This window comes from Equus caballus, chromosome 9 (assembly GCF_041296265.1).
Source record: "Equus caballus isolate H_3958 breed thoroughbred chromosome 9, TB-T2T, whole genome shotgun sequence".
NCBI lineage: Eukaryota > Metazoa > Chordata > Mammalia > Perissodactyla > Equidae > Equus > Equus caballus.
In genome coordinates this window covers 97,444,012-97,564,690 of record NC_091692.1, presented here as the reverse complement: position 1 = coordinate 97,564,690, position 120,679 = coordinate 97,444,012, and the positions used below count along the sequence as shown (strand labels likewise).

The window sequence follows — 120,679 nt, the reverse complement described above, 5'->3', positions numbered from 1 at the left end:
TGCTCGGTTACAAATTTCTGGTGACCCAGATGGGATGTGCCTCTGCCTGTGGCTAGTCAACTCCAGGAGAACTCTCAGGACTCTCCCAGCAGCTGCTGGGATGTTCTTTCTCCTGGGGACTGTCCTCTGAGTTCTCCTGATTGTCAACTGCCTTCAACGCTGCCTCATGGCTGAAGAAATGAAACAGGCTCTAGATTTGTTTGTTTGTTCGTTTGTTTGTTTTTGCTTCTGGTGAGTTGACGGGCTCAATCTGGAATAGGGTAAGTCGCCTTGGGGATGCCTATGAACTCCGTTCCCCTCCATCTGGGGTTCCTTCCATTAATGGAGGGGCCATCTGGGGTCCTTTCTGTTGGCGGAGGGGCCATCTGGGTGCACATTCGGAGTGGGAACAGTTGTAGGGCTTTCTACTCTAAATCTGGGAACGAGTTCACTGGTGTCTGTTTTTTCTGTGCCTGGATCTGTGTGTCTGTCTATCTCTGTGTATCAGAATGGGGGGGGACCTCCATCTATCCCAAGAAAAGGCCTCTGGACTGCCACTTGGCTAAATGGGCTGACTTTAGCTATGAGCCCACGTCCAAAAAGAAGATAGTTTTCTTTTGTAACACCACACGGCCACAATATTCTTTAGATTCCAGAGAGAAAATGGCCAAAATGGGACAGTCTCAGTTTACCTAAACTGGTGTATTTGCATATGCAATTGGAAAGAGCTGGCTGTAAAATTGAACAATGAATGGGAAGCCTATTTTAATCTTCTGAGGCTTCTAAATGAAATTAGGAATAATTTACTGCCTCTTTAAAAGAAAATAATTAAATAACTAAAGATGCTTGCAAAATGAAACCAAATCTTCTCGCTCACTGAGCTTCCCTACTTCGACTCCCCAAAATTCCTGATCTAAAATTAAGCAAGTGAAAATAAGTAAACTTTTGAGATAATTTGGAATTACAATGGTCATTCTGGGGAACCTCTGTTTCAGATGAGTCCACCTTAAGGAGTCACCCTTAAAAGAGAGAATTCAAACCTCTCATGATGGAATGCAGTCTTTGATTAATATGCAGAAACTTCAAAAAGACAAAATGATTTCAAAAACAGCTATAAAGGGGGCCCAGCAGTGTGGCTGAGTGGTTAAGTTCACACGCTCTGCTTCCATGGCCCAGCGTTTCACTGGCCGGTTTGGGTCCTGGGTGCGGGCATGGCACAGCGTATCAGGCCATGCCACAACTAGAAGGACCCACAACTGAAATACACAACGATGTACTGGGGGGCTTTGGGGAGAAGAAGGAAAACAGATAATAAAATCTTTAAAAAAAACCAGCTATAAAAAGAATCCTTATATCAAAAAGACAAAAATGTTTAGTAAAAATCGTTGACTATCTGAGCAGGTCCACCTACCAGAAAAACAGTTCAGACCCAGCTGCTCTTTCGAGTTTTGTACCTGAGACCTGGTTAAAATTCCAAAGATCTCTATCTGTCTCTATATGTATTTGTCTGCCTCCAGGTGATATAATTTCTAAAAGAACTCTATTTAATTGGCTTGGAGTGAAGACTTTTCTAAGTTATTCCTAAATATAATAGAAACTAACCCAAAGGTCTTTCAAGTTAACAGGATATAAAATGATCTTCGGTAAATGGAAGCTTATTTGTTTGTTGGTTTGATTGGAATAAATGCGTTTTCAGAGTAACCAACATTGGATATGGTGCAAACACTATCTCTGTTACTAAATTTGTTAGCAAAAATAATAACAGAATAACAGCTGATTTTGTCTGATCTCTCATGAGGGTTTTGTAGGCAATCTAAATGTAATTATTAAAATAATTATAATTATAATTAAATTATAATATATAAATATTTATATATTATTATAATTATATATAAATATATATATAAATAAATATATAAATATAATAAATATAAATTATAATTAAAAATAAGTAAACTAAATAGATGGGGAAAGGTTGAAAGGTTGTTGGAGGAACTTTTAAGGAATAATTATGTGTTATGGTGTGTGCACTTAAAACAACTTAAGATGATGGCTAACTGGTTTAATGTTCCATGAAACCTTTGTAAGTAATCTAAACATAACTGTTGGGAACAAACAATTTAGATAAAAATGGGCAAGAGTTGGGCTGGCCCCATGGCTGAGTGGTTAAGTTTGTGCACTCTGCTTCAGCAGCCCAGAGTTTTGCTGGTTTGGATTCTGTGCCCAGACATGGCACAGCTCATTAAGCCATGCTGAGGTGGCATCCCACATAGCAGAGCCAGAAGGACCTATGACTACAATATACAACTATGTACTGGGGGGCTTTGGGGAGAAGAAGAAGAAAGAAAGAAAAAAAAAGACTGGCAAAAGATGTTAGCTCAGGTGCCAATCTTTTAAAAAATTTTTTTTAATGGGTAAGAATTTTTGGGTGCAATAGTTTTGTTTGATGGTCTGTATACTTGAAAAACAGCCTCCAAAATCTTTTTGGCAACTTAAGCTTTAGAGCTTTACTAAGTCAAGTTATATGATAAAAACTTGTTGAGTATCTAGGTCATTTCCACGTAAGATAAAATATTAGAAATTGATTGCTAAGCATAGACTTGTCTGCCTCTGGTCTCTTATCTCAAAGAAACTGAAAGATGCTTGAATTTATTGATAAACATGTTTTGTGCATGCTGAGAAATTTTCTATGAGAAAGCACATATTTCTGGAAAGTCTTTATACAAGGAAAGTAAAATATATGTTTTCAATAAAGAAGGTATAAAGAATAGAGGTATTTTTGTTTGTTTTGTTAAGAAAGATAAATTTGTCCTAAAGTATGAGGAAAGGGAAAAAAAAAGAAAGAAGGCATGGGACAAATTTTGATAGAAATTTGTGGAAGGTTTGTAGAAGTAAAACCCTGAGGAGTTTTGTGCATGGTCAAGTTGGCTAAAGTAAGCTGGTGAAAAATCAGAATTTGGCTTTCTCTCTCTCTCAAGAAGATAATTTTCTTGAACTTTTGGTTTGCTTTTGATACAGAGGTTATGAAAGGTTTTCCTTTGAGTAAGTCTACCCAAAAGACAGAAAATCTATGTTTTGTTAAAATAATTTCCTAAATTCAAAAAGATTGAGATCTCTCTATTAAGGTTTTTTTGACTGTTTTAACTCTGTTTGTCTTTGAGTGTTTCTGTTGTCACCTGGATTAAATAGATGACTAAGCATTGCTTCCTATTTGATGAAGTGTTTTAAAACCTTTTGATATTTCAATAAACTTCTGCCAAAATTAAAGTCTTTCTTTTGACTTAAAAAAAAATACTTTAAGAATTTCCAATCAGCTCTGGAACTCCTCAAAGAATTTGTTCTCTTTTTCCATCAAGAGGAAGATATTAAACTAATTAGACTTACTTGGTATGTTAAATTACATGGGAAACATTATCAAATAAATGATAATAAGCCTTCCTAGGTTATATTGTATGGGTAAATGTTATTAATATGTGTTAAAAAAAATTAGACAACATTCCAAAAATTCTGATCTGTCCTGGTTTTCATTCATGATTCTAGTTATTATCTCAAAGTGTTGTATATTACAGAAATAGCTGAGTGTCTTTGTCAGTTGCCATTTTTGAATGTTTTGTCATTTGCAGATGGTTGTTCTTTTACTCTGATGTTTTTGCAAATATGTTTCCTCTTCAGAGAGATTCATGGAAAGAATTCTGACACTTTCTCTAGAATGCAAATTTCTGATAAACTTTCAGATTATGAAACAGCTGGGTAAGAAATTACAGAACTGTAACTGAAAAACTGATGATCTCATGAAACTGCTAACAGAAGATCAAGAGTTGGTTAAGGAAACTAAATGAACTGATAGGGATGATTCTAATTTTTGACTTTTCATTTGAAATGTTGATTTTTTTAACCGTTTGTTTTTTTTCAAGTTTAAGGAAACCTTTTTCTCTTAAGACTGATAACAATTTGGTAAATTATACTTTTGTAAACAGAATTGAAACATTTACCTTTTACTCCTTACCTTATCCCTCCAGAATTTGGAAACTCTTAGTGAATAAGTATTTTCATGGCAACACAGTTATTTGCATAAGTTCAGTAAGAATCTGTTCTCCTTACAGCAGGACACAATAGGAAACATTGGTTATATTACCAAGGCTTTGACTGGAATGTTATATTTGAGAGAAACATACATAAACTCAGATATGACCATAGAGCTTTGAAAGCAAAGATTGGACCTTATGAAATAAAGCCACTTGGAAATTGGCCTGGTACCTTGCTTACAGGATTCCCAGCAACCTTACCTGGTTAATAAGGAAGGTCACTTCCCTGGCAGGTGCAGGAACCCCAGGATATTTTGGGGACCTCGGGAAGAGAGGAATTCACCCAAATCTGTAGGTGTTGCAGGTGGAGTATGATGATAAGTTCTTGGTCTTCCTCAAAAAGAAAAGAAAAGAAAAGAAAAGTTCCAGCCAAGCAGATTTAAAACAGACTTTATGATCAATTGCTACTTTTGCTGTACTTATGTAAATAATCAGGCTCAGTTTATTAAAACTAGACATTGTACAAACCAGTTAGTCTCTCTTTTTTTTTTTTTTTTTGAGGAAGATTAGCCCTGAGTTAACATCTGCTGACAATCCTCTTTTTTCTGAGGAAGACTGGCCCCGAGCTAACATCCGTGCCCATCTTCCTCTACTTTATATGTGGGACGCCTGCCACAGTATGACTTGCCAAGTGGTGCCATGTCCACACCCGGGATCCAAACTGGCAAACCCTGAGCCGCCAAAGTGGAACATGTGAACTTAACTGCTGTGCCACCAGGCCTACCCCACAAACCAGTAAGTCTTAATTTGGTTATTTATGGTAAAAATGAGGGTGATTTTAGAGAGAAAAAAAATGTTTCAACAGAAACTATAATACACATTTGTGGATGTTGGATTTTGGTTCTTTTAACTGTCCTTGAGGTTTTTGTTTTCTCTCTGTAAACTGGATTGGATCCTGAATTCTTCTAGTTTCCTCAAATATCTGGTACAGATCCCCAAAATAACATTTTCAATTTTTTTCTGTCTTTTTCATTTAGAATCATTGAGAACTGAAACTGTCCTTTCTCCTGAAGCCCTGCAAACTAAAATTGGACAACACTGATATAAAATCTTATTTGACATGGGAGCTAGAACTTAGACCTGACTCTGCAGGACAGGTCCTAGAAACTGCTTGGCCAGAAGAGGAATTAACTTTATTTAATGAAGAATTAACACAGGCCCTAAACCAAACTTGTCATGTATATCACAGTAGACAATGGGGGAAATAAAATTGTCCAGTTGGTCAACAAATATGAACATACGTGTACAGGATTCATAGGTGGCACGAACTGCTTTTTCTCTGCTCTCTCAATTTGAGTATCTACCCCCATTGGAACTACTGTCCTGGCATGTGCCACCATTTTCCTCTTCTCCCTTTGTCGTAAATGTAGAAAATGTTGTTGCTGATGTCTCCGACAATGTTGTTGGTCCCCATCAAAACAATGAGGAAACCAAATAGCCTTAATAGAGGTCAGAACTAACCCTCAGTTCCAAGAAAGAGTGAGACAGTATAAATGGCTTGCTTAGATCCACACTGTCAGTTTTAAACTTCCAGAATCTTCCCCATTTGTGGCACCCCTCATCAGCAGGAAGTAGCCAGAAGATGTCTACGGCCTTATTCCCCAGTACTTCATGTAATTTTGAAGCTACAACTGACAGTGGGGAAATTTTAACAGCTAGATCTTAAGTTAACGTGAGAGAAGCCATTTCAGGGAAAGGAAGCAGTATTGTAACTATGTCCCTGACTCACTAGTCTCGGTGAATATATTCTAGCCTGCTCATAGCCTCGATGATTAAGCACCTCTTGCTTTTACAAAATACATGATCTGCTAGTTCTATGACTCTTGCTTACATATATCTCTCAGCTGTGATAAGTTTCTTCTCAGAGTTCCTCAGGAACATGACAACCTCCAGAAAGAAAAATTCTGCACTGGTACCCATCACAAATGACAGAAGAAAGAGATAATGTGGTGCCTTGAAGTTCACCACACTGGATAATTGATATCCCTAACCCCCCCCCCCTTCCCTGCCCTTTCCCCTATGCAACTGCCTCAAGATTCTGTATGATTCTAAGATGGTTCTTCAGGACACTAGTCCACCATCTTCCGATTATGCTGGCTAATCATGTAAATTTTCCTTTCTCAACCACTGGCTTGTTTCCAATTGATTGGCACCAGATTGCGGTGAGCAGAACGAGCCCTATTTTGCTCAGTTACACCCCTAGAAGGGAGACCTTGCCTAAAACAATGCTTTCTTTGCTAATAATTTCCTTTGAGGAAGATTTGCCCTGAGCTAACATCTGTGCCAATCTTCCTCTATTTTGTATGTCGGTCACTGCCACAGCATGGCTGCCACAGGCTGAACTTAACCACTAGGCCATGGGGCCTGCCCCATTCAATAAAGCCAATTTGATCTTTTAAATTACTCCATTCATTTTTTGCTATTTAACAGGGTAGACACCCAGAAGTGGAATTGCTGGGTCATATGGTAATTCTGGGTCCATGTAAATCTACTCTAATTTTGAGGAACCATCAGACTGTTTTCCAAAATGGCGGCACCATTTTACGTCCGCCAGAAACGCACAAAGGGTGACACATCTGTTTTTACACTTGTGTTTCCACTGATAAGCCAAAATCTGTCATGTTTCCAGAGGTTTAACACGTCTGTCCAGGGACTCCTGTTCTTGGACCTTTCTTCTCCTGCCCTGGCCCACGGAACAGTGTTAACAGAACCCCGTGGGCCCTCGTCCCACCAGGTCGCCTCCCGGAACCCCAAGACGGTAATTCTACGCGGACACTGGGGAAGGAACACCGCTGCGTGTGGGGTGGCGTCCCGGTCTCGTCCACTCGCCCAGCCATGTAGGGAACAACAGCCCGTAGCGGAGAAGCCAGGCCCGACCGCTCGAGGCCGGCGACCACCTGCCCACAGCCACCTCCTCCCCAAGCGAGCTGAGGCCGCTTCCCAGCGCTCCGTAGTGACGTCAACAAACTCTCCCTCTGCGCGTGCGTGGCCCCCCCCCCCCCCCCCCCCCCCCCCCCCCCCCCCCCGGCAGGCGTTGCCGGGGCGACGGCACGGCCCTGCCGACGCCCCGGCCTGGCCAAAGTGCGCAGTCTCGGCACTTCCCCGCGCTCCGCCCCACCCCGCCCGCGGGGAAACGGTCGCGCGGCGATGACGTCGCGGGGGCCTGGCCGGGCGTCGCGGACTGTGGAGATGGAGGAAAAGGAGCAATTACGGCGACAGATACGCCTCCTGCAGGGTGGGTCGGGCCGGGCCGGGGTCGCGCGTCCCTTTCTTTCCTCTCACCTCGTGGCGGGCCCCCACCTGTCTCTCCGAACAGGGTCGCTCCCCGCCCGCGGTCTCGACGGCCGGGTCAGGTGGGGTGGGGAAGTGGGTAGGGTCGGGCAGGGAGTGGGGGACCCGGAGGGGCTTCCGGGCCGGCCGGGGTTAGCCCCCTGCCCAGGTTTCGTCCGACGGGTAGTGCGGACCCTTCCGGCGCTGCGGCGGGTGGCGGCGGGCCGTCGCTTAGTAACCGGCGGGAGGCGCCCCCCACCCCCAACGGGCGGGCCAGTCCTCGGCGCCCCCTCGCTCTCGGCGCCCGGCAGTGCGGAGTGGTAGAGCCGCCTGGGACCAGGGGTGTGTTTCTTCCCCGGGCGCCCGGTTTTGCGCTCCTCCCCTCGGGACAGTCACACCCCCCTTGATATTCCAGGCCCAGGCTCCCCGAGCCTCAGTTTCTACCCTTTTCAAATTTTAGACCTGAGTTGGACTTTCTATACTTGGTAAAGAAATTCCTCTTTGAGGTTATTCTCACGAAGAGAAGACTTAAGGACTTGGAAAGTGTGTATGGGGGAGAGTCCAGATGGTCTGGTGGGGCCCTGAAGCCACTTCTTGGGATTCCTCCATACCTGTCCTGAGGTGTCACCAGGTCTGGACGTGGCTCTCTTTGGGCCTGGGGGCAGGACCTGTGTTGGGGGAGTGTTGTAACTGAGAGGCTGGCTACTGGTTTGTTGGTCGAGTTGTAACGCCCTGGGTTGTTCCTGACAAGGTCTGTGCCCACTCCCCACCCCACTCCCCCTGCCCCCTGAACAGCTACCCAGAGCTTCCTTTGAAAGGGTTGTGTCAGTCCACTGCACTGGGCTCCAGACGATCAGGCCCCTCCTCTCCTTAGGGGAGGATGGTGTGACGTTCTTGTCAAGTGTGGAGTGCCCAGTGTTGTCAGTTGCATTGCATTCATTGACCTATGTGTCAGGCAGGAAGATCACTAAACTTTGGTCCTGCACCCTTTCCAACTGTGGGCAAGCAGAGGGCCTCCTGGCTGACTGACTCCCTTCTTGTCCAGGCATTACAGCATGGGGCCTTGCTGGTCTCTTCATATCGAGTGACACTTCCCCTCAAAGGATTGTGGGCCCAGCATAATATTCCCGGCAAATAGAGAATGTTGCCAAAGGGGTGCGTTTTCAGGATAAGTGGCCGGAAATAGGCTGAAGTAGGACTGATGGAAAAGGCTCATGGAAAAGACAGGCCTGGGGGCCTCAGTGGTTCTCAGGCACTAGGGGCTGCCCCTCCTGCATTGGGACCTGGCAGGGACTGAGGGCTGAGGTGGCGTCTGGGCTGTCTTGTCAGCTGGTGGCAAGGAGATTGTCAGTAGTTTCTTATTGATTTTACTCTCACCCTCTGGTTAACTGAGCCTGTGATTCTGTCTTTTCAGGTCTGATTGATGACTACAAAAACCTCCATGGCAGTGCCCCTGTCCCAGGCACCTCAGCCGCTTCTCGATGGCAGCCACCCGCTTACAACAGCAGCAGGGCCTTCAGTGCTCGCTACCCTTGTCCGAGCCGGAGGGGCTTCTCCCCAAACCACGGGCCTGCATGGCGCAAGAAATACTCCCTTGTGAATCGGCCCCCAGGGTCCTTGGACCTGTCTGGCGACTGTGCCTCACGGCCGCCCCTCGGGGCCAGGAGCAGCCAGCGTTCCGACCCCCAGCAGTATGTCCTGGAGAGGCAGGTCCAGCTCAGTCCAGATCAGAACATGGTCATCAAAATCAAACCACCTTCAAAGCCGAGCTCGGCTAGTGCGGCAGGGGTCCCGCGGGGCTCCTGGGAAGAACGTGAGGACTCCCCCAGGAGCCACCACAGGCCTCAGGAAGGTGAGGGCGAGCCCCCTGGCGGGCAGCAGCAACCCTTGAGGCCAGGAAGAGCCAAGGGGAGCTGCAGTGCAGAGGACTCCCTTCTGGTCTGCCAGAAGGAGCCTGGCAAGCCCCGGGTGGTGAAGTCTGTGAGCAATGTGAGTGACAGCCCCTCGGAGCCCCAGCGGACGGTCAGTGAGAGCACAGTTTTGGTCAAGGCACACTCCATGTCCTCCACCTTGCTCCAACGCGGAGGCATGGCCCTGGGTCGGAAGGTGGGCTCTCAGTCTGTGGCAAGCTGTGTTGCACAGCTCCTTGGGGACGGAGGAGCAAATGCCAACCACCCAGATCAGCCAGCTCCCTCTGGCTTGGTGGCAGACCCAGCTAGACCAGCTTCTGGACCCAGGCAGACCCCAGAGGCCTCACTGCTTGTGTCCTGTCGAACCAATAAGTTCCGGAAGAACAACTACAAATGGGTGGCTGCCTCGGCGAAGAGTCCCCGTGCTACTCGGAGGGCCCTCAGTCCCAGATCTGCCTCAGAGAATGTGAGCAAGACCCCCCTTGGCACAGCAGAACGAGTGGACAAGCCGCAGCTCAGAGCCAACCTGGATGCCAAGCCCAGGAGGTCGGCCATGTCCTCCACACCTGGGGCCTCCCCCAGCAAGTACAAGTGGAAGGCCTCCAGCCCCTCTGCCGCCTCTTCCTCCTCCTTCCGTTGGCAGTCAGAGGCTGGCAGCAAGGACCATGCCTCCCAGCTCTCTCCAGTCCCATCTAGGTCCCCCCCAGGGGACAGACCAGCAGTGGGACCCAGCGACTTGAAGCCCCTCTTCAGTGAGACCCCGATCTCGGCTTACAAAGTGAAGAGCCGTACCAAGATCATCCGGAGGCGGGGGAGTGCTAGGTATGTGTCCCTGCTGCCACCCTAGGGTCCTGTCTGGGCAGGCGGGGGTAAGACTGGTCCCAGTGAGCTCCTTCCTTGGTATGCAGAGCCAGTGGGATGGCCCACCTGCAGGAGTGTGGGAAGAGGAAATGAAGCATCACCTGGCACCCTGCCAGGTCAGGGCTGAGCATGGAATGTTGGGTGTGGTGCCATTAATGTTCCCACTAGGAATGAGGCTGGGGTTACTGCTGTGCCTTACAGATGAGTAAGGGGGGCTCAGCATGGCCAGGGGCTTGCCTGGTGCCCCCAGCTAGGTGAGGACAGTTGGAAGTGGGTGCCAGGAAGCCCACCTTTTCTCCTGTTGGTGAGAGACCGGAAACCGCTAGGGCACAACCACAGGGTTTGTGGATGGCCTGCTTTGTGCCTGGGCCAGGCACTGGGCTGGCAAACCCAGGGTGCAGTGTGTCTGCGGGAGGGGTCATTCTTCCACCAGGGAGGAAGGCTGCCCCCTTGGCGGCCAGGTACTGGGTAAGTCACCACCTCCTTGAACATGAGTCACTTTCCTGGCCCTCTACCCTCGCAGACTGTGAGGAGGCTCAAAGATGATGTCATGGCTCAGTGCTTGGTCTGGGGTCAGGGACTTAATCGTGGGAGCTACTAATGGCAAGGGCAGAAGACCTGCCTCTACCATCAGACATGGTGGCACGTGCCATCCTCGCTGTGATTCCCCCTCCGGAGGTCCTTCCTACTGTCTGACCTTGGTCTTTGGCCCTGCTCTCCCAGACAGGTGCCATCTTGGATTATACAGGCTTCCTGGCCTCCCCTCACTTTTTCTGGCTGGCAGCCTCCTCTGTTTCAGCAAGTGTGGAAAGGGGAGCTGTGAGAAGTAGCCCTTCCCGCAGAGAGGGCTGGGGAGGTTGATGGCAGCTCTTCCTCTGGGATGGCACCCTTCTCCTTTGTGCCCCTCCAGCCCCATGTTGGGGCTCATCTGGGCTAGGGAGATGGAGAAGACGTGTGTGGACACACCTGGCAGGGGTCAAGGGCTGGGGCCGCTCTCCTCTGCTCTTTGCCTGCCCTGGCTCCAGGATCCTCCATGGTTGTGGCTGGGAGCCTCACTGCCGAGGGTGAGGGGAGCAGCCATCAGCCAGCTGCTGTGGCTGATTAGGTGAGAAGGCAGAGCGGGTTGGGCTGGAACCCACTGGGGCTGGCTGCCTCCTGGGGCCGATTCCATGATGCTGGGATCCATGGCACTGGAATCCAGGTAGGCAAGGGGGTGGGGAACTGCCCATCAGGGAGCCTGTTGGGAGCTGCTTGCTTGTTATTTCTGCAGCCTTCCCGGGGACAAGAAGAGCAGTCCCCCACCTGCTGCCACTGCCAAGAGCCAGTTCAGCATGCGGCGGAGACAGGCCTTCCGGGGGAAGAGCAGCCCTGTTTTGAAGAAGACCCCCAACAAGGGCCTCATGCAGGTCACCCGGCACCGGCTTTGCTCCACGCCTCTAAGCCGAGCCCACCTCTCCACCAAGGAAGGTAGGACCAGCAGGAGGGGCTCTGGGAAGCAGGCTGAGCTGGGCCTGGGAGCCCCACCTCTCCCTGGGCCTGCGCTGGCTCTGCTCGCCTGTTAGGAACGACCTTTGCCGTCTACCTTGAGCTGTCAGGGCCCTGGCCCAAGAGTGCTCAGCCTAGTGGGCTGTGGCTGGCCTGGGCTGGTGAGTGGAGGAGGAGAAGGGCCGGGGCCCTGTTCCCTACACTCTAGGTGGGGAGATTCTACTGGGCAGGCGTGTGGCAGCCTTTTCAGTGCATCCCTCTGTAGGCCGAGCAGGTTTGGCCCTGGGCAGTCCCATCTGGGACTTGTGCTCCACCGCTGTGCTGCACCTGGTGTTTAGGGGACCCAGCTGAGGGCACTGTCCTTGGCAGGCCAGCAGGGCTTTGGAGAAGGCTCTGGAGGAGTGGTTACCTGGGTAGAACTGAGCACCTGTGTGGGAGCTGGTCACACAAGGGTGGAGTGTGGGGTCCCAGGTGGAGGGCTGATTGGGGCCACAAGGGAGACGTGAGGAAGTGAGGCTGGAGGGTTCTGACTGTCCACCCATCCTTCTTTGGCTGCCACATCCTGTGTGCTGTGGTGAGTGTGGACTTCGTCCCCGGGTGACAGAGCAAAGAGGGCCCGATGATGGTGCCTGGTGGCCACAGTGAGGTGGCTGGATTGGAGGTTGGGCCTTGGCTGCAGAACTGACTGAGAATGGAGAGAAGGTGGTGGGTTGACCAGTGGCCGGGCTGCCCCAGGACTGACTGGGGAGGATGAGTTGAAGATGCCCCCAGCTTTGGTAGGCCAGCAGGGGATGGCTGAGCCCCCAGGGAGGTTGAGGGCAGCTGGGGGTTCAAGTGGCCTCTTGGAGCAGCTGGGAAAAAGGCCAGGAGATTGTACTTGTGGACCTGTGGACCTCTGTGGGGACTCCTGGCTCCTGCAGCTCTTCTCTGTCACAGTGTTGTCAGAGCCAGCAGAGGTCTGGGTAAGCGGAAGAGAAGTTACAGGTGGAGATCTGTCCTCAGAGATGAGCTGCCACACCGGCCACCTGTGGGAGCTGTGTGTGTCCCTGAGCCTCTCCGCATCCCAGTCCAGATGCTGGGGGTCCAGGAGTCATGAGGCAGAGGTACTCCCTTCTGCCCTCCTGAGGCTTGCGTGCTGAGACAGTTTCATGGCTACTTGCCATGAGGAGAGTCTGTCGAGGCAAATAGAGACCAGGTAGCCAGACAGGCCCTTCGAGGAGGTGATAGTTCAGGGAGACTTGAATGACAAGGACGTCACACGAGGTGTCTTGCGAGAGGAATGTCCCAACCAGGAGCCCCAGCTGGCCCCAGCCTGGTGGGTCCTCTGTGCTCAGGCTCGTCTTCCTTAGCTAGTCTGAATGTGAGCAGACAGTGTGATCTGGACCCTGCATGTGCCCAGCTGGAAGGGCTGCCCTGGTCCCATTGCTCTCAGAGCAGCAGCATCCCTGCCTTAGCTCTCTAGGCCTGGGTCTGGCTTGCCTGGGAGTCACTGCTTCCCGTCCTGCCTTCTTGAGCCTTTCCTGGCACCAGTGCTCTCTGGGGAACTGGATTCCTGGAGTGCTGGTGAGCATCTGCTGGGCATCAGGCCTCCTTGCTGGGCCTGGAAGCAAGTGTTTGTGGAGCAACTGCTGGGCCGGGTGTTGGGTGTGCCAGGGATGCAGTAGACAAGGGCCAGGCCTCAGGGCCCCCTCCTGACTCCCTGGGGTGCTGTGTCTTGATGCAGGGGTGGGCACTGAGGGTCCTGATGCAGGGGTGGTCACTGAGGGTCCCAGTGCAGGGGTGGGCACTGAGGGTCCTGATGCAGGGGTGGGCAGTGAGGGTCCTGAGGCAGGTGGGCACTGAGGGTCCTGATGCAGGGGTGGGCACTGAGGGTCCCGATGCAGGGGTGGGCACTGAGGGTCCTGATGCAGGTGGGCAGTGAGGGACCTGATACAGGGGTGGGCACTGAGGGATTGTGGGTGTCCTGGGCGGGCACACCTTGACTTCCAGCCTGTGCTCTTGTCGTGTGTCAGCTGCTTTACCAGGAGTTCAGCAGAGCTGGCCTTGACTGTGGCTTGGCCCCAAGGAGCGTGGTCTAGGGGCAGACAGGCCTGAGACAGACTGTTTCTGTCTCATGTGGTAGGCATTCCTGAGGAATAAGTGCCACATGGTAGAGAAGTTCATTCTGTCTCATGGGCTGGGGACCTGCAGACTGAGGAGCCCTCTCCAGACAGGGCAAGGCCAGCAATAGCTGGAACCCTCCACATGAAGCTGTGCTTTGCGGCCAGGTGGGCAGTCCACAGTGTTCTCTTTCCCTGCTCTGGGCGGGAGGGCTCTGGTGTGGCTTAGGAGGCTGGGATGAGGGCTGCCCCAGGCACAGGAAAAGCCTGGCAATGGCCTTGCTGCAGGAACTGTTGGCTGAGGGGCTGCCGAGGAGCTAGAGAGCCCGGCAGAGCCATATGGGCAATGTCCTGGGCCATAGCCTGGAGCTGGCATGAGGGCAAAGCAGAGACGTTCTAGGATGCTCATGCTGGCTGCCAGCTGGACTAGCATGGAGGCTGAGCCTGCACATTTGGTAAGCAGGCTGAGTCGGGGAGAGAGGAAGGCTGTGTGCGTCCTCCTGGGAGCTGTGCTGCAGGCTCAGCCTTTGCTTGCTGGTGCCCGTGGCTTGCTCTTGCCCAGGACGGTTACCTTGTTAGGCTTAGAGCAGAGTCGGAGTAGGCTGGGGATGACGGAGCCTGTCTCCCACAGGCAGGGCAGGTGCAAGTGCTGTGTAGGAGGAGGAGAAAGGCTTTGGACCAGCCACTCTGGGGATGTGGGGTGGGATTGCAGTCTTGAGGGGGCTGACACAGCTCCTGTCTTAGGAGGTGAATGAATAATCTCGTAATTATAGACAGATACAATAACTATGGCACAGAAAGCCCTGGGAGGGAAGTGGAGGAGAGAGAAGGGAGAGAGTTCTTTTGGGAGACGTGCTTGGAGAAGGCTTCTACTCACTCATCCGCTCATCCATCCCCCATCCATCCTTCCGCCATCCATCCATCCTTCATCCATACGTGCTCCATCGACCCATTTGTCCACTTATTGATCACCACTTATCCATCCCCCCGTCTGTTTTCCATCCATTCGTACTCCACCCAGCCATTCTCCATCCGTCAGTCCTTCATCTACCATCTGTCCATCCATCCACTCATTTATCCACACATCCATCCATCCTCCATCTGTCTATCCTCCATGTTCTACCCATCCTCCACCCCCATTTATCCATCCATCCATCTATCCTTCCATGTTCCGTCCATCCTCCATCCATCCATCCATGCCCTGATCCCTCGCCATCCACACCCTCCCATTTATTCAATAAACATATATTGAGCACCTTTGTGCAGGGCACTGTGTTGTCTCTTGGGGATACTGTGGATGCTGGAGCCATGTTGTGGTGGTGGAGACAAGCAGCTACCTGGGTACTTGTAAACAGATCGAAAAGATGCTTTCAGGTGGTAAAAGCAGTCTGAGGAGAAGAAAATGGATAATGCAGTAGAGAGCTGCTGGGAGGGGCAGGGGTGGTGTTAGCAGGCAGTCAGGGGCTTCTCTGGGAAGGTGATGCCTGAGCTGAGACCTGAGTGAGGAGAGCAGTGAACAGTGCACATCTCTGAAGGTGAAGGGAACAGGTGGGAATGAGCTTTGCCGTGTTCCAGGAGCAGAGAGAGGCCCTGTGTGGCTGGCATCCTGGAGGGTGGGAGGGGCTGAGGCCAGAGGGCCGGTGGGACTACATGATGGGGAAGGGTCGTGTAGGCGACAGTAAGGGAAGGAGGTTGGTTCTGGTTATGCAGGGAAGCCAGAGTGGGACAGGGGAGGGACCTGGGACCTACATGAGTGTGCTCAAGGGCATGAGGGGGCTGTGTTGGGTGTCCCCCCAGGAGTGTCCAGCAGGCCTGGAGGGGGCAGTGCAGCAGGATGAGCCTGTGGGTGAGGATTTGAATGCCAGGCCAAAGAGTGGGATCCTCATCGATATGGGCAGGGAGCTCATGGAACATGCTCGCACAGAGACGTTAGATGCTGGGCAGGTGGCCCCAGGCATGGCCACCTTGGGACCCTGAGGTGGGCAGAGGTCCTTGTGGTGGGGATAGGAGGGAGGATGAGCATTTCCCTGGGCTGAGGGCTGTGATAGGGTCAGCGTGTGGCTCCCCTAGGCCCCTCCTGCAAGGCCTGCTGTCTCCCCTCTCCTGTCTCCCGTCTCCCCACCTCCCTCCCTCCCTACTCTGCCTGCCTCCATGTCCTGGGCTGGGGGCTCCTGGGAGGACCAGCCTGGCTGCCTCACACACACTTTCATTTAATGCTGTAGGTGCTTGGGGTGAGTGAGTCCTTCTGGCTCTCCCTTGATAGGCTGGAGCACCTGGTGTGTGTGTGTGTGTCCACATTGCCTAGGTCATGCTCTCCTGCCTCCTGAAAGCTGCAGACCCTGGGCTAGAGGCCAGCCGGCAGGGCCTCCTGTGGATGGGGTCAGGGGGCAGGGGTTGTTTCTTCATCTTGATGCGTTGAGGCTTCTCTTCTCGGTTTCCCCACACAAATGCTAGCCCCAGGTCCAGCGGTCCTCTTAGACAGGGTTGGGGAGGGACCTGACCCCTTCTGGGCTCCTGCACCGGCCGTGGGAGGGAGGGAGGGACTGAGGGGCCTCCAGAAGCTGCCCGCAGCACAGCCCCAGGTCCCAATATCAGCCCTGCCAGCCTGGTGGCCAGCAGAGGGCGCACTTGCCCCTCTTATCCTTCTGCCCACCTTTTTCTGGTAATTGATTGCCTAATTTCCTCTTTATGTGAAAGAAAGCAGATATCAAGTAATTTGCAGCAATAACCTGCTAATGCTGGGCCAGTATCGAAACTCCCCTGTTCATTTCAAGTGGCAGATAAAATACTAATACATAATTATCCTTGCAAATTGGATTGTTTTAAATAACCAAAAGGCTACGGCCAGGAGAAAGCGATCCCATCTCCCTTGAGTTACTATTGCAGCGTAATTGCCGCCTTCAATCAATTTCCCTGGCATTAGAAATTCCATCACAATCAACATTAAGCTTTATTCATTGTGATGGCTAAGAGCCGGGCCATTTCTCCTCTTTTTCTTAACTGGCAAAATTAATCAGGGAAAAGATTTTAAACATTTACCCGTGCGAAAGAGGTCAGCTCTGCCACTATATTGCTCAGCAGATAAGGGGGCTAATAAAAAGAAAATTGAATTACTAATGATCACCAGGAACAGAGTATATAAAACCTGGCAATCGCCGGTTCAGGAACAGGGAGAATCAATTTTCTTGGGACAAGGTGCGCTCATTTTTTATTTTGGCGCATATTATCAGCAATTTAATTTGAGAGCGCATAAACAGGAGGAAACAGTTAGGGAGTAATGAGCCCGGAGGTGTAAAGTACCGCAGGATATATGCTGTACACAATTTATTTGGCACAACAGATAATCCGCTTTAATTGAATTCAAAAGTGCATTGTTCAGCAGGCTGGGGCCTCGCCTCCGGGACTGACTGACTCCTCCTCTTGCTTTCCCTCCTCTGCCTCCCGTCCCCCTCCCCTGCCCTCTGATCCCCTGCCCAGTTCCCTGGACCTAGAGTCAGACTTTGGCTAGGGGGCAGCCCGGAGGTTGCCATTTGACCCCCTCTGCTCCCATGGGAGCTGAGGGCCAGGAGGGTGGAGGGTCTCCCCCTCAGCTGTCGGTGTGCCTCCGACCTTCGTTCCTTCTTTCTCTGGGGGATGGGTCCTTTGGCAGCTGGGGAATTGAGAGATGACCGAGGGGAGGTGCATTTGCTGAGGACTGGTGCGGACTACTGCATCTCAGCTGCACAGAGACCCTATTGATCTGTCTCAGGGCGGACAGGCACTGAAGGCAGAAGAGAGGAAAACCTGTTAGACCTCAGAAACGGTTTCCGGTTTACCATCCATGTAATTGCGGCAATTAGTAATCCCAGCGTGCAGTGCTTATAGTACGCATAGCCCACGAGGCTCTCCCTCCCGTGCAGTGCCCGGGGATTCAGGGCCAGCTCTGTGGTTCGTCCTCCTCTAGCCACATTGGGCCCAGTGCTGCGACTCGGGCTGCCCTGAGGTGACAGGCTTGATGCATGCCTCTGAACCTGGCTCCCTGTATGCAGAGAGGGTGCTACTCAGCCCACACGCACCCAAGCAGGCCAGGAGGGAGGGCCAATGCACTTGCCTGTGGCATGGAGGCTGGTGGCTCACCTGATACCCTGGGCCCTAGGCTAGGGGGCTTCATGGTGGCAACAGGTCATGGGATTCCTACCAGCCACTTGGCAATGTTTGCCGTCGTGTGCCAAGGAGAAGCCATGGGTGGGCAGGCAGGTGGGTGGGCTGTGGTGTTGTCACCTCCAAGAAGTCGCTGGGGTGGGATGGCCCCTCTGCCTTACCTGACCGGGACGCTGGACGTGTCGTGATAACCTCCCTCCTTGCTCTCCCCTGCCTGTCTTGAGCCCGGGGCCCTGCTGTGAAAGCCCTGGACTGCACAGACGAGTGGCCAGCGTGGTGAGTGAGGGGGTGGGCCTGGGGGTTGCTCAGGGCGGTGTGGGCAGGGCTGTGGTGGACAGGAAGGGCCCAGTTTTCGTGGTCTCAGGTGTGGACCTGAGGGCTGCCGAAGCTTTCACAGGAGCCAGGCCTGCCTCTGGCTGAGAGCTCGCAGGGCATGTGGTGAGTGCTTGCTACATGTCCTTTCATCTGCCATGCCAGTGACATGGTTTGGAGGAACTACTGTCACCTATTTACAGGTGAGAAGTGGGAGGTGTCCATTCGCCCTAGGTCACTGGCAGAAAAGGCAGGCATGGTCTTGGACGCTTGTCTGGACCTCGATGGGTCACCATGGTGGTAGCCAGTGTGGAGCTTCTCTGGCTGGTGTCCCCCAGAGCTGGGGTGGCCACCCTGCATGAGTGCAAGTGTTCCCCGGAACCGGGGCACCCATTCTCTGAGTTTCTGCAAGGAAGTGCTCGGGGAGTCCCTCCCTGTGTGAGCTCCCCGTGGAGCCCCGCCTCTGGCCTGACCCCCTCAGTACCTAAGCCCCTCACCAAGCCCCCTGGGTGGCTGTCCTACCCTCCCCTAGCCCCAGAACAGGGACCTGTGGAGGCCTTGGTTCCCTCAGGTACACAGTGCTCACTGGGCAGTGGATCCCACCCACTGGCCCCCTAGTCCCTGGATGGGGCTCTGTGGGCTGACTGCAAGGGGACAGCCTGGGGCTGCCCCCCACTCACTGCTGGTCATTCAGTCCTCAAGGGCCTGCCTTGAGGCCGTCCCTTTCCTCCAGTGCCTTCCTGTTCCTGTAGAGGTCAGAGCAGACCTTCTCAGCTGCCCGGGTCTGCTCCTTGAAGCCTATGGGGATGCACTGAGATTGTCCAGGGATGTCTGTGGGGCTCTCGCTGAGCCAGCACCAGCTCAGAAGACTTGGGCTGCACCTGCGGGGAGTTGCTGGCTGCTTGCTCTATGCCCCAGTAGCCCCTTGCGCAGCTGCCGTGGGGGCTTTTAACACCGTCCTCACTTCGCCTCCTGCTCTGAAGTCCTGTGGTTCCTGGTTCATGGAAAAACTCAGCTCAGGCTGTCTGCCTGCCCTGCCCTTCTCTGACCAGGCGCCACCCCTCTCACATGCCCCACCCTTCTCTGACCAGGCCCCACCTCCCCTCTGACCACGTGTGCCCCTGGAGCAGGGGCAGGCTGTGAGCCAGGCAGCAGCGCTGCAGCACTGCTTTCAGGAGGCAGCTAAGAAACCTGCTGCTTGGCACTGGGCAGTGCTGTGCATGGCCTGTGTTGGCCTCAGGGTTGTGGGAGGGTCAGTGGGCAGAGGGGGCAGAGAAATCCTCCACAGGAAGAAGGCGTTCTCACCACTAGTGCTCGATGAGGGTGCTTTGGGATGGTTGGGAGCAGATGGGTTGCTAGCTTAGAGTGGCTGTGCCCTACCCTGCAGGCGGGCTGCTGGGTGGACCCTCTGGGCTGTGTGGCTCTCTGGGAGGCTCATTGTCATGGAGGATGGGCTTTCGGTTAGTGCCCAGACTCCAGGGCACAGTGCCTGCAGCAGAGAAGCCTGGCGATGGAGGCGTCACTGCCTGCCCAGGGCCAGCCTCTGGAGCACAGCATGGTGCGGCACTGGCCCCGTGGCCCTCCTCACAGTGCCGGCTGGCACTCTTCTCCTGGGTTAGCCGGAGGCCGCTGATCCCAGCCTCGTCGGGGAGTAGGAGACCTGCAGTTGAGTCCAGGTCCTGTGTTGTGGACAGGGACACAGCAGTTCTTGCCACAGCCCCAGGAGGGCTCTGGCTCCCACCCACAGCTAAGGAGGAGGAGGGCAGGTGGGAGGTTGGAGGTGGGCTTGCTGTGTCATGGCAGGGAGGACAGCAGGGCCAGGGCTGGGTGACTTTCCCACGGTGTCCCCGTGCTCTCCTATCGTGTGCTGGGAAGCATCTGGGGCTCACATCCCGGGCCTTTCCCCAGGGGCCCGCGATCACGGGTCAGGAGCCTCCCGGCTGGTGCTGGCATTGCCTCCTTCCATTTCCACATCTGTGACCGGGACCAGGGGTTGTCTCCCAGGGGTGGCTGGGCTTATTGAAGGAGTGGGTCAGTCAGGTGTTTAGGGTGGGGCTTCACAGATGCTAGATGGGGCAGCTGCTGGAGTTTCCTGCTGCAGCGGGGTCTGCGATCCGTCATCATTCACTGGTATGCAGTTGGGTCATTCAGTTTTACTACAGCAAACACCGTGCAGGGTGTGAGAGCAGTTAAATCCAGAGTCCTGCTTTCACAGGGAAAAAGAAAGTGCTGAATTAGGCGCTACGGAAAGCAGCCGTGGTGCCCTGTGAGTCCCGTGTAAATATTCCGGCGTGTGGAGGCCTCTGATTTTACATTTGTCGTGGCTGTGCTAATTAATTATTCTGTAAGAACTGGCATAAGAGTGCATGTCTGTGTGCACGTGACACTCATGTGGCTCAAGGCAGGCTGGGAGCCTTGACGGGGCTGTGACCTCTGTGTGGCTGGGTTGCCCAAGTGATGCTGTGAGGCTGAAGCCCCGGAACCTGCCAGCCGGACTCCTGGGCGGGGAAGGAGTGATGATGTTCTCCGGATGGCCGGAGCTCACACCACTGGGTCTGGGGAGCATCCTTCTTGTGGGCCTCGGCCAGGTTGGGGACAGCTTGGGCTGCTCCTTGTGTCTGATAAGTGAAGAGGGTGTGCCAAGGGTGGCATACCCCTGTGTCCTGGCCCACCGAGCCCAGCCTGATCTGAGGATCCCTCTCAACCCAGTGGGCTTGCAGGACCCTGGCATCAGTGGGCACTGGGGTACAGGACGAAGGCTCTGCGTAGCCACCTTGTCTCGGGCTGTCTCAAGCCCACCAGCTGCTGACTCCATGGCCCTGCCCTCCCCCTCTGCTCCCAGTGCTCTTCCTGTGGCCTGCCCCTGGGTTGGTCTGTTCCCTCAGCTCTCCTGGGCCTGGCCCCTCCCTTCCCTAGGGAAAGGGGTTCAGCATCAGGGGGGCTGCCTGGTGAAAGGGCGGGCAGCTCCCCCCTGCTGGAGGTGGAATGTGGCCTTCCAGTTCCCTGGACTTTGGCACCTTATCTCCACAGCTGTCAGAAGGGTGCTGGGCACCCCCATCCAGGTCCTGGGTCCCACTCCTGCTTCCTGCTGGGGACAGCCCTCCCCCTGCCTCTTTTGACCCCGCCCAAAACCCTCACCTGTGGACACCTGCTGTGGCACCAGGCCTTTGGCGTGCTCCGTGTTAGGGGATCCCTCAGGGCAGAGCTGAGCGTGGCCAGAGCTCCCCATGGATGTGGGTCTCCGTCAGGGCCCCCCATGTTCCCAACCGACTGATGGTTTCCCATGCCAGCTATACATTGGTATGCTGAAGTGAGGTCCTGGTAGGGAGGAAGTGCCACTTCCTCTTGATGTCTCCTGGTACTGATGTGGCCTGGTACTGGGTTGGCGTGGCAGGAGCAGGGGGGCTGCCAGCCCGAGGAGCTGTCGAGGCAGGGGCTGGGAAATGGAAGGTCTCTGGGGGAGGAAGCAGCCTTGGCTGGAGCCTCCTGCCCACAGGGCACCTTGTCTTCCTGTTACTTACCCGTTCCTCTGTGCCATCTCTGATCCTGGTAATCAAACGGTCACTGAGTATTGCTGAGACCTAGACGCTGTACTGGGTATGTGGCTGATGGCCCAGCCCGCGAGGTCCCCACTGGCATGGGGACGAAAAGGGATGATACCAGCACAGATGTGACTCTTGGTGGCAGAGAGAAGACAGAGACTGGCCGGCTGGCTGGGAGGCAGGGAGATGGCGCTGGGCTGGGCAGAGCTTCCTGAGGGCCAGCAGGTGGAAAGGAACCTGGGGACAGGGTGAGGGTGCGTGCTGAGCAGAGTGCACGGTGAGCGCCGACAGGGGCAGTGCAGGTGTCTGAGCAGGTGTGACTTTCCTTCACCTGGAGTTGCCTGGCATGAAGGCACACCCGCACACTGACAAGTGAACACACCAGGCAGGAGGACCCACAGCTGCCTGACCCTCTTTCTTCTCCCAGCCTCCAAGAAGGCTGTTTGCAAGGCTGCCAGCACCTTGGCTTCATTAGTTCTAAGTGTTAGGAATGTCTTTCTGCCCCGCCTCCTACTGACACGCTGCCCAGTGGACTGTGTCCCTGTGTAGCCAGAACCAGCTGTCAGCGCCCCGTCCTGGGCACGGGCTTGGAGGGAGGCAGCCAAGGGAGGGAAGAAGCCAAGTTAAGTTTGTTGAGTGACTGTTGTTCCAGACCCTGAGCTCAAGGTGGCCCACTTACCAGGGACAGAAAGTGAGGCAGGGGAGGGACCTGTTTCTCTGCAGGCGGCAGTCTGTACATGAGTGTGGGCCTGTGTGCCTTTGTGTGGCCTGTGGAGGCTGCTGGGCTGCATGCCAGCTACAGGGCACACAGTGGGTGTCACCACTGAAGTGGAGCCAGGGCGGGAGGAGCTCAATGGTCCCAGGCAGGGATGGCAGGTGCAGGAGCTGCTACATGACTGGCAGAGTCCAGGTGGGCAAGGAGGTGAGGAAGCAGGCCTGGAGAGGCCTCCTGGGAAGGGGTGCAGAGGCACAGGCTGCCCCCGAAGGGCCTGCTCACTCCCAGTCCACGAGCCCCCTCCTGTCCCTTGGTAAGAATTTGGTACAGGCTGATGTCCAGGCTGGCGGCTGTGTTTGAGTCCTGGGTGACAGAATCCTATCAGGGCATCCAGGAGCTAAGTGGGGATGCTCCTTGGAGATGCATGCAGACGGGGCCAGGGCACGGAGGGCCCAAGTGCCAGCTTCAGTGTGTGCTGTCAGGCTGAGTGGTGCCTGATTGGTGGGTGGCCCTGAGCTATGCTGAGGATGCCTTGGCATCAAGTTAGTGGCCAGTGGCCTCAGCAGGTCACCAGCCTCTCAGCCTCCTTTTCCTCCTCTGCACCTTGGGGTGGATGACAGACCTCTGCCTTGAGGACTAGTGGGTCACACCTGGCTGCAGAAGGCCTGGGGGTCTGAACTCTTGGCCCTGGGGAGGACTGGAGTGGGGCCACCACTTCTCTGCCACTACCCTCGTGGGTCCCTGGGGCCTCCTTTCCCTGCTGTCTCTTGTTCCCTGTGGCATTTGGAGCTGAAACCAGGGTACCAGGCCTGAGGGGCGTGACCCAGCTGACCCCTCGGTGCCTCCTGGTCGGGACGTTTTTCACAATGGAGAAGGAGCCAGGATGAGTGCTTGGTGCTGGGTGGCCTGGCTGGGGCCAGGTGCCTGTGACTTTGGGATGCCCTGAGACCATTCCCCAGCACAGTACCATCCCCTCAGGGCTGCTAAGAGCTAGAGTGGCAGCCAGGTCATCCGTGAGCTCCAGGTCGCAGCGCTGGGAGCTGTGTGGGGGAAGTGCCTGTGAGGCCTGTGCATTCTGGGCAGACTTCTTTCCTGCTGAGGACAGGTGGACGGAGGAGGAAGACCACCCCGGCCATGGTGGGGACATGGTTTCCCCAGGGTGGACCTTCTGGTTCAGGCCTCTGGAGAGGGACAGTAGCTGAGTTTGGGGAGGACAGCAGTCCCGTGGCCTGTCCCCTCCTATGGCCTCAGCTGCCTAAGCTTGGGGCTTTGGTGCCTGGCCCTGTGGGAGGAGCCCGGCGAGGCTTCCATCACTCCCAAGGGACCTGCACCGAGAGCCCCTTCACCTGCATACCTCAGCCTGGACATGTGCTGGCCCGGCGGTAACACAGTGGACTCTTTCTCTGAGACTCTGAGAGCCAGCGGTGTGGCCCTGAGCCAGGTCTGAGCTGCCCTTTCCTGTCCCTCTGCTCGGCATGGGGATAGGGGGGCCAAAGTGGGCAGCTGTGTTTGGGCCCAGAGATGGGCATTTCGAAAAGGAACTCTGGGAGTGTGTTTCTCTTTAGCCTGGCTTTCCTTATTCCTTGCGTTTTAAAGGAAGAAGCTACCAGATGGGGTGGTGGTTCATTTTCCGGATCTGGCTGCCACCTCACACTGTGTTATCCCCTTGGCTTGTGAAGGACGGGCGAGTAGATGGAGAGGCTGCAGAGCCACAGTGCCCTTCTTGCTGCCCTGGGTGCTGGGGTGGCTGATGTGTGTTTGTTCTTGACTCTGGTCTCTGAGACAGTGCCCCAAGGGGCAGCAAGTGGGGAGACGGACAGCTAGGGAGCAGAGGCCAGGGGCTTGGGCTGCTGTTCAGGGTCAGAGCTGACCACACAGGCCGGTGGACCTGAGCTCGGTTGCAGGGCTAGGACCAGGTGGTTGGACGGTTGGCCTTCAATCTCTCTTTTTTTCTAAAATATGTAATTGTAAGGTTATAAATTTCCCCCTAAGCATAGCTTTAGCTGTATTCTGCAAGTTGTTTTGTTTTCTTCCACAATTTTTTCTAATTTTCGTTGTGATTTTTTTCGTTGACCCATGGCTTATTTAGAAGGGTATTGCTTCATTTCTGAACCTGTGGGGATTTCTGAAGTTACTGGTAATTACTGCTCTCTAGCCTGAGTCTGCCGTGGGCACAGTCTGTGTGGTCTCAGGCCTTTGAATTTTGCCGAGACTTATTTCATGGTCCAGGTTATGGTCAGTTTTGGTAAAGCTCTTGTGCGCACTTGAAAAGAATGGGATTCCAGTTGTTGGGTGTGGGGTCCTATGAAGTGAATTGTATTAATCCTCTTGTTCAGCTCTTCTGTATACTTACTGATTTGGGGGCGGGGAGGGCGTCTGTCTGTCCCACAGGCACTGAGGGAGGTGTGTCGAATCTTCCACTGTGCTTGTGAATTGGTTCATTTCTCTGGTTGTCGACTTTGCGTTAAATATTTTGAAGTCACTTTACTGAGTGTGAACCAGTTTAGAATTGTTATATCTCCCTGGTGGATTGAATCTTTTAATGTTATGAGATTTCCCTTTTTATCTCCAGTAATGCTTTTTGCCTTAAAGTCTGCTTTTGCTTTCTCTGATATAAGTATAGCGACACTGGTTTTCTTTTAGTTAGTATTGCCAAATGTGTGTACATATGTGTATACAGACATACACAATATATACAAATACTACATGTAATTATATGTAATTTCTGTATTATAGTAGTCCCCTCTTATAAGCTGCGGGGGATGTGTTCCAATACCCCCAGTGGATGCCTGAAACCGTGGATAGTCCCCAACCTTATACAAACTGTGTTTTTTCCTGAACAGTCATGCGTTGCTTAACAATGGGGATACATACTGAGGAATGCATCGTTAGGCAATTTCGCCCTTGTGTGAACATCACAGGGTGTACTTACACAAACCCAGATGATACAGCCTACCTGCGCACCGAGGCTCTGTGGTACTAATCTTATGGGACCACTGTCGTATATGCCATCCGTCATTGACCGAAACGCTTGTGGACTGTAATACAGATCTATGATAAAGCTTAATTTATAGATTAGGCACACTTAGAGATTAACAACAATTAATAATAAAATAGAATAATTATAACAATATACTGTAATAAAATCTACTGTAGATCTTAGCACCTCTACATACGATTTTTTTTCTTTCCTTATTAAGTCGACAACTTTCACCTTTTCACTTAAAAGAAGCACTTTACGGGGCTGGCCCCGTGGCCGAGTGGTTAAGTTCGTGTGCTCCGCTGCAGGCGGCCCTGTGTTTCGTTGGTTCGAATCCTGGGCGCAGACATGGCACTGCTCATCAAACCACGCTGAGGCAGCGTCCCACATGCCACAACTAGAAGGACCCACAACGAAGAATACACAACTGTGTACTGGGGGGCTTTGGAGAGAAAAAGGAAAAAATAAAATCTTTAAAAAATAAAAAAAATAAAAAAAAAAAAGAAGCACTTTACAGATTCTCTTTGGCAAATCCGAATTGCCATCATCACTATTCCTCTGCTTTGGGGCCATTATGAAGTAAAATAAGTGTGACTTGAATACAAGCACTGCGATACCCCAACAGTCGATCTGATAACTGAGACAGTACTAAGTGACTCACAGGCGGGCGATGCTTACAGCGTGGATCTGCTGTACACAGGGATGATTCTCATCCCTCGAGGGACAGAGTGGGACGGTACGAGATTTCATCCCACTGCTCAGAAGGGTGTGCAATTTAAAACTTAGGAATTGTTTATTTCTGGAATTTTCTGTTTAATGTTTTTGGACCTTGGTTGACCTCAGGTAACTGAAACCACGGAAAGTGAAACCACAGATAAGGGGGGACTACTGTCTGTTTGTATATTTTTTTTGTATACTGCAAATTGTTGGGGGCTTTTTTTTGAGGAAGATTAGCCCTGAGCTAACATCCGCCACTAATCCTTCTGTTTTTGCTGAGGAAGATTGGCCATGAGCTAACATCCATGCCCATCTTCCTCTGTTTTTTATATGTGGGATGCCTGCCACAGCATGGCTTGATAAGCAGTGCTTAGGTTTGTGCCCCGGATCCGAACTGGCGAACCCTGGGCCACCGAAGCAGAGTGCGCAAACTTAACCACTATGCACTGGGCCAACCCCTGCAAATTGTTGGTTTGTAAGTGCAGTCTGAAATTATCTTTCTAAGAAAAGATTTAGTCTGTTCGTACTTAATGTAATTACTAACGTATTTGGGTTTAAATCTGCCGTCTGATCATGTGGTTTTTCTTTGTTCCACCTGTTCTGTGTCTTTTTTTTTCTTTTGGATATATTTTTTTATTCCATTTTCTCCTCAATTAGCTTATTATACATTTTTTTCTTATTTCAGTGGTTTCTCCAGAGGTTATATTGTACTTTCTTGACTTACTGTTATCGATACTTAGAAATTACCATCTGATCACTTCTCAGTTAGAATAAGAACTTGGAGTACTTAAACTGTCTCCCCTTCTTCCCTCTCACGTGCTGGAACGATCATGATTTTAATTCTCTGAATATTTTAGACTTCACAAAACATTTTAGACAGTCAGCATTTACTTAGTTTACCTATGTGTTTCTTCTTCCATTTCTCTTCGTTCCTTCCTCTACTTCTGCTTGAAGAGTACCTCTTAACATTCCCTTTAATGTTGCAGGTCTACTGGGGACCATTTCTCTTAGTAGATGTTTATCTGAAAAGTCTTTGTTTTTGCCTTAATCTCTGAGCGGTGTTTTTGCTGTGTAAAGCCTTTGGGGCTGGCGGGCGTTTTCCTTCCACGCTGGTAAGAGAGCCTCGTGCTGCCTTCCACCCGCACTGCTGGGTGGGGAGGTCAGCCGCCGCTCCCAGCCAGCCTCTCCCTCGGCCTCTCCCTCTGGCTGCTACTGAGATTGCCCTCTGTCTTTGGGTCTCAGCCGTTGTGCTGTGCTGTGCTGTGTTTAGTGTACTTTTCACTTATCCTGCTTAGGGTTTGTGATATTTCTTGAATCTGTGGCTTGATGGTTTTTATCAATTTTGGAAAATCCTTAGCTATTGTATCTTTAAGTATGACTCCTGCTTTCTTCTCACCTCTCCTTCTGGGCTCTCAGCTGCATTTATATTAAACCTTTTCACCATATCTTACATGTCTCCTGTGTTCTTTCTGTATCTTCCATAATTTTTTTTCTCCGTGCTTAAATCTGGACAGTTTCTTCTAACCTATTTCTAGTTTACTTATTGGCTGTTCAGCTTTGTATAATCTGCTACTAAACCCATCCATTGAGGTCTTAGTTTCAGTTATTTTTAAGTTCCAAAATTTCCATTTATCTTTTGTAATAGTTTCTAGGTCCCTGCCAAAATTTACAATCCTGTCTTTAAGCCCTTGAACTATTAATAATTTTTTAAAGTCCGTGTCTAACCACTCACTTATCTGGATCCCTGTTCATTCCATTGTTTGGATTTTTCTTCTGAGTTTTGGGCCAAGTCTGATTTGTTTGTACATCTGGTTATTTTGTATGGAGTGGTAGACTTTGGATATGGAACTATGGAGATAACCCGAGGCTGGATGCTGTCATCTTCCCCCAGACAGGATGTGCAGCCCTCAGGGACACAGACCTGCAGAGTCAAGAGCAGTGTGGGGAGTGTGTGCCCCTGGCGTGAGAATGCCCAGGCAGGTTGCCTGTGGGACTGGACTGAGTGCAGCTTTGATGGCTGGTGGGCTGTGTCCTGCCCAGGGAGGGGCCTCTGTGCAGGGCCAGGTGGAGCCAGCCTGCAGCCCCGTGGGCCCGGGGTGGGCTGTGGGCACTCAGGAGGGCTGCTGGCCCTAGCTCTCCCTTGACAGTGTGGCCAGGGCTGCTCACTTTGCCAGCAGGTTGGTCCAGTAGAGCAGGGTCTGTGCTGGGGGAAGAGGGGGGCAGTGGGAACCGACTCAGACCATCCTTGCATCTAGCGGCCCACTCTCCTATTTGTAGGATGGGTGCACTGGAGTGCCCAGTGTGTGATTGGTGGGGGAGGAAGGGCAGCTTCACGTGTCCCGGTGACCTGTGTGTTGGGGACAGGGGTGGCTCATTGACCTGTGGTCTCTGAGAGGTCTCTGGGGTGTAGTGTTGACAGGGCAGCCTGGTGGACGGAGCCCTTTGGGACAGCCTGTGGGCCTCCTAGACAGTGGCCTTGCACCTGCAGGCTTCTCCCTGCCCCAGCTGCAGGCCCTGGGAGAGGCCTCTGGTGGCCGTGCCCAGTCAGCATGCAGAGCCTGTTGTGGTGGAGCTGGGCAGGCCTGGGTTAGGGTATAGGCGGTGCGGGCTGGATGAGGAGCCTGGGGGTGCACCTTGCCTAGGGGCAGGCATGGAGTTGCTGAACCGGGTTGAGTGACAGCTGGGGTGGTGGTGCTCATGCTGGCAGGCCCTCGGAATCACCCAGGGAGAGTCTTGGACTTCCCAGGGCAGCCACAGGCAGTGGGCCCTGGTGCCCAGGCTGCCTGAGGGAAAGGGTCAGCGTCTCTGGTGCTTTTCTAGGCCCTGACAAGAACTGACTTCCTCAGGGGATACTCCTCTTGGCCCAGGAGGGCAGAGCCTGCCTGAGCACAGAGAGGGCTCTGCTGGTGCTGAGCGGACCTGGGTGGGTAGAGGGTTTCCCCCCGTGGGGCGTGTGGGCTGGGCTGGTGGGTCTCCGGCTTCCCGAGCACCTCACTCTCCCTCTCTCAGTCTATGGTGGGCGGGAGCTGCTGGCAGCCAGGGAAAGAATAGAGCAGGACCAGGTGACACTGGCCTGTCCTGCTGAGAGCCTGGCCTGGCCCCTCACCCCTGTGCACCTGAGACCCTGCCTCTCCTTGCAGGGTGGCAGGAAGGGTTGTGGGCTCTGGGATAAAAAGGCAGGAAAGGCTTGCTGTCCAGGAGCCAGCAGGCAGGTTGGGGGTGGTGTGCTTGCTTGGAGTCTCCAAGGCTGTGTCCCTTTGGTTGGCCTCCCCGCCCACGTCCTCATGGGAGCATGTTGACACGGATGTAGCCCCCTCAGGACAGGCACCAAGGATGGGCCCCCTCCCCCCAGGGTCCGAGCTGAGACCCTCTGCTTCCTGTCCTGCTGGGTCCTGTGGGTGGCTCTGCCAAAGGTGGGACATGAGGGCTATGGGCTGGGTTGTCCTGGAAAGGGCGGGGCTATGTGTCCCTTGGCAGAGGGACTGCGCCTCCTTAGCTGTCGGAGCTTCTCGGTAGATCTTGTGATCTTGTGTCTGTGGGGCCCTCTGCTCTTTGTGGCCCTCCTGCTTTCTCATCTTCTCTCGTGTCCATGGTAGTAGCTTCCCTCAAGTCCATAACAATGGCCTGTTTGCTGTCAAGGGTCCTCGCTCCCAGCAGGAGGCCAGCTGTCCTGTCTAGCTCTCCAGGATTTCCAGTGTCGGGGGTTGGTGCACAGGTGGAGTCTTTTCCAGGTGGAGCCCAGCCTGGGAGCGAGCTAGGCTAGGAGGACCCTGAGAAGACACCATGGCCCATCGGGACCCTGTTGGCGTCACCCTGCGTGGCCTGGGGCTCTCAGCGCTCACACAGGTAGTCTTCCAATTTGAAGCCTTTGTCTAAATGCATAGAATTGATGGAATTTGCAAAGGAAATCTATAGCCTCATACAACAGCTGTAAATCCCGTCACTTCTAATCTTTAAGTGTCCAATTATTTGTTGGTTTGCTCGAGTGTCTGTCTCCCAGGTCTGGCAGGAAGGAGCCCTGGCCTCAGAGATAAGCCCCAGGCCCTTCTGGTGTCTCTGGCACAGGGCCCAGCGGGGTTTGCACACTTGCTTCTGCTGCTGAGTGGTCCATGCACCATCGGGACCAGGTGTCCAACTCAGGGAGGCTGATCAGTTCCCTTGCTGTAGGGGCTGCATTGTGTGGAAGCAAGCTGTTGGCCTCCCCACTGCTTCCTGTGTCCCCCTGGAGGGCTGAACCCAGGGCCACGCAGCCACCAGTGCAGGAAGCACAGCTCACCCAAAGGAGCTGTGCTCCGAGAGGCCCCTGTGGGTTCCAGGGCCAGCACTCCCTCTCGGCCAGGCACAGGCTGCTGTCTACCTTTGCCCTGTGGCCTGTCCCCACCTTCTATAGCTTTGTTGGGCGAAAGCCTGAGGGAGCAGCCCTGGGCCTGCTCTGTGTCAGCCACCCTGCTCTGGGGGAATGTGCTGAGGGAGCCAGGATGCTGTGGGGCGCCTGCAGGGCATGGTGCCAGGCTGGGGGTCTTGTCCCTGCACACTTCCCCATTCCCAGCTCATTAAAGTTTTTGGGCAGTAGGGACCTAAGAGATATGCTGCCCCTTGTGCCTCTCCTGCCTGCTGGTGGATGAGGAGACCAGGTGCTGCCCAGTGCCCTCAGCGCATCAGCCTGTAATGGACTGGAGCCCAGGCTCCCGTTCCCGGGGCCGGCCCTTCCCCTGACTGCCTCTGCCCAGGAGAGCCACCTGTGCAGGCAGGTGCTCTGGGCCACCCTCTGGCTGTAGCCCCACCCCTGCCCCAGTGCCCCCAGCCCGTTGGTTGTCATTCTGCAGGGCTCTGCGCTTTTTGAGTTGACTCCGGAGCTGCCGTGCTTCCTCTTCACAGTGTGCTCCGAGCTGCATGGATCCGTGATGGGCTCTGGCAACTTCTCTCCTATCTGCCCTTTCCACATCAGCGGCAGAGCGATTAAGTGGCGGGTGCAAGTGGGAGTGCATGGGGGAGCTCCCGTGATGGGAGGCAGCAGCCCATGGTGTGAGGTGTGACACTGGCTACGGCCCTGGAGCCCAACCTGCCGAGGAGGAGGCTTTGGGAAGGGCTCTGGGCACACAGTGACTGCCAGCAAAGGGCCAGGTGCGCTGGGCAGGGTGGGGAGCCCTCCCAGAGCTGTTGTGAGAGCGAACCAACATCCCATGGGAGTGGCAGCAGATTGTCCTATAAGACAGTATGTGTCCTCAGCAGTGTGGGCGTTTCTGCCCACGGGAAGTCCTCATGCCGGACATAAACTGTCTTCCCTACAGGGTGCAGAGAGAGATGCGAGCCTGTTCGGCCTGAGACATCTTGTAGAGTGAAAGATGGCCTGTTTCAGGGGTGCCTCCAGAGCAGTGTGACCCCCACCCCATGTGCTGGGCCCCGCAGGGAAGCCACCTGGGCAGGGGGAGGCGTGCAGGGCCAGGCCCAGGCTGAGTGCATTGTTGGCTCTGCCCACCAGAGTGCTGGGCCTGGTGGGCAGACGTGAGAATGGCCAGGGTGACCAGGTGACCATGTGCAACTGACTTCTGGTGCCCCGGCCAGTGGTGCCCTGAGAGCCTCCTGTAGGCCTGCCTGCCTGTACCTCTGTGGCCATTGTCCCTAGAGGAGGCACGCAGGTGGGACAGGCTCCTGTGGAGATCAGAGGGCTGAGATTTAACGAGCCAAAGGAGATAGGGCCTCAGGCAGAGAGCATCACCTGTGGGTCCCCTGAGGTGCCATGTGCAGCTATGGTTAAGGGGGTGGCACGTGTTGTGAGAACTCAGGACATCCGCAGAGATTTGGGCTCCACTGAGACCACGGGTCCTTAAGTTCTCTTTCAGGGTGGACTGCGCCCCTCAGGGAAGCCTGGCTGGGGGTGCTGGTCACTTGGTCAGCACCAGAGAGACCTCAGGGACACATGAGTGGGCACATCCCCTCTAGCCTGACCCTCCTCCATAGAAGTTCCCCCACGGAATCCATGGCCACAGCTCTGAACTGCAGTGCCTGTGGCTGCCGCTGGTGAGTGTGGTGTGGCTGTGCTCTGTGCTGCTCACCTGCCTGCCTACCTGCTACCCTCCCTTCCCATGACCTGAACACAGACACCCCTGAACTCTGCCAGGAGTTGGGCTGTTTCCCTCCTTCCAGGCCAGCTGTTTGCAGCCAAGGCTGAGAGCCTGCCCCCCTTGTGGGACCAACCCATCCACTCACCTACAGCTGTGTGGAGGTGGCCCTGTGCTTGTGCAGGGGGACAGTGTGGGGATAAGCCTGGTGGCTGGGCAGTGGCTCCCTCTCTTTGATTATAGGGGTGGGGGCAGGGCTGGGTCCTTGTGTTACAGGAGGGAATTGGGGGCAGGAGGATGCTGGCAGGGAGGAGCGGCTCTGTGCTCAGGCTTGAGTCTGGGGTGAGGGGTGAGCAGGTCCCAAGGTGGACTGTGTGAGCTGCCTCTCCATGGGCCCCCTCCCGCTTGGGACAAAAGACCCACCCGATTCAGCCAGGCAGGGGCCTAGTGGTAGTGTTTGCTGTGAACTTGCTGCCTCCCCATCACCTTGTCCCAGGGGATGCATTGCTGGCCAGGGGGCCTGGGGTGTCTGGGGGAAGGCGCTTACTTCGCTGTGTCTGTAGAAGATGGAAAGGCAGGCTGGGGTGTTGGGGGAGCCCAAACCAACCAGCCACAGCCTGCCTCAGAATCCGGAGAGAACACAAAAAGGAAGCTTGCTCTGTGCCAACACTCCACTTGAGATGGGAGATCTGGGGGGTCTGAGGCAGGCCTGGTGCCCCATCAACTCCCAGTGTATCTGGGGTAAGCCCTGCTGGAGCCCATGGCTGTCCAGCAGATCACTTACGCTGTGTGTTCCATCCGTGTTCGGTCTACACCTGCACGGAGGTCTGGAATGTTGAAATGGAGCGCAGGCTGAACCCCTGGCCCCCGCTATACCTGGCCTTCCCCATGGCTCCTGGGACCTGCTCTGCTTGGGCACCGCAGCTGCCCCTCCAGACCACAGTGTGGTGGCTAGGTGGCCAGGTGCTGTGACCCAGGGGCGTCAGCACCGAGCAGGGCAGCCTGCGCCCCGGCCCTCTCTCAGGAGACTCTTCTGCTTCCTTCTGTTCCTCTGTTGAGGAGTTTCTCAGGGCTCCCTTCTCCCCACTGGGCCCTTGGGCGTGTGTGTGCGCATTGGGTGTGGCAGCCGCTGCCTGAGAGGTCAGGGCCCAACCCCTGTGAGGAGGCTGTAGAGACCAATTAGTGAGAGCTGCAGCTGTAGGGGGACCTGTTTAGGGGGCAGCATGTAGCACTGAATCCACCAGCCTGTCCCCGCAGCTGTCTGGGAGACAGAGCAGTCTGAGGGCAGCCCCCCAGGCCAAGGGGCTTAAGGTTGGGCAGCCTCTGTGCTGGGCCACTGCCTGTCCTGTCCACCCTCCCTGCCCACGCTGGCCCCGTGCCCACAGCCCCTCCTCAGACCTCCCCTCCTCCCTTCCTCCTCCCCTCCCCTCCCCCACTGCACCCCGCCTCCTCCTTCCCACCCAAAGAAGGTGCCCCCCCGCCGCCGCCAGTCTTCAGGAGAGCCCCAGCTCCCACGGTGGGTTTGGCAGGGTGAGTTCCCCTTCTCACAGGTCCCAGCTGCTCCCTGGCTTTGCACTGGCCCCAGCAGAGCCCCTTTGCTGGCCACGTGCCTGGGAGCCATCACTGAGGCAGGCCTTACAGCTGGCTTGGCAGCTGCATCTTGCACTGGGGCTGAGGACCTCAGAGCGAGGAGATGGGCCATCCTCCAGCCTGATGGAGTGCCACCTGCCAGGCTAGTGCCACCAGTGCAACTCCGGCCAAGGCCAGTCGTGTCCCTGGCCCCTACCCCATGGTCTGCTTCGGGCTGAGGGTTGGAGAGGCCCTTGCCACCTTCTCAGACCAGGTCTGTGCTACCCCCTTGCTGCCTCTGCTCTGCCTGGCAGTCCTCAGGTGCACGTGTGAGAGAGCACAAACAAGTGTGGAAATGCCTCCTTGGAGCTGTCGCGTGAACTAGAATGTTCCTGAAGGCACGGCTGCCGCACTGCCAGCTCCAGCTGCCTTGGCAGGTGGTCTCTGGCCGCCGAGGAGGCAATCAGGGTGAGGAAGGCTGGGGCACGCCCAGTGCCTGGAGCTCTCCCTGCGGCCCACTCCCTGCCCCTGCACTGCCACCCTGCCCCTCTGGCCACCAGGAAAGCCCGGGGTGGCCAGAGGGGAACCGGTGAATAGCCGGGAGAGTCCTGGCAGCCTGGGGTTTGTGAGGGGGACATGCGGTTTTCTCTTAGCAGCTGCTGCTTTTTATAGAGGGGTTAATTCTCTTGAAAGCGTCCTACTCTGGCGGTGACTCAGAGGAAGCCGGGGAGGGATCCCGCAAGAAGGCCAGGCTTTGGTAAACGGGATGTTTTGCCCTCTCAAGAGCGGCCAGCTTTGGGCCACATGGTGGAGCTGGGACCACAGGCCACCTGGCAGCCACCCAGCCCCCTGAAATCCAGCTAGGCCCTGCCTGTGTGAAGTCAGGTGGCAGGAAGGACCCTGGGGCCTGGGTGGGTGGCACTCATGGAGCTGTGGGTCTCTGGGGCAGTTGAGGCCCAGTGTCCATCATAACCTGTGGGGCTGTCCTGCCCACCTTGGGGGGTGGGCCTGCTGTCTGCTGGGGAGAGTCTCGCCTCTGTGTGGCCTCCCTCATGGGAGAGGATAGGGTGCCCTGGGGGTCAGCAGTGAGGAGACAGGCTCTTTCGGTGCCCTTCCTGTCATACCCTGGCAGGCTGGCAGCTGATGTGGCTGCATTGGCTTCCCCGTTAGACCACTGTCAGCACCTGTGGGGAGGACAGGGCGTGTTCTGCACTCCCCCTCTCACCATTGTCACTGGTCGTTAGGCCTGTGCCCAGCACAGGTGCCCTTTCCCATCTCTCACAGCTTGGAACATGGGTGTCTGTCCACCTGGGAGTGGTAGGCACTTTCCAGCCCACCCAGACATCCCCCTAGCAGAAGCTGCCAGGGCAGGGTGGGTGCGACTTCACTTCATAGGCCAGGCTTTGTCCCTCCACTCGGCTGGCCCCGCTTGTGTGAGGGCCCTGGTGCTGTCGGTGGAGCATGGACACAGCCCCTTGCCTCTCGCTGGTGTACTTGGGAGCTCCCATTGCTCTCCAGGGCTTCTGGCCTTGTGGGCTCTTAGTCTGGCTGGGGAAACAAATGCCCCTGCACCTTCCCATGCCTTCCTGGCCATGTCTGAGCCAGGCCTTCACACTGAGGGGGCACAGAGATGATGGAGGACTGGCTATCTGTGAGGGCAGAGACCATACGCCAGCAGGCCCAAGGTAGGTATAGGCGTTGGCTGGCACCTGGTCCTGCCCGGGCAGTCAGAGGGCCAAGGCCTCGGACCTGGGCTTGTCAGCCTCAGCCATGGTGTAGGTGGGGAGGCCTTGGGGTGAGGTCTCAGCCTGAACCAGGTCTTCTTGCGTGGGCGAGTTTCATGTCCTGTTACCCTGGCAGGTGCAAGGAGCTGGGACGAGCACTGACCCAGGGAGGGGGTGCCGTGGCGGGCAGCCCCCAGCTCTGTGCTGTTCTTGCCTGAGTCGCAGGGAGGACGGGGCTGCCAGCACCAGGCCCTGCCAGACTGGGAGACCTGCAGTGAGGTGGAAGGAGAGCAGATGGCATCAAGCAGGCAGCACTGCGGGGTCGTCTGAGCCCTAGGTGCGTCGCATGGAACAGAGTCATGTCTAGAGGAGTTTAGGTGCTTCCTGTGGTGCTAGCCCTCCAGAGCCCCTGGAACTCTGGGTGAGAAGGCCTTGTCCAGGCCAGATGCTGCCTCGGACCCTGTGGGTGTTCAGGGTGCTGCCGCTGCTTCATCTGATGTATGCCCAGGGGGACCCTCCCTTCCTGGGAGGAGCTGGGGGGGCCTCACCTGCCATGAGAGAGGGTGGAGCGTGGGTGGGGAGGGGGAGGTTTGCCATGCTCTCTGCCGTTTACCCAGCGCCTGGAGTGGGCTCAGTGCACAGCGGGGCTTGCCAAGTATCTATTGAATGAATGACTGAGCAAGTTCCTGCTAGAACATGTGAAGGAACCCCTGGTGTTGGTCCCTCCTGGGAACCTCCTTTCATCAGCCCTCTGGCCCAGATGTTGTCTTGAGCGTGGAGGTCCAGTTCTTTCTCTGACCTCTTTTGTTGTCTACAGTTGCTTCTAAAACTATTTATTTTCACTGTTGTATTTTTAAGCTTTTTCATGTCTCTGGTTACTTGATTTCATGTAAGTAGTAGGTGAACTTCAGGCCACAAAAGCAAGAGGCTGTGAGCTGGCTGGCCTGGCTCAGTGTCTGACTGCAGACGACTGACTGCTGAGCATCATGAGCTGTCAGCGTTGAATCCAGTGAGTGGGCCTGGGGCTGGTCCTCATGTTCTGGATCCAGAGGGCTGCAAGCCAGCAGGAGCAACCAGTTGGCCGCAAAAGGGCTGAGGGGTCCCAAAGGTTCCCAAGGTCAGGGCCAGGCTCTGAGCACAGGAGGGCACAGGCCTGTCCCATGACTCAGGGCTTAGGAGGGGACCAGGGCGGGCTCCCTGCGGTCGTAAGCTCTGTCTCTGGGAGGCTGGAGCTGACAGGCACCGGCCATGCCCTGCACACGCATGTGCATGCCCTCACCTGCATGGTCCTGGAGCACTCATGTCAATCCACATACAATCCACATGCTGTCCTGGACCCCCTTCGTGGCTGCTGGGGTCTGGGGATCCAGCCAGGCTGCCATGCCAGAAGTGGGTTTGGCCTATGTCCTGTGTAAGAGGCGGATTTGAGGTGACCAGGGCCTGAGTGAAAGCAGACAGGTTAAGGGATGCCCAGTGCTGGGACATCCTGTCTTAGCTGCTTCTGGCCAAGGTGAAACAGGGTGCTGGGTGTGCAGCAGGCCTCAGGGTCCTGGGACCAACAGTGGCCCCAAGCTGGCAGGGCCTGCCTGGGGGAGGAGGTAAGCACTGGCTGTGCATCTGGACAAACCTGGGTCAAGGCGGACACAGTTCACCAGCATGCTCCGCTGAGCAGCTCTTGTCTCTTCTCTGTGAAGGAGGGTCCTTGGAGGGTGAGCTGTCAGCGTGGCACGGAGCCCCCACCCTCACTTTGAGCTCTTGGCCTGGGGCTGTGGCCTCCACCTGCTCCTGTGTGCCCTGACTGGTGTGTTCACCCTCTGTTTGGATCCCCTAGCTGCCCACTGTCCAGTTAGCTCGCCTTTCCAGGATGTGCCTCCTGACTCCCGGGGGTGTGCTGGGGCTCCCTGCCCCCTGGATCCAATATCTGCAGGTAGGGCAAGTGGTGGGAGGTGCTCACTTTCCCCTCTTCTGTCCTGTAGAGCCATGGTTAAACGGGGAGAGAAGACCCACCCCCATAATCTATAGCAACTGTCACAGAGCAAACTACTCCCATTTCATACAGACGGGTCAGGTGTCGGCATGCGATCGATGGCTCGTGCACAATAATTATAGGAACTAGCAGCTTGTGTTGCTTGAGTGAGTTTAAGAAGAGTAGAGTCTCAATCTTTCCTCTAATAGGGCCCTGACAGTCCGCGTCGGTGTCAGCGCGGCGTCTTGGGCTGACAGTGTTGTCATTAAACACCAGGTAGTGTGGGACAAAAGAGAACATGGCCCGCTGGGGGACAGGCGGGTGACAGGCTTGTTTGTCATCACCGAGCTGCCCACGCTCCTCAGGCTGCAGTGCCGACGCCTTCTTGATGACGTGTGGCCCTGTCAGGCTGCCGCTGTGATTTTGTAATCGGTAAATGTTTGTCAGAGGCCAGTCCCTGGCTCAGATGATGGTGCCCCAGGAAGGCCCTGAGGAGTGCCTGTGGGCCTTGGGGTGCAGCTGGGAAATGGCAGTACCCGTTCTGTCCTGTCGTGCGGGCCACGGCCCTTGTCCTCCCGAGGAAGTGCTGAGTCGGGCTGGGACACCAATCAGACCCCACTTCTCCCAGGGCTTGGGGTCCTCCTGTGCCTCTGTTGTGGAGGTACGCACACTGTGTGTGTGTATGCATGAGTGTGAGTACACAGGTATGTGTGTGCCTGTGCACAAGCACATGTCCACCCATCTTCCCGACACTGGCCCATGCTAATTCTGGCCAGGAACGCAGAGGCATGCCCCTGTGGCCCCTGCGTGAGGGGCTCTGGCAGGGCCCTTCTGTGGCTGGCCTGTGCATGGAGCAGAGGAGGCCGAGCCATTCCCCAGGGGCCTGTGGGAGCAACGGCCTCTGGTGGCCTCAGGGTGCATGGCCGGGGCATCCGCTGCCACGCTGCCTCACTGTGGCCCCTGCCAGCGATGAGGGCCGAGCTGTCTGATTGCAGCAGGGCTTTTCCTGTGTTTGAAATGCTGGGAACCATCAAGCACGAGAAAAGTGGAGTGATTTATTAGACTCATAAAAATTCATATTTTGTGGTTCCAGTCATCCCACGTCTGAAGCTTGTTAGAGCGCTGGCCCTGGCAGCTCCCGCTGTGCGAGCGCAGGGGCGGGGCGCTCGCTGCCTCCTGCCTCTGCTGCCGCCGTCGGGGCTCATTTGGAGAAATGGACAGCCCGCAAGCACAGGAGTAACTGCTCATGGGGTGGGGGTTTGTTATAATATTATGACTGCTTTCTCCTGCGTGGGAGCAGGAGGGCCAAGCCCTGTCCCTTGCGTGTTCCCTACACCTTTGGGGTCTGGGCTGGGACTTGCCAGGGCTGGCTGGGCGCTGGGGCACCAAATGCAGCAGGCCCAGGGCTGGTGCCAGGTGACCAGTGCACCTGTGTGAGAGTACAGAGAGAGGTCTGCAGGGGCAGCTGGAGCTCTGGGGCACACGTGGAGGCCTGCAGGCATGTTTCTAGCCTATAGGATGGAGTGGTGTGTGCCTCCTGCTGCTGTTTTCCAGGCTGGTGTCAGAGGGGGTTAGGCCCCTCTTCCGTCCTTCCTGAGAGACCCTTGGGCAGAGGTCCCTTGGCCCAGCATCCACCTGGCTCAGCCTGGGCTCTGTTCTACTGGGTATTGTGGGTAGGTCACTTTCCTTCCCTAGGCCTCAGTCTTTCCATCAGTGCACTGAGGGGCTGACGTGCTCTCACCTCTGTCATGCAGCAGGCTTTGTGAGTTCTGTGTGGAGGGGACAAGGGGACATAGGCTTCCCACTCCTCCTGATAAGGATGTTCCATCAGAACTGACCAGAGCCAACCCTCCCTGGGTCCTCCCTTCCAAACAGTGGAGGGGCCTGGAGGTCTGGGCTCGGGGAGAGGCTGAGCCTCTCGTGGCACCTGCTTCTATCAGCTTCCATCTACCTCCTTGCAGGCAGCACAGGCAGGGTCCCCACAGCCTACCAGTGCCTGCCTCTGTGGCCATCTGCAGGGAGCTGGCATCCAGATGATGGGCAGGAAGTGGTGCTCATCAGTACTAATCTCCCGCATCCCCTCCCCAAGCCCCAAGGGGCCGTACTGCTGACCGCTGACTGCCGTGATAGAGGGCCATGAGGTGGCCTGTAGGGAGCATGTCAGCCGCAGTTCTCCGTGTCTGTTAGGGAAGAGCGGCTGGGAACAGCCTGGTAGGGGTCTCAGGGAGCAGTGGTGGGAGGGCCTAGGCCCACACCTGACCCTCACATCTTCTGGGGCAGGAGCCTGGGGATGTTTGTTAAGTCCGGGGCAGTGGAGCGGCTGGGGAAGTTCCCTGAGCCCCCAGAGACCAGGTGAGGGGTGTGTGTTTTCAGGATGGTGGGGCCTCATCTCACAAGAGGGGGCACCTCATACAGTGGCAGATACTGCGGCCGAGCCTGGCTGCAGACAGGCCTAGACAAGTGGGTGAGCAGGTGTGGATGAGGTCCCTTGCTGGGGGCTCCGGCTCTCCTTCCCTGCCCCTGGGGCCCTCGGTCTCCAGGTCCGGGAGGCGAAGACACCACCTGGTAGGCCTTGGGCAGCACTTGAGAGCACTTCACATGTATAGTGAGACGTAAGTGTAGACCCAGATGTCCCACTCGCCACACTAGGTGTGCACGGACCACATGCTTTAAGTAAAAGGCGAAGATAGCAGACTGGGAGAAAAACTAAATTGACTGTGTGCTACTTTTTAATATCAGGACCCAGAAAGGTGGAGAGTTAACAGGCTGGCCAAGCTTACCATGCCGGTGTTGTCCGCAGTGGAGCTGGCATCACCACACTAGGGACAGAGAATGTATAATTTAAGGTCAGAGGTCATTCAGGAGACAAGAGAGCCTCAAAGCTGGGAGAGGTTCTGGCTGCCAGGGCGAGACGACCGACAAAAGGCGGCGCCCTCATCATGGCCTGCCCGGCTCTGGGGCTCTGCTTGGTTTCACTCCTGGCCCTGGCCCTTCAACGCGGCGTGCTCTTGGGCAGGTCACCTTCCTGATGCCATTTCCCTTGTACACTGGGGATCTCACCCAGCTTACCTCTGGGGCGGAGGGAGGATGAAGCGAGATGTGTGGTAGGGCCAGGATGGGGGCTGCTGTCACCTATCCACCACCTGCCTCCTGGGGACCCCTGGACAAGGCTCAGAACCCCCAGGACTAGGACACCCTCTCTGTGTCTGCTGCCCGCCCAGCCGAGTCCTCTGGGGAGTGCCCCTCTGGGAGTTGCTCTGTCCATGTGGCCTCCTTAGCAAACCTTTTGCTCAAGAACTGGCCAGAGGTCTGGGTCAGGGTGGGCCCAGACCAGGCAGAGAGCCATGTGGTGGGCCCAGGCTGATCATCTGTTTCTGCTGAAAGGTTGTCCACCCACTGGGCTGAAGAGGCAGAAATCCTGAGGGGCTGCCTCCTCTGAGCTGCGCGCAAACTCCTCCCTATCCTTATGACCAGAGCCTAGATTGCCCCGTGGGCATCCACACCAACAATAGTCCCACAACAGTGGTGTGGGACCCTGCCCTGGTGGGCCCTGCCCATACCCACTGCCACTGGCTGGGAGCACGCTGAGTGTCCTGGTCTGCAGAGAGAGCCTGGTGGACTTCCTGGGGTTGAGCAATCGCCCACCCGGGGCCCTGTGCTGAAGCTTCCCCACATAGTGGGGCTGGGGGACAGGGAGGGAGAGGGACAGTCAAGCCAAGTGAGGAGAGATGGCCAGGTTGTCCCTCAGCCTCCTGCCAAGACCCTGTTGCCTACTCCAAGGGGGGCAAGTGGAGTGGCCGCACAGCCCTGCCTCACCAGTGTCAGCAGAACCTGGGCCGTGGGTGCCTTCCCCACAGGTCCCAGGGCTGGATCTTATTCCAGCTGCTAATTCCCCAGCAGTATGGGGACGGGGGAGCATCTAGGCTCCCCAGCCCTGCATCTAGATGCGTCCAACCTGGCCCAGCACAGAACTGAAGGACCTAGGGGTCGTGGTGGTGAGGTGCCAGCATGAACGTCCCAGCAGATTCTCAGGGGCCTGGGAGCCAGGCCATGTGAGCAGTAAATGACCACATGGTACGCGTGCATGTGTCCCTTTGTGCCAGCATGTGTGCCTGCCTGTGTGAGCATGCGTGTGCATTGTTGTGTGTCCACACACACGTGTCTGTGCACGTGTATCTTGGACAGATCAGGCCTGGCTGTATGGTGCAGCTGTAATCAGAGACTGTGGGCCACTGTGCCTTCCAGGAGGTTTTCCAGGCTCTAGCCCTGGGCTACAAAGGTACAGGGCATAGGTGCTCCTGCCGGCAGAGCTTCCCCTGCCCTGGGAGCGGGATTTTGCCTGTGCCACCTTCATCAGGAGACAGAACATCCTGCTGATGTGGCATTTGCTCTGGCTCCAGTAGTGGGCACTGCGGTCCTGCCAGGCCTGGGCCTGTGCGGACAGCTCAGTTGTGCATCAAGGTTTCAGATGCGAGAGCAACAGTAGCTGCTGCAGGCTTCTCTGTTCCATTTACCTTTCCGTGCCCGTTTGTCCGGGAGTGCGGCTCAGCCATCGTTGGGAGAGGATGCCTGATGGAGCCCGTGCTGCTGGCACTGTATGTTCAGCTCCTGCACATGGCTTCATGTCCAGTGTGCAGCCCACCTGCAGCCACGGGGAGAGCGGCCCATGTGGACGCCTGCTACCACTGAGAAGACCAGGAGCCTCTGGGCTGACCCGTACCTCGTCTGCACCCACCCCCCAGAACCCACAGCAGCCACAGGGCTGGCTTTCTTGTCAGATGGGCTGGGAAGGTGAGGCCCTGGAGGGGCCCACCTGGGCCGAGTCCCTCCTACTGGCTCTCTGGGGACCCTTTCTCAGCTCAGGCCCTGTAGGCTCCTTGCTCCCCAAGCGCTGTCTGGACCTGCCTATTCTGCTCAGCCCAGCCTATCTCTGTCCTTGTCCCTATAGTGGTGCAGAGTCTGGGAGCAAGGTGAGGTCTCAGCCACAGGTGTGAGCCTGCTGCCAGCCTTGAGGCAGTATGGGCGGGCCGAGACCCTGTGCTGGCCAGCCCTTCCCTGTGTTCCCAGCAGCTCCCCAGCACACCTCCCCACTTCTGCCAGGAGAAGCTAGGGCACTGCCTGCCTGCCTAGAGGTCTCCCCTGCTTCTCACTGTCCTGGGGCCTGTGGCCATGCTGCTCCTTCTGCCTGGACCCCACCCAGGCCCCTCCTACTCCTTCCAAGCTGGCAGTGTTTCTGCTGGGAGACACTTCCTGTGGGTCCTGCCCTTGATGTGCACCATCCATTGTAGTCACAACTCTAACCAGGCAATTAATCTGAGAGGCCTGCTCTCGAGGGAGAACAGGAGTGCCAACAGGAGTGCCGTCAGGGCTCGCCCCCTGAGGCTGCAGGATGGTCAGGGACAGTGCCCGAGGAAGAGGCCTTGCAGGGGAGGGCCGGAGGTGAGGTGCTGCAGGCAGGCCCTTGGGAACTATGGGCGTGCCACCCGCCCCTGCAACTCGCAGCTTCCTCCTGCCCTCTCTCCAGGCCCTCTTTGTCCTAATTACCCGGGGGACATCAGCAGCCCCACTGGGAGGTGCTGTCCTGCATCTGTGCCAGGGAGGGGGCCAGGCCCGGACCTGCAGCTTGTTCCCATCCCAACTCTGTCCCCTCTTGCCTGCCTTATGCCGAAACGGCCTCTCCCAGGGCTGAGATCACCAGGGCCAGGTCCTGGGCAGGTCTAGAGTTGGTACCGCATCAAAAACTGCAATAAGACTGAAAAAAAGACCTTTCGGACCTTGGAAATCAGGAAGAGTGAGTTTGGGTGTGTGAATGTTGCCTCAGCTGGCAGTGCCCACTGGCCCTGGTCAGGTGGAGGCCCTGATGCCCACCTGTTGTCTGGGGCCATGCTGGCTTGAGGGGAGGCAGGTGCTGGGGGGCACTGACAGCTGAGGCTAGATGACAGGCCAGCTGGGACTTAAGCCGAGCCGGAAGGGAGAATGTTTTATGGGGCAGAAGAGTGGAAATCAATGTGGCTTCTGAAAAGGCTGAGCCACAACGCGGCCGTTTAGAGCTGTCTTTAGCTGGTGAAGGGTGTGGGCAGTTCGGAGATATTGAAGAAGTGTCAAGGTAGCTGTTGATAAAAAGCAGATTAGGCAATATTCAGAGAAAGTTGAATCATACCAAACTGAGGATGGGAAAGGCTGGACCGGCAGGAGGCCCTTGCTCTTCAGTCCCTGCTGGGCTGGTTCCTTGCCCTCAGGCCGAGAGGTCCCTCACTCCGGCCACACTGCAGTGGCCCTGAGAGGTCAAGTGCCTATGCTGGCCCCCACCTGCTCCCTCACCACGGGGCCTGCAGGCCTGGCCTGGTGCCCTCCTTGAGGAGTGTGGCTTGGTTTCTGGGGTGCCCGACAGGCAGCTTGGAGTCTCTCTCCACAGGCTCTACCCAGTCCTTCCCTGCTGGCACACCTGCCAGCGAATTCTGTGCTCAGGCGCTGTCACTGGCCTTTGCTCAGCTGTTCCCCCTTGGCTGGGAGGAAGGGCCGAGGCGGCCGTCCCCTTGGGCTGTGCCTTCGCCAACAGTGCCCAGGTGTCGCCGCATGCCTGCCTGGCCCTCAGAGGCTGCTGTGGGAAGCCTGGCTGTGGACAGTTCTACCGTCCTCTTGTGGCTTCCTCAGCCGTTGCTCAGTCTGCCTGTTTCTGGAGGCCCAGTGCCCCTGTCTGTGGCCTGTTGCCGGGTGAGGCCCAGAGGCCGGTGCGTGGGAAGCCGTAGGGCCTGGGGCACGGTCAGGGCTTGTCCAGGATGGCAGGCCTTCCAGTCCCTGACCCTTGGCAATGGGGTGAGGTCCGCTTCACTGCCCACCCCACCGTGGGCCTTTCCTGACAGAACCTGTCCTGTTTCCGTCACCATGCTGGGAGCTGGACTGACGGCTGCATGGCTCCTGGGGATGCTCGCTTGGCCCCCGGGCTCGGCAGGCTTGTTTTGGGAGCAGCCTTCTCTCTCCTAGTCGGTGGCCTCAGGGAGTTCTTTGCACAGAGTAGTAGTTCTCGTTTCATCTTCTCCTTATTCATTAAACAATTGTGAAATTAGCAACTCATTTTCATCCTAGTTATTTCCCTTTGAAGTTCCATAAAAATCTGAACTCCCTCTCAACTCCCTCTCTGCAATAGAAGAGCGGGGGCGTGACCTCCGTCTGATTGGCTCTGCCATCTGTGGTGGCTGTCTGAGGAGGCGGGGCTGGGGGGCCAGGCGTGGGAGTTGCTGCAGACAGCGCTGGGACAGGCACGGCCCTCTGCTTCTCTGCCGTCCACCAAGTACTCTGGGGACCTGGCCACCCAGTGTTGCACAGGCCCTAAGAGGGGCTGGCATGCTCCCTGCTTCTGCAACTGGGGCGCGGAGTACACCACGTGCTGGGGTAGGAGGCAGACCACCTGGGCTCTGCCACCCCACAGCCACTCCTGGCCTCTCGGGGCCTCCCTCCCCGACAGCGCGCCTGTGCATGTGGCACCAGGCTGGGTGCACAGGAAGGCTCCGTGTGCACTCCAGGCTCCCCGACCCTGTCCACAGCCAGCGAGCATGGGCGTGAGGAGAGGCGGGCAGCCCCAGCCCCCGGGCCAGCGCTGTGTGCAGGAGCCAGGGCCCTGCTGATAGATGGGCTCATATCCCATTCAAATATGACGCCAGCAGTTTTTTTGTAGTTTGTCTTCCACTGCGGTAGTAAAGTTTTTAATTAGGAAAGCTAATGAGATCGATTAGTCATTAGAAGTGACCTCTGCACAGCAGGGCGGAGAGGGCTGTGTGTGTGGGCCTGATAACGCGGCGCCCGGGCATCGTTGGCAGTAGAGGCGCGAAGGGTTTGATTTGAGTGAAATGTGCCATGGGGAACACATCATGCGGAGAAAAAATTACAACCCTGGGAGTCTGTAATGAAGGGAATTAAACCAACATCCTATCTAAATAACATGATTATCCACACAAACCCTCAGCCAGCCAGGAGGAATGGGAGAGAGGGCTGCCTGGCGGGGCCGCCACTGGGGCAGCCCTCCCAGCACTGCAGGACGGAGGTGAAGTCTGGGCACCCATGCCTCTCGGGAGGAGGCAGCGGTGCCTCCGGGCCTCCCCACCCTGCCGCTCTGCCTTTGCACCCAGAGCGAGGCTTGGGGAGGGGCCCTCCTCCCTCCTACCCCAACTCTGGTCTCCATGTGCCACGGATGGTCTTAGGAGGCCACACTCCTGCTGGCTCTTGGGGCCACACCACCTGTCTGTCCACCCTGCTGAGCTCTCTGTGCCTGGGCACAGGAGCCTAGATGGTTCTCTCCAGGATCACTGTCAGGAGCACTTTTACCGCCCGTGTGTGAGCTGCATATAGGGACCAAGAGTGATCTGGGGGGGGATTGGCTGTGGGCTGGTATGCCCTCCCTCTGCCTCTCAGGACCTCCGGGTCTGGAGTCTAACAGGAGATGATGTGTGGGAAGTGACAGGAGGCCAGCCTAAATTAAAAGGGGGTCTTCTTGGGGCCAGCCTGGTGGTGTAGTGGTTGAGTTCGTGCGCTCCACTTTGGTGGCCCAGGGTTTGCAGGTTCCGGATCCTGGGCACAGACCTAGCATCACTTGTCAAGCCATGCTGTGGCAGCATCCCACATAAAATAGAGGAAGACTGGCACAGATGTTAGCTCAGCAACAATCTTCCTCAAGCAAAAGGAGGAAGATTGGCAATGGATGTTAGCTCAGGGACAATCTTCCTCAAGCAAAAAGAGGAAGATTGGCAATGGATGTTAGCTTAGGGACAATCTTGCTCACAAAAAATATATGTATGTATCATTTGAGAAAAAAAGGGAGGTCCGCTTTATTGCTTTGTGTTTTCTTCACAGTGGTAATTGGGCACTAATAAGTAAATTGCAGTCAGTTGATGAAAAACTGGACTTTGCAATAGTCCTGCATTGCACAGAAATGCGTTATAAATACCAGTGCCTGTTAACAAGCAGAAGTGAGGGCCAGGCCCAGAGGCACTTGCTCAGCCTGGGCACTGTGTGAAAGCTCCTGTAATTATATAATTATAGAAAGCTCCTATAATGCAGAGTCCAGTCTTGGGGCTGGGGCCTTCCTGGAGGAGGTGGTATCTGCCAGACCAGGGAGGGGACAGGAGAAGGCTATGTGCATCTGGGTGATAGAGCGGGGCTAGCCCAGGCCCAGGGGCTCCCTGTGCTCAGGATGGAGGTGGCAAGTTTGGTGAGGGGGAGACTCGGCCCCAGCACGGCCCAGCTGTCCTTCCCACCCTGCACAGCGGTGCCCCGAGCAGGAACCTAGGCTGCAGAGGCCTATGAGCAGGGCACAGATGGGGTCAGAATGGGCGGGCCCCGGTGAGGGGGGGCAGGCAGGTGGGCTGTCCAGATACAGGGTCCCTGGGAGCGGGGAGCCTGGGACAGGCTCCTGAGGCCGTAAGGTCAGCTTGGGGCTTGGTGATGACTGGAAGGAATTCTCGTGTTCTGGAGATCTTAGTTGGAACAAGCTATTATTGATTTTTGTTGGTTTCTCCTTGCTTGTAAGACCTTGAAAATTCAATTCAACAAATGTTTACTTGTCAACGCCCACTGTATGCTAGATTCTTCTCTGTGTCCCAAGGGTGGGGAGCCCAGGGCTAAAGAGTCACCCCTTTGGTCACTCAGCAAGAGTGGGCATCCCGGGTGATACCACGGCACCCCATGGTTTTGCTGAACTTCCCTCTTCTCCCAGACTGCCAGGAGGTGCTGCCCTGGGAGGGAGGGAGAGGGAGAGAGACAGAGACAGACAGAGGGAGGAGACCTGACCTGTTGCCTGGACATGCTGTAGCCTCCCTTGGTGGGCAGCTGCTGTGGATCCCTGCCTTTCACAGGTGTCCCCCACTCCCAGCACTCCCTGGGCTGACCAGCCCCATGTCCACCCTGACCCCAGGCAGGTGCACGGAGCCTGCATGTCCTCAGTCTGGCAGCAGGCACAGACCCTCTGGTGTGGGGGCTCTCAGGAGGGCTCTGAGGCCATACTGTGCCCTGGCCTTCCTGTGTGGATAGGTGGGAGCCCCAGTAAAGTCTTCGGCACCCAAAGGATGGGGGGGGGGACCCCTGAGGGTGGGGCTCTTCCAAAATCTGGACAATGAAGCGCAGTGCCGGTTCTGCTGGCTGTGGGCTTGGTGGCTCCTGCCGGGCAGGCTTGTCCTGCCTGCTCCTGGACAGGCATCCCCCCTGGGACCAGTGGGTTCTGGTGGGCTGGGAAAGTCTGAGAAGAGGCGTCTGGGCCGAGCTGCTGATTTGGGGAGGGCTCGGCTGTGGGCTGGAGGTCTGTTAGGTTTAGGGCTCTGAAAGATGATTTTTGGTAAATTTTAGTTACTGTGCGTGGACTAGTAACAGCTCTTTGTGGGCTGGTAATGAGGAGGTTCCCAGTCTGGGTCGGGGGTTTGTGGGTCCTGGAAGGATGCTTCCTTGGGGCCTCGGGGAGCAGGTGCAGGTCATGGAGTGCTGGTCTGTGCCATCCGGGGAGCGAGGTGACTGGCCACAGCCAGGACACCGAGCATCCGGGAGTTTGGGGACCTGTGGGTCTGGTGTCACCTTGTGCCTGCCCTTCTCCCTCTCCTGGGCCATACTGAACCCCGGGTGGCCTTCCGCTGAGGGTCAGCCCATTCTTGCCCAGGGGTCCCAGGTCTGCTCTCCTGCTGAAGCTCCGGTTGTGCTAGCACCTGTGCCTTTTCCTGGCAGCCTCGCCTGACACACACAACCCCTCGTCTCTGCCCACCCTCCCCCACATGCTGCCCAGCTCTGGGCATCATGATCAGTTCTTGGTTTAGGTATCTCTGTGGGTGGGAACCCTGAGAAGCCCCCTGCTGCTGGGGTCGCTGCTGGCAGGCCCTCTTCTGAGCAGAGCCCACAGGCGCCATGCAGGTAGGTTGGGTGGGACCACAAGGAGGAGCCTGTGGGGAGTCTGGGTCGCTGGCAGCCTGGGTGGGGAGGGGAGCTTTCCCAGGGGGCTTCCAGCTGCTGGGTCAGTCATGAGAGGCCCAGAGCCTATGTTCCAGTGCTGCATTGGCTTTAATTATCTGGGCAGTTAGAGCTGTATATTATGAAAGTCGGGCAATTAGATGCCTTCCTTGAAGCTATGGAGAAATTGCCAGCCATCAAGTGGAAGGGAACTCGGGCAAAACAGATCCTACTAATTGCGTGAGACACTCAGCAAGAAGGAGAGCATGGTGTCACCCTGCACAATGCTATGAAAACAGAGGTGATTAAGTACTCAAATCTGCATGGCCATGCGATGGGGGGTGCCTGCAGAGTCAGGGAGCGCTCTGCACCCCCAGCCTCCTGGACCCACCCATGGGCCCCTCCTCACTGCCCACCAGGAGCTCTGGGGAGTTGGGGCTGGCTCCAATTCTGGGGGCATCGGCACTACTCGCTGGGGGGCACTGACCTGTGATATCGCCCATCAGCTGGCCCCGGGAAGCTCAGCTCCTGCTCACTCTGCTGGTCACTTAGCATCCCCGGTGCCCTTCGTCTTGGAACTCCAGGCCTGTGCCCAGCTCTTCTGGAGGCCACGCTGGCTGGCTCCTGGAGCCCCGGGCTGGTGGCCTCTCTGGGGATGTGCATGTGCTGGTGTAGGGACTGGAGCCGGTGCTAATAGGGGTCCCCACTGACCTCCACTGACTGCCTACATCTGGATTCTCTCTGCAGCATCCAGCGCGCACACCCTGCGGACCCCGCCCACCAGCAGAGTGATCAAGACCCGCTACCGCATCGTCAAGAAGACCTCCGTCTCTCCTCTCAACGCCCCCCAAGCCCCCCTGTCCCTGCCCTCTTGGCGGGCACGGCGGCTCTCCCTCTCCAGGTAGGAGGCCCTTGTCTAGGCTCCCACAGGCCTGGGGCCCGGCTAGCCACATGCAAGTGCTTGGTCCGTAGTTGGTTAGCTGGAGAATAGGCTAGTTTTTGTTTAGCAGTTCCTGTACCACATATATGGCCAGTCTGTGTGTGCCACACGCACACGCAGACACACATGCTCTCCCTGTCATAAGCAAGTTGTTAGCTGGTGGGGGACGACTGTGGGAACAGCTGCTGCCCGGACAGTTGGGTCCATACCCTGAGCTGTGCCTGGGCATCCCTCAGGGAGAAAATTCTGGTAAGAGAAGCTGGGCCCTGAGCAGCCCTTTCTGGAAGCCTGTGGGCCCATCTTGCCATCAGTATGTTGATTGTGAAGAGCAGTAGGGAGGCTGCAGCCCTCCCCATGCTGCCTGCACACGGGTCTGGCCTGCACCCCGAGCTCTGGGGCCTTGTTAGTTCTAGGCTGCTTCTGGCTGAGAACGTGCAGGGTAGGGGAGCTCCACCTTCTTTTCTGGGTGCCCCGGGCCCCGAAGCAGGAAGGTCTGCAGCAGTTGGGGTGTGTTAGGAGGATGGAAGTTGGGGGCCCCTCTCTTGTGAGGCTGCTCAGCCCGAGGCCTCAGGAGGCCCAGTGTGGGCCTCCCTTCTAGGAGGCGGGGGAAGGGGTGGCAGCCCTAGTGGGGAGCTGGGAATTGGGCCGTGGCAGACCCCGTTCTGTGCTCCAGCCCGCATCTGGGAGCCTGCCTTCTGGGGGAGCAGTGTGGGAGCCCCTTGGTCCGGTGTGGGCTTCCAGGTGGGCACAGTGGACACTTCAGGGCACATGACCTCAAGCTAGAAGCTGTGGGACAGAGGCCATTGTGCCCCAAGGGGCTGGACCACAGGGCAGAGCAGCTATAGTCCCTGGCAGAGGCCATCTTGCCAGCCCTCCATGGGCCCCACCACCCTCTGGACAGTGGCTGCCTGCTCTGGGGCCGTGGAGAGAGGAGGTGCCGTGGGAATGTGCCAGGCAGTCAGCCTGACCAGGCTGTCAGCGGCACCTGCTGCCCTCCTCCCTCACCCGCTAGGCTGCGCTAAACTTGGCCCTGCCGTCGACTTTCTGGAGGCAATAGCTGGAAGTATATTTTAAATTAATTTTACTGCACTTTTTGTAATATTTTTGTTTTAAATAGATTTATAAGCATCTTGGGGGCTATTTCTACAAATTTATGAAGATAATTTTCACTCTCTCGATAAGGTTAAATTTACACCTGCTATTTCCATATTAATTCACAGTGCTAAGTGGGTCTAATTTTCTTCCGTTCTCCTATCTGGTGAGCATGGCCTTTCCTAATGCAATTTCCCCCTCACTAAATCACTGTGATCGGGAGTCATGATCGAGCTAAATTAACTTAAATTAATTTACTTAATAAGAGCCCCAGATCATCGTGAATGAGGTTCAGATTTATTGATTCTTGCTCCTGCCTCCCCCTCCTGCAGTCGGCATTCCAACCCTACGTTGGCAGCCCTGGCCGGGCTTCACCTCTCCCAGGGGGCCCAACTGGGGGCTGGAGATGACTTCCCTGAGGGCAACAGGAGCACACCTATCCCTGCCAGCCTCTGAGTGCCAAGGAGGCCTCAGGTTTGGGTTCAGCTGAGCTGGTGCTCAGTGTGTTGGGCCCTGATGGGGTCACTGAGCAGAAATGGGTGCCAGGCCTGGTGGGGTAGGTCTCCTGGAGGAGGGAGGCCCCGGAAGTGCCCCGAGCCACCTTGCACCTTCAGCCAGAGTGTCGAGCCCATTAGGCAGAGAGCAGCCGAGACAGCCGAGGGGCAGGGAACGTGCCCTTGCCTCAGCTCGGGAGAGGAGGAGCAGATGGGGGCTGAGAGAACATCTGTTGCCGTGTGGGTGGGTGTGCCAGGTCCAGCCTCAGGTTAGGTGGACAGGGTGGGTGCCGTCAGCCGTGCTGGCAGTGGACAGACCCAGACCCAGCTGCCAGCCCGGCACAGCCACTGCTTCCTCAAAGCTGCCTGTCCCAGCGAAGGTGGTGCCCAGCTGCTGTGCAGGGAGGGCTGCGGCGCCCTGGCACGGGGGCCTAACTTTGGGCTGGGTTGGTGGTGACAGGGAGGGTGCTGCCCCAAGATGGCTCTGTGCACTCCCGCCTAGGGCCACGCCCAGCCCCAGATGGCTCAGGTCCCACATCACTGGCTCGTGTGCTCAGTGGTGAGGGCTCTGAGGGCAGGTTCCTGGGTGCCCCAGGCCTCAGTGCCCTCCCTGTGCATGGGAGCACTGTTGAACCCACCCCTAGGATGGCCATGCGTTAACTGAGCTTGTCTGGGGGCTGTGCTCACTGGGTCCTCCCTCTGCCCTGACTGCCTCACCACAAGTGTCCGGGACATACCCTGAACACAGAGCTGTAGACCTTTGGGGGGCCTGGCCCCTGGACTTGGGCCTGTGGGGTGGGGTAAGGGAGGGCGGGTACCGAGGGCTGGGTGGCTCAGGAGGCCCTGAGAAATGGGGCTGTCAGTGGGCTGGGCTTCCTTGGCCTAAGGTCACTTGTGCCCTGGCGGGGCTGCCTTCTCAGCAGAGGGGCCGCCTACCGCCTATCCTGCCCGCTGTCGGCTGTGCACACCTGCTCCCGTCTCCAGGGCTGGCGGCCAGTCTGGTGCCCACCCACCTGCCGCCTTCATCTTCATCAGAGCCTGGGGCTCTCTGCCTGTAGTCATCAGGCCCCAAGGAAGCTTTGTGGCCAAGTGACTTTGGCTGCGACCTTGACCTCTGCCCTATACAGCTGTGGGTTCCTCAGCTCTCCCTGGGCAGAAGGAGGGGTTGGGCTGGCAGCTGGACCCAGGCCAAGGTGGGCTAAGGGCTGCTGCAGTGGTGAGAAAGCAGGGCTGTCCTGCCAGGCAGCCAGCCTGAGCCTGGGGACTGAGGGCCCTTCTTGGGCCTCTGGATCTGGACCCTCCTCAGAGGGAGGACAGCCCTGGAGGGGCCAGCAGGCAGACCCCAGCAGTCCTAGAAATCTCAGTGGGCAGAGTTGGGGCTGGTAGACACAGGCAGGAGATGAGGCAGGCATGGGGTAGCCTTGGACCCCACCCTCCTGCAGATACTCACTCTGAATGATGACATGGTCACTGCAGCGAGTAAGGTGGGTGTGTTGGGGGGACTGCCATCCTGGGGGAGCCGGTGATCCCTGGCAGGCAGGTGGCGCAAAGTATGAGACCCTGGAAAGCGAGAAGGCCGCAGGGGTCTGGGTGGGGCCTCACAGGCCCACGGGACTGCTGCCTGGAGAACAGCCTGGAGCAGCCAGGCATCCCAAGAAGGGGCCAGGTCGGAACCTGGGCTCAGCTCAGTCCTGCACCTAATGGCCAGTGCCCTTGGCCCTTCTTGGACCAAGGGATGATGCACTCCCTCGTAGCTGTGGTGAGGTCGCCACACTCAGTCCTGCACTGGGTGGGGCCTAATTTTAGAAACACTTCAGACGCAACAGGTCCACTGCCACCCCTGTCCCAAGAGGGATGGGACAGGGCCCTGCCCAGCGTGGGGATGGGCAACCCCTCCACCGCTGATTGTAGCCCTTACCCTATGTCAGGGCCCCTCATCTTTCCCACTCTCACCACGGAGCTGGCGCCCCTCGGGAAAGGCGTGTCACCTTTGAACGCTCTAAAATGCCCACACCCCACTCTGTTCCCCACTCAGCCTCGGGCTGGGGGAAGCAGCAAGCTCTCCTTTACCCTCCATGCTCTGCTAGAGGGTGGGAGGCCGACGTCCCCAGGCTGATCCCTGACATCTGGGGAGAGAGAGGGTGGAGAGGGCAGGCTCCTTGGCCTGTTTGTCTCTCTGGAAGCCCGCTCGCAGCACTGTGGCCTAAGATGTGTGGCAGTGTGGCCCCCCATTAGCTGCTGTCCGGGTGCCAGGGTGCACTTCTTCCTCACAAGGTAGCTTTGCTCTCTCTCTCTCCTGATTTGGGTAGAAGCCTACTCTCAGCCTCATGTCAGTTTTGGCCCAACACATGGGAAGCTGAGAGGCCACATGACGGCCCACATTCACAGTAGGGGATCCTGATGTCCCCTTCCACCACCAGCTCTGTGTGGCCTGGAGATGGAGGGAGGTACCTGTGGTGAGACCCTGACTCCAGAAATATCTGAGAGGAGGGTCAGCTGGAAGTAGGTCAGTTAGCCCATCGGGTTCTGTCACCTGCTCAGTGCTCATCTGAGTTGGGGCAGACAGAAGGTGGGAAGCTGCTGGGCACCAGCTCCTGGACCCTGTGGGCACTGCCAGCCAGGGTCTTTGGGGATGGTCCCGCCCATTGAGAGCTGTGGGCAGATGAGGTGGCTGCTGTCCTGGCCAGGTGAGTGTCTGTGGAGGCCGGGGCAGAAGGGACACAGGGTTGGGGGGACAGCGGGCCCCTCTTGGGAAGGACTCTCACCTGTGTGGTGGTGGTGTCCATGGCGCCCTGTCTGTGCTATACCTGGCTATCAGGCGCCTGGCTCCGGGCGTGGGGGCAGCGGCTGATGGCTCTGGAGGCTGCATGTAGGTCAGGTCCAGGGCCCAGGTCCAGAGCCCATGGGAGGCCCAGCTTGGCCCCAAGGACTCCACACCACTGCTACCCAGAACTGGCCCTGGGGCTCAGGGGTCCATGCAGGCCCGGGGTAACCGGGGGGCGGCAGAGGGTTCTGCAGAGCACTCCCCAGGGCTGAGGCTCCTGAAAGAGGATTTAGTGTTTTTGTTCTGAGATGTGTGGGTTTGCCTGTGCCCTCGCTGGCTTCTAGCAAGTTCATTAATCTGAACTGAAGTTGAAATGTGACTTATATCCCTAAACGGCCTGTCACTTTTTTCTCTTTCCGAATTCATTTGACGTGCAAGAGTGAAATAAACAGAAGCCGCTGTGCTTAAGCAGATGAGTCTAGAGGCTGTTCCATCCTGACTACAAATGGTGCTGTCACAGGGGCTGCCTCTCGCTGGGCTGCCTTATTTTATTTTATTTTTGTGTCTGTGAGGTAAATCTTAAGTAATCTCTGGGTGGTTTGACGAGGTTTGGGTTGTGATTTTGAAGGCTCTGAAACGCTTCTCCAAAGCAACGTCTCATTAAAGAGGAATTCAGCCTGAGGATGGGCGGCGTCCCCTTGTGAGTGGCCGTGGTTCCCACATCCCCCTCGCCCCGTGAACACCTGGGATTCCATGAGTCTCCCTAAGGAGCAGGTGCAATCTGCACAGCCCCCTCTGGCGGCCAGCTACAGCCCTGCTCTGGCTGCCGCCGCCTCTGGTCCTTGCAGTGTCGGGCAGCTCGGGCCGCCATAGTACACCACTACAGCCTGGGCGGCTTAGACAGCGGGCGTTTATTCCTTGCAGTTCTGGAGGCTGGAAGGCTGAGGGCAGGGTGGTGACGTGGTCGATGAGTTCCTCTTCCAGGCTGCAGACGGCCGCCTTCTTGCTGTGTCCTCACGTGGTGGAGCACACAGAGCTCTGGAGTCTCCTCTGTACGGGCACTAATTTTGTCATGGGACCCACGCTCTTGCCCTTGTCTAACCCCTATCACCTCCCAAAAGTCCCCCTCCAAACACCATGCCACTGGGGTAGGGCCTCAGCATAGGATTTGAGAGGGACTCAACATTTAGTCTGTAACAGGGAGCGCCCTGCTCATCCTCAGACCTGCCCTCACCAGGCCAGTGGAGCTGGGGTTCCTATGGCGTCCCGCCCTGCCCTGGACGGTGTGGCAGTTCAAGGAACTCGGGGTGAATCCTTACGCAAAAGCAGTTCTCCCTTCCACGTTGTGCCATTGCAGCCACACCCTGGGCCCTTCTCTGTCTCTGCTGAGGGCCCCTCCGCCCCTTCCAACTCAACCCAGGCAGGGACCTGTCACAAGGCTAGGAGGGTACCTGGCGCTGGGCGGCGGGGCTCTCCCTGCACAAAGCTGGGCGCAACCGTCCTGTGCCAGGCACACACTCTGCCCACAGTGCTCTCCTAGCAGAGAAGGGTCAGGAAGCAAGCAGACAAGCACAGTGGACACCCTTATGGGGTAGTGAGTGCTGGCAAGTTCTGAGACCCCGTAGGGCGGACGGGTCTGAGGAAGGCCCTGTGGGGGTGGGGCTGGCGAGGTCAGCTTGGGCCACGTTGCAAGGGCCTTTTTCCTGGGCCTGGGGCAGGAATGTCTGCTCTGAGGGCAGGGACCACCCAAAGGGTGGTGTTGAAGATGGGACCTGGGCCCTGCCCCTCGACCAGCGATGGTTTGGGGGGAAAGTCAGGATTGGGGCCCCAGCCCTTCCTCGTGGCAGCCCCCTTCCCAGGTGTGGGGCAGGCACTGTGTCCTTCCTTGGCTGTGACCGCTGTGTGTGGCCCCAGGGCACATGCACTGGCCAACCTTGACCCAGCTGGCATGTTCCTGGGGCACCTGCCTGCCTCCCACCTTCCCTCTGACATGGAGCCTGGGAAGCTGTCCACCTTACCCACCTCCATCCGCCCCTGCACCCCCAGCTGCCCGGTGCTGGCTCTGCCTGTGAGCAGCTCATACCAACAGCCTGAGAAGGGCACGAGGCCGCCTATGAAAGTGCTGAAGTGAGCATGGCCAACAGAGTAGCCGTTTTAGTACAAAGAAAAGTGTTGTTTCCAGTGAGGAAAGATGTTCTGGCTGCTGTCACTTGGACGCTGGCTGGGGTGCAGGTTCGCAATGCCCACCTGAGGCCCAGCCTGTTTCTTCTGTGGTGGACAGACAGGGCTGTCCTGGTTTCCTGTCAGAGGCAGGGGTGGCCTGGCCTGGATGCGCCTGGGGATCTGCCCACCTGGGTGTGCCCAAGGGAGGGAGAGTACCTCTTCTAGAGAGGAGAGTGGTGGGGGAGCAGGAGTTCCCTCACCTGTTCTATGGGGCCCCGCTGTGCCTATTCTCAGCCCTGCACAGGGCTTTCCTCACTGGGCTTGATGGTGGTGGGTGGGCTCCTGCGTGTGTGTGACCCCAGGAATGGGCCTGCCCTGTGCGAGGAGCCCTGGGCCCTCAGCAGTGGCCTGCTTTCCAGGACCCTTGTGCCTGTGGGCCCTGCAGAGGGGCCGCTGCTCACTCTTCTGCCCGATGGCAACTGGAGAAACCAGGGCAGGGTTTCTAGCCAGGGAGGATGGCATGGGGGCCTCACCATCCACGTTTGGGGTTCCTAGTACTGCTCGGGTAGCTAGACTCAGGTAGGGTAGGGAGCAGCCGCCAGGCTCCAGGGAAGGTGCTGGGCCTGCCAGGGCGACCTGGGCCATTCCGGCCCTTCTTGGCCTCCATTTCCTCACTTTTGAATCAGCGGTCCCCTCACAGGGCAGCTGGGAAGGTGAGGTGAGCTGCCCACCTGGTGCGGGCCAGGTAGTAGGGCCTGTTGACAACTAGGTCAGAAGCTGTGGGTACATAGTGACACTCAGTGCAAGGGGCTCCTGACTGTGCCAAGGTGGGCTCTGGGCACTGTGCGCTGTGGGGTACAGGCCTTCCACCTGGGCTAGGGCTCCTAGGCATGGCTGCAGTAACTCCCCCCTGCCCCAGGCCTGGGAAGAGGAGCCGAGGCACGGCTGCCCCAGGCGGTGTGGGAGGGCCCAGGTGCTCCTGGGGCAGTGCCTGCCCTTTCGCATGTCCACTCTCTCCCCGAGTGTCTGGACTGTCTGCCCTGGGTTGGGGCCCTGCTTGCTGGGAACCTGCAGCCCAGTGGGGGACAGATCCCAAGTGGGCAACTGCAGAACCATCCCTGGGTCAGCATGCCAGAGATTGGGCAGGCCTGGGACGTGGGTTCTCCTGGACCTGTCCTCAGCCATGTCACCTGCCTGCGGCGAGTGGTAGGTAGCCAGGCACAGAGGGGTCTCCCTGGCCAGGGAAGCAGCACACACAGCAGAGGAGACCCCAAGAAGCCCGGGCAGAAGGCAGAGCATGTTCAAGTGCAGAGGCTTGACCAGGCCTCAGGCTGCAGGGACTGGCCTGGGATAGCAAGCGCAAGACCTGGGAGCCTGTTGAGTAGCCCAGATGTGGCAGTGCAGTCAGGTAGTGAGCAACCCAGGCCCAGATCCTGCTCCGGGGGTGCCCGGCCGCCCAGCGCCCTGCAGACCACAGCACCTCACCTGTCTCTGCCTCGTCCTGCAAATGGTTACAGCAGGGCTGCAGTCTCCCAGAGGCAGGCTCTCTATGGCTTGTGGCCAAGTGGACCCCAGGCTGTCCCCCTCCCCACTTTATGTCAGCGCGTTGTGGAGGGGCAGTGCCCTGTTGCTGCTGACAACCCCTCACAGCCCCAGGAAGAGCTGCCCAGACAGTGAACTAGGGAGCTGCTATGGGGGATGGGCACATGGAGGAGAATCAGGGCAGGGGGCCAGGGCAGGGGGCAGCCAGTTGTCGTGGGGCTCTTGGGCTCACTCCCGGTCCCTCTCTTAATTAGTTCCTTGCATTTGATTGTTTGGGGCAACTTTATTTTGATACGCTTTTGCATTTACCGAAAACTTGCAAATATAGTACACAGAACTCATACATATTCTTCACCTAAATTCACTGATTGTTTATACTTTGCTGCATCTGCTGTATCATTTTCCCCCTGTCTGTTCCATATACAACCATTTACGAGGAAGGTAGAGGCTTGGCGCCCTTGACTGGGCACTGCAGTGTGATCCCCTGGATCGGGGAGTACCACCTGGAGCAGAGCTGGCGTTCGGGGGGTCATGCATCTTCAGCCTCATTGTGTCTGGAACCTCCCCTCGGCCTCACTCGTCTCTCATGACCCTGATGTTTGGGAGACCCTGGGCTCCTCAGATGCCTCCTCATGGTGATGAGGTTCGGATTGCTGTGGGGCAGGAAGGCTGTGGAAGCGCCGGGGGACCTCTTTGGTGAAGCCTGGATGGGCTGGGTCTGGGGCCCAGCACGGTGTAGCCTGACCACCTGCTGATGTGCCTGGCAGGTTTCTCCGCGGTGCGGGTTGCTGCAGGTGTCCATGGGGTGTTTATGGGGCCTCTGTGAGCACCCTGATCCTTCCTGGACGTCTCCCACTCGTGATTTCCAGCCTCTCGGTCCTCCATTTCGGTTGCTTCGTATAGTCGTTTACTCATTTATAGTGGCGTGGACTCCAGATTCTCATTTTAGCCAACAGGCTGGAATCCACTACCATTGTGATTCGTTTCAACCCTCAGTTCGTCCCTGCCTTCGGGCTTGCCCTGGGTCCTTTCTACATGGCACTGTCATTCTCTGAGCCTCCCTCACCTACACAACAGGGGCTTCTGGGCTCACCTGGAAATCCTTCCCCCAGCCCAGAACCACTCATCTCTGCAGAACCTGGCTCCTTGTATTGCAGTGGCTCTCAGCCCTGCAGCCAAGGGTCTCGTGGCCCCTGGTGTCAACAGTGCTGAGGGGTGACAGGAGCATGTGGAGAGAGGGGTCCCGGCTGGTGGTGCGTGGCTTTGCTTCCAGGCCCTCCCGGGTCACAAGCCACACGTCTGCGCACACGGCTCTCTCTGGACTGAAGACCTCGCGCTTGTGCTGACAGCAGCGGTTCCAGCCCAGCACTGCCGCTTCATTCTGCCTTTCTTGCGCTGTGTTGGTGACTCTTCCCCAACGGGGTGACACCTGGCCCTCATCCACAGCATGTTTACTTCGTAGAGCTCGACATTTGATTACAGTTCTTTTTCAGGTAAAATTTACATCCAGTGAGATGCATAGATCAGAGTATACGGTTTGTTGAGTTTTGACAAAAGCACGCGCCTTTGTGACCCACACCCCTGTCCGGATAGAGGACGCCCTTCCCAGTTGGCACCCCCGCCTGCTGAGAGCCCCCTTGTAACTGTTTCCACTGCAGGTTTATTTTGCTTGTGCTAGAGTGTCGCAGGAGCGGAGTTACACTCTCTGTTTACGCTCCTCACGCTGCCGTGACTCTGGCTCCTGCGCCACGTGCGTCAGGAGTTCACTTCTTTTCGTTGCCAGTGGCCTTCCATGGTTTATTCCACGATTGTTTATTAATCGTCCTCTCCATGGACATTTGAGTAATTTCCGCTTTGGGTAATTATGAATGAAGGCTGCCTCTGGTGTAGACCGTGTTTTCATTTCCCTTCGGTACATACCTAGCAGCAGAATTGCGGGGACACGGAAAGATGTATGTTTAACTTCATGTGAAACCGCCAAACCTTTTCCCAAAGCAGCCATGCCCTTTCTGTTCTCATTACCTTTGGTGTTACCGTCTTTTCAGTTTTCATGTTCTCGATGTGTGGTGTCGTCTCGTGGTTTTAATTTGCATCTTCCTGATTACCAGTGAGGCTGAACACTTATTCACCAGCTTATTTAAGGCCCTTCATTGTCTTCTGTTGTGAAAGAGCTGGTCAGGTCCTTTACCCATTTTTAAATTGGTGTTTTCTTTTGTTCCTGAGCTGCAGGGGTGCATTTAACTTGTTTAAGGCTCTGTGCCCTCCACCTTCCCTTGCTGAGGCAGCCTCACCTGGTTGAATGGGGGCCTATTTCCTGCCCAGGAGTCTGTGGTGCGTGCAGGGACATTTGGCCCTCTGGTCTTGGCTGCTGTGTCACCAGCCTTGGCTCTGTTGTTCAGGGTGCAAGATCAAAGACACCCCCCCACACACACCCCAGCTCTCTCTGGGCTCTGGGCTCTGCCAGCATCACTGTGTCCCAAGCCCAGGAGCCTCCCTCCACCCTGGGAACCCTGCAGGCCTCCGGTCTCCCTGGGGGACCTGGGGCCCCAGCGGGGAAGCCTGGCCTCTCTAGGCCTCCCTGGGCTGCGGGGGAGTGCAGGCCCCTGCTCTGTGCTCTCACAGGGAGTGGCAAAGGCTGTGCTCACGGGCAGAGAGCAGCCTTTCCTCTGCCCGTGGGGAGCTGGCCAGTGTCTCTCAGGGCCCCCGCCTGTTCCACTGCTGGGGTGGAATTTGAGGAAATCGGGACAGAAATCAGAGCAGGCCTGAGGGTGTTGAGAGTGTCACGGGCGTGGCCCAGAGCTCTTGGTGCTGAGGCTTTGGCCAGAGACGAGGGTGGGCCTCCTCTGGGCGCCAGGCAGGGGTCTGGGGGAGTGCACGTGGGGGTGACCTGGGCCCCCACCTTGCCCACTTCCCCATGTGGTGCTGAGCAGGTCTCCTCGGCAGGTTTTTTAGAATTTTATTTTATGAGAACAGGCCCTTACGGCTCCCCAAGTGCCGTAAAAGTTAATGTGATGGCCTCCCAGCGCCTGTGCTCATTTTTATAATTTTTTATTTTATGAAACAGGACAGGGAGCTTAGTGACTTATTACTATTCATTTCGTTTCAATGCAGTAAATATTGATTCAGTTGGGGGTTTTCAATTTAAACCACTCGGCGATTATATAAAATATTACTGGCCTCTGAAATTATGCTTACCGATCCCTTCGGCTGCTCATTAAGGAAGGAGTGCGGTTGCAGGCCCCTTTGCCTTCATCATTCTAATAAATGGGCTGAGGTGTGTTTCTGCACGGGAGGTGCCACAGAAACTGCTGGCGGGGGCCTGACAGCAAGGATGCAACTCTTAATTTGGAAGTCGGTTCAAAGCATGCCGGGCTTATTTATTTATTTCTCTGTCTGTTTGAGGCAAGCAGGCCTTTCAGCTGTCAGCAGCCCTGTGGCAGCAGGGCTGCACGCATCCTTCTGAGGCCGGAACACCTGCCCGCACTCCTCAGCAGGGTGTGGGGAGGGGCTGGGGCTCAGCGGGATGTGGGGCCTTCACCCCTCACCCCCTCAGTGGTTTTAGGGAGGTAAGGGAGGAGAACCAGCCTCACCAGGGCACAGCCGACCTTGACTGGCGCTGAGGCTGGGACACTGAGGGACACTGATCTCCCTCCAGAACCTCGTCCAGAAAGGGGGGCACTTTTCTTGGCAATGTTAGAGCCCAGCCTGTCGCCAGCAGAGCCGAGATGGGCTCCGCTGCCTTCTTCCTCCTTTGCAGTTTCCACAAGCAGTCTGCGCTCACTGTCAAACACTCATCCGGTATGGGGCGGCAAGTTGAAGCCCCCCCAGGACCCCTCTGGCATCAGACCTCGGGAGTCAGGCCATCTGGTCCCTCTGGGTCTGAGGTCTGTTCATTCATTTGGTCCCTCTCCCCACCAGTGCGAACAGCTCTAGGATGGCCCTGTGTGATGATGGAGGCCAGTGGTCAGCACTGCAGAGGGTCAGGACTAAGGGTCTTGAGCCCCCAAGGGAGGCTGCACTCAGCTGGGCCACCCCAGTGCCACACGGCCCCCGTGCTCCTAGGCAGGGGCCGACCTGAGCTGTCTTCCTAGCTGCCTCCTCCTTGTCCTTTCGGGCCCTGGCACTGGGGGGTCATTGGTATCAGTTGGAGGGCATTGGCATGGGGAGCGCAGGTGTCTGGCATAGGGCGGGGCCTAGCTGAGGCTGACGTGCCACCTCCCTGTTGGTTTGAGTCTCTGGCCCATCCTCCTCAGTGGTCACACGGCCCCTGTGACAGTCACCCCCCAATGTGGTGTTTGTGCCACTGCTTCCTCCCTGGCCATGGGGACCGGTGGCCTGGGGCCTAGGGTCACAGGCATTGTAGCTAGAGTGTTTGTGATGAGACCACAAGAGAGGCGGTAACTAGGCTCCATCTGAGGATGGTATGAGAGGGGAGGGGCCCCAGGACAGGCGGGGGTAGGGTCTCTGCCCTGGAGCTAGCCCGACACTGAGGCCCTTGTGGGAGGGAAGGATTGTGGCAGACACTGGAGCCCCCCATTTGCTCCATCTCAGGCCAGGACCTGCCCGTCACATAGGGTTAGTCACCTCCCTCTCTGGGCCCACCGTGAGCTGGCCCACAGCTTGCTAGCCTGGGGCACATCCCTGATGTCAGAGTCCCTGAGGGTTGTGCTGGTAGGTAGGAGGTGCCTGGGAAGCCTGGGGCCAAGGTTGGGGGCAGTGGGGCACAGCAGCCCCCTGAGAAGACTAGCACATTCTGCCTCTCTGCCCTGGGCTCGGCCACAAGTCTCTTCTGGGATGGTGTCTGTTGTCCAGCCAGTGCCCCAGCCCTGCTGGTCTCTTCACGTCTGTGAGTGTCTCTCAGGCCCCCTGGCCTTTGGCTTGCTCTTTTTTCTCTGCTCTTTTTCTGTTGCTGCCTCCACATGGCGGTATCTTTCTCATTTCTCATCTCTTTCTCCATGGCCGTGTGTCTCCCACTGTTTTGCTCTCATCACCTGGTGCTTTTCCTCTCTCTGTGTGGGGAGCTGCTCCCTGGCACCTTGGGGGTACTCTGGGCGCCGGGAACAGAGAGGCCTCAGGCTTGCCAGCAAAGGAGGGAAGCAAGGAGGAGAGTGTACAGGGCTCTGGGCTGAAGGGCTGGGGGCCTGAGTGCACACAGGCCTGGGGCAGTGGTGGCTGTGAGGCATTACTCTCCACTGCTGCGATCTAGAATGCCTGCTGTGCCCGGCCCTTCTGGCAGCAAGCCTGCAGCCCAGCCAGCCCTCCTGCCTTCCCCTCATTGTACCAGCCCCGACAGGTCAGTGCTCTCCCAGGCCAGCTCTCCTCCCTGCTGCACATGGACCCTGAGCCCTGGACCAGTCTGGCCCCTGGACAGCTCTGCTGGCGGGCTTGCTCCCTCCTCGCCTGTCCCACCTGCTGTAGCACACTGCGTCTTGATCTGTGTGACATACAGATGGCTTCTCTGCCCTTCAGGAGTTGGCTTGTGTGGCCGAGACTTGCCCAGTGGCCTTCAGGCCAGCCCATGGTGGGGAGCAGCAGGATAGGTCAGGTAGGCATGCGCCTCACCCAGGCCTGGCTCCTCATGGACAAACCCTAATGGGACAGGACCCCTCAGGGCCCTGTAAGACACTTCCACCACCACAGGAAAAGCACAGGCCATGGCTTGCACCCCCTGCCCACAGTGGGCCGGCAGTCACACCGGAGTAGCTCACAGAGGAAGAGACTGTCAGCCAGGTGGGCGTTTCATGACAGACCTGGGGAGAACTCCCCTTTGGTTCGCCCAAGGGAAGCTTCTTTCTGAAAATAGCGGGACTCTTGGGAGGGGAGCCGCGGAAGTTCCCAATAGGTTTCTCCCCATGGAACCTGTGGAAAATTGCCCTCAGGTTGCGCCTAGATCCCTGGCCACACCTTGCCAGCACCATGGGCCCTCGTGTGTCTGTGTTGGTGCCCCCTAATGTCCCTGGAAATGAGAAGTAGAGGAAGCTGAAAATACTGCCCCTGACAGGAAGAAATAAAACGTCCTTGTCACCCAGCAGTACTTGGGTGCCTTACACAATCAAACACCATTTTAAATACCACTTTTATCCTGCTTTTAGAGGGGGTAGTAAAGCGTCATTCACATAATCGATATCATGTTTAACTCTTCGTGGTTGTCAGGCCTCCAGCCTGATCTTACCCCAAAACACAATTCCTCTCTCAGTGCTGGGCCGGGGCCTCTGGAGACAGGGGAGGGGAGGTATTGCTCTAGGGGTCTGGGGATCCCAGGAGGACGGGCTCCCCCTGTGGGCTTTGGCTCTTGGGGAACTCACAGCCCCTGAGGACCATGGCCTGAGGGCTCCCACAAGCAGGTGTGCACTCAGGCCTCTGGTCGGCTGCAGGCGGCCTGGCCACCACCTCGTCCCAGGGCCCCAGTGTGACCCTGCGAGTTCTCTGGGCAGGAGCCTCCCACGGGGCACAGGGTCGCCCAAGGTGGTACTGGGCCTCTTGGGGAGGGGTGTCCTTTCCCTGCCATGGCTCTGGCGGTTAACCTCACTCCTCCCTCCCCACTTCCACTCTTCCTTCTATACTTGCCTCCCCCACTCCCACTACCATGGCTGTGTGGTCCTCAGGCATGGGAGTCAGGATAAGCTCCTCCTCCACACCTTCTTTCCCTCCCATCTTGCTCTGACCAGGATCAGGGTTGCTGATCCAGAATGCAGCCCCTCCACTGTTAGGGGGCCATCCACATCTCACCCGCTCCCACCCAGCACCCTTCTCTCCAGCCACTTCTTGTGCAGACTGGGGGATGGCTCAGGAATCATGGGGATGTCTGAAGGGCGTTTCATTGTAAACGTCTGTCCTGGGTGGGTGGGCGCTGCAGTTGCAGAGACCTCTGTGTGTTGGGGACAGGCCCACTGACCCCTGCCTGCCCATTCTCCGGCCAGTGGCCCCTGCTCAAAGGGCAGTTAGCAGAGCCAGGTGGGACCCTGACCTCTGCTCCTGCTGAGCCTGGCTCTGGGTCGCACCAGAGCCAGCAGGCAGGTGCAGAGCGTTTTTATTTTCCTCGAAGTCAGCAAGGTTTCTGTGCCTGCCCCGCCCACTCCCCAGAGTAGGGAGCCCTGGTTTAATTTGCGGTTAGATGTCTGTTAAGATTGCGTCCACTTCCCAAGTCAGCACTTAATTGGCAAGGCGCTTGATTTAACAGCGTGGGAGCCTCCACCGGAAAAATGGCTTGAATAAATCACTGCCTGACGCCAGAAAATAGATATAATCTCAGCATTAACTACATTAATAGTAGCAGGAGCCGAATTAAGAAAGCCATAAAGCATAGGCGGGGGAGCATAAATTATGGCCTAGGCTCTGTCCCCTCGGGAGCTGGGAGTCGGGAGCCGGCTGGTCCTGGGGTGGGGTGGGGACGGAGCGGAGAGGGGCTTCCAGGCTCCTCCCAAGCCCCGCCCACTTGCAGGCCCCGCCCTAGCCCCGTCAACTCCCTGGCCCTGCCGCGCGGGGCGGGGCGGGGCGGGGGCGGAGCTGGACAGCCTGCTCCGCCCTGCGTGGCTCAGGCTCCTGGCCCTGGAAGGGTTGGCTGGACCTCTCTGTCCTTCCGGGCTTCATGAAGAATTCGCCACCCTGCACTAGCTGTGCCCACCCTACTCCTAGCACCTACTCGGGGCCGGGCCCTGGCTGAGCACTTTCCACCTGGGCCATTCTCTGCCCAGTAGATGATCCCTGCTACGTGTCATCGACAGGAAAGTTAGAGCGGAGAGTGGACTTGGTAGGGGCTGGTGCCAGACCCAGCTCTGACCCGCCCTGCCTCCACTTCCTCCCTCCCACAGACGGCCTTTGCCCTCTGGTGTCTGCAGCCCAGATGACTTCTTGGAGGAGGCCACCTTTGGCTTGCTAGTTAGGTAAACACAGCTTGATTGCTAATCAGGCCACACATAAGGTGTGGCATTGCTTCTCTTCGTCATTGCTCCTTTGTCTCCCCCAGTGAGATTCCTTTGTCCAGCACAGGCCCATTCTGGTTCTGGCTGTAAGGAGCCAGCAGGGCTGTAGGGGGAGCCAGGTGGGCGCCTGCTGTGCCTTGTCTGCATCTTCTCATACCCTTCTCAGTGTCAGTTGCCACTGCCGGAAACTTTTCCACAGTTTAGTAGAAGAAAGTGCTATCTGGTTTTAATTTCAATTTTACTCATATTCTTTGTCAAATTCAACATTTTTAATGTTTACTGTTCATTTGCCTCTGGCCTGTTTCTTACAGGTCTCTTTAAGTATTCAGAGTGTCACCCTTTTCTCATAGACTATACCTTTTTTTCTCAATTTCAATTTTGCCTTTCAGTTTTGTTTGTGAATATTTTTATTAGAACTTTTCACTTTTCTGTGTATTTAAATCTGTCAGTCTCTTAAGATCCATTGTATTGATTTACTTAGAACAGGCTTCCCCACCCCAAGATGATGTGAGTTCAATTATATTCTCTTCTAATGCTATGGTTTCAAGTTTTACATTTAAAAGTTTAATCTACCTGGAATTTATTTGGGGACATATTATAAGGTTCAAGTTCAAGTTTAATTTTGCTTAATGTTTACCTGGTTGTCTCATATATTAAATATTCAGACATTTTTCATTTTTTAAACTTGTTGCCTTTATCTTACTCAAATGCTTGTTCTTAAACTTGTCTTTCTGCATAGATCTTCCTCTTTGATTTCTCTTTGCAAAACATTTGTGGTTGGTTTTTATCTTCACTGGTCAGTTCTGTGGATTTTTATCTTGTGTGCCCACCACCTAGATCAGGGTCTGCCCATTTCCTGCCCTAAAGGGGCTCCCTCATGCTCCCTCCCGTCACGTCCCCACCCCACCCACAGGTTCCTGCCCCTCTGGTCTCGTCAGTCTAGACTGGCTCTGTCTCAGAGTTCTTGAGCTTCATATAAATGGAATCATACAGCAGGCACTGTTTCATGTCCTTCTTCTGCTCACCATTCATTATGAACTGAGTCATCCAAACAGATTCATAGGCTGAAGCCCTGACCCCCACTGTAGCTGTATTTGGAGGTAGGGCCTCCACAGAGGTAATTAAGGTTAAATGAGGTCATCAGGGTGAGGCCCTAATCCCATAGGATTGGTGTTCTTGTCAGAAGAGGAAGAGACACCAGGGCAGTGTCTGAAAGGCGCAGAGGAAGGCCCTGTGAGGACCCGGCATTTGTTTTGCTCTTGATGGGCATCTGGGTTGTTTCTAGTCCTTGCTGCCCTCAGTCTTGGTGGACTCGTCATCAAGTGACTAGGAACCCTCGTTTCTGTGGAAGTGCTGCCTCAGAGGGTGGATGGACGCTGGGTTGTAGGAGTGGAGGCCAGTCCCCACGCTGGCTGTCCGAGTCTGCACTTGCAGAGCAGTGTGAGGGCACTCTGGTCACCCGTGGCCTCACCAGCACCTGCTGGGCCCTGTCTTTCCTGCTGTAGCCAGGCTCGGTTTCTCAGACTTCCCCGATCATCCAGCCCCCAAACCAACTGAGCTGCACTTTACTTTTCCTGTGTCTCCCCCACTGCACAGAGCCTGGAAGAGCTGGCCTGCTGCACGTCCCTCCAGTTCCCAGGGCTGCACGATGACGTTCCATGGCTTCTGCGTTAGCGGGGCGCACCTGCTGTGGCGTTCCCTCAGTGTTTGAGTCTGTACTGCTCTTCCCTGTACATTCCTGCCGGGTCTTGCTGGTGTCTGGGAGGCCATCGATGCTAGTGTCTGTTCACTTTGCAGTTTGCTACCTGTTCACCCTCTGACTCTCAGGAGCTTTTGCTGTTGAGTTCGTGGGCCTTTCCCTGGTGTTTGCTTGGGTGCCACCGTCTGCACATCTCTCTGAGGACACCAGCCCATTTCCAGGGGAGACAGGCTGCACTTACTGTGTGATCTTAGAAGGAGCCCTCCCACCGGGGCCTGTGGGAGCGGGGAGCACCTGGTTTCTGCATGCCCCTACTTTGTCTGTCTCTTTAGGTAGCAGTGACACACAGGGTCCCTGAGGGCCAGGACTTGTGGCCGTCTGCATCTTATAATATTTCTACTTTGTCATATGTCCTCCTGCTTGGGCTGCCCTCCAGCATCCCTCAGCTCAGCTATGTCTAGGTGCTGGGGCTCCTTCGTGACATACACACGAGCATACATATCCTAGGGGGTCACCAATGGGGTGGGGGCAACTCGTGCATGAGCTGGAGGTCAATATAGCATGCTGCTCTAGGTGGAGGGGCACCACACAGACAGAGCTGGAGAAACAGGGTGCAGGCTGCCAAGGCCCTCTGACCTGGAGCAATGGGCGGGCACCAGGGGCTCAAGGAGAGTGGGCCTGCAAGCAGAGACTCCCGAGAATGTCCGGCTGCAGCATGGGGAACGGAGTGGGGCCAGGCCTAGGGCAGGCACCTCAGCTGAGTGCACAGAGCACACGGGTCCCGAGATAGGGTCACCAAGAGGAGGAGTGTGAAGGAGCAGAGTCACCTGCTGCCAGAGCTCGGGGCAACCAGGCTTTTCAACAGGGCCTCACGAGGCCCATCCCCTGGAGGGGTGGGTGGCAGGTATCGGCCACCAGGGCTCAGCCAGGGGCACTCTCTGGACTGGGTCCCCCACATCCCTGGTGATGAGGGTCAGAGTTACCCGGAGGGAGGGCACAGAGGAAGGCTGCTGTGTATGGACAGTGTGCAGGCAGCAGGGAGTGTTGGGGAGGCCCAGCCCAGCCCTGCTCTCACCCAGGGGCACAGGCTAGAGGTGGAAGCTGTCTTCGCAGGTCCAGCTGTTAGGAGGGAGCCTGAGGAAGTGTCCCCAGGGCTCGGGTGCAGAGTCTGGGTTCTGGACTCAGGGTGGGACATGGAGGGACGGTGGAAGCTCAGCCTGGACCTGAAGCCTGGGCTCCAGGGACAGTGCCCTGTGGGCATCCTCAGGCCTGTGCTGTTGTTGAGAGGGCGGGGGACAGGCCAGGCCAGGCAGCTCGCACCTGGCTCCCACAGGGACTGTCACCCAGGAGCCAGTGAACCAGTTAGGGCCTCGACCTCCCAAGGTCTTCCCAGAGAACTCTGGGCAGGAGCTGCATGCACATTCTGCTGCCTGAGTTGTCTCTCCATTGACTTGTCCCCAGCATGGAGCCCTGCCAGATGTGGTCCTGGGGCGTGAGTGCTGAGATGGGCAGGCTGCCTGCCCTCAGGAGCTCACAATTCAGGGCCAGAAGAATGGTCAGCCTGGACTCCACGTGCATAGTGAGCAGGGAGTAGAGGGCAAGAGAGAGACAGAGAGGAAAGTAAAGAAGTAGAGACAGATAGGGGGAGATGGAGAGAGACATGGGGGTGAGGGAGCAGAGGAAGGGCCAGCCCTGCCCCTCACCAGCTGTCACAGTCCAAGGGGGTCCTGGGCTGACAGCCAGCCTGGAGGATGGCACCCGGGTGCAGGAGATTAAGGGCCCCGTCCTGGGCTGCACTCCCCCAGTCCTACCAAGGGCAGCTGCACACAGCCACCCAGTCCTGGGCCCGCAGCCCCTCTGCCCCACAAGCTGAACTGTGCACTCCGGAGTGGGGCCATTAAGGCCCAGTAATACCTGTTTTTTGCAGCCAACATACAAAACACCAATGGCTTCAGCTGAAATGGATTTTTAAAAGTGTCATTTTATGGAGAATTTTACTTTCCATCTTGTTGTTTATTAGGCTCTTAAAGGGAAAGCTTGTAATGCATCCATTGATCGAAATACCAATTGAATAGACGTGAGCACATAAAGCAGCCTGGCCCCTCGCACTGGAGCTGCAGCGTTTGTAATGGAGGCGGCACAATTAGTGTCGCCTGCCAGTACGCCACTGGCTGGGTGCCCTGAATCATTTCTGTTCATTACCAGGGAGAGGAGGGGCGGGCGTCCCTCGGTGATGAAGCCTTCAGGTGACCTGCTGGGTCAGCCCAGGGCCATGGGAACCAGCCCTCTGCCCACAACCCCACCCCAGCCCTCCAGCTCCGCTCTCAGTGCCCAGCCTCCGCCCTGGGCCAGCCCCTCTCTAGGGTCGTCATGTTCTTGCTGTGACCCCACCAGGGTGAGGCTGCTGCCTCCCAAGGTCACAGCCCATAGAGCCTCCCAGGCCTGAGCTCCCATCCAGGCCCATAGCCCACGCATCTGCTCTGAAGAGATGTGTCCTGGAAAGCCGAGCTGTTGGCCTGCCTCTGCCCCAGGGCAGCTGGAGCTGGGCAGGGAGGTGGCTCAGGGAGTGAGGCCGCTGCAGGGTAGACAGCCCCTGCTGGGCATGGTGCCCCAGCCCTGACTTGTTGGGAGCCTGGGACCCCCAGAGCTGGCTGTGGGCCACATTCGGGAGCAACAAGTTTTGTGATTGGAGGAGGGTCCTGTGCGATCAGGTGGCCACAGTCATCATGAGGCCTGTGTCGTCCACTGGGTCTCTGGACACTGAGCCCCGTTTCTGAGACCCATGTGAATCCCACGTCCTGCCTGTGCTCTGGCCCTCCTTCTCACCTCCCACCCTGCTGGCCTGGCTCAGGCCCCTCTCCCTCCCCCAGAATCCAGAACATTCTGTCAGCACCTGCCCAGCAGACTGCTCACAATGGCCCCAGGGGTGCCTCTGGAGGTGAAGGGCCCCGCCCAGCACTGGCCTGGAGCTGCTGAGTGTGTGTGAGAGGGGAGCTGGGGTCTGCTCAGGGGGCATGGGGCGGGGGTGTGTGTGTGGCAGGCCTCTCGCAGGTCAAGTGGGTGCACACTTGCACCCCCCTGAGCCAAGCTGAGGCGGCGCCCGTCAGCGTTTCCGTGGAAAGCCCACTTAAGCAGTTTGCAGCCTGTCACGGTGGCGGCTGAGCCTGACCTACTTGGGATTCGCTGTGCAGAGCCGCCTCCCCCGGCGCTCCTCTTCTGCTGACAGCGCACTCCCTGCTCGCCTCGAAGCTCGCAGAATCGCGCTCCATTTACTGAAAAATGCTTCCCCGGTTGTTTTCTCTGCTCCCCAGCCAGCTTGCCCAGCTCCTGCACGGTCACCGCCGCCTGGGCGGCCTGGCCTGGAGGCTGCTGGGTCCCTGGGCACACCCTGCCCCTGCTCCAGCCAACGAGTGGGAGGTCGAGTTCTGGCCTGAAGCCCTGCTGAGCTGCTCTGCCAGCAGCCACAACTGCTGTCCTGCGTCTTCCTGCCCAAAGCCTCAGCCCTCTGCCTCCCCACCTCTGCCTGCGCAGCCCTGGATGGTGGCCGAAGCCTCCCGGCCTCAGTCCCCCCACCCTTCACCCTGTGTGTTCTCTCCACAGCAGTGTTGTGTGTGTGGTTAGGGCCTACCTTCTCTGACCCTGCCGCCTCCTTTGTTCTCAGGGAGCCACTGCTGCCCTGTCTCCGGCTCCTTACCCACTGCGGTCTCCTCTCTGTGTCTCTTACCTGAACCCCCGACCAGAGGACCACTGTGTGTGGGACTCCGGCCCCTTCTTCCTGGTGTGCATTCACCCAGCACAGGTTGACAGAATCCCCACACAGTGGCATGGCCCCCAGGCCAGGGGCACAACAGTGAACTGCCCCAGGGTGCTCCGAGGTGTGACACTGCACTGTCCCAGGGTGGGGGGACCTGTCACAGCAAGCCATCATGGATCAGGGAAGGCTTCCCAAAGACTGGACATCTGAGCTTGGTCTCAGGGATGACCTGGGTAACAGGCAGAGGGACAGCATGTGCAAAGGCCCAGTGCAAACAGGGTCACAGTGCTTTCAAGGAATAACTTTCCAGTGTGGCTGGAGTTTTGGCTAATGGGAGGGTGTGTGGGGCAGTGGCTGGTGAGGCTGAGAGCCCAGCCTGCAGGGTCTCTGACAGACTTTCGTGAGCACAGTGGGGTCCACTGCAGGGTATTAAGTGGAGTAGGCAGGGAACAGAATGAGTGAGCAGTTTTCAAACCAACTGGAGGGACGGGGTGGGGTGCGGGGACCCCACCAGGGGGCTGTGAAGGAGGGCAGGCATCCAGGCTGCATGTCGGGGTGAGAGGGCAGGCTGGCTCAGGTAAGGCAGGTTCCTTATGTCTGAGGTCTGGTTCTACAGGGGAGAGGCCTGGGTGGAAGGTAGGGAGGAGACTGGGTGAAGTCCAGGGGCCGGCAGCCCATGGGGGCCAGAGGCAGCCAGGGCTAGGGAGCCTGAGGGGATCGGGAAGAACTCACCAGCAGAAATGCCCGTGTACCTGAGAGGTCTGCCTGTGGGAGGATAGCCATTAGTTCCCACCGGGGACTTCTGGTCCAGCTACGGGGGCTCTGGTCCTGCACGTAGGTCTGTGCCCAGCCTTTGTGTGGCCTCTGGGCCTGGCCCTGTCCCTAGGAGGGGGGTCCATCTCACCTGTGCTGGGAAAGGCTTTGGAAAACCTCAGGACTGAGTGGGCTGGAGTAGGGGCCTGGGGTTGCCTCAGCTCCAGCATGGTCCCTCAGTCCCACCTGAGCAGTGACAGCCGAGGACAAGCCAGAGAGGGCTGCACAGGGTGGCCCGAGGCAGTGTGTGCTTGAAGGTGCTATTGTACCTGGTGAGGAGGCCTGGGCAGGATGGGTACAGCTCCCAGTTTGAGACTCGCCCCACCCGGGGCATCCAGGAGGCTGGGGTTGCTTCCAGGGTCTCTAGGGTGAGGCCATCTCTCCCACCCCTCGCCCACCTGCACCTGAGTCTGCCCTTGGTCATGAGCGAGCCACACCCCAGGCCATGCCCTGATGTGGCCCTGGCAGGCTATGTGTCCTCAGCCCAGGGTCGGGTGCGTAGGAGGCAGGTCCGCCTGGACTGGAGCACTCACTGGGGGGTGGGCGGGTGGCCCCCAGGAAGGGCTACTGTTTTGGCAGATCCTGTCACCAGGGTGGGTGAGGTGCCTGTGGTCCGGTGTGCACACGTGTCTGAGAGCCCATTTTCCTGTCTGCTCCACGAATGCACACCTGTGCCCCTGGCTGCCAGGCTGCATAGCTACCTCACCTTAGGTGGGCCTGTCTCAGCCGTGCAGCCTGAGAGGCTGACCCAGTGGGCAGGGGCGCCCTGTGCACCATGTTGGGGGCTACACAGACCTGCTTCCGGCAATGGCCACAGGGCGAGCAGGGAGCGTGGGTGTCCAGGGTCGGCCCTCAAAGCCCTTGGAGGGCAGGGGAGCCCTGGCAGAGTCAGCACTCTCGGCCTCTGCCCTCAGTGTGCTCTTCAGGCCAAGCAGGGGACTCAACATGGTGTCCCTGGCCTCTTAGGGATAGCCTCCGTCTGTCTTGCCCAGACCCTGACACCCCCGTCTTGGGTTCCTTTTCCCTGGGCCCCAGCCCCTGCTGTCATCCTCACCACCTGGCACAGCAGGTCAGAGGGACCGCAGTGAGCAGAGCCCCTTGGCCAGCCTGTCCAGGCTCAGGCCTGGAACTTTTCAGCTGCTCCCCAGGCAGCGGACACGTGGACAGGTTTTCTTTTCAAACCTACTTTTGTGGTATGTGTGTCTTTCTCCCCGTTACCACCACTTTTCATTTAAAATGTTATCTCCCCCAGCTCCTTCGTGTCCCCCTCCCCCCCAGGGGGCGAGGGAAGGCCCAGCCCTCACCCTGGTGTAGTCAAGGTTATGGTGATAAATCCTGGGGCATTGTCACTTCTATTCGGAGTAAATTGGCTGGCCGCTTTCGGGCTGAAGGAAAGATAATTTGCTGTAGTATTTCAAATGGATTAGAAATGGATTTGAAGGGGAAGTTCATGCCTCCCATTACAAAGGCAAGAGAGAGGACTATCTTAAGGCCCGGTTCCCTCCCTGGCCTTCATTATCCACGCTTAATACCTTTCCTATTTTCCAGCGTTAATGAAATTTCCTGGCGGCGTGGGCCTGCCGGACGGCTGGGAGAAGCCTTTAGATCTGAGGCTCCTGTTGTAGAAAAGGAATTACAGGGCCCTTGCCGCGAGGGCAGGAGCGTTCCCTGGGTCCTTGGCCCTGCTATTATCTCATTAATTTCATCCCCTCTTCTCAATACAGTTCGTTTCCAAAGGCTGTCCTCTCCATTAGGGTAACAATTTACTGGAGTGCTGTGACACCCACGGCATGAAAAGCTACACGGCATTTGGGGTGGGGGCCCCTGAGCCTACCGTTCTAGCCCCCCGCCCACCTGGCCACAGGTCCCAAGTCACTGGGACCAGCAGGGGTGGGGGAAGGGCAGAGGTGGTCCCATGCAGCTGCAGGGTGGGCCCTTCCCAGACCCTGCCAGCCCTCCCCAAGTGCTGTGGGTCCGTCCAACTCCTTAAGTAGCCCCCACGACGCAAGCCAGAATGCAGCCTCTCCCAGGCTCCTGGTATGCCCCTGGAGGCTGTGAGCCCAGGGGCCATAGCCCTGCATGCTTGGGCACATGGGGTTCCTTGGGCACATGTGTGTACACAAACCTAAGCACAGAGCTGGGGCGTCAGAGCGGAAGGGCTGCTATGCCTCCACTCCTCCCAGATGGCCTATGATTGTCCTGTAATTGCCATCAAAACCCAGGGATGTGATGTTTTGGGTAGGAGAAGGTGACAGATCAATTGGTCATGTTCCTCCATAAGACTAACAGTGTGAATAGTCAATAATGTCCAAGGAGAGAACTGTCACCTGAGATGTACCTTTTAGCTATAAAAACAGATCATAAAAGGCAGTAATTAATGGAGCTTGCTTCTCCACAGGAGGGGTGGGCGTGGCCAGCCACAGTGCCCAGCCCAGGAGCAGAGAGGGCTTCCCCGGGGCCCCACTCTTCAGGGCAGGCTGTTAACAGCCCCAGACTGGGGCTCCTGTGTGCACAGAGCTGTATGTTGCAGGCCCTCTTGGGGCCGGATGGGCCACAATGGGGCCGCCCACAGGTCTGGAACACGCTCTGCCCTGAAGCTTCCAGCTCTTTCTGACCTAAGGCCCTGCCTGTGGCCGCCTTGTGTTGTTTTGATGCTTTGATCCGTGGCTTCACCTGTGTGGCTACCCCTGGGGGGCCATCTGTCCCTGTCTGGCCTCAGCCAGGAGCACATGCCCACGGCTGGGGAGCTTCCTCACCCCTCGAAGGGCTGGGATCCCGGGACATCCAGGGCCCTGCTTCCTCCCTCCCACTTTCTCAAGGACTTCCTGACTCTGGGCCCAGGTAGGGAGGCAGGTATGCGTCGGTTGCCCGCTTGTCCCTCATGCTTTGTGGCAGCCAGTGCTGTGGATGGAGGGGCTGGGTGGGAGTGGTGGCCCAGGAAAGGGTCCCCCCAACAAAGGGAAGAGGCAGATAAGGGTAGTGGTGTTCCAGTCAAGCGGCAGCCCCATTATCTTGCCACACAGCCTGTCAGGAGGTCTGGAGTCTGGCCCTGAGTGGCCACTCTGCAACGAGAACCAGAGCTCGGTGAGTGGCTGGTGCCACGGCGGGCGAGGTACCATGTGTACACGGGGTGGGCTTATTGCTGGTCCCCTCACTCTCTGGGGCTGTGGAGTGGAGGCCTCCCAACACTGCCCCTGGCCTAGGCTGGCATGTGAAGGGACAGCTGCCTCATGGGTGATGAGACCACTGAGGACTCTGGCCAGCCTGGGCCTCGGGGCCGGGGCTGTTGGGTGCCTGTCAGCCTCAGGCTGAACGAGCTATGCTAGCCACTGGCCTGGGCTCCCTTCCTGATTGTGGGGATCAGGACTCAGGCCAAGGTGCGCCCTGCAGACAATGGCCACAGCTCCTGCGGAGGGTCCAGAGCCACTTCTGAGGCTGACAGGGCTCTGCAGCGAGGGGCTGGTGGGAGGAGAAGACTCCACCCAGCCTTGCCCCTCCTCACGCCTCCGCCGGGCTCCGGGCTCCGGTGCGAGCCAAGGGGACAGGGCAGAGGATAGCCTGGAGGTCTGGCTGCCTCCCCCAGAGGATGCCTACCCCACCCACCCCCTCCTGCCCAGGCCTGCCCTGTGTGGGGCAGCTGGAGCCTGTCGGGCATGGACATCATGGGCCAGGTGGCCGGGGCCCCTTGGTGGGACTTGTTCCCTCCAAGATTGGTGTTTGTGAACTTGAATTTTAATTAAGGGAAACTGGGTTAAGTGCTTTCTGGCCTCTGCGGTGCTTCCCGCCTGGTGTTTGTACTTACACCGCAGCTCTGGGTCCCCTGAGCACCCAGCTCACTTGTGCACGCTGTTCCTCTAATGGGCCCTCAGAGGCTTCGGGTTGGCAAGAATTACCCCCAACTTGCAGATGGAGAGACCAAGGCCCAGAGGGGCCACGGGGGTCGGGCTGCAGCTACGCCTAAGAGCAGGGCTGCTTGACCCCCGACACCTCACTTCTGGGCAAGGGCACCCTCCCCACCTTGGTCAGCCTATGTTCTAGGACACCGAGGCCTGCCTGTCCCCTCTGCACTTGTCAGACCCCTGTCTGGGGGCCTCTCCCTGGCCGTGGGCAGCCAGGAAAGGGTCTACTGCTGCCCCAGGAGGAGTTGGGGATCCATGTGCTCCCCAGGGGAAGGGAGTGCAGGGCCCTGGGGGCCTCATTGTGAGCACATTGGAGACCCGGGAGGGAGGTTGCCTGCACTGCGCCCACAGGACAGGCCCTGGTTCGCTGTCCTACTCCCCACTTCATCTGGTTTCCCCCGGGGCCCTGAGCATGGCTGGCGGCAGTGCCTCAGTGGGGGCTGTGCTCCTCATGTCCTGCCCTCCTGCTGCTTGGGGGCCACCTTCGGGTGCAGGCGATGCACGCGGGACAGCCCACACTCATCTGCCCAGATATGCCAGTGGGGCACAGTGCATACACTGGGTGGAATAGTGTTAGAGCAAGAATCTGAGCTGATACGGAATTGAGCTCAACTGCAGAAATAAACTACCACTGAAACATGTCCTGATGGGGAGAGGCCCCTCCCTTCTGGAGTCGTGGTGGGCTTGTCTCCATGCCCCGCACCCTGAGGGGGAAAGCCCTGTCCCCTCATCTCAGTGGCAGCCTGGCCACGTGACAGCTGGTGGGAGCATGTCAGCCAGGACAGCCGCAGGCTCACGGTTTGTGCTGGCCTGGCATCCCTGAGCCTGGGGCCCTGTGGCCACTGCCCACCACAGCCGTAGTGTCTACAAGGGAACATCTCTCTAAGTGGGGGCATCAGGGGCCTCCTCCCAACCCACTCTGCCCATGGGCTTCCCATGGGCGTCGGTCGTCCACTTGGCCAACCACACAGGCTGTCCCAGGCCTCTTCCAGCCTTTGACCTTGAGGCAACTCCTGTCTTGCCCCAAACAGCTTGCCTGGGTGCCAGTCTGTGAGGCTGTTGCCTCCACTCAGTGCTGGGCTCTCGGTGTGGTGGAGCTGACCCCACGTCTTCTGCTGTCCTGAGACCGTGTGATGGGCACAGGGGCAACGCTTGGGGGAAGATGTTCCTGGGCAGTGGTGACGGCATAGACCCTCAAGAGCCACCTCAGTGCATGTGCCGAGGGCCTTCCCCTCACAATGGCGCCCTCAAGAGCCCCTGCCAGGAGGCCAGGCCATGTGCATGTTGGGAGAGGGAGGCCTGTCCCCTCTCTGTGTCCTTCAGGGGCTCATGTGGTTCCAGCCTGGTTGGTGGGGTGGGCATTGCCACCTCCTCTCCTGCGTTGGGGCAGGTGACAGAGGTCTCCTGACTGTGGGCCCTGGGCCTGGGCTAACAGGCATTTCCCTGTCTCTGCAGGTCCCTGGTGCTGAATCGCCTGCGCCCCACCGCGGCGGGTGGGAAAGCCCAGCCCACCTCCCCTCGGTGGCGGAACAAAGGCTACCGCTGCATTGGAGGGGTACTCTACAAGGTGTCAGCCAACAAACTGTCCAAGACCTACGGCCGGCCCAGCGGTGATGGGGGCAGCAGGCCCCTCCTGCGCACAGGTGAGGCTCCTCAGTGGTGGGGGCCAAGAAGCCCTTGGTCCGGGCCTCTGACTCCCTATGTAGTAGTGCGTGCCTGCTCAGGGCTTGCCCCAGATCTAGGCAGGCGGGGCCTGGCACTCCCAGGGAGCCGATCCAAGTGACTGCTTCCCAGTGGGCCACATCCCAGCCTGGGAATCCATCGTCCTACTCTCCAGTGCTCACAGAGCAGAGCCTAACAAGGTGGCCGGAGCAGGCAGGGCACCAATGGGGAGGCCTTGCAGCCTCTGCATCCCCCAGGGATGGCCCCGGGTGGGACGACTCTTGCTTGACTGAGCGGCCACTGATTTTCCCTGTTTTGCTCCTGGACAAAGGAGCTGAGCCCGGGTACTGTAAACACGCCCGGGCGAGCGAACACCTGGGGCCGTAGCGCCCCGTAATTGCATTGGCAACGCCTCCCAACTGTGTCTGGAGGCAGCCGCTGCCACCACGTGTGCCCTCGCAGCCTGGGGAAACAGGCCAAGGAGAAGGAAATGCTTTGGATTCGCTTATTGTACAAATTAACTAGAAAAACGTTTTGGCTTCAGTCCAGTTTTACCCCCTTCCAAGGTTGCAGGCAGTCTGGGGATCACAGAGGCCCAGCTGCCCCAGCCCCCACCTTGCCCATCCAAAGGGGCAGGAGGGAGGAGGGGGGTGGCAGGGGCTGTCTGTGGGTGGGAGGCAGCCCCAGCACCCCTCCCAGAAGCCCCTCCCAGGGCCTCTGTCTTTGGGACTCCGGGTCGCCTGGCTGCCTTCTTCCAGGCAAGGTACACTGGGCTCCCCAGGAGAGTCACCAGGGGGCCCGGGAGGCCATGGCTCTGCCCCATCATTGTGTGTCTCAGTTCCCCCTCCTTTCCTCGAGGGATTGGGCTCTGTGATCTCTCAGGGCCTTTCTGCCTTGGCCTTGGCCTTGGCATGCTTGCTAGGTAGAGGAGCAGGTGCAGAGCCCTGGCTGGGTCTCCTCACGGGGACTTCGTAAGACTCAGCCTGGAGGGGCTGCTGCCGTGGCCCCGGGACAGCCCTCTCTCCACTCCTAGCCAGTCCCACACTGGTTGCCTCCAATCCCCAGAACTTGGCAGGCCCACGGCATTGGCGCTCACGGTCTGAGGGCCCTCGTGCAGCTGTTGGCATTGCGGAGGGTGGGCGTCTCAGAACCCTGCTCTATCACTGTCTCTATCTGGACAAAGCAGAGCCCTGCCTAGCCTGCTGCTCCCGCCGAGCCAGGCCCTTTGGAGGACTGGCCCCAGCCAGGCTGGTGTGCAGGCTGGACGGGGCCACAGAGGTCTTGTGGGCAGCCACTCTGCAGTGATGTCCCGGTTGGCTTCATGTGGCAAGGCCTCAAGGTGGCCTCTCTTTGGGTCATACCTGCTGTCCCCAGCCTCCGGCTGGGCCTTTTGGTGAAGGGTACCTAGGCACCACTGGCCTAGCCCCATCCATCACCCTTCCCCATCCCGCCCTGACACCACGGTTGACTGGCAGGCAGGACCCAAGGTCTGCTCTTTGCTCTCCTCACTCGGGGGCTGAATGGAACTCATTGGCAGGCCGATGGGACTCTGCCAGTGTTTCCTTGGCCACATGTCATGGAGCCATGCCCACTTGAGCCTCAGTCATTCACACCAGGTCTTAGGGACTCCTCCCTGGCCAGACGAGAGACTGGGTGTCGTGGCACTGGCACCATCTGCATGCAGGGACCCAGGAGCTGGTCCTGGTTTGGAGCCCTAATGGCCCTCGTTAGGATCCTGCTGCCCACATCCCTTGGGCTGCAGAGGGCCACCTCTACCCTGGACCCCGATCCCAAGTGGGCTGGGTGAACCCTTGGGGTGGGGCTACACCCACCACCCCAATCCTCAGTGGCGTCCTTGGCAGGACAAGAGGTGCCTGAGGCTGAGAGAAGAAGGAGGTTTGGACTCACGCCTCCTCACAGACACCTGTGTGGAGGCCACACTCACGCTGGGCTCTGAGTTGAAGCTGGAGCCCCGGGTGAGCCCAGGCTCTCACCTTGGGGGTGGTCCTCAGAGCAGGTGGGAGGGGCCCAATGAGGGCCTAAGGGGGGCCACTCCCTCTCTCCCACCCAGGCAGGCGGCAGGCCCAGGGAGGGGCTGTCACATTTCTCACTGGGGAGGATGGCACACTGAGCCTGCTCCCCTCTAAGTGCTGAGCTCTGCAGAATCCCACCTTCCCGCTTACATGCATGGAGTGTGCCAGAGCTGTCCTGGCCTTCCCCGACTCCCTGCAGCCCACAGCCTCCCGGCAAGAAAGTGAGGAGGACAGTGGCCTCTGGGGCAGGGTGGACAGGCGGGGTCCCCGGAGTCCTCTTCCCCACTGACCTGCCCCTGCAGGCTACAGCAGCCTGTGTCCTGTGGCCCAGTCTTGCTGGCGGCTGAGGGGCCTGAGTCCTGGGCCTCAGCCTCCCCACTTCGTGGGCAGCTGAGAGATGGGATTTGGAGCACAGACAACAAGGCAGTCTGTCCTGGGGCACACGGCAGAGCCAGAGCCCCCCGAGGACCTGCTCATTCTGCCTGGCCAGCAGATGTGGGCACAGCTCCAGCTGCCTGGACCCCTGTATGGGTGGCCAACTCCTCGCTGTGAGGAAGGTGGATTGCTCCCAGCTGTGGGAATGCCTGCTGACCAGCGGCCCACTTAGATGAATAATAATTAAAGAAATAAATTTTGTCTTCTGGTGTCAGCGGAACTTTGACTTCAGCAAGAAAGTGCAGCCCTCCTTGGGAGGGGGCAGGGGCTCTGCCTCTGCCTCTCCTGGCCCCTCCTGTTCCCTCCTCTCCTCCCAGTTGCTGGGCTGCTCTAGGACAGCAGCAGCCCCTAGTTGGGGTGCCCCAGGCATCCCAGGCTTTGTGGGGAAGAGAAGTGCAGAGCCTTGTCCCTGCCCGCCCCCCCAGCCCCAGGGGCAAGGCCTTATGGGCAGACCTCAACCACCCTGAACCCTAGGACCAAGCACTTTCCTCCCAGGCCCAAGGCCCACCAGCCCAGGGACCCCTCCCCACATACTTTGGCCTGGGACCCAGTACAGCCAGGTGTGGGTCCTGACGGGTGCTGTGCTGGGTCTAGCACGTGTCGTGGCCCCAAGAGCCTACAGTCCCTGTGGTGGAGTGGAACCTGCTAGAGCCACCTCTCAGCCTAGGTTGCAGGGCTGGCCCCTGTGCTTGTTCTGAGCCCCCCGGCCCCAGAGTGAGGCAGACAGGGGCTGTATCCTTCCTGCTGCGGACCGGCCACCACCCACCCATGAACACCACCTATCTCCTCATCTGTGACCTGCCTGCCCTGCCCAGAATGGCACCAGACAGAGGGCCCTGCCAGCCTAGCCAGAGCCAAGGCCCCACCCCACTGCCTCCCTCCCTCCCAGATGCCTCTTCCTGGAGCTCCCTCTGCTGTGGGAGCCCAGCATCTACAATTTCAGTCTTCTTCCTAAGGGGGACCATGTACTGGGCTAGGGCCTAATGGGCTTTGAGCTCAGCAGACCAGGGGCCTGATTTCCTAGGAAAGGCCAGGCAGGCCAGGGCGCCATGGGGGAGTCGGGGCTGGCGGGGCTGGTGGTGCTGCTGCTCCCTCTGACCTGAGAGCCCCCGACTTGGGCTTCCCGCCCCGTCAGGGGTGAGGCGCTGCCTGCTGGGGACTGATGGGGGTGGAGGTTGCCAGGAGCCGGCTGTGTCTATTTTGGGAAGATCCCTGGGAAGTGCAAGTTCTCTGGAAGGCTTGGCGCCTCCTGCTCCAAGGTTGCCGAGGGTTTTCAGCTGAACTTGTTAGCACCTCTCAGCGCCCCTCTGGCCACTCTTTAAGCCAGCTACTTTATGTGCATTTTTTAACACTGCAAAGCATTTGAAAAGGTGCCTCTTGTTCTTGTCAAAACTCCCACCATGAGCCCTACACTGGCACTTTTTAAGAGTAAAAAGTGGAAAGGGGAGTAAACCCCACCCTCCCAGGCCAGGCCAGGGGGCCAGAATCTGACGGGCGGACATGTGACGACAGCGGTCCCTGGTGGGAGCAGATGGCGCCACAGCGTCACCGGCAGCATGGGTGACAGCCTGGGAAGCTGTGCTCACCAGCAGCTATCAAATTGCACTGTCACCCAGGGGCTGGCAGGTGTATGGACACCATGTGCTGCCTGGACTGGCCTCCACTGCCATCCCCAGGACTGGTGTCCCTGGTTTGGGAACCGGGACTTTATTGTGGCCTGTGGCCATCCTGAGACCACCTCCCCGCTGGCCTCTCTCACCTTGAGCCCCTCTCTCCCCCACGCCCCTCCTTGTGTCTTGCTGACACCCTGGGCCCTCTGTTTCGTGTTCCCCCTCCCCCACATCATAATACCGTAACCAGCTCTGCTTGTGTTCCCGCTGCCTGGGCCGCTGTGTGGAGCATTTCCTTCCCATTGCGGGTCTTGCTGCTCAGCCCTGGAGCTGCCCTTTTTAAACTTGAGGAGACTGAGGCTCAGGGAGGGGCAGACACTGGCGAGAGGGGCAGCGCCAGCAGGGCAGTGAGGGCGCTGGCCCAGAGATGGTGTGCCAAGTGTCCAGGGAGCTGTCAGGGCCTAGCAGCAGGCGGGATGTGGAGAGGGGCGTCTGAGGTTCCAGTCTGTGGGGCACGAGGGAGTCTGGGTTTGGACAGGCCGTGTGAAGTGTCAGAACACTTGTATGACCCGGTCTGAGCTCAGGAGGTGGGACTGAGCTGAGTGGACCCCGGAATGGTCGCCCTGGGGAGAGGGAGGGAAGGCCTGCAATGGCAGGAGGGCCTCCACCCAGCTCTGGCTCCAGTGCTGGCCGCTCAGGGCCAGGCAGTTTCAGGACATCCCTTTTTAAACCTGGGATGCTTTGTCATTGCCTCAGGTCCCTAGAATTTGTGAGTGATGTCACTTTTGCCTCCTACTGCCGGATCCATTTCAGCAGTCGCCTGTAGGAAATTAGATCTGGTCTCGGAAGGGTCAAGTGTGTGTGTGAGCGGCAGAGAGAGCCTTCATGGCCGTCCTGAGCAGGCTCTCACCCTGCCCTCCTCTGTCCTGGGGGGTGACCTTATGTCTGAAAGGCAGGCAGGGGGCTGTGTATCAATTGGGACCCTCATCTTGCAGGGCAAGCTCACACCCACCAGGACAGTGCTGCCCACCTGCCTCGCGTTGCCAGCCTCCCCCAGCCCAGCCCCACCCGAACCCCGACTGCCCTGGCTATGAGTGCCCACTGCTCCCTTCCTATCACCGCTGTCCACTTTGTGAACAACTCCCCCTTGGGCCACACTTGGTGACCTCAGTGGTGCTTTGCTTGGTTTTTGTGCGTGGGGTTTTGAGCAACGTCTCATATGCCATCTCCAAAATTGTGAGGAGTGGGCACTCGCCAGGGTCCACGGGACCTCTGAGCCAGATGCACTTGTCCGAGGCCCCCACAGGCCGAGGTCGACACACAGCCCCACTGAGCCTGGGGTGAGGGCTTCAGGCCGCAGCCTCATTCTTCTTTTCTTTGTCTTTGTTTTACAACCCTTTAAGTATGTGAACATCTTTGGCTACTGCAAAGCCAGGTGGCATTCCCGGACCCCACTCAGATCCCATTTTCCTGGGCTCTGCTTCAGGCAGAGGGAGGTGGCAGGAAGGCCCCACCACCCACTGTTCTTGGGACCACCTGCCTTGATGCGAGCCCACTGCTCACCGCCAGTGGCCTTGGGGAGCCATGCCAGCCCTGGTCCCTGAGCCCTCGTCCCTGCACAGCTCATTCCCACCGCCTCACTTCAGCCTCTCCACTGCGGGGCGGGGATGGTAGCCCAGCAGCTTCCTCAACACTGTGTCCCCAGAAGGGACAGTCTGGCAGGGGCCCAGGAAGACATGCGACCCGGCCCGAGGGGAGGGCGAGCAGTTTCCTGGAGAGCACAGCAGTGCCTGAGTTCAGCGCTGGGGACTAGTGGACAGAAGGCAGAGCGGGGGGGGCAATGGGCCTGGCGTGACCCAGCCTCTTGCCCACAGGCCGGTTGGACCCTGCCAGCAGCTGCAGCCGCTCCCTGGCCAGGTACGTCCTTGGGGTTGGGTGGGTGGGGGCTCCCTGTCCAGCCTTGGGCTCACGGCCTCTGCCCCATCCGCAGCCGGGCCGTCCAGCGCAGCCTGGCCATTGTCCGGCAGGCGAGGCAGAAGAAGCGTCGGAAGAAGGAGGAGTACTGCATGTACTACAACCGCTTTGGCCGCTGCAAGCGCGGCGAGGGCTGCCCCTACATCCACGACCCCGAGAAGGTGGCCGTGTGCACCAGGTGCCCCCAACCCTTCTGGGCCTCTCAGGTGGGCTGGCGTGGGGTCTGCGTGAAGCCCTGCCCCTGGTCTCACTGGCCCCCTCGAACCCTCTTCCCCATTCGTATAGGTTTGTTCGGGGCACATGCAAGAAGACAGACGGGACCTGTCCCTTCTCCCACCACGTCTCCAAGGAGAAGGTGAGTGCCCGCACGGGCCGGATGGGCCGGGCTCCCCTAGGTGCGTTCCCTGAGGCCACATGCCAGGCACCCAGCCTTCGAGCAGGGGGTGCCCCCAAAGTTTTCCTTGGATTTGGGACACACAGACCCCTGTCCCCTGGTGTCCATGAGGAGCTGGCTGTGTGGCCTGAAGGCTCTGTTCCTCCATCCCCTCACAGGGGCCGTCCTGTTTGGCAGCTTCTTACCCCAGCCGCATGGGAGGTCTTCACCCTCACCTCACCACATGCCCAGGGCAGTGGCCCACAGGTGCCCCCAGGCAGCCGAGGTCTCACCTGCTCTCCAGGCCTGGGCTTGGCGAGGGCAGCTGTGTGAGACCCAGTGTGCAGGAAGGCTGCAGGCTCCCCAGGTGCCGGTGTGCAGAGGAGGGGAGGGAGGCACACAGCTGGACCCTTCCGTTCACGGCCCCTCCCCATTGGCCCGTGGTGAGCAGTGAGCACAAGTGGACCCCTCACGCAGACCCCCATGGTGGGGCGTGAGCCAGCGCACAGGGAGGGGCAGAGCTGGGGGCTCTGAGGTCAGGGGTCAGCGCTGGCCTGGAGTCGGGGCTCAGCGAGTGAGGGAGGCGGATCAGCAGAGGCGCACTGCTGCTGCAACAGCTTTTCCCCTTGAGGAACTTGAAGAGAATCAGCATTTTTCTCCCTAATAGAGCTTCGAAACTCTGTTGTGAGCAGTTTGGAAATTCACGTCGAGTTTCGGGTTCATTAGCTCCCAGCTCCAAAGCCGGTGCACATTCCGAGCTGTCTAATGTGGACGCCCCGCACCAGCGCCCTGAATTAATGTTATTGTTATTTGTGTGGACGTGGTGGGTGCAAACAAGGTTAATTGAAATGAGAACGCAGTTTCCTCTTGATAACGGCCGCACTGACAGCTAGGAGGAGTTCCGTTTGGTGTAAGACTTGGCTTTATTATCCCTTTTTATTAGAGCTAATTTGGGCTCTATATCAAAAGCCACATTAAGGGAATTGTCTGCAGCCGCACCACCGCCAGCCCCAAACGGGCCAGCCCTTTTCCCCTCTGCGCTGCAGTTAAAAGACAATTAAAAATAAACTCTTGCACATTAAATCACCCTTTGTTTCTTTGCCTTTTCCTCTCCCTCCCTCCCCGGCCTCCTCCCTCTCCCACCTCACCCCAGAAAAGTGGCTTTTTGAAACCCTCATCTGGGTCCCCTGGCAGGCAGGCGGGAATGCAGTATGGGGGTGCCGTGAGGAGCCTGGCCCTGCAGTGTCGGCTAGTGGGGAGGCTAGCAGAGACCGGGGGCTGCAGAGGGCGCAGGTGGGGCAGGTCTGACACAGGAGGCAGGAGGAGGGACGAGCTCCCACAGAGGCCCTGGGAGGGGTAACAGGACTGGGAAGGTGAGCTTGTGGCACCATCCCATTCCCTGCGATGGGCCCAGAAAGCCCAGGAGGCTGGCCCACGGAAGGCACAGGGCTCACCCCAAGGGTCCCTGGTGAGCGGTCAGGGTGGGTGAGATCAGAGACCCCTTACCACCACCACTGGCCCTCGGGCCTCAGTTTCCTCCAACAGAGAGGAGTTGGGCTGCATTTCTTCTGCTCCCAGTCTGGGGGCCAGGGACTGCTGGGGGCCGCATGGCCCTGCCTAGGCTGCCCACTCCACATCCCTGCCTGGGTCTCCCCCAGACCCTCTGCCTGGCCTCCAGTCAGTGCAAAGACTTGGGCTGCTCCAAGGTGTCTCCTTACCCTCCCAATAGTCCACCACCCAGGCTTCTCCAGGCAGAGGCAGGTCTCCAGCCCACAGGCACTGTCCAGTGCCCACGCACCACGCAGCTAGGAAATCTGCCGGGTTTCCAGGCCCCGTAGGCCGTCACCCTACCTAGAGCCCCCATGCTCTGCCTTCCCCCAGCCAGCCCTGTCCTTCTAGATGCCAACCCCTCCTGGCCTATCCCACCGTAGCACCACAGCCTGGAAACTGGGCAGGCTCAGAGCAGGTGACTGATGGGTGACAGCACATCTGAGCCAGGGCCAGCCCTGCCTCGATGTCCTTGTCTGGACCATGCGAGGGTCAATGTGTCTTGCCTGGGTGGCCATGCCTTCTGGGGAAGCCAGGAGTCTGACCTCGGGGTAGGCAGCCCCACCTGGCCTGGCCTCCAGTGCCCTCGGCTCCTGCTGGCCACACTCCTGCTGGCAGCATTGTGTGTTCATTTCTCCCTCGGAGCAGGATCATGGTGAGGGTCTCCAGCCACAGTCTGTGGCTCACACCTGGCCTGGAACCCCTGGCGGATCCTTGGAGTCCTAGTGTTATCACCTGTAGTGGGGTGTAGACACCTGACAGGAGGGTTTGGGGGTGGAGGGGCCTGCGCACAGGGGCTGCGGGGGCTACTGGCCTCACCCTTGGCCACCGCCTTCCCCACAGATGCCCGTGTGCTCCTACTTCCTGAAGGGGATCTGCAGCAACAGCAACTGTCCCTACAGCCACGTCTACGTGTCCCGGAAGGCAGAGGTCTGCGCCGACTTCCTCAAAGGCTACTGCCCGCTGGGTGCAAAGGTGAGGGGGCGGGGCAGGTGCGCTGGGAGTCAGGGACTGGCCGGCGGGCGACTCTGCTTTGCCTCCTCCCACCTGTCATCTTCACCTGTCAGCGTGAGGGCTGCTGTTGTGGGAAACTCCCCACAGCTGAGCGAACTGGGTCCTTCCTTCTTACTTACATGCTTGCTTCAGAGCGGACTCAGCCGGGACAGGGCCAGTGGGAGGCTGCACGGGCAGACACAGCTCTGGGCTGGGGGTCCCCAGATGGGCTTCTTCAGTCCCTGGTGTCCCAAGAAGGAGCCTGCTCACCAGCCCAGGGGCCTGCAACAAGGCCTGCTGCCACCCTGTCCCCAGCCCTTGTAAGTGACAGCCCTGCCTCAGGGGCCTGCAGTCTGCATTGGGGGCACCAGGGCTGGGGCTGCATGGGGACCCCCGACGAAGATGAGGACACCAGGTCCTCCCCTGCAGGCGCCTGGGGCCACAGGGCTGGGCCTTGAGCAAGGGGAACATGTCAGTTCAGGGCCAGCCGCCTTGCTCCGAGGGTTCACACTGGGAATCACAGTAGCACAGGACCGCGCCCCTCCCTTCCTGTGCACAGCCCTCTACTGCATCCTCCCCTCCTGCAACAAGGCTGAGGCCTGGGCCAGGCCAGACTCGGCAGACCCGGGACCTCACCGGGAGCTGGTGGGTCACCTTGAAGGACACCTGGAACACTGGCAGGGAGGCCCTTCCCAGGGAGGGGGGTCCCCGAGGTGATTCCAGACTGGGCCCAGGTTGTGGGGGCAGGACCCCCACAGAGGCTGTGGGTGATTATTGTAAAATATTCCAATTTAAATGAAAATATCAAAGCGGTATTTAAGTTCTGCTTCTATTAGTGGAAGTGCTTACTGCGTTCCTTTCGGCGTGTCGGCGCTGCGTGGCTGCCACATGATGGATAGCAGCTTGTAATTATATATGGGGGAAAGCGCTGAGCCGGCCGGATCCAGCGGGACGAGAGGCAGCAGCCTGGGCCGGCGAGGGTTAACTTTATTCTCTAAATAATATAAAAAGTGCTGAGTCGTCACCTTGCGCCTAGAGTAGAAGTCCTCAAATGGGCCCCAGAGAGTTCATAATATTCCACTGAATCAAGTGAAATTGTTAACCTTGCTTCATAAAGCCATGGCTTGTTAAAGAGGCACGTTTCCTTTTCTTGTGAATAATTTAGACTGGGAGTAAAGCTGCTCCTGCCCCTTTTGGGGGGCTCATGCAGCTGCTCCAGGCCCTACGGCTCAGAGGTCAGCCTATGCCAGGTGCCTGGCCCCTGACCCATCTCATCTCCTACCCTCAGGAACAGCCCCTCCATCCCTCCGACTCTCAGGACACATTGACGACTAGGCTGCCCTTCTGTGTGTTGCCTGTCACCTTGGCTGGTCTGCTATCCAGACATCACAGTGGTGGTGCTTTGTCCCTGCATCCCGTCGAGGGTCCTAGGATGCCATCACTCCTTGTGCTAGTGGCTGGTCCCCCTTGGTCACTTGTCATGATGTCAGCTGAGTCGCTCCATTTGTCTTCTTTCTAGTTAATGCACGTGTTGTGGGAGACACTTTGAGACTCCAGGAAAGCCCACTGTCACCCGCTAGTTTTAACAGCCACCAGCGTTCCTCATCTGCCACACTTGGCTGCCATCGTCCTCTACACTTGCTAGTGGTGCCTTCTGAGGAGGAGCTTTCTCTTCGCCCCGTTTCTCCCGTTTATGTATTTGTACCAGTGTGGACTCGGGTTCCTCCTGTACTCAGAGTTACGTCCATGACTATGACTGTCCAGGGGGACGCTCCTGGGGCCCCAGTTTGTGTTTGGGGCACGTCCTTGCTTTCTGGCACCACAGCGTGCTGCAGGCTCACCTCGCTCCTGCCCTGTTCTGGACCTGGAATGGCCACTCCTCCCAGGAGTCCTGGCTCCTTTTCGTTGTGTTTAAAACTTGTGGGCTAGGTGCTCACTGCTGCTGGGGTGTCGCTGCCCCCAGCCCCTCCGGGTGCACAGAGCTGGGAAGTACCCACGTACATGCGTGTGACTTACCCCATGGCCACCTCTGTACCAAGACAGCAAGTACACGCCGACACCCCCTGCTGCAGCCCAGCCCTCCCGTGTTCTCCATCGACTTATTTCTCCATCCCTGTGTGTAGTTAGTGCCCGGCCTGCGCAGGGCGCTCTGCCTGCTAGAGGCGGTCCCAGCAGTGAGCTGAGTCGCTAGGATCCCCTCCTCTGCATGGCCGCTCCCGTCCCCTGCTTCACCCTGCCTTGCAGAAGCTCTTATGTCCTCTGGAGATCATTCTTTGGTTTTGGAATCACAGACAGCATTTTCCCTGTCACCACCTGTTAACTTTGCCCGTGGAATCCTTCCTTAGGCCAAAGTCCTTCCTGTTTTTATGGGGTGCAAAGTCCTTCCATTTTTCGCCCTGTGGGTCTTGTTCCAGGGATCCCCGCCCCCAGGGCCATGAGCGCTCCATCTTCTCCTCCAGCATGGCTTCACAAGCGTGGCAAGACAGGCTTGGGAGAGCTCTGGATGTTGGCTCGGACCCCAGTCCAACCCTGTCCCTGCTACTGTTAGCCATGACCCTGCGCCAGCTGCCCACCCCCAGCCTCAGTTTCCTCTTCTATGAAGTTGGGATAATGGTAGTGCCTACCGCAGAGCAGGGTTATGATGATTAAGGGGGTTCATGTGGCAGTTTGCAGCCTTCTGAGCGGGCCCTGGGAAGTGGGGAAGGCCCCACGGAGTCAGCTGGTGTCAGTGTCACTTAGTTGTCTGTGGTGTGAGTTGGGACCTCATTTAACTTTTCTCCATATAGTGAGCCCTTCCCGCCCGAACTACCCATGAAGCTCTCCATCCTCTCCTCTCTGCATTGGTGGTGCCAGTTAGAAGAAGAGCCAGCTTTATTGAGGGGCAGTTTACACGCCAGCCACGCCATCCATTGCAGGTGTCCGCGTCAGTGATTTGTAGTAAATTTACAGTGTGCTGTCGTCAACCACTATCTGGGTTAGAACATTTGCATCACCCCAAACGTGCCCTCAACTCCTTTTGTAGTTGGTCCCATCTCTGCCCCGACTCCCGGCCAGGCAACACTAACCTACCTTCTGTCTCTATAAATTTGTCTTTTCTGGGCGTTTCGTACATTGGAGTCCTACAATACTCAGACTTTTGTGTCTGACTTCTTTCATTTAACACGTTTTTGAGGGTCATTGTGCTGTGCTCTCTGTCAGGACTCATTGCTTTTTATGGCTGGATGGAGCTCCTTTGCGGGGGGAGACCACGTTCTCTTCATCCCTTCACCAGTGGATGGACTTTTGGGTTGTTTGCCGTTTGGAGCCACTCTGAATAACCCTGCTGTGAACATCTGTGTACAAGTCCCGTGTGGATGTAGGCTCTTGTTCTCTCGGGTAGATACCGGGAGTGGAAGTGCCGGGTCCAGTGACGACTCAGGTTTACCTGCCTGTTTTCTTACATTCCCACCAGGAGTGAGTGAGGGTTTCATTCCGTGACATCCTTGCTGGCACTGGTTATCTGATCTCGCGCTGTGGATTTATTTCGAGTTTCTGTGACAGCCAATGATGGCAAGCACCTTGTGTGCTTATTGGCCATTCTTGTATTTTAACAGCTTTAGTGAGATGTAATTCATATGCCATACAATTCACCCCTTTAAGTGTACAATGCAGTGGTATATTACATTGCTAATTGTTTAAATTGTGGTGAAATAAGCATAACATAAACTACACCGTATTTAAGCATGTGGGTTCTGTGACGCTAAGTGCCTTCATAATACTGTGCGACCATCGTCACCACTGTTTCCAAAACCTTTCATTACCCCAAACAGAATCTCTAAACATTCAGCAATAACTCCCCATTCCCTCTTTCCCCAGCTCCTGGCAACCACTAATCTACATTTTGTCTCGATGAATTTGCCTATTCTAGATTTTTAATGTAAGTGGAATCATACACTATTTGTCCTTTCGTTTCTGGCTTCTTTCACTTAGCATCCATGTTGTAGCACGTGTTGGTGCCTCATTCCTTTTTATGGCTAACAGACCATTGTGTGAGGGGACTACACTCTGTTTATCCATGTATCTGGTGACAGACACTCGGGTCGTACCTTTTGGATACTGTGACTAATGCTGCTATGAACATTGACCTACAAGTGTCTGTTCAAGTCCCTGCTTTCACTTCCTTTGGGTAGACACCTGGGAGTAGAATTGCTGATTATGGGGTAATTCTGTGTTTAGCTATCTGAGGAACTATCAAACTGTTTCCCATAATGGCTGTGCTGTTGAACATCCCTATCAGCAGTGTACGAGGGTTCCAGTTTCTCTACATCCTCATCAACGCTTTATTTTCCTTTTCTTTTTTTAATAGCCATCCTAGTGGATGGCATATCATTATGGTTTCGATTTGCATTTCCCTAAAGACTAATGATGTTGAGCTTCTTTTCATGTGCTTATTGATCATTGATATATCTTCTTTTGAGACACATCAAGTCCTTTGCCTAGTTTTGAATTGGGTCGATTGGGTTTTTTTGTTGTTAAATTTTAGGAGTTCTTTATATATTCTAGAAATTAACCCCTTTTCAGAGCATATGATTTGCCAATATTTTCTCCCATTCTGTAGGTTGTCTTTTTACTCTCTTGATAGTGTACTTTGATGCACAAAAGTTTTTTATTTTTATTGAATACAATTGATTTTTCTTCTATTGCTAGCGCTTTGGTGTCACACCAAGAAAACTTTGTCAAGTCCAGTGTCTCGCGAAGCTTTTCCCCCGTGTTTCCTTGTAAGAGTTTTATAGTTTTAGCTCTAAAGTTTAGGTCTGTGATCTATTTTGAGTTATTTTTTGTATGTGTTGTTAGATAAGGGCCCAACTTCATTCTTTTGCATATGAATAGCCAGTTTTCCCAGCATCATTTGCTGAAAAGATGGTACTTTCCCAGTTGAAAGGTCTTTGTTGAAAATCTATTAACCATCCATGTAAGGGTTTGGTTCCAGGCTCTCTATTCTATTCCATTGGTCTATATGTCAATCCTTACACCAGTGTTTTGAATACTCAAGCTTTATAATAAGTGTTTTTTAAAGCTTTTATTTTTCCTTTTTCTCCCCAAGGCCCCCCAGTACACAGTTGTATATTTTTAGTTGTGGGTCCTTCTAGTTGTGGCCTGTGGGATGCCGCCTTGGCATGGCTTAGTGAGCGGTGCCATGTCCGCACCCAGGATCCAAACCAGCCAAACCCTGGGCCACCGAAGCAGAATGCAAAACTTAACCGCTCAGCCCGAGGCCGGCCCCCTATAATAAGTTTTGAAATCAGGAAGTGTGAATCCTTCACGTTTTGTTCTTCTTTTCCAATATTGTTTCATCTATTCAGGGTTCCTTAAGATTTCATATGAATTTTTGGATGAGTTTTTCGATTTCTGTTACAAAAAAAAGGCCTTTGGGAGTTTGAAAGGGATTTTTTTTTGTTTTAAGATTTTTTTATTTTTCCTTTTTCTCCCCAAAGCCCCCTGGTACACAGTTGTGTATTTTTAGTTGTGGGTCCCTCTAGTTGTGGCATGTGGGTTGCCGCCTCAGCATGGCCTGTTGAGCAGTGCCTTGTGCGCACCCAGGATTCGAACTGGCGAAACGCTGGGCCACCAAAGCAGAGCGCGCGAGCTTAATCACTCGGCCACGGGGCCAGCCCCATATTTTTTTGTGTGTGTGAGGAAGATTGGCCCTGAGCTAACATCTGTTGCCAATCTTCGTCTTTTTGCTGAGGAAGACTGTTGCTGAGCTAATGTCTGTTGGTCTTCCTCTGTTTTATGTGGGATTTTGCCACAGCGTGGCTTGGCGGGCGGTACTGAGTCTGCTCCCGGGATCTGAACCTGCGAACCCCGGGCCGCCAGAGCAGAGCGCTCGGACCTAACCACTGTGTCCGCCCCTGGGATTCTGATAGTGAATCTGCGGTCACTTTGGGAAGTATTGTCGTCTTAACAATAGTAGGTCCTCCGGCCGTGAGCGTGGGGTGTGCTTCAGTTTATTTAGACCTTCATTGATTTCCTTCAGCCGCGTTTTGTAGTTTTCAGTGTACAAGTCTTTTGCATCCTTGGTTAAATTTATTCCTATGCATTTTGTACTTTTCAATGTTATTGTAAATTGAGTTGTTTTTTAATTTCCTTTTTAGGTTGTTCGTTGCAAGCGTGTAATAATACAATTGTTTTTGTGTGTTGATTTTATATCCTGATATTTTGCTGAGTTCATTTATTAGCTCTGATAATTCTTTTGGTGGATTCTTGGGGTTTTCTACATATAAGATTATGTCATTTGCTAACAGATAATTTTCTTTTTGATTTGAGTGCCTTTTATTTATTCATTTATTTATTTATTGCCTAATTGCTCTGGCTAGAACTTCCATACTGTGTTGAATAAAAGTATCAAAAGGGGACATCCTTGTCTGTTCTTCATCTTAGAGGAAGAGCTTTCAGAAGTTTTCAGTCTTTCACCATTGAGCATGATATCAGCTGTGGGCTTTTCATATAAGGTCTTTATCATGTTGAGGATGTTCCTTTCTTTTTTTTTTTTTGAGGAAGATTAGCCCTGAGCTAACATCTGCTGCCAGTCCTCCTCTTTTTGCTGAGGAAGACTGGCCCTGAGCTAACATCCGTGCCCATCTTCCTCTACTTTATATGTGGGACGCCTGCCACAGCATGGCTTGCCAAGCGGTGCCATGTCCGCGCCCGGGATCCAAACCGGCGAACCCAGGCCCCCAGTGGAACATGCGAACCTAACCGCTGCACCACCAGGCTGGCCCTGAGGATGTTCCTTTTTATTCCTAGTTTTTTGGGTGTTTTCATCACGAAGAGGTGTTGAATCTTGTCAAATCTTTTTGCATCAATTGAGATGATCATGTGGTCTTTTTCCCCCTTCATTCTATTAGACAGTCAGTCAATCATATTTGACCACATTGAATTACAATTACGTTGATTGATTTTTGGATGTTGAACCATCCTTCCCTTCTGAGAATAAATCCCACTTGGTCATGATGTGTAATTCTTTTAATATGCTGCTGAATTCAGTTTCCTAGTATCTTAAGGATTTTTACATCTGTATTCATAAGGAATATTGATCTGTACCTTCCTTTTCTTGTAGTATCTTTATCTGGTTTTGGTATAAGGGTAAGGCTAGTTTCATAGATTGTTTTGGCTATTCAGAGTTAGAGAGTATTCCTGCCTCTTCAGTTTTTTGGAAGGGTTTGAGAAGAATAGGTGTTAATTCTTCTTTTCATGTTTAGTAGAATTCACCACTGAAGCCATTTGGTTTTGGGCTTTTCTTTCTTGGGAGGTTTTTGATTATTGATTCAATCTTCTTACTATATATGAATCTAATCAGATTTTCTATTTCTTCTTGAGTCAGTTTTGGTAGATTGTGTATTTCTAGGAATTGGTTTATTTCAGGTAAATTGTTAAATGTATGTATGTAGAATTGTTTGAAGTATTCCCTAATTATCCTTCTGATGTCTGTAGGGTCTTTAGTGACTCCTGTTTCATTCCTGATATTGAAAATTTGTGACTTTTCTCTTTTTATTTGTCTGTTTTGGTAGAGGTTTGTCATTATTGATCTTTTCAAAGAGTCAGCTCTTTGTTTTGTTGATTTTTCTCTTATTGTTTTTCTCTTCAATTTTATTAATTTCTGCTCTATGATATATCGTTATTCCTTGATCCATGGGCTGCAGAAAGGATGTTGTGTTCGCAAGCCTGAAAACAACATTAGTCTCGTTGTACCTCTCCATCAGAGCTCTTGTGGGACCAGGTGCATTGTCAGTGAGCGGTAATATCTTGAAAGGAATCTTTTTTTCTGATAGTAGGTGTCAACGATGGGCTCAAAAGATCCAGTAAACCATGTTGTAAACAGATGTGCTGTCATCCAGGCTTTGCTGTTCCATTTATAGAGCACAGGCAGAGTAGATTTAACATAATTCCTAAGGGCCCTAGGATATCTGGAATGGTAAATGAGCAGTGGCTTAAACTTAAAGTCACCAGCTGCATTAGCCTCTGACAAGAGAGTCAGCCTGCCCTTTGAAGCTTTGAAGCCAGGCGTTGACTTCTCCTCTCTGGCTGTGAAAGTCCTAGATGGCATCTTCTTCCAGAATAAGGCTGTGTTGTCTACACTGAAAATCTGTTGTTCGGTGCAGCCCCCTTCACCAGCAATCTCAGCTGGATCTTCTGGGTAACTTGCTGCAGCTTCTACACCAGCTCCTGCCGCTTCACTTCACTTTCATGTTATGGAGACGCTTCTTTCCTTAAACCTCACGAACCAACCTCTGCTGCTTCAGACTTTTCTTCTGCAGCTTCCTCCCCTCTCTCAGGCTTCGCACAATTGAAGAGTTAGGGCTTTGCTCTGGACTGGGCTTTGGCTTCAGGAAATGTTGTGGCTGCTTTGACCTTCTATCCAGACCACTCAGACTTTCTCCACATCAGCAATGAGGCTGTTTTGCTTTTTTGTCATTCGTGTGTTCACTTTTAATCTCCTTCAAGAAGTTCTCCTTTGCATTCACAACTTGGCTAACTGTTTGGTGCAAGAGGCCTAGCTTTCTGCCTATCCTGGCTTTCAACATGCCTTCCTCAGTAAGCTTAACCATTTTTAGCTTTTGATTTACAGTGAGAGACGTGAGACTCTTCCTTTCACCTGGACACCTAGAGGCCATGGTAGGGTTATTAAGTGGCCTATTTCAATGTTGCTGTGTCTCAGGGAATAAGGAGGCATGAGGAGAGGGAGAAAGATGGGGAATGGCTTGTCAGTGGGGCCGGCCCTGTGACGTAATGATTAAGTTCGGTGCACTCTGCTTTGGCTGTCCGGGTTCGCAGGTTCAGATCCCAGGCAAGGACCTACTCCACTCATTAGCCATGTTGTGGAGGCGTCTCACATACGAAATAGAGGAAGACTGGCACAGATGTTAGCTCAGGGCGAATCGTCCTCAGAAACAAACATAGACACACAACATTTATTGATTAAATTCACCGTCTTACATGGGTGCAGTTTGTGGCACCCCAAAATAATTACAATAGTAACATCAAAGATCATTGATCACAGATCACCGTAACAAATATAATAATGAAGGGGCCAGCCAGGTGGTGTAGTGGTTAGGTTTGTGCTCTCCACTTTGGCAGCCCAGGGTTTGCAGGTTCGGATCCTGGGTGTGGACGTAGCACTGCTCGTCAAGCCACACTGTGGCAGCATCCCACATAAAATAGAGGAAGATTGGCAACAGATGTTAGCTCAGGGCCAGTCTTCCTCACACACACACAAAAACAACAACAAATATAATAATGAAAAAGTTTGAAATATGACGAGAATTATCAAAATGTGACACAGATACATGAAGTGAGCAAATGCTCTTGGAAAAATGGCACCAGCATTTTTGTTTGACACAGGGTTACCACAAACCTTCAATTTGTAAAAAATTCAATATCTGAGAAGCACAATAAAGTAAGGTCTCCGTTTACTTATATAATCTCTGGATGACTCGTAACACCTGAGAAGATGTAAATGCTGTAAGAACAGTTGTTCCGCTGTATTGTGTAGGGAATAATGACGAGAAAGAAGTCTGCACGTGTTCGATACAAACCATCGTAGGCCTTTCGAGCAGGGGGGCATTTGAATCCTCAGATACAGAACCTGGGTACAGAGGGCCGACTGTGACATTCTCTCTTGTATCTGGAGCTTTTAACCTTTTCTATCTGTATTTAATTTGCGTTTCCTCTCTTTTCCCTGGGTTGTCTTCCCAGAGGCTTGCCCATCTAATTGTCCTTTCCGAAAGACAGATCCAGCCCTCGGGTCAGATTCTGTTGCTGCAGGCTCTGGGTCCTGTTCTCCAGTGACCTCTGATGCCCTCAGAACGAATCCAGCCCAGCCAGCACCTTGAGTTGGAGGGGGTCCCTGGTCCCCCCCACCCACCTCACCGCCTCCTGTGTGGGCTCGTTCATGACTCAGGGCCCAGCATAGAGTGCTGTTCATTTATTATGTTTAAAAACTTGTTATTTTGTAATAATTGTAGATTTACAGAGAAGTTGCAAAGATAGTGCAGAATTCCTATATACCCTTCACTCAGTCTCCCTACTGTTAGTATCTTACGTGACCATAACTAGCCATCTGTCAAAACTAAAAAGTTAACATTGGTATGTTACTACCAACTTAACTCCAGGCTTTATTTGGATTTTACCGTTTTCCGCTAATTTCTGTTTTCCGTTCCAGGATATGACATTGCATTTGGTTACCAGTTTTGGAATCGATGAGGCAGGCCTTGGCCTAGGGTAGGCCTGGCGAATAGAGGGAAGTAGATGCATTCGAGAGGCCTGCAGAGGGGAGGAGAGGGGAGAGTCTGGGATGCCCTCCAACTGGAGAAGGGAGAGGCTTTGGTTTTGGAGGATGAGAAGGAAGCTGGTGAATCACTGAGGACAGGGCACGCTGATGGGCCACCCCAGTGGAGGTGTTGCTGGCAGTAGAGATCAGACCTAGCACCCAGGAGGGAGGAGTGCCAAGGGAGACTGCCTGTGCAGGAGGCCGAGGGCAGAGATGAGTTGGCAGGACCCTTGTGGAATGGGAAGGCCCGTGGCCCCTGGGCTGCACGAGCATTGGAGGCTACTGGGGACAAGCCAGATGGAAGATTCCACCGTGTTCGTAGCCAAGGAGAGGCCCACCAGAGTCCCTGCACTCCCCAGCTCTGCCACGGTTACCACTTGGCCCTGTCCTGGCAGATCACCTATCCTGGGGCAGGGAGGCAGTGGGGAAGGGCCCTAGAATGCAAGTGGGGACCCCAGGAGGTCCAGTGGCTGTGGAAGCGAGCACGGGTGGGCAGTGCAGTTGGTCCAGGTCCCTCGTGGCCTTGCCTTTGCGGAATGTGCTTCGTGGAGGGCAGGCTAGCATGTTGGGGAACAGTTTGTGCCGCAGGCTCTGCCAACCCGCCGTGGGGACCAGGGCTTTAGAGCTTGTAGCAAGGCATGGGCCACAAGCGTGGAGCGTATGACGGTCCTCTGATAGGAAACTCGACGATATCCAGGCAGCTTGTGCCTGTCACACTCATGGACCAGCTTCCTTGCCAGTACTTGGTAATGTTCAACCTCTTTTTTTTTTTTGACCATTTGAAGGATTAAAAGTTACTTCACTATATTTTTAAGTTTGCCTTTCTCTGATTTAAATGAAGCCAAACCCCCTCCCTATGTTTAAGCCCTTTGTGCCTTCTCTTAGGAGAAATACCTGAGATTGTGTTGGTTTTTTAAGTGAGGGTGGGGACATTTTTACATTGGGTTGGTTTTGTCTTACTGACTCACAGGAAATTAATAAAATATAAATATGAACGTAAAAAATATACAAATATAAAATACTGTAGATATTAATCTTTTGTCAGTCAGATAAGTGGCAAATACCTTCCTTCCGTTTGTGGTTTACTTTTTCACTTCTTTGCGATACATTTTGAAAAACAAAAGTTCTTAATTTTGGTGGAGGTCATCTCCTCAGTCTTCCTGTACGGTGTGTGCTTTCCGTGTCCTGTGGAGGACTCCTCCCCTGCTGCCAGTCAGGCCTCGTGTCTCACTCACCCTGTGGGCTCCCGCCTTTAGTCAGCTGCGAGTGATCTGCGTCCTTATATGGGGAAGCCTGTTCTCCCTGGACCTGTAGGCAGCTCCTCGAGAGCCGGCTTTTCGTAGACAAGGGTCTGTCTCTGGGCTCTCTGTTCTGTTCATTGCTCGGCTTGTCCCTGAGCCAATCCCATCCTCTCAGGATTATTTAAGCTTTACAGGAATTCATAATAATACAGCAAATTCCTTCACCGTGTTGTTCTTCACAGCCGTGTTAGCTATTCTTGTCCTTTATTCTTCCAGAAATGTATTTTAAATTCAATGTAAATTTTTTGAGAAGTTGGAATTTTGGTTGAGCTTGTCCTGAGTCCATGCTCAGTTTGCTGACACTTGGCACCTGTCTCTGCAGCGAGCCTTGCTGCCCAAGAACGAGCTGTCTGTCCCGAAGCAGGCAGGCCTCTCCTGTGGTGTCTTTTACTAAAGTTCTTACTTTTCTTGTTAGATTTACTCCTACCACTTTTTTTGTTATTATAAACATATTTTTAAATTTTATTTTTCTCACTGTTCATTGGTATATAGATATAATTTTTTTTATTGCTTTTGTTTCCAGCAACCTTGCTAAACTATATTATAATTGTTATAATTTACCTGGGGATTCTCTTGGGTTTTCCTACATAGACAATCACATCTTTTGCAAATAATAACCATTTTCTTCTTCCTTTGAGTTCAGTTCCGTTTTCTTTCTTTTGCTTGCCTTCCCACCCTGGCTGTGACCCCAGGACAGTGTTGACTGTGATGGTAGTGGGCTTACAGCCTTTCCCCTCGATGAGTGATGCCTTCTGGAAGGTTCTTTGGGGAAAGGCTTTATATTAAACTAAGGAAGTTCTTTTCGATCACTGATTTGCACAACTTTGAATTGCGCTGTTTTTTTAAACGCTTCTTTCGTGTCTATTGAGGTGGTCATGTGATTCCTCTCTTTCAGTCTGTTAATGTGCTAATTTCTGTTGCATGATTTTCTGATGTTAAGCTAACCTTGCATTCCTCAGGTAAACTCAACTTGATCCTGATATACTAGTGTTTTTATACGTTGTAGGACTCAGTTGTTTATAATTTGTGTAGGACTTTTGAATCTTGGTTCATGAGTGAAATTGGCCTAACTGTTTTTTGTCATCTGGTACTGGTCAGGTTTGGGTTTCAAGATTGCTCTGGCCGCATCAGCCGAGTTGGGAAGTGTTCTCTGCTTCCCTCTTCTGTGGACCAGTTTGTGTGAGGCTGGAGTGACGCGTCTCTTGCATATTTGGTGGAACCACCAGCAGAACCCTGGGCTGGAGTTTGCTGTCTTTAACGACTGATTCAAATTCCTTTATGCTCACGGGAATATTCATTCAGCTTTCAGTTTTCTTCTTGTCAGTTTTTCTAGGATTTGTTGATCTCGCCTGTGTTTTCAGATTCATTGGCATAAAGTTGGTTCATTGCACCATCTTGACGCCCTTTTGCTTTCTGCAGAGTGATAGCCATGGCACTTTCATCTTTTCTAATGTCGTTTCTGTGTTCCTTTTCTCTTTATTTCCTCATGAATCTTACTGGAAACATTCATTAATATTTTCAAAAAACCAGCTTTTGACTCCCTTGGTTTTTGTTGCATTTTTGTTATTTTATTAATTTGTATTCTTCTCTTTATTTCCTTCCACCTGCTTTCTTTGGGTCATTCCGCTGTTGCCCTGAGGCGGTCGATCCTGTTTGCTGAAGGCCCACAGGGCTTGGGGCCTCCCCGAGTCCTGCGGCAGCTCGTCTGTCACGTGGGACAGGGCGTTTTCGTGTTATCATTTACTTCTAAAATATTGTCTCGTTTCCATTGTTCCTCCTTTGGCCCATGACTTATTTAGTTGTGCCTTTCTTAATCTCCAGACCTCTGGGGGTTGGAGTGGGTTGGTTGGTTTTGCTCTTTCCTCAGTGAGTGTGGTCTAGATGGGGAGCTCGGGCCTTTGGAATCTGGGGGTTGCTTTGTGTCCAGCGTGTTTCCCAGTAGATTTTCTTCTGTCGTTTTACTTTCTTGATAGCTCTTGGGTGATTTGAGAAAGTTCTTTACATTCAACGCTAGGTTTTCGGTTGTTCTCCGGAAGAGGGTTAGTTCAGACCAGGACTGTCCACTAGGAAGGTCAGCCAGCTGGGAACCACATGTGGGATTTAAAAGTTTCTAGTTAAAAAAAACAACAAAACAGGTGAAATGAACTTTATTTACCCATTGTCTCACAAATTTCAACATGTGATCAGGGAGGAAACACAAATGCCTTCTCTCACATTCTTCCTTTTCTGCTGAGTCTGGCCTCCTCCTGCATGTCGTGCCCAGAGCAGCTGTGTAGCTCATGGCCACCGCCAGGGTGGCGCCGGCCCTGGCACCCTCTGATCGCCTCTCCACGTGCAGCCCGGCATCCAGAGCTGGCTGTTGGAGGGTCTGCTGGCAGTGGGTCTTCTCTTATCTGGTGCAGGGCCCTCTCCCCCCGAGGTCCTTCCCATCCCCTCTACCTGCCCAAACTGCCCTTGTTCCCCAGAAGACCCCGCCTGCCCAGTCCCTGTAGCCAGCGCCGGCTGCCAACCCCGCCATGGCGCCTCAGCGTCCCTGTAGGGCTCCCCACTAGGGTGGGGCCACCGGGTTTCAGGACCCTGTGTCGCCAGCCGGGCGCAGTGGAGAGGGGCTTCGACTCCATGTGGAAGGAGTGAGTGAGCCGCTGTGGCCTGAGCCTGCCTTCTGCCGGGGGCAGGGGGTCCAGCCTACTGCAGGTATGAGCTGGCGTGAGGCACAGTGGGTGTGCAGCGGCCCTGCCACCTTCCCAGCCAGCCTACCAGCTGCAGTCTGCTCCCATCTGCATGCCAGACCCCAAGCACCAGTGTGAAGGGTTTCTAGTCTCTTGGTGGCAGCCAGAGGCCAGGTGTGAGGACAAGAATGGGACCAGTGTCCAGATTCTTCTCACAGAATGGGTGGCATGCTCCATGAGGTCCTCAGCCAGGCTCTTTTTCCTGGGTTCTGGGGGCAGGGCCAAGATCCAGGACTCAGAGGACAGATTCCAGAGAGGGAGGTTATGGGGCTTGGGAGGAAGTGGCTTGGCGGCCGTTGCTGCGTACCGTCGTGTGTTGAGTAACGGCAGGGACGCAGTCTGAGAAACGTGTTGCTAGGTGGTTTCGTTGTTGTGCGAACATGATGGAGTGACTTACGTAAACCTAGATGGTACAGCCTACTACACACCTAGGCTGGATGGCACTAAACTTATGGGGCCACCATCGTATCTGCCCTCCGTTGTTGACCGAGACGTCACCATGTGGCACGCGGCTGTATTCGCTGCATCAGAGCACACCCCGGACTGCGAGCACGCAGCCACTCTGGCACTGGGGCTGCCTGTAAACTGGACTCTGGGTGAGCTTGGCAGCTGCTCTGTTTGCTGTGGTTCTTGTCTGAGTCTGGGTCTCTCCAGCGCATCCCCAGCTGCCTGTCACCTGGCCCAACATGAAGGGCAGTCAGGGTGCCCCAGGCTCACTACTCTCTGCCTTCTCCTCCGGGTCATGCCCACTAAGCCAGCTGCAGGGGGCGTGGGGAAAAGAGGACAGCCCTCCCCTGGAACGGCCTCATGCAAGAGGTGGGCACACAGCAGGGCCTCCCACCTCAGGGAGGGCAGCGGGAGAAGGGCAGGCCATGGGCAGAGGCTTCACAGTTCCCTGTGGCCCAGCGGGTGCCCAGCGGGTGCACATTGCCTGGAGCACCTGCCGGATGCCCCCCACTGCCTACCCACCCCCCCGAGGGTATAATTAGCCACCATGACAGGTGCAGTGGATCGAGTGTGTGGCCAGCCTCGACCCCTGCTGCCTGGCCTTGGCCGACCTGCCACACCCCTGGGCTTGAAACCTGAACCCCGCCCTCTGAGGTCCCCCGCCCTGGAGCTCCACCCCCATCTCCCACCAGAATGGGTGAGCTGTGCTCCGGAGAAGGGCTTAGCACCCTGGGAATCCCCACACCAGCTTGGCAGAACCCCCAGCCAACCCAGTCCTTGCCCTCAGTCCAGGCTCAGGCCTGAGTTGGGCGGTGCCCTCGCCCCCTGGAGTGCTCAGGGGGCATCTTTTGGAATGGGTGGGGGTACAGGCCCAGTGCACCTGGCCTCAGGGCCTCTGCCCTCCAACAGGAAGCCTCTGGCCCTGAGCCCACGTGGGTGGAGCAGGCAGGGCCGCCACACACAACACAGGGGCCTCCACCACTCGCCCCGCTCTGCCCCTTCTCCTTCCAGTGCAAGAGGAAGCACACACTGCTGTGCCCAGACTTCTCCCGCAGGGGTGTCTGCCCCCGGGGGGCCCAGTGCCAGCTGCTCCACCGCGACCAGAAGCGCCTCAGCCGGCAGACTGCTACACCCATGGCCCCAGAGCCCAGCAGCACAGCCCCCAGGAGCAGGGTGTCCAGCGGCCACGGGCCCAGGTGACGGGGACAGCGGGCACTGCATGTGTAAGCTCTGGGGGTGGACAGGAAGCAGCCCCTCCCTGCTCTGGGGGACATTCAGGACCTCTTGGGGGAACCGCTATACCCCGACCCAGCTCTTTGGGTTTCAGACCCAAAAAGAAACCTCAGTCCAAAGTTGAGAATGAAGTGACCTCCAGAGGTGCCCCACTGCGGTTCCCCAGGGTGGACAGAGTCGAGGGTGTCCCTGGCCCAGACCAGCCTGAGTGGGGCTACCCAGCCTCCACCACAGGGAGGGAGTGGGACCTTCTCTGCCACCCACTCCCACCCCCAGCAGACCGCGGGATCCTGGGTGATGCTCATGGCTGGGCCCATGTGCCCACCTGGCCTGTGAGTGTAGGAGCCTCATGGATGAGGAGGACAGGCTCCGGAAGGTGAGGACAGTGTCAGTGTGAGCTGGAGCTTGCTGGCTGGGCCGACCCCAGCTGCCTCAGGCCACAGGTCCCATCATGTCACAAGCCTGACCTTGGGGCCACCAGCCGGCCTTGGGCCTGGATGGTGATGTGCAGTGGCTGCTGGGAGAGGAATGGGTGAGGAGGGGCCAGGAGCCCTGCCACTGGGACAGGCGCCACACAGGTGGTCGGCCACCGCCCCCCGGGCCCCTGCCCTGCCAAGCAGTCACCTCCCCTCACACTTCTGTTCCCCTCCTTTCCCACAGGAAGTCCTCGGCCACCCAGCGCCCCACCAGACAGATGCCCAGCTCCCCCACCTCCATGGCTGCTGGCTCAGCCTCCCCCCCCTCCTCCCCCCGGGTGTTAGCTGCGGCCTCAGCCTCTCCCTTGTCATCAAAGGCCCCCTCCTCCTCCCCCTCCTCCTCCTCTTCCTCCCCTTCTTCCCCCTCCCCCACTCCCCCCTGCCTCTCGTCCCCCTCCCTGTCCTTGGACCAAGAGGAGCTGTCTCTCCAGGAAGAGGCTGCCTCTGCGGTGACAGTGACAGGCTCCGGCAGCCTCTCCAAGCTGCCTTCCTTCATCTCCCTGCAGTCCTCGCCGAGCCCAGGAGGCCAGCCCAGGGCCCGGACTTCCAGGAGCCCCCCAACCAAGGACTCAGGTAGGCAGCCTGGCCCCCAGAGCCCAGCCCAGCATGGCCAGGGACTCTTTCTCAGTGCCCACCTTAGTCCCACCGAGTCAGAATCTCCAGGTGGGGCCTGGATGGTTCCGGAGGGCCCAGTGTGGGCTGGGCGCTGCTGCGCTGTGTCCCGGGCTGGCGAGTGTGCACCTGCTGGCCACAGGGGCAGGGCCCACTGAGGTGTGAGAGCAGCAGCGGTCGCCTGCACAGACCACCCCAGCCGAGGGCTGATTTAATTAGGAAGCACCCATTTCTGTTAATTTGTTCTGGAAGATCACCGCACGCTCCTGGGGAGAACAGATGTTCCCTCTCCCCCGATGAACATTTGGGGCTCGGTAAATGGCTCCACTCAGCCTTGTTTAGGAGAGAAAAGAGGATTTTATGGCTGCAAACGACCCTTTCTGTAAACATTTTACAGCTCTCCGTGCGTCTGAGTGACGATAAACCCCACGTAGCTCGGCGGGCTGCAAATTTGCGACCATACGGCTATCATTTTATTGTCATATTTCACGGTCGTAACGTTAATGGAAGATGCTTGCTGCAGCCTTCTCGAACAGCTCCGCTGAGCACACTCAAACGCCCACGCGGAGGGGCCGGCCCGCGCCGCCCATTCATAGCCCCCGCTGCAGGGGCACGGAGCTGCGGCCAGGCCCTCCCACCCCTTGGCCAGGGCACTGGCCCCTCTATCTAGGTGGGCCTCTCGGCTCACTGGTGGGGAGGGAGCAGATGGGGGCCCTGAAGAAGCCGCCTCTTTTTTTTTGTAAGCTCAGGAAGCCGTTAGCCAACTCCAGAAGCAGAGGAGGCAGGTGGCGGGGCAAGGCTCAGGAGAGGCTGCAGAGACCTCCCCTGGCCTGGGGGCCCCCGTCAGCCTTCCTTTCCTGCCCGGCCTCGCTCTGCCTGGCCAGGGCCGGGAGTTAGAGGGGCAGGTGGAGGTGGGCCTGGGGTGGGCCTGGGATGGCCCCAGGGCCTAGCTGCACCTGCCTAAGCAGCCACCCAGGAGGGACCAAGGCCTCGGGCAGAGGCCTGTGAAGTCTGCAGGCCTGGAGCCCCGGCTGGCTGGGCCTGACTTCCCGCCTGTAGTTTGGCTGAGCAGGTGACTGAGGTCCTCAGCCCTGAAGAGGGGCGCCTGGAGGAGAGGCAGGCTTGCGGGAGACCTATGGACAGTGCTGTGCCTGTGGGCAGCCACATGGAGGCATCTGTGGTCGACGGGGACCTGGCAGCAGATGTCCCGGAGCAGTCAGAGCAGGGAGAGGTGTGGTACCCAGTGAGCTCAGGACACATGGGTTGGGAGCCCCCTTGGACGGGACTCTCATCCACAGGCCGGTGCTCTGCAGTGGGAAGCCCTTCCAGACCACCTGCTCTGGGCCCTCTCACCCTGCACAGGGGCCTCAGTCACCCCCCAACAGCCAACTGCTCGCATACACCCTAGCTTTTCACGTGGAAGGTGCCGTGTGGCCGCCATGTGTGCGTCTGGCAGCCTTGTTGCAGGTGTGAGCGTGCTGGTGCTGCATGCAGGTGGCGTGCACCTGGTATTTATAGCTCCCAGCTGGCAGGCCGCTGCTGCCCCTCTCTGCACCACGGGCCAGGTCCGTGCCCTGCTGTGCAGCTGGATCCCAGGGCAGGTGGGCAGAGGGGCTGGAAGATGGCGGCCTCTCCACACCCGCTCCTCCCTATTTCTAGCAGCCCCACTGTGCAGGCCTGGGCTGATGGAGTGCCCCGATCCTGACCCAGAAGCTAGGCGGTGGGGGGGTTTCTCTTGGCTGGGGGGCTCCTGGTGCCTGACCTTTGTCCCTGTTGGAACAGGGAAACCTCTGCACATCAAACCCCGTCTGTGAGGGCCCAGGGGGCCAGCTCGCGCCTACCTCAGCCCCTCGTCCCTGGAGAGGAAGGAGGCTCCGCCCACCACCACCCCAGAGGAGGGACCGCCCGCCACCAAGCCCCCACTGGGGGCCACAGGGCCACCACCCTGCCCGCCTGGCTCTCAGCCTTCCATGACCAGAGTGTGCCCAGGGCCCTGCCTTCTTCCTCGGGCTGGGCCCCTGCTCAGTCAGACCCTCCACATCACCCACCTCCCCACCTCTGGGTCCTCAGCCTCGCTCCCAGGACGCACCCCCAACCCTCTGCCCCAGGCCCGTCCCTGCTGTGAGTATGGCAGCAGCCTTGTGGCGTGGCCCCCAGCCTCCCCCAGGGCTCATGCCCAGGCCCGTCCCTGCTGTGAGTATGGCAGCAGCCTTGTGGCGTGGCCCCAGCCTCCCCCAGGACTCGTGCCCAGGGAGGAAGCAGCCGGCCGGGCCTCCCTGGCCGTGTTCTGTGTTCAGCAATAAAGGTTCTATCCTGTGTCTGCTTGGCTGTCTTCACTGCCGCCACACCACCATCCAGCCCTGCTGGGCGCCACCTCAGGTGGACACATGCTGTCCATGGGCCCCAGAGCCTCCCCCACAGGTGCTCCCCTGGGATGACCTGCAGGTCTGAGATTGGGGAGTGCCCCCAGGAAGGTGAGGGGCCGGCCACAGACCCCTGGGAACTACAGAGCCCCCTCCAGTGGCCCCTGCTTTGTCCTCCCACCTGCCTGCCTGGCCCTGGGCCTGAATGGCTGGGCCGGGTAAAGGCACAGCCCCCAACCACCTCTGGGCAGGAATGTCAGCCCACATCCCTGCCTCCTTGAGAGGCTCAGAGGGTGGGGCAGCCTCTCCCCCATGGCCAAGCCTGGTGATCTGTGGAGGGGAGAGGCCTAGGAGGGGCCCTGGGGGATGTTGGACATGATTGGCTCGGGCCAGGGTTCCCCAAGCTGAGGTTCTCTCCAGAGCCCCTCTCCCAGGGCTCTCAGAAGAGTGGCTGGGCCAGGGCAGGGGACAGAGGGCAGCCTGGGCAGCCTGAGGGAAGAGGCTCACATGCCTGTGCTGGAGGTGAGAGCTGTTCAGGGTGTTTACCCCTTGCCTCCAGAGAAGAGCATGGCCAACAGTCTCCTCCTGGGGTGGCCACCCCGCGTCTCCATCTCTGTCAGTCAGCCACAGCCCCAGTATCACCACATAACAAACCGCCGCGTGCTCTCTGAGCCTCACTTCCTGGCCTGCAGCTCTGCGCCTCAGCCCGGAGGTAGCTCTCCTGCACAACTGCTCGTCCTCCACCTGCTGCTTCTGGGCCCAGGTTGAAGGGGCAGCACTGGCAGGCACAGGCCGAAGCACGTGAGGCCACCCATGTGGGTACCACTTAGGCCTCTGCCCACACCACAGCCACGAGGGTCCCATTGACAACGCAGGCCCCGTGGCGCAGCCGACGCTCAGGCAGGGTGGACGCTCTGCCCCACGAGGCCACGGTCAGGCTCCTGTGGGGTCCTCTTCTCCACCAGTCCATGTGTGTGAGGTGGGGTGTTCCTGCACCAGCCCAAAAGAGAGGAGAACTACGGCTGCTTCACAGCGAGGGGCTTGCCCAGTGTCCGTGATGGCAGACGCCCAGTCAAGCGGAGCAGTCATGTCGTGGTGATCATCGCTGGTGCCACTGCCAACGTCCCTGAGGCCCAACGTGTGTGCCCAGGGCTCCTGCTGCAGCTGGGTTGGCAGGGTGCTGGATTGTGGAGTAGAACCTGACTGGAAAGAAAGGGCCCACGCCATCCATGAACTCAGCAGGCCCCCACCGTGGGCCTGGCCCTAGGACTGCTCTAGCCAAGCACACCCAGGGCCAGTGTTTCCAGGCCACGCGTCCTCGACCAGGCACCCCTTGGGATCCCTCTGTGTCAGCCTCAGCCCGGGCCCTCGGAGGGGCAGTGGGAGCTGTGGATCCCGGGCTGAGGGCTAGCAAAAGGAACACCACAGAGCTGGGGGCTGCGACCTGCAACAGCGGGGCTTCCCTGGGGCTGAAGCCGAGGCCAAGTCACACGAGGGTGGAGCAGGCCCCAGGGTTCCCTCTTGGCATCCACCACGAGCTCCCTGAGAAGGGGGACCCTTTAATGATGGGAGAGGCCAGGGGATAGATTCTCCCTCACCTTCCAGACAGGACAGGTGGACAGAGAGACGGTTGTTGGTCCAGCCCAATCCAAGCTTCGGCTGGCTCAGCGCCTCACCTCCTCCCTGCCTCCCTATCCTTCCTCCACAGTAAACAGGGGACACACCCTTGCACCCCAGGCTGCGAGGTAGGTACTGGCTGGACACGAGGTGGGCAGGTGTGTCCATGGTGGGCAGGCTCCCCACTGCCCAGTAGGCAGCTGGCCCACTGCATGCTGCATGCCCATGGGCCCAGGAGCTCCGCTGCTCACCAGGGCCTGCCCCTCCCAGCCCCACACTCACTGGGAGCCGCCCTGCCCCTCCTCCAGCACGACCAGGGCTTTCCAAGTGCTCACAGAGCCGCATGGCCCACCCAGGCCCTGCAATGCCCCGTGGGCAGAGGAGTGTGACAGTGGCTCGGATCCAGGCCCCACTGCCCCACAATACAGCCCCCCATGTGGAAACAGCCAGTCTGACTGCCATGGGCCAGCATGGAAGGCTCAGTAACGGCTGGGCGCTCCAGGAAGCAGGAGATGCCCAGGCCAGTGGCTGCCCTGTGAGCCTGGGCCCGGGGCCCCCACCACTCCCTGTGACCCATTTGGGGACCTTGTCAGCCTTGGGCATTACCTGGTCACAGTTCCTGCTCCTGGGCAGGAGAAGGGGGCAGTTCCTCTGTGCTGAGCATGCCCAGTGGTCACTCTGGGCTCCTTGTACCAAGGGGCAGCCAACGAAAACCCTTGGGGATGAAGATGTAGTTCGCCCCCAACATCAGCCTGCACCAACCCACATGAAGTGAGGTGCTGGCCAAGGATGACATAGGTTCCAGGCAGGGCCTCCCTGGAGCCTCTTTCTTGCGTAGGCCTTTGCCAAGAGCTCAGCTCCCTGACCCAGGGAAGGGCCGCCCCCTCTCCTGGATCCCACCAACCTTGGCCGGGGCCAGTACTCTCTCATGCACTGCCCTGGTGCCGCAGGTCATGCAGGTTCTTAGACCGTCCCACAAGGACCCACGAGGATGGGGAGAGACCTGAAGTCATATAACTGGCAGAGTGCGTGGGCACAGACCCTGCAGGAGGGAGGAGTGGGCCTTCACTGACCCTCCAGGTTGGTGCCCTTCCCCAAGGAGGCAACGCCTCCTGCTCCCCACCTGCTCACGCGGCTGTGTACGCCCCCTAGAATGGCTCCTGGCATGCTTGGCTCCTTGGCTCCTCATTTTAAGTGCAAATGAGCCCCCTAAGTGGAGAGAGTCACTGTCCAGGAAGAAATCCCCGGCGGGAGGGAGTGAGGCAGAGAAGAGGCCTTCAGCTGGGCCCTGCCTGGTGCTGAGCAGCACAGGGCAGGAGTGGGGGTGTTTGTGGCACATTTGACCTTTGACCTGGAGAGTGAGGGGCCTGCCATCTGAGGGACAAGAATTTTTGCAGCTTCCCATCGTAGCATCCATGCAGGCTGGCCGGCCGGGTGACCACTTGCCCCAGCTCAGTAGCTGCATCTCAGGAACAAAAATGACCCAACCAGACCCATCCAGTGCTGTGCTGCACTCTTCCCGCGGGGCATAGCTCTATATGAGGGAGCGTTAACAGCAAGGATCCGGAAACCCATGTGCTGTATGGGGAACAGGACAGACACCAGGAAGGTCCCCTTGGTGTGGCGGAATCGCTGAGAGCTGGGCGCCTGTCCGTGGGTGGTCCTGTGGTCCCGCAGAGGTGGCCATGGGGCCCTCATGGTGGGTACCCCACCTCAGCGTGGCCATTCTGAGCACCTGATCCGTCCGCACATCAGCCAGGCCCCCTCGACCTGACCTACCCCGGTGGTTCTGAGGGCTCCTCCCGCTCCCTGCCGACCTTTCACCTTCCCAGATGCTGCACTGGGGACAGGCCATAATCTTGTCCAGTGCTCAGCCCTTGTGTGGCCACTCACCAGGAGGGTGGACAGGACCTGGGACCTGTTTTCAGTCATAGAACCTGGCATGATTCCATCACCTTGCAGGATAATAAGATAAGATACATAAGATAATAATGTAACGTAAGTCGGCTAGTCTTGCCGGTCAACATGCTCCAGAGGCTCTCCTCGCTGGCCTGATGCCATCAGCGGCCCTGTGGGGGCGGCCATGGGGGGAGCCAGAAAGAAGCTGGGGCCTCGGCTCCTCAGACTCAAGGAAATGGTCCTGCCACTAACCTGAGGGAGCTTGGAGGCGTCTTACCTCAGAGGGACCTCCAGATGAGACCCCAACACCCCAAGACCCTGAGCAGAGGCCCCACCCAAGCCCTGCGGGACTCCTGGCTACAGACACTAGGTGAAGATAAACGTGTGTTTTTAAGTTGCTAGACTTGTGGTAATTTGTTATGTAGCAATAGGAAACTGATACACTGATATAATTTACTTTTTTATGTTATGGTTTGTTTTCTGCCCTCTGACCCCTACTTTGACAGACTACAACAATGTAGCATTCCAAAGATGCTGCAACAGTGTAGCATTCTTCCCCTACATGACCTACAGAGGTAACCTCCGCGACTTCCCCTTGGACGTGGGCAGACCACTGCTGCACATGCACCAACAGAGCACCACGGGATGCACAAAAATGCCAGGTGCATCTTCCTGGCTCTCTTGGACACTGGCGCTAGGAACCAGCCACCATGCTTGGAGGAAGCCCAATTAGCACATGTGAGTGACCGTGTAGAGATGCTGCATGGAGCTGGTCCAGCCAACGGCCGACATCATCTTCCAGGCATGGGCCTAAAGACGCTGCCCATGGCACCAGCCATCAGCTGTGCAGTCGCTCGAACCTTCAAATCCTCCCAGCTGTCGAGGTCAGAGACAAGCCGTCCTACCACACCCAGGACCAACCTGTCGGCCACAGCGCCCACAAATTTAATGAAATGCTGCATCATGCCATCAGGGTTTGGCATGCTTGTTTTCAACCAGGGATCCCTGGGCCACCTCCCTGATGGAAGGTGTCCCCGGGGCAGGGCAACCTGGCACACAGTGGTGCTCAATAAAGATTTGTGGGGTATATTTCATGACAAGCCATGTGGGTGGTCCCTGTGGAATTCTGTGGGTTCAGAGCACTGACTGTTTGATGGGTGAAAGGCCCCAGGAGGGCATGCTGGTGCTAGACGGGGAGAAAAAGAGTCTTTTCCAGGGCAGCATGGAATTGGTGTGCTCTCCTCCCAGCTACGAAATGGACTGTTTCGGGAGCCGAGAGGACAGCGTGGCTCTGGAGGGCCCCCGTGGCCAAGGGCACACAGCATGCCTGTCTGCTTTTTCTGTGGTCCTTCTACTGGCCAATCCCTGCAGATGGGAGGGTGGACCCGGGCCCTCACGCCCTCTGCTCCCCAGACGCAGCTGTGATGCCTCCTCGGACTCCCCCAGCCAGTGCGTGGCCAACGGGAGTTTCTGAGGAGAAAAGAGTGAGCCTGAAGCCAGCTCCCTGAGCCGGGGAAGGCTGGCACCTTCCCTGGGCTGGGAGAGCCCGTCGCGCCCGCTCTTCAGGGCGCCAGCAGAGGCCGCTGGATGGCTGGGCCTGGCCAGGGAGCCGTCCAAAGCCTGCGTGCTGGGACTCCAGGCCCCTCCCCACCTGCACGGCTGTGACTCGCAAGCCAGAAGAGGGCTCAGCAGAGACCACCTGGAGGCCAGGGAGCAGACAGAGAGGCCGACAAGAGCTGGGGGGTCCTGGACCTCCCCAGGGGGTGGCCAAGAGCTAAGAGCAGGCCTGCTGGCCCAAGAACTTCTAGAAAGCCAGTCCAACCCCGACACCAAGTCTCGACCCAGGGAGCTTGCCCGGTGCCTAAGCCCATCAGGGACGTGGGTGCCGTGCTCAACCACAGGCAGCCTTCTCTTTCCCAGGTTGCTCTGGCAGTGGGGGCCTTGAGCCCTGAAAGTCCCTGAGTCTCTCCCCCAGTTCTGAATGCAGTCACTGGTCACCACTGGCAGCAGGCCATGTACTGTCTGTCCCTCTGCCCCAGTGGAGTGAAAGAATGAATGAGATGAATGAATACTATGTTGGAGGGTGAATGAATCTGTGTGTGTGATCGAATGGAGGGGTGGCTGGCTGTGGGCCAGGTGGAGCCCAGCCTCCTTGAACATTGCATTTTGGGGCTGGATGTGGGGGGAACTGTCCCCTGGCTTGGTGGTAACTGAGCGCATACCTGGAGGAGGTTCAGGATGGACAGGTAAGGGCTGACCTGCAAGGCTGCCCGGGCCTCAGCTGTCTTCTTGCACCTCTCAGGACAAGAAAAGGCACTGCAGAGGGACTGGGGGTGCCAGTGCCCAGACATGGCTGTGGGTTGGTGCCCCATGGCCTAAGGCCAGGGGCTATGACAAGGGCCCATGTTGGACCCTGGCTACCACGGGCACCAGCATGAGGTTGGGCTCCTCCTCCACCCCAGCACCCTCCTGGGCTTGGTGCCAAGCCCCTGCTTGGTCCAAGGGCCTGGCTGGAGCCACAGAGCGAGGGGCAGAGGCCAGGCAGCCAGGTGGGGCACAGCAGCTCAATGCAAGTGCTCTCTCCCCCTCGGACAGGCAGATGCGCCACCAGCTCTCACGGAGCTGCACGAGTCCTCTGAGCTGTGGGCCTCCCTCTGCACCCTGGGAGCTCTAAAGGGAGCCCCAAGCCCGGAAACACATCCAGCAACCCATGTGGCCTGGAGCGCAAACACCTGGCCGAGGGCCTTGGTTCTGCCTCCTGCTCAGCCATCTCAGCCGGAGGATGGGTCCTCACGCTTTGCCTGGCCTGGCATTACAGGGGAGGGGCCTGGCCTTACAGGGGAGGGGCCTGGCCTTACAGGGGAGGCCCAGCCCAGCCCCACCCCGAAGAATGTGCACGCCAGGGAGAAGGGGCGAGGGGCACCTGCCTAGCACATTGGGGCCAGGCCACCCCTATGACATCTTAGGAAGTGGGATTTCACTGCCAGGTGTATGTCATTTTTATTATAAAATAATAAACATTCATGACAGGAACAAGGTAAAAGCCCTTAGATAGTTGCCCCCAACACATGGCTAGGTTGCCCCTGGTGACTTCCTGTCCATGTCCTTCCAGACTTTTCTTCCTATGCATAGTAGGGTACATTTAAGATTGAATTCTTTAATTGTAAAAGTCGTATGACAGTATAGAGAATTTTGTAGGGGGGAGCCACTCTGGGTCATGCCGCGGCAAGGTGGGGCCCCTCCATCTCCATTGACCCTGGAGGGGCGGTGTCAGGGATCTCTGCCCTGCTCCAGGCACACCGGCAGCTCCTTTTCCTCCTCACCGAGCCCTGGGCGACGAGCCGTGCCACTGCTCCGTGAGGCCAGAGCGCCCGCGCATTCTCCTCGCGCTGGAGGCTTTCCACCTCCGCCCCCCCGAGCATGCGGAGCGCCCCGAATCCCCGCCAGGAGGCCAGACCGAGCATGGCGCCCCGAATCCCCGCCAGGAGGCCAGATCTGGGCTGGTGGGCAGCTGGGATCCGGGATTGCCACCCTGGTGCTGGGCCTGGCAGCCCTCTGGCCGGAGGCAGCCCTGCGCCCCTCCCACCCCGGGGTCTCTCCGACCCCGCACCCCGTGCCCCCCAGCCCCGAACCCCACCGGTCCCCGGAGCCCCCCTCCGCCGGCGCGTGCCGTCCCCGTCCCCACCTGCGCGGCGCGCCCCTGGAGCCGGGCGTCCGCGGTGGATCCCGCCGCACGGAGGTGCCAGCAACTTTGTTGACTAAATTCTTGAACCCGCCCGAACAGCGGGGCTAAAAATAACCGGCGCTCCCCGTGCAGCGCCCGGCCGGGCCGCGCAGTGTCACCCGTTTCGGGCGGCCGGAAGGTCCCGGCGCCGCCACGCTAGCGGGGCGGGACGAGGCCTCCCCGCGGGCAGGGAAGAGCGGGAAGAGCCGGGGAAGGAGCTGCGGGGTCAGGGCCTGCGACGTGGAGGGGTCCAAGGCACCCAGGTGCCCCCTCTGTTCCCCGAGACTCTCCGGCCGCCCCGTCGCGGACACGAGGTCCCGGAGGCCACAGGCTGGGGCCCACGCTCCGAGCCCCTTCTGCCTCCCGCGTCCCGCGCGCCCGCCGCGCCCCTCTCTCCCCACGCCCCTCCCCACGCGCGCTCCGAGCCTCCCGCGCCCTCCGCGCCCCCAGAGTCCCCTCCGTCCCGCGCGACCTCCGCGCCTGGGGTCCCGCCAGCCCCCCGCGCGCCCCGCGCCCTCTGCCCGTGCAGTCCCCGGCAGCGGCCACCAGAGGGCCCTGCCCCCTCCTTTCGCGGGCGGCCGGTCACCACCCCTTCCCACAGCTGTTCCCTGCAGGAGATTGACAGCTGGGCTCTGGGTTGCCATGGGGATAGGCAAATAAGAGCGGCGGGTCTGGGGCTCCGATTGGCCCGAGGGCGCACGCCCCTCCCGGGGAGGCGGGCCCGAGCGCCCGGCTCTATAAAGGGGAACGCGCGGCGCGGCGCTCGGCGGTGGAGGCGGGGCCGGCCCGACGCGGGCTGAGCGCCGGGAGCCCGAGCAGCCCGAGGCGGCGGTCGCACCGCCACCCGCCCGGCCACCCGCGGGGCCGCCGGCGCGGGGACAGGGAGGAGCGAAGCCCTGCACCCGCTAGGGAGCGGCCCGGGGCCCCCCGAGAGGCCCGACCGGCGGCGTCCCCAGCGGCGTCTCCAGCGGCCGCCCCTGAGTTGACTACGCGAAACTTTTCCCCGCGCGTCGCGGCCCGGAACCGGCGCCCCCCGCGGCCGCGCACGCCGGGACCCGCCCCCCCGGGGAGTGAAGGGGGGGGAGAGGCCCACGCCCCCCCCCCCCCGCCTCGGGTCGGGGCTCAGTCCTGCGCGGCGGCGGGGCCCCGGGCGATGGCCGCAGAGCTGGCGATGGGCGCCGAGCTGCCCAGCAGCCCGCTGGCCATAGAGTACGTCAACGACTTCGACCTGATGAAGTTCGAGGTGAAGAAGGAGCCGCCCGAGGCCGAGCGCTTCTGCCACCGCCTGCCGCCCGGCTCGCTGTCCTCGACGCCGCTCAGCACGCCCTGCTCCTCCGTGCCCTCCTCGCCCAGCTTCTGCGCGCCCAGCCCGGGCACCGGCGGCGGCGCGGGGGGCGGCGGCGGCGCGGCGCAGGCCGGGGGCGCCCCGGGGCCGGCGAGCGGGGTCCCCGGCGCCGTCGGGGGCGCCTCGGGGAAGCCGGCGCTGGAGGATCTATACTGGATGAGCGGCTACCAGCACCACCTGAACCCGGAGGCGCTCAACCTGACGCCCGAGGACGCGGTGGAGGCGCTCATCGGCAGCGGCCACCACGCCGGGCACCACGGCGCGCACCACCCGGCGGCCGCCGCGGCCTACGAGGCCTTCCGGGGCCAGAGCTTCGCGGGTGGCGGTGGCGCGGACGACATGGGCGCCGGCCACCACCACGGCGCGCACCACGCCCCTCCCCACCACCATGCCGCCCACCACCATCACCACCACCACCACGGCGGCGCGGGCCACGGCGGCGGCGGCGCAGGCCACCACGTGCGCCTGGAGGAGCGCTTCTCCGACGACCAGCTGGTGTCCATGTCGGTGCGGGAGCTGAACCGGCAGCTCCGCGGCTTCAGTAAGGAGGAGGTCATCCGGCTGAAGCAGAAGCGGCGCACGCTCAAGAACCGCGGCTACGCGCAGTCCTGCCGCTTCAAGCGGGTGCAGCAGCGGCACATTCTGGAGAGCGAGAAGTGCCAGCTCCAGAGCCAGGTGGAGCAGCTGAAGCTGGAGGTGGGGCGCCTGGCCAAGGAGCGGGACCTGTACAAGGAGAAATACGAGAAGCTGGCGGGCCGGGGTGGCCCCGGGGGCGCGGGCGGGGCCGGCTTTCCGCGGGAGTCCTCGCCGCCGCAGGTCGGCCCCGGCGGGGCCAAGGGCGCGCCCGACTTCTTCCTGTGAGCGCCGGACCGAGCCCGCGCCGCCGCCCGGAGGAGGCTCGGACCCGCGGCCCAGGACGCGGCCGTAGGCCGGGCCGGCCCTGCGCGCCCAGCTGCCCAGTCTGCCGGCGCCGGACTGGAGCCCCTTCCCGCGGCGCGGCCTCCGCGCTCAGCCCCGAGCGCGTCCCGCCGCTGCCGCGACTACCCTGCGCGGGGCGCGGCGCCTTCCAGGAGGGCGGGCCGGGCCGACCTTGCCCGCAGCTCCGCTTGTACAGACGTCGGACGCGGTTCTCACTCCGACGCGCCCCGCCCTCCTGGGTTTTCTTTCTTTCTGCCTCCCTTCCTTGCCCGTTTTTACTCCTCCTTTTAAAAGCGGTCTTATTTTCGAAGTATTTATATTTATTTTGCTCGTTGACTAGATAACCCCGGAGGAAGCTCCCTCCTTCCTGGCCGGGGTCGCCCTCAGACGTCGCGTGTCCCAGCATGTGTCGCTAGCTCGGAGGGGCCCGACCCCTGCCCGCCCTCCTGCCCGCCTGCCCCCCACCCTGCCACCGGCGTCCCCTAGAAATGGAAGCCCAGGAACATTACCTATGCCGAGTGCAGTCCTGCTGCCCTACTGTGCTCGCGGGGGGGGGAGGGGGGTGGGCCGGCCGGGACTCCCGCGCTGCTATTTCTCTATGCACCAGATCGTATTTATGACTCCCGAGGAAATATATCTTATTTTAACCTTCAAGGAAAGTGAAAGAAACAAAAAGTAATGCACAGTATTTCTAGCAGAAAAATTCTTTTTGAGAGGAGGTTTTGTCCTGAACCTCCTGGCATGGGGGCGGGTGAAGAAAGTGTTTTTATTTTAATTTAAATTGTGTTTCGTTTTGTTTGTGCAATCTTTTTTTTTAAAGCCTGAGTGCTTTTTGGACTAGCCGGGAGAATGAACGGGAGGTCGGTGCTCGGCCCCTGCGAACCGCCAGGCCCCGCGCTCCAGCCCGGCCTGCGCTCTGGCCGCGGGCTCCCGCTAAGCGCTCTGAGCCAGAGACCGCCAGCTTGTTGAAAGTTTTGTTGTGTTGTTGGGTTTTGTTGGGTTCTTTTTTTCATTTGCTACGAAACTGAGGAAAGAAAAAAAAGACAAACAAAATAAATTCATTTAGATCCAAAAGTCACTGGAACCTGGCTGGTTTTTCTGTGGCTTTCGTTTTTACCATATTTCTCCCTGAATAGAAAGAAAAGGAGGTCCCTAAACTGGGCCCTGCCTGGGCGGACTGGGAGAAGTGACCAGAGTTGTAGATGAGGCTGCTGTCAGGTGGCCTGACCCGGCAGGCACCAGCCCTGCCGCCTCCGGGGGGGCTGCTCCTTGAGTGAGCACGGCATGGGGTGGCCCCAGGCTCCCACCTAGGCAGGAAGGGGTGCGCAGGGCACGAGGCTGTCCTTGGTAGTGATCCCACGTGCAGCGTCGTTGCAACCTGGCGGCAAACACTGTTCCCAGTTCTTCTGAGCCCGTGGTCTCCCACCTGAAGGGGGACCTCTGTCTCTGGGCTGCGGGGCACTGAGGAGGGGCGGAACCTCTGGAAATCTTGCCCGAAAGGCCCCCCGGTGGTTGCAGGACTTAGTCGATTGTTACTTCCCTTCACTACAGGCTGGTGTCAGGCAAAGGTCGGTGGTTTGCACATTTGTAGACAAGAGCTCCACCGACCCCGCCAGGGCTCCCCGCGGCTCTTCTCAGGTGGAGAGGGCTGTGCAGCTTCTCTGTCTGGGGACAGCAGAGGCTCCAGCTGGGATAGCTGCATTTCCCCATGACCGAGTACCCTGAGTTTGTTTTATTGTCTCAATCGGGGAGACCGCAGGAAAGAAGCATGCTGCCCACTCCTCTTTGCTTTAGAGTAAAACTTACAGCTGGAAGGTTGTGTCTCCATGGGGGTTTGTGCAAAACTCCCCAGCCCCAGGCCTGAGACCTCCAGCGCCCAGGAGGGGAGAGAGCTGCGGGGCGTCCCCATGGGCCAATGCAGGTGCAGAGAGGAGTAGAAACGTGGCGATGGAGGATGATTAAAGAGACTAATTTGTGGGGCTTCAGTGTGACAAGGGGGATCCCGGCCCAGCAGGTCCCGGCCAATCTCAGGACGGGGCCCCTGCCGCTCAGACCGGAGGATCACCACCGGCCTGACATCCCTTCACAAAGCCTGGGTGCATGCATGGGTGGGTCGCTGGCTTGTTTTTGACAAGGATGCCTTAGTTTTCACTGTGGCCACCTGGGGGGCAGCTCTGGAGCCTTCCTCCTGCCAAGAAAGCAGGACTGAAGGCCCGGCGGCCTGCCTCAGAGGCTGTCTTTGGGGGCGGGGGGCGGGCAGGGAGCTGCGTTCACCCCCTCCCTCTGGCACCCCAGGCCCCTCAAAGCCCAGCACTCGGGGGCCTGGACCAGTTGCCGGGGCCCAGGAGGGGGCTCCGGAAGAGGGGCCACCCCGCCATCCCGCCATCCTGGATCTGCCGAAGCTGCAGCCGTTGGGTTTCTTTGCAGCAAGGGGTTGATTTCGCAGTCCTCTTCTATTTTCTCTCTCTTTCCTTCCTCCCCGGCCCCCAACCCTCTTTCATCCGCTTCCCCCAGGATGAAACAGAGCAGATAAATGAACATGGAGAACATGGAAGTTATTGGGGGAGGCAAGAGGAGTGCTAATTTTGGGGTTTAGAGTCAGATCTTTTCCAAAAGGCATTTGGGGGACCCTGCAGGAAAAGAGCCGATTTGCAGAAGCACCTCTGGCCCCTGAGTTGTCCCCGTGTCCACAGGCTCCTCGCTGGCAGCCAGGCTCTACCGGCCCCTCCTCTGGCGGGGCTGCCTCCACCGCAGGTGCAGGGACCTGAGCCTCCACTCCCCCCACAGGGCAGAGCCTCACCCCACCAGGTCTCGCTGGGGAGGGACTGCTGCAGCCAGGCTGGGGCTGGGGACCCGGGGTGAGGGCAGGGGAGGGAGGTTCCTGGGTGGGAGGGACTGGGTGAGAATTGGGGGCCTTAGAACCCACCTCACTGGGCTGGGGCCACGAGGGCAGGGGCCTTGGGACCGTGGATGGATGGGTGCTTGGGTGCATCTGTGTCTGCCTGTGTGTGTGTGCGGGGTGGGTGTGAGTGTGGATGTGCACCCTGTCCCTGGAGGTGTGAGGGGGCGGTGAGCGCTGATGCTGGGCTCGGAGCCCATGGACCACAGGGTGGAGAGGGAGCTGCCGGGGCAGCTGAGGGCCCTGGGCCTGGGGCAGGGGTGGCTTCAGTGTCTAGGCTGCAGGACTAGCTTCTGCTCAGCACCCAGGTCCCTAAGCCCTGCGCTCGCCCTGGGAGGGGCAGCTGACCACCCCCCTCGGGGGCTGTGGTGTCACTCTTGCCTCCGTCACTCAGCAGGGGCTATCCCCCAGTGCCTCAGGTCCTGTCAGCTCCCACCATCCATCCACTGCCCTCCCGAGGAAGGAACATCTTGCTGATGGAACCTGCACAACTGGCCTTGGGGCCACGACCACCCTGGCCCTCCCCTGCACCTGCCCCACCTCCCCCGCCCCCGGAGAGGGTTCATTCATTCATTTCTTTGTTAATTCATCAGAGTCCCTTCTCTGTGCCGGGCCCACAGCAGGGACCAAAATGACAGCCCTGGTCTGAGCTCCAGAGGTAGATAGACACTAAACCCACCCAGTAAGTTGGTCAGATGGCTGAGTGCCTGCCTGCCAGCCAGGAGGAAAAGAGGAGGTGGGGGTTCAGGTTTGCATGTCACAGGGGCAGTCTGGGATGTCACAGCAGATTCAAGGAAGCCTAGAGGGTGGCGTGAGGACCTTGTATTGCGGGGGGGCCCAGGAGCTGCCCCTCCTGGCAGCAGTCTCCCCCTAGAGCCGAGGGAGAGGCCTCAGGGGGCCACACGTGCAGACCCGTAATGGGTGGGCCTGAGGGAGGACAGGGCCGCACCCACACACTTGACAGGGACACAATCATCACGTACACACTCGACATGCGTGCACTCAGTGCACACTGAACATATGTGCCCTCAACATACTCCCACACGCTCTGAGTGAGCAGTGCCCTTTCCCATGCCCACACCTCCCCGCAGCTGTACTCAGTCCCTCTGCAATGCCCAGATGCTGGGCCAGGGCTACCCCTGCACTGCAGCCCGGCCCGGGAATGGCGCCTGCGCTGAGACCACCCCCACACCCCACACTCCGCCACACCCCTGCTCCGCCCCTGCCCAGCTTGCCAGCGGCCTCTGGGAGCAGCCTCATTCCAGGTCCCCAGCCCCCACACAGAACACGCAGCTGGGCCTCATCTTCCGAGTCTGCAAGGGTCCCTACATCCCCGCCCGAAACACACGCACACAACACAGCTGCTCCCTGGTCCTCCAGCTGCATCAGGGCTCCTGGAAAAACTCTGAACCTGGATTCCAAGTGACCAAGCCCGACCCCAGCTCCCTCCACCAGGTGCTGGCCCTCAGGGGGGCTCCCAGGCTGCTCTGTATTGAGGGCACCCCACTTCTGTCTGCAGCCTGCAGCCCCCTGCCTCTCTCTCCTCCCATCCCAGCCCCGCCCTCCACAGCGGGTGGCTGTCTGCAGGGCTGCTCCCTGGCCTCCTGCTTATAGCCAGCTCAGAGGGTGGGGCCAGCGCAAGGCCAAGGTGTCCTCTTCCCTGGCCTTCCCTCTCGAGGATGGGCGCACATACAGACGCGGAGACTGAGTGACACACACAGATGCGTACGTGAATGTAGACACAGCCACATGCTTGAGCTGAGGCACGTGCAAACGCACAGATAACCCCCTCCCCCCCCCCCCCCCCCCCCGCACACACAGGGCTAGGCACACCCAGGAGTACACAGGTCCACACGCATATGACAGCACACACACGTGACCTGCACACCGACACACACAGGGGCCCCGTGGGTTTGTCTGTCTCACTTCCTTCACCCCATCTCCTGGCTATGCAGCCTTGTGGACTCTGATGCCGCCCCGCCCTCCACCCCCGAGGTGCTCCCCTCAGCCACTGCTGTGCTGGGCTGGCCTGGGAGGGTGCAGGGAGCTGTGACGTATTCTGCTGTACAGATAGGCCTGCAGGGAACCAGTGGTTACCAGGGCTGTGTGACCTGCCCACCAGGCAGGGCTGGGAGCCTGGGGCTGACAACACCTCCTAGGTCCCAAGAAAGGGTCAAGCCATCCCCTGGCTTTGGCCGTGGGCCTCTCTGGCACAGGGCCTGGGGACTTGGAACAGGGTGGGCATGAGGCAGACCCCAGTGGGACCTGTGTCTCCTCACCTCCAATCACTCTGGGAAGCAGAAAAGCGGGAGCTTTGAGCCAGACACGAAGGTGACAGGCTGGCTTGTCCCCAGCAGTTGAGGGTACAGTTGGGGGACAGGAAGGCCACTTGTCCTGTGGGGGTCCACAGCTTTCCCCCTGCCCAGCCCCTAGCCCTGCTTGCTGCTCTGACCACAGGACCAGCCCTGTTACCTCCCTGGGCCCGGCTGCACGGTCAGCAGTTCCTGAGGCCAGAGAATCTTGCCATGGGCCAGGGAGGCCCTGCTGGGGTGCGGGGAAGAAAGTCCTGGATGCCCTTGACCCCAGGTTCACGCCCAGCCCAGCCTGGCCTCACCGGGACCCACCTCTGCGCCCCGGGACCCAGGGATGGTGAGCCTGGCAGGAGGGGACTCATTCCCTCACTCCGAGCTGCTGGGTAAGCACCTACTGTGTGCCCAGGGCTCTCCTAGGAGGGGGACACACTGGGAACCTGGCAGAC

At 57.4% G+C, this 120,679-nt stretch overlaps 2 protein-coding genes across 6 annotated transcripts; both read left to right on the top strand.

Moving 5' to 3' along the window:
* The first annotated feature begins 7,134 nt into the window (after positions 1-7,134).
* ZC3H3 (zinc finger CCCH-type containing 3) lies at positions 7,135-105,474 on the top strand. Of its 5 annotated transcripts, none has more exons than XM_023649085.2 (12): positions 7,135-7,299; positions 8,749-10,066; positions 11,376-11,572; positions 49,087-49,240; positions 76,877-77,064; positions 83,036-83,078; positions 83,152-83,313; positions 83,421-83,490; positions 85,900-86,031; positions 101,847-102,031; positions 103,051-103,117; positions 104,939-105,474. In XM_023649085.2, exons 1-12 carry the CDS (start codon positions 7,212-7,214, stop codon positions 105,128-105,130), a joined length of 2,796 nt encoding a protein of 931 aa, XP_023504853.1. In that variant the 5' UTR covers positions 7,135-7,211; the 3' UTR covers positions 105,131-105,474. The 5 variants fall into 5 exon arrangements, with proteins under 5 accessions (XP_023504853.1, XP_014583650.2, XP_070078591.1 ...); XM_014728164.3 differs by having other exon boundaries at positions 7,154-7,299; positions 102,729-103,117; XM_070222490.1 differs by having other exon boundaries at positions 7,158-7,299; positions 83,152-83,341.
* Positions 105,475-113,539: 8,065 nt separating this feature from the next.
* Positions 113,540-116,100, top strand: MAFA (MAF bZIP transcription factor A). Its single transcript, XM_023649117.2, has one exon. The coding sequence runs from the start codon at positions 113,913-113,915 to the stop codon at positions 114,963-114,965; it is 1,053 nt and encodes a 350-aa protein (XP_023504885.1). The 5' UTR covers positions 113,540-113,912; the 3' UTR covers positions 114,966-116,100.
* Positions 116,101-120,679: the final 4,579 nt, after the last annotated feature.

Excerpts from the sequence above, each read along its gene's own strand:
- ZC3H3 (XM_070222489.1), top strand. The coding sequence starts at position 7,212 with ATGACGTCGCGGGGGCCTGGCCGGGCGTCGCGGACTGTGGAGATGGAG. Across the intron at positions 7,300-8,748 it reads ACAGATACGCCTCCTGCAGG|GTCTGATTGATGACTACAAA; the intron begins GTGGGTCGGGCC and ends CTGTCTTTTCAG. Across the intron at positions 86,032-101,846 it reads ACTGCCCGCTGGGTGCAAAG|TGCAAGAGGAAGCACACACT; the intron begins GTGAGGGGGCGG and ends TTCTCCTTCCAG.
- MAFA (XM_023649117.2), top strand. The coding sequence starts at position 113,913 with ATGGCCGCAGAGCTGGCGATGGGCGCCGAGCTGCCCAGCAGCCCGCTG.